General features: G+C 37.3%; 1 non-coding gene across 1 annotated transcript; it reads right to left on the bottom strand.

Annotated features, from left to right (window-relative positions):
• Positions 1-119,990: 119,990 nt before the first annotated feature.
• TRNAT-GGU (transfer RNA threonine (anticodon GGU)) lies at positions 119,991-120,064 on the bottom strand. Its single transcript has one exon. It is a non-coding gene; the product is annotated as a tRNA-Thr (tRNA).
• Between the last annotated feature and the right edge of the window lie 24,115 nt (positions 120,065-144,179).

Here is a 144,179-nt window from a genome sequence, read left to right as displayed (position 1 = left end):
AGTGAAATTCTAAACAGTTGATACCTGCACTTCATTAATGGTAATGAATATTATACATAAATTGTTAGAAATTTAATTGTTACTATATACTTTAGGTGGGGGGAAGAACGAACTGAAAAACAGAAAAAGGAATATATAAAACTATCCAAGGTTTCTAGAATAAATATATCGAAACAAGCTGCACTAGACATGAGTATGGCGAGATTGGCGTGATACAGCGCCATCTGTGATTTATTATATTTAAAGAAAGTGTATATATATATATATATATATATATATATATAAATATATATAAATAAACAATAACGTCGAGACACTGCAACTGCAACTTGTTGCAGTGTGACAGCTCAGAACATCTTTGTGGTGGAACTCGTGGAGGAAAGAAGAATACAGTAATTTTTTCTTTCTTTAAAAAAATAAATAATAATAATAACAAAACAAGAAAAAATACACACCATTCCGTCGACCACAAGGGAAAGAAGAGAGGATTCCATTTGATGATGTATTTACGACTTCCTTTCGATGGGGGAAAGAACAAACTGCAACAATGACACAGAACTGGGCTGACCATATTTACGCGAGAAAAATACGTGAAATTGGACATCGAAATACGGGAAAATACGAGACATCGCCAATTATCCCCAAAAATGATGCCAAAATTAAGCAAATTTGCCATGTCGTGGTGAAATCATAGACTCCTGTTCACTTCTGAAACATAGATGGCAGCACTGAAAATTTAAACGCGACACTAGATACGCACAACTCAGACTGAAAGTTAAATTTCTCTTATTCGAAATGGATTTGCCGCCATCCCCGCCTTTGTTTTAGACATGTGTTTGAGGTACTACTTCATTTCCTTATTTCCACGGTAGTCGCAATTAACCTCCCCTTTTGGAGTAATGTGGGTATAATTAAGCTCGGTAGTGTCAGTTTACTTATACTGACACTACTTAGACCAATATAGCGCCCGAGGTGGTGATTGGTGGCCCGATTTCATTGAAACTTGATGCATACATTATTTGAAATGTTGGGGGCGGGGAGATAACTGCAATAAAAAATAGCGGTGTTATTTTTGAAAATTCGCCACTCGTTAAACCGCAACTGAATTGTTCCCCCGCATAACCGAATACCTTCTTCAAATCGGATATCACGTGCTGGAACCGTTAATATCCGTTTAAGCGGAGCCGACTGTATACCGTCAACAACACATATACAAAGAAATAAATACACAACATAATACAGGGTGATTACAAATAAGCTGACACTATTCAGACGTATGTAGCGCCAATTCTTATGGAGTCATTTTGATGAAAATTATTGTGTAGCACAGGGATGCTCGACCTTTGGGATAGTGCGGGTCGCTTGAGTGATCTGTAAATGAGCCGCCAATCACACAGAGTCATCTATAAACGCAGTGCGTATCACTGAGTGATCTGGAAATGTTCCACATGCCACTCGCCTGACATTTGGTAAGTATTTGAACGAATATTCTTTTTTCTTTTTCAAAAAAGTGCTCCTCCGCGAGAACAATTTTTCACAAACCGCATTCAAATTTCCCAGTTCCTGCAGTTTTCATGAATTTTTTTAACTATTTATGAATTTATAGGACACCCTGTATATGCACATGTCGTAGCTTGACAGAGTGGAGTCCCTGAAGACAAGACGAGACCCGGACTCTGTCCCTTGAGGGATGTAGGCAGAGTCGAGTCCCAGCTCTAAAACAAACTATCATTTTTACGGCTCTGCTTTCTTGTTGAAACGCTTTATAGTATCTTCCGATGCTCGTCAAATATTCATCGTCTCTGATATTGGTCGAAGTAAGTTTTCTGAACGAAAACTTTAGGGGTAAATACTCTCGAGAAATAAAGATGCGTGGGAAAAATTCCGAACCCACGTAATTTCAGCGTTTTGGAATGACATATTGGCTGGTCCTACACGACGATAGAAAAGTCGAAATTACGGAATATCATCGATTCCCGAAGGACCCAGAAATGAAATTTTTGCTCGGTTGCTGTTACCGTCGTAGTCATCACCGACACCGCCACCAACGTTGCATATTTCATCAGTTAAACGAGAACGATATATTGATTGAAGGAATCGGGAAGAGAATTCGCACTCCCACAGTTGCCACACGAAAAATCTGAAATTGCGGTGAAAAAGTCGCATACACACAAGAGGAGCGAAGACAAAAAATTTCTATATTTAAACGTTAAAAGACATTTATTTAAACTTGTACGTCAGAAATGACATTTTTCTGGCATTTTTCATTCCACGTGGAGACCGACTCGAATTCTTGTTGTTTCTGATAATTCTCTCAGATTAAATATCTGAAAAGCAGGATCGTGTGAATTTTAAAGCAGAATCTCACAAAAAAAAAAAACAAATTCTACGACAAATGGCAGTTTTATTCTAGGGTTTTAAGCTATTGATCTCACAAATCATGGCTACTGAATGCTGAATATATTTCATTGAAACTAAACATGGACATACGGCCGTTCGGCACCAGTGAATAATCAAAAATGTCGAAATACTTCATATTACCAAAATCAAGGGTACACCAGGTAAAAAAATAATGGATTTGTCACCAAAAAACTGCAGATTTGTATCCAACCAACCAAAGTCAGGTTAAGTTTGTGGGGGAAAAACGTAAAAATGCGTGCAAAGTGGAACATCCAATGTCTCTCTCCAAATGGCACATCACATCCTCCACGCTAATCTCCACAAATTCAAGTACAGCATGTGTGTGGGTGCTTACCCAGAAGAATTCCTTCACCAATGAATTCTTGACTTGGATCGTCTGTATCAACGAAAACACATCGAAAAAATCCCGGAGATTACTGTTTTGGGCAGAAACTTGACAATGAAGTATACGACCTTCAGGTGCTAATGCGACCTTTACCTCATTAACCGTCCGTTGTCGTAGAGGTATGATTCCAATTTAAAAAATATTCTAAAGGCGATCAAAAATTAATCTATACCAGTTTTGAGAGTGAAAATACAGTGTGTCATAAAGAGAAAATCTAAATTTTGTACGGTCCCCCTGTATTACAACTTCCAATTAGTCCAACAACAAAAATTCTATGGTCTTACTGCAATATCCGAATATCTCAGCAAATATTACAGCTATTAAAAACATGGAACATTTTTTTTTGTTAGCCTCAGGAGAGAACAGGGGCGATCGCATCTGTGGGAGTTGACCGTTAAGAGAGGTTTTTACTGTATTAAAACATGAATTATCATAAAATCCAAGTGAAAACATTTATGAAAATATGTTTTCATCATGCTTAGTAACATTTTAGATTAAAACGGACATGAAATATGCAGTTTTGAAATGATTACTTTTATGTATGGGAGAGAAAAAGATCGAAATCTCGTTATAAGAAATATATATTGGAATGAAATATTCAGTATTGGTTTACTTTTTATGTTTCAGTGGAAAATTAAAAAATAATGAAAAATTTAATGAGTTATCGCTTCAGAAAGTTAGAGAGTGAATATTTTTTCCCTATAAATGATAACATTTTTCTCCTCCTTTTAAATGTTCTCTTCCATCGATATATATGTTCATAAATATCACCTTTTCTAGTTTAGATCGTTTACAAAATGTTTTCCCCACTTTATAATGCTTTTTTCGACGGAGAAAAATCATTAATTTTTTTTTTCTCCTGTTCGGGAAATTTCCCATATAAATTGGACCATCATGATTCATTGTTTTCAGTATCGAAAAATCATTTTGTTTTCGCGTTTAAAAGAACATATTTTATGGAATATTTGACACGAGATATATTGATATCGATCGCTTTTTTCGGATGATTAATATCGTGTGTGTGATGTTTTTACCCGACATCTCATCTAAAATGTTGAATTATTCTCGATTTATTAGAAAGAGAATAATAACTTTCATTTTTTTTTAACGTTTGGATATTCATCTTTCGGTTTTTGATAGGAAAAATTGGAAAAAAAAAGACCCAATGAGTTTCTGAGGAGGAATTCAGAGGAATACTTGTTTGTTCCAAGATATTTCGACACACTAGAAACTCGCGACGGCAATTCAAGAAATGTCCATGTTGGAAAGTCCAAATTCATTACGGTTGCAATTTGCTTTAGCTTATGTTAAGATAGATAGGGAGAATCGCTCACAACCCCGGACTGATGCAAAGCAACTTACTTCCATTACCTCAAAAGTGTTAGGCTTATGTTAAGAGGTTTTGATCATGATAGTGGTAAAAAAATCAGCAGACAGAATGCTTTTTAACATGTAAAATCACTTTTCCCCCCTTTCTTACAAAAAGTTGAAAATCTTGAAATTTGTTTCAAAAAATTATATTACCTTGAAACTTCAAGGAAACGGGTGTTTTTTGGATATTATGCCGAGATGTGTGAACTCAGAAAGAGAAGAATCTCACCTGGTCCCTGACGGGACTCAAACCAGGCTCTCTTGCAAACTGGGAAACAATGCTATCATCTACGCCACTGAAGATACGAGAAGTTCTGTTGATTTCTCAAGCGTAGGAGTGAGGTTCCAATTTCCCCGGTATACTTTGGCTGATCTTAAAGGCAGCGACAGCTTGGGATCAACGTCCACTTTCGAAGAATAATATAAAAAGATTTTCTCTTTAGATAATATGGTGAAAAGAATGTTTTAACGAGGTTCCTGGGAATTTAAAATTGTTTTATTACCAAAACTTACCGTAATCAAGAAACACGATTCAATCTTAATTAGCTATAACTCGGCCAATTTCGGTCTCGAAAACAATTTTCTTTTTTTTTCACAAAATCTCTGCGTAAAGTAAAAATTTTCTTATTAAATATGAATTTTAGAACCTAGCACCGTGAAAAGAAGAAATTAAATTTTTATAATTTTTACGAAATAGGTGTTTGGATTAATTAAGCCTCGTGAGATCCAGATTCTAATATATCTACAAAAATTGATCGCAGTAACCTGCTAAATTATTTTATAATGATTTCAATTGCTTTTTTTACTAGATAAATTCTTAAAATTGCGTATAGATGGCGTATGCACATGTATGCTCTAGTTTTTTTTATTTTCTCTTGTCTGACAGGTGTGCTTGTAGTGTATGGGATGGGCGTTCATTGGATGGTGTAGTGGTTGAATCTCTCCCTCCAACCCTTGGTGCGTCGGGGGATAGTGGGTTCAAAATCTCTAGTCACTCGGAATCGGTTCAACCGTAGATCTTGATCTACACTGCTCAAAACAATTAAGGGAGCAAGCAAAAAAAGTGAAGAAAACCGTGCGAGACAGCCACGTATTGGCATACAATGGATAGTACACGCGTGTCAATGCGCAATACAGAAAAAAGACGTAAAAAAAATTTGGAATTAAGCTTTAATTCCTTGAAAATATGGAAAAAACATGAAAAGATGATTTAGGGCAACAATTTGGTTACATGTAAACGATAAAAAAAAGGACTGTTTAGACATGATGCATGAGTTTTAATAGTGCGTGTGGTCTCCTCGAACAGCTAAGACTGCTGCACACCTGTTTGCCATGGATGCGATGAGGTTATCGATCAGACTTTTGGGAATACTGTTCCACTCCTCAAGAAGTGCAATCTGCAAGTCTCGGACAGTAACAGGCGGCCTTGGTCGCGCTGCAATGCGTCGTCCAAGATTCAGGTCAGGAGAGCACGCTGGCCATTCCATACGCTGTATTGTTTCAGCTTCAAGCATGTTCTCCACCAGACGAGCTCTATGCGGTCGGGCATTATCATCCTGGAAAACAAAGGAATCTCCGATGGCTCCAGGGTAAGGGATGACATGAGGTTGCAGTATCTCGTCTGCATACCTTCGGGCCGTCAAAGTGCCATTCCGAATGATATGCAGGTCCGTACGTCCGCCTATGCTGATTCCACCCCATACCATCCAACCAGCTCGTCTGTATTGTGACTTTTCACGAACGAATGCGGGGTTATTTCGAGTGCCCCTGTCCCTCCATACCAGAACACGTCGGGTGTCACACTCCAGACTGAATCGGGACTCGTCTGTAAACAGCACTTGGCTCCAATCATGTTGCTCCCAATCTCGATGTTCAGCAGCCCATCTTCTTCGGGCCGCACGGTGGCGTGGGGTCAACGGAATGCAGACCATTGGCCTACGTGCATAGAGCCCTCCCACATGAAGCCGATTACGTACTGTTTGGCTGGACACCCTTCGTCCTGTTGCCAAGAGCAACCGTCTTTGCAGCTGCGTAGCATTCTATGTTCTGTTCCGACGGGCTGTTAACCGTACATACCGGTCTTCAGTTGCTGTAGTGGCGCGTGGCCGACCTTGCCCTGGTCGACGTCTAACATTTCCTGTTTCTTGGAATCGATTCCACAGCCTTGCAACAACACTTCTGGCAACTCCAACAGCGTCCGCGACACTACGTTGTGTTTGCCCGGATTCCAGTATGCCTATAACACGCCATGAGTGGATTCCGGTAAATCACGTTGTTGAGGCATCCTCAAGTCACCTTGTCTCAAAAAAAATACTGCGCAATCGAATTTCACAGTTACGGCAGTAAAACAGACGTTTCTGCAACATCCCGATTTCTGCCCTTATCTCCTTTTTCTGGTTTTTGACGTCATGAACTTCGATTTGCATATGAAGTTTTCTTCTTCCGTTTCCTGCTAGGCTTTAAATTATGGATGATTCATTTTATGTTACTTATCGGTATACATCTTTGCGTAATTTTGTTAAAACCATGTGCTCCCCTAATTGTTTTGAGCAGTGTAATTAAACCCTTGAGCCCATGAAACGGGGCTGTGTGAGAGCATGGCTCAAGAGCATCGTAACCTAATGGTACAGAGATTTCAATAACCACATGTGATTTGATAGAAAAGCAGGGTTCTCAAGAGACTGTAGAAAACATTAGCTAATTCAGGCAAGAGATAACTCTAATTGAGTATCCTAAACTGCGATAATTGATGAAATAATACCATCTATTCCACGGAGAACCACAGTAGAAAAATTTTCTCATCTAATATTATTTTTAAAAGCTATCAACATTTGAGTCACCAATTTAGAAAAGAAGTGCGTTGGACATTTGATGAGTTTAAACCCGTAATAAAGTTCTCCCATCATCTACAAAAACTGATCATAGTAGCCTGCTAAATCATCTTCTGATGATTTCAATTGCTTTTTTTTTTCTAAGATGAAGTTCTTAAAATTGCGTACAGATGGCCTACGCACATATGCTCTAGGTTTTTATTATTTAACTTGTCTGACAGGTTTGCTCGTACTGTATGGGTTGGGCGTTCATTGGATGGTGTTGAAATGTCTCCCTCCAACCATGGTGTGTCGGGGATAGTGGGTTCAGAATCGGATGTTGTGTTTAAATCATCCTTTTTTTTCGATTGTATCGAATTTACAACGTCGAAGTTTGGTTTCCCTCCTTGTTTCTCCGCATTTCTCCGAATATTAGCGCAGCCAAAAGATTATAAACAAGTGTTTATAGATTACGATCGGGGATAAACATTTTCCCATTATATTTCATGTGCTGCTTATGATTCTGCGCTGTATATTTGAAAAATAAAATAAACCACTGTGAAATCGGATGATTATTTCAGAATGAGCTTGTATAAATCACTTATTCTGCTTCATTAATCAAAAGCGTCATCTATTATTAGAAGCCATGATCTGAAGATCTAAATTCCATAAACTCGATGGTAATAATATTACATAAAATGTTTATCCATTAAATAATATACGGACCTGGACAGCGTTAGTGCTTTGATGCAGAATATATGTTATTCGATTCTTCGTTTTCATTGGAGCGATCTTTCTCACTCTAGTCACTCGGGATTGGTTCTCAAACATAGATCTTGATTTAATTAAACCCTCGAGCCCATGAAACGGGTGGGGGCTGCGTCACAACATGACTGAAGATCACATTAACCTGATAGTTCCCGAGATTTCAATACTCACACTTGATTTGATAGAGGAGCAGGATCCGGTCCAATAATAGTCCTCAAGAGACTCTTCAGAAAGCATTGGCTAATCTATGCAGTCAGTAGACGAGATATACGTACGCATTGCGTGATTAGCTCTATACAGACAACTTTATTTGATCGTTCTGCTGCTACACACACTTTTATTCATTAACACCGAAAACCGTAATTAGTGATAATCCCCCTTCATCGTAACTCTGCCGACTCCAATAGCAGTAATGCGCTTTGCAATATAAACTTTATATAAAAATTATAACTTTCATTAACAATCCGCTAGAAAAACTAAACTACTTAACATTATTTTTAAAAACTATCAATATTTAGATCATTTATTCAAAAAAGAAGTGCACGGGATATTTAATGAGTTTTTACCATTAAAGTGTTCCCTGCATCTACAAATACTGATCCTGCTAAATCATCTTCCGATGATTCCAATTGATTTTTGGTTTTCAAAATGAAATTCTTAAAATTCTACGTAGATGACGTAAGCACATATTATGCTCTAGTTTTTTTATTTTTATAATTTCTCCATTGTCTGACAGGTTTGCGTGTACTGTATGGCAGTGGTGCGCAAACTTCTTGAAGCGCGGCCCCCTTTTGATCAAAAAAATTTATTGGTGACACCCTACATTAGCTGACCATATGTACCGCGACCCCAACATAGTCTGACCACCGGGACATTCCGATTGTTTACAGTAAACGTGGTGTCCCGAAATCACTTTTCAGAACGCTTGTTTCGATTTTAATTAGGGGATATTGACTTCCAAAGATATTCAGTTCAGTTTTTTTCAATATACAGTCAAACCTCGTTAATGAGTCACTCTTGGGAGAGCAAAAATATGACTTAGTAAGCGGAGTGACTCGTTAAACGGAGTATGCCCTAGTTGTACCAATTCCTGCCTGAGGACAATTGGGACTTCCCAAGAGTGACACGGTAAGCGGAGTGACGTGTTAACCGGATGACGCACTAACGAGGTTTGACTGTACTTTTATTATATTTACTTTGTTATTGGACGTACTTAGTGTCTGTTATGCAAGATGGAAGTGTATCCAGGTGTACGGTCCTTGATTTTCTTAAACAGGGCGATTAATCATCCGATTTCAAAATGATTCTTCACTTGAAATCGACCATTAACAAAAATTGTTGATAAAACGTAGACACATTTCCCCTCGTAAAAATTCACATATTACTTATCATTCTATTCTGTGTTTTTAATTTTTAAGAAATATACAATTTTGAAATCAGGTGATTCCCTGCATGCAAGTCACCGTGTAAAAGTACTAACTCGATGTCATCCGCCGCATGGCAGAAGCACGAATGTACAAATTTTCATGTTTTTCTTATCAGCTGGTTGGATACCTTGTTTTGCTACGTAAGTGTTGCGTGAAATGTGAATGCGTATCACTATTGAAACACACGTTACGAAACGTTTTAGAAAAATAACTTCCATAGAGTAACATGGGTAGAGTAATCATTCAAACGTCATTTCCTACGTTCGTTTTTTTTTTTTTGCAAGGACATTGCGCATTCGTGATTCTGGCATGATGGAGCCATTATATTGATTATTGTACAAGTAGAATATGAGAAATTTACATTGTCTGATACATGGTAATTTAGCTCAGCCGAATAAAAAGGCTTTCTTTATTTTTGACATATTTTTAAATAGAAATGAATTTGTTATTTGAAGTTTTTGTTTTGGAAAATCTCTCGCGACCACCCCTTCCCCTAGTTCATTGACGTGACCCCCTCGGATTGCCACGACCCACGGTTTACGCACCACTACTGCATGGGATGGGCGTTCATTGGATGGCGTACCGGTTGAATGTCTCCCTCCAACCATTGTTGTGTAAGAGATAGTGGGTTCAAAATCGGATTTTACGTTTAACTCATCCTCTTTCCTCGATTCCATTGAATTTACAACGTCCGAGTTTGGTTGCCTTGCATTTTTCTCCACATTTCTCCGAATATTCGCGCAGCCAAAGGTTTATAAACAAGTGTTTAGATGAGGATCGATGACAACGATATATGTGGGTTCCTATATTGTACGCTTTGAGGAGGAAACAACATAAAAGCAAATTAAAACTTGGAAAACGAGAAGTGCAGAAGTTGTTTTAAAGTGGAGAACCCCCCCCCCCAACATTGTGTTCCAAAAACACAACGTTACTGATGCTGATGATCAAAATAGCATAATTTATCATCTGTAACCTGAAGTACACAAATGGTCCTAGTACAGATATCGACCCAAATTAATCAACTACTTTGTTAATCAATTAATTATTATTTTTATTTTTAAAAGGTATTTTGACATACAATGGGCACAAATCAATCAAAAAATAATAATAATAGTCAAATTTGATTTAGGTTTGAAGAGGTTAATCGCCAAATGTGATGAATTTAGTATGATTTATTATGTTTATACAGACGACGCGTCATCCACTTCGCGTCGTCGATTATGCATAATCGTCGAAGTGGGAAATTTAGGCTCAAAATGATCGGTGATTATTCATAGTTACAGGTGATTATACACAAAAACCGGATCCAGCACATTTACCATAACATATCTATGTTGTATAATATTCAAATAAATTCTAGAACTTTTTTATATTCAGTTACTATCACCTGTTCTTGACATCACGAAACATTTCTCGAAAACAAAACTCGGGGAACATGAATATCCAAACATGAGATTATAGACCATCACGATTGAGACACGCGAGCGCACTTGTTGTCAAGGTTTAGGAATGTTTCTGTCACTTGCAGTGTCTTCGAGTGACTTTCATGGTGAAAGAAATAATGGGAGAAAAAAACCATGTTCTCACATGACCCTAGTGATGTTTAAAAGTTCTAGTTTTCGTCTCTTGCTGGTGCATCAACTTCAGACGTTGCATACCCTTGAGGATGCCACTCTTATTATCATTTATTTACAGAGAACTAGAAAGACCTTTTAGTCTAAAAGCGTCTTTTTTTCCCTTCTTCTCTTATTTTCAAACTGAAGTCTCTTCTGTAGAAAACAAAGTGTTGCTCAACGTCTAAATTTCCCTCTAGAGATTTCCTGGACTTTTACTCTTGCATTTTTCTTACTCCTATCATTTTTAGATGGGAGAAAATTCGTACGTCAGCGTATACGGATCTCAAATCAGGTATCAGCAACGTTTCATATCGTTCTAAGGATGTATATACATATATACGCCCTTTAATCGAACGAATACAGTTAAACCTCCCAACAACGACCACTAACGGGGCCGAGCAAATGTGGCCGTTATGGAGGTTACCGTTGTTAAGAGGTTCGGTATTTCTCGAAACATGGAGTAAATTCTTTTGTTGCCTGAACAATTATAACAACCCATGCTATAATTGATAGCCAATATAGTAGTAGCACTACACTACTACTCAATTTCAGTAATAAATAAATCTGTTTTATTAAAGTTGCTTATTATAGCCCAAAAAGTGACAAAGTTGAGAAAATTTGCCAACTATTGTTAAAATTGCTGATAAATCGTCAATGGCGGGAAATACAGGTCTATTACAACACCAAATTTTCTCCAAAAAACAACAAATGCTTGAAATGAATTTTTCACGTGAATATAATCAATTATGATAATTAGTGTGATAATTATAGTCATATAACTAATAAGCTCAACCCTTGACTTCAGTAAATAATAGAAATTCGAAAAAGATGTGTTGAAGATCGGAAAAAAAACGGAAAGTAGGAACAGCAAAAATATTACGGGAACATCCCTTAAAATACCGTTATATGGTCACCTTCCAATTTCAAGATTTTCCAGTTAAGCCGGGATTACACTACAAATGTTTAAACTAAAGATTTTTTACAGAACTTGAAGAAACAACCAATAAGCCTGTTAGTAACATTCGCTCGAATGTAACCGATACGCTTATTGGTTACATTTTTTTAAGTTTTACAAAACAACTCTGCTAAATCTTTTATAGTGTAATCCGGCCTACCTATAATGTTTTTAACTTCATGAACATGAGTGTAAAGCCGGGATTACATTATAAAAGTTTGATAAAAGTTCTTTTACAACACGTGAAGGAAAACCAATGAGGCTACCGGTTACGTTTGCTCGAATGCAACCGATACGCTTATTGGTTGAATTTTTCAAGTTATATTAAACAACATTTCTAAATCTTACATATTATTTCATGCGTCTTAATGGACGCCTTTTTAGAAATTCTAATGAAATCACTGTAATGAAATTAAGATAAAAAATAATGAATTTAATAAAATCTCATCCAAGAGTTCGTATGAAAAATTGTTTCACTTTCACAACCGCGATTGAATTTTCTAATGAAATTCCACGAAAGCATCGAAATGAGTTCGAGTCATTTTGAGGTTTCAATTTCCATATAATTTCAATTTTATTACTTCACCAAAGCGTAATGAGAAAAGAATTTAATAAACGAGACGGAAATAATGTTTTTTTCTAGTTCGTGATATAATGACATTAAATGGATTTTTTTCGGTATTTTCTTTTCAATTTCACACGCGAAGGTGATATTTGAGTAAATTCCGCGGTTTTTTCCCCCCTCACTTTTCTCTATGAATAGTTTTTTTTTCTATTATTTTCTCCTTTTTTTCTCTACTATTTCCCTTAGATTTTGTTTGATATTAATTAATTTATTCGAAATGACAAGATCGTATTTATTTGTATAAGGAAAAAAAAACAAGAGAATTCCTTTACGAACGAAAGTTTCTGAATCATTAACGCCCTTCAACGAACAATGTTCCCAATAATTAGCATCGGTTTAATCAATCGGAAGAAAAAAATTGATTCAGGGAAGTTCCAAATATATGCCAAATGCAAGTTGTCAATTATAGCCAAAAAATTGTGAAAGACAAGTTAAAAAATTGTCAGAAATAAGTGAAGTGGTCAATTTCAGTCAAAAGAGAAATTGTAATTTCAGTCAAAAGAGAAATTGTAATTTCAGTCAAAAGAGAAATTGTAAAAGCAGTAAATTTGTCAATTTCAGTCAAAACAGAAATTGTAAAGGCAGTAAATTTGTCAATTTCAGTCAAAAGAGAAATTGTAAAGGCAGTAAATTTGTCAATTGCGGCCAAAAACTTGTCGAAAGCAAGTGAGGTTGCCAAATACAGCCAAGCCAGAAAATAGTGAATGACTAGTAATAAAATTGTGAAAAGAGTGCTTTCAAGTGGCAAAATACAGTAAAAAAAACAATGTTAAAAGCAAGTAAATTTGTCAATTGCGGCCAAAAAATTGTCAAAAGGAAGTGAAGTTGCTAATTATCCCTAAAATTGCTGAAAATTCGCCACTGGTGGCCAATAGAGTTACTGCAAGTCGCAATGGGTAAAAATGCAATTCATATAATCGTTAAAAAAACGAATATGCTTGACACATATGTGAGGTGAATATATTTATACGCCTATAATTAATTATGTTAATAATTAATTCTATAGCTTTTCATCTGAGAAGTTGGAAGACATATAGAGTAAAGTTTTACACAGATTTATAGGGAATAAGAATATATATATAAAGTATGAACCATGGAAAAGTCCAGAGCAGTTCTATTACTCGGTTAATTTTTATACAATTACCACAATTTTCCTCGGAACTGGCGGTGGGCAATATAACCTGTGCAGAACCGAATAAAAGAAAGTATTCTTCTTGAAGAAAAGGTGTAAAATTTTGCAAACCACCATAAAAATTCCAATAAAAAGGAAACATTCGTAATTATGGCGAAATATTTCACCGTTATTTCAAATAATTCTAAAACAAAGCGACTTCTTTCAGTTTGAATTCAAAGTTGTTTATTAATATTATACGACTATAATTATTATTAATTGTTTTACGCTATATTGTGATAGGTTTGCAACTGAAATAGAAGCTAATGTTGTCATTTGACAGAAATTTCTGAGAGAAATTCAATGGTGCTATAGGTATTCTGGTGTTAATAGTTCTTCTGGTCTGGGCACCAGGCTCAAGGCCCGCTTTCGTAAGGCCATTGTTTTGCGCTATATCTCGAGAGGTTCCTCCCAACGAAAATAGAAGCCAATGGGGGTTGCCTGATAGATCTTTGTAAGACGAATCCAATGGCATCACTCTGGGTTTTAATACGTGTTCCGGACTATGCACCCGACTCGTGGCCCGAATTCGAAACGAAATTTTTTTACGTATACCCAAAACATCACAACTTATATATCTGTATGCTCACTTTCGAAGATAATACCAGAATTCTCATTATAAAGGCCTCTAACAGTGCTGTCTTAAAGCATGGAGCCCCCCAGGAGCCTCAAAAGCAGCGAGGGGAGGGGGGAGTCATAAAAATTAGATCTTGTAAAAATTTTCGAAAGTAAGCATGTAAATTGGTGTGGACAATCATTTCTAGCTAGGTAGAGGTCTTAGAAAAATTTCTTTGCCCGGGGGGCCCATGATGCTTTTCATACGGTTCTGGCTTCTAACAGGCGTAAGACCTCCCCCCCCCCTCTCCTGGATGGACAAAGGCGTTGAGATGGTTCAGAGTATATAGGCTTCGAAGAAATAGACAGCTTTTCCCTTCACTATTATTTCTTCACATATAAATTTTTTTCTTAGCTCTATGTGGGTCCCCTTAACCAACCTCTCGTGGCTCCCCTCCCATTTTATTTTCTCCCGTGGCCCCCTTAAAATATTCCTGTACCACGTCTGAGCGCATATGGCCCCGGTTGAGAACAACTGCTTTAAAGTTCCACGTCAATCAATTCGCTGTGTACTGACATTTAGGGGATTTTTTTTTAATTTTATTTCTAGGGCTTTAGTTAGAACTAAAACGACCTCCAACTAAAAAAAAAATCAAAATGATAATTATTTCATTTTTTTTCATAATGTGGTCCTGCAAGGGTCAAACCAAAGAAAAGTCACATTTTATTAGGCCCCAATAAAATCCTCATTTTAAGTTGAGGTGCCTTTGGAGAAACGAAAAAGCCGAACGAAGTAGAAGACACCGAAATATATATAAAAGAATAGATAGTGAATATCTCTCTTAGGGCTAAATTGGTGTATTTCCTGAAATGCAGGTGAGCGAAGTGGAAAATGCCATGGTTACTTTAGGTTGAAAGGCAATAAAAAATGAAGTTTTTTGTCTTTTTTCTCCTATTCGGTCGACAAAATCTAGATCGGATATTTTACCTGGAGACCAGAGAGGCATGTTCAACATTTTTATATGCCCTGACTTTAGGCTTCTTCTTGCTGAAATTTCTTCACCAACGATGGCAATAGACTGGAATTGATTGGAAAAAAAAAATCACACGAGTTCGAAATCTCAGAATCCATTCCGCCATCAATCATTTCCTGGAAGTGATCTCTGAGATCTCGTTTTCATGTATTTTTTCGTTCTTCTTTAAGTATTATATCAAGCTTGAAGAGCATGTATTAGAAAAAAATTCGAATAAAATTTCCAAAAAAACAAATGTAAATTTTTCATTAGGACATTTCTTTCTTCCATCTCTGTCTGCAATTTGGCTCCTCTCTGCAAACACATTCACGCGGAAAAGAAAATCTCGATAAGTCGAATGTGCAGCGGCCGGCGAAAAACTTTGAAATTGGAATTTCCAATAACTCGGAGTTGGAAAAAAGAAAGGTTTATTAAAATAAACAGCGCTATAACAACATACGAATATCGTATTAGTAAAACTACTAGCGGTGAAGAAATTCGAAGAAAGACAAGTTATTCTAATTCAATCATATCTAATTATTGAATCGGAAAATTTAGAAATAAACTAGACGTACATATTGCATTATGGGAATGGACATTTGTACATGATACTCGTTTAAATGAAAAGAATTATTAATAAAGTGTACACAAGGTTATATTCCGTCAAAAAATGCGCGATGAGCCCTTCCTTCTTCTTTCTTGAGAAAATCATTCATTTTGTACAAGTAGACAAATGATTCTGCTGAATTATATTGCTAAATTCTCAACTGAATTTGAAACATTCTCAACTGCATTTGAAACATTCTCAACTGCATTTGAAACATTCTCAACTGCATTTGAAACATTCTCAACTGCATTTGAAACATTCTCAACTGCATTTGAAACATTCTCAACTGCATTTGAAACATTCTCAACTGCATTTGAAACATTCTCAACTGCATTTGAAACATTCTCAACTGCATTTGAAACATTCTCAACTGCATTTGAAACATTCTCAACTGCATTTGAAACATTCTCAACTGCATTTGAAACATTCTCAACTGCATTTGAAACATTCTCAACTGCATTTGAAACATTCTCAACTGCATTTGAAACATTCTCAATTGCATTGCTAAATTCTCAACTGCATTTGAAACATTCTCAACTGCATTTGAAACATTCTCAATTGCATTGCTAAATTCTCAATTGCATTGCTAAATTCTCAACTGAATTTGAAACATTCTCCACCGCATTTGAAACATTCTCAATTGCATTGCTAAATTCTCCACCGCATTTGAAACATTCTCCACCGCATTTGAAACATTCTCCACCGCATTTGAAACATTCTCCACTGCATTTGAAACATTCTCCACTGCATTTGAAACATTCTCCACTGCATTTGAAACATTCTCCACTGCATTTGAAACATTCTCCACTGCATTTGAAACATTCTCCACTGCATTTGAAACATTCTCCACTGCATTTGAAACATTCTCCACTGCATTTGAAACATTCTCCACTGCATTTGAAACATTCTCCACTGCATTTGAAACATTCTCCACTGCATTTGAAACATTCTCCACTGCATTTGAAACATTCTCCACTGCATTTGAAACATTCTCAATTGCATTGCTAAATTCTCAACTCCATTGCTAAATTACATTGCTAAATGCTAAATTACATTGCTAAATGCTAAATTACATTGCTAAATGCTAAATTACATTGCTAAATGCTAAATTACATTGCTAAATGCTAAATTACATTGCTAAATGCTAAATTACATTGCTAAATGCTAAATTACATTGCTAAATGCTAAACTCCATTGCTAAATGCTAAACTCCATTGCTAAATGCTAAACTCCATTGCTAAATTCTCAACTGAATTTGAAACATTCTCAACTGCATTTGAAACATTCTCAACTGCATTTGAAACATTCTCAACTGCATTTGGAACATTCTCAACTGCATTTGAAACATTCTCAATTGCATTGCTAAATTCTCAACTGAATTTGAAACATTCTCCACCGCATGTGATTATCCACTGCATTTGAAACATTCTCCACTGCATTTGAAACATTCTCCACTGCATTTGAAACATTCTCAACTGCATTTGAAACATTCTCAATTGCATTGCTAAATTCTCAACTCCATTGCTAAATTCTCAACTCCATTGCTAAATTCTGTTGCTAAATGCCAAATTAGATTGCTAAATACCGAAATGCTGAAATATATTACTAAATGCTGTTTTTGAATATTCTCCCATTTTTAAAAACTTCGACTTGAGAGAAAATTTTAACACTTATTCGGAAAAAAGTTCTGGGGCTGAGTGAAAACTTCGAGTTAAACAGGTATTCGAGTTGCAAGAGCATGATCGACCTACCGCGAATTGACTGCAGTTCTTATCGTTGATACTACAGACGACGCTGGTTAATAACGAGCCCCCATCGTCCCGTCAAAACGGACGTTATATCGAAAGGAAAACATGTAGTCGTTATATAAAAGAATTTGAAACTTACCTTATACCGGGGTCACTTTAATGGAATGATCACTATAAAATGAGATCGTTATAACGAGTGGTGTCGACTGCACTATTAAACCATACATGCACCTCGTCCATATTCTTCTGCGGAACCTCTGTTGAATTGGTATATCTGGGAATGTTCATGTACGTGTTGTGAACCTAACGTGGAGTTTGCTTCCGAGTAACGTTTGTTATAGTGTTGCCATATGCCATCTGTTTTTGAACTATGAGTAAAGTGTAATGATTGAAGATGTGCACCGCGTAGTAGGTCTGTTGCCCTCTGTTCTGTGGCAAGACTTTTTGACTGCACCGCGGATCACTTAATTGACGTGGGAGTGTGCAGCGGGCCACTTCAGTAATATGTTACAGCGCCCCACGTCACCTATAAATGTGACCCAGGTCACTTAAGTGATGTGTGAATGTGTAGCGGGCCACTTACGTCATCTGTTACAGCGTCCCAGGTCACATAAGTCACCTTTGAACGTACCACGGGTCACTTAAGTGACCTGGTAACGTGCCGATTAGTTCATTTTTACAAAATCAGGTTTGAGGTCGCGGGCCACATCAGATGAATCCGAGGGCCACAATTTGTTTGGTGACCATTGATTAGGCGTGCATGACCCAGAGAGTTTGTAAGCTCGTGAGCGTGCAAAAGAGTGATTTAAAGCGTGATCAATCATGTATGAATGACCAAACGAGCGATGTGAGCGGTCAGTAAGTGATGCAGAGCGTGTGAAAGTATGTTAGTGACTGAAACAGGGTGAAAGCATGTGAATGAATGACTGAAAGAGTGACTTTAACATGGGTGTACTTGCAAGAGGGAAGGGGGGTAAGCACAGGGTGGCAAATTCGAGGAAAGAGTAGTCAAGGAAATTGAACTTGAATGAGAGTACGGCGGTAAAATTCGTGTAAAAACCAAATTCGTTACTATATTGATGTGTTGTGATGCGGAATAAAATTTATCAGGGGTTCCTAAATATTTTTCAGCCGCGACCAAAACTAAACAAGGTCAACTTTGCGACCAGTGGGAGTAGTTATTTTTCAAAAAATACTGAAACCAGTGGCCCAAAGAGACCATTAATAATAATAGACTGTAAGCGTATTCGAGTGACTCATCTGGGAATGTAGGAAACCCCCCCCCCCCCGCGAATCAAGTGTGATTCGTGGGCCATAGCTCGAGAATCCCTGGGCGTAAGTGGTTTCGAACGACTCACCTCGGAAGCCTTTACGACCCAAGTTTAAGTCGTGACTGGTATGTTAAGATCCCCTGAGGTAGTTAATTCAGAGTAATGAAGAGGGTTGTGAATGGTTCAATATGAAAATAATGTGATATTTAGATTATTTTAACCCTTTAAGCGACATTGACGAGTTGTTTCGTCTTCATAAAAGCCTCTTATTTTATTTCAAGCCCAGATATTTTGTAATGTTGATTTCTCAATCGAAACCGATCGAACCAATCGATCACCTGTTGGAAATCGGAAGAAAACCTACTTCATTAAAAAAAACATGGCATTTTGAAGGGACGTTTAGTGAGTTCTAATTGCCGCTTAAAGCGTTAATGAGTAATATAATTATTACACGAAAACAGCGTTTAGATACGTACAAAAGTTTTAGCCGGGATGGTGTAAATTGAACCCAAACAGATTTTCTGTACGAGTTACAAAGTTTATTATCAGATGACGCTGTACAATCTTGAAAGTATCGCATGAAAACGTTTGCACGAGTTTCTGCGAATTTCACTCTGAGACTAGACCACGTCGGTGGTGCGAAAATGTGTTGTTGAATATTTCAAAAATATCCTCTTCCAGTTATTTCGGTATTCCAAATTGCAGCGTCATCTGCTGCAAAAAAATTATAATAATTTTTCGATTCTGCTTGAATGGAAATCAACAGTTTTTCTCCAATCACAATGCAGCAAACGGTGCATTTCTATCATTTCGTTCTCGCTTTATTCTTTTTTTAAATAGGCTTTTCAATCGTGAGACACCCTGTACATCTGTAGCTTTTCATCTGAGAAATTGGAATACATTTAAAGAAAAGTTTTACACAGATTTATAGTGGATAAGAATATGCGTAAAGTATGAATAATGGAAAAGGCCGGAGCATTTCTATTACTCGGTTAATTTTTATACAATTATCACAATTTTCCCCGGAATTGGCGGTTGGCAATATAACCTGTGCAGAATCGAATAAAAGAAAGTATTCTTCTTGAAGTAAAGGTGTAAAATTTTACAAACCACCATAAAAATTCCAATAAAAAGGAAACATTCGTAATTATGGCGAAATATTTCACCGTTATTTCAAATAATTCCAAAACAAAGCGACTTCTTTCAGTTCTAATTCAAAGTTGAGAAAGTATAATTAGTTTTATTTCAAAGATTTCAATTAGTGTGTGGCAACTTTTTTCTTTAAATTTTCATGAGATAAGAGATAAAAAAAAGAAAAATTACGGGATATATTAAGTTTAAAAAAAACAATAAAAAAGTTCGCTGATTTTATCACAGTATCGGGAAACTAATTATTCATTCCGATGAATAATTTTGAGAGTTTTGACATTATACTAGTTTTCTCTCTAATCTTAGGGTTCCATAAGTTATGAAAATTAATCTTTTCCTGAATTTAATTTTGTTTTAATCTCACTGTTCGTGTGTTTTTTTGAAAGAAAACATCCGTAAATAACCGAATTAAGGGGAAACAAAAACTAGAGAATACGGCGGAAAAGTTTCGTGATTCCATAAATATATACATTTTTTTATATTTGTTAAAATATTTGAGCCTCGAGTTCAATATTTTACATTCTGCTGGATGTTTTAAAGCTTAGTTTTTCTTTATTCAGAGCTTTGGGCTGTCATTTTTCTGATGGTGTGCGGCGTACAAGTTGATCCCCCATACACGGGAGATAGTACGAAAGAATAATAAATGGGTGTAATCCCCGTGATATATACCGTTATACCAAACCTAATACCTTCAACGAAACCAAAAAAAATACAAATACTTTATAAATACAATTATACATTCTGTTTTGGAAGAAAAACGGGGAAACTTGATGCTGATTCCGAAATGGTGATGTTGGGTTTGTTTGCACATGTTTCTCCGTGTGAAGAAAGCCAACATTACAAGATTGATAATGTTGTTATCAATGTTTTTATTTTCTCTTGACACTTACTTATAATTTAATTGAATTTTTATTTTTTTATTTATTCAATATTATTTGGCCGAGGCCTATACAAGAGGAAATTATGTATGGTGAAAATGACGGTTGATGGTACATGAAAATTCAGAAATCGTAGTACAATCTACTTATACAATATTTGATGGTAGGTTGTTCCAGTCGATAATAGTTCTTGGGAAGAAACTAAATTTGTGACAATCTGAAGAGACAAAGATGGGCTGTGATTTTTGAGAATGGTTGAGTCTAACAGAGAAATGTGAGGGTTTGATTAGAATATTGGAAGTGTCGATATTAAAAAAACTCTGGAGGATTTGGAAAGAAAAGTTAAACGAGAAAAATGTCTAAAGGCCCGTTTACACGAGGCAAGTGCTTTAGTTGGTAACTTAATTTTTAGTTGCCAAGTACGATACAATGTATGCAGACGATAAGGGAGGAGAGCGGTTGGATATTGAGTTAGCGCTTGAGTTCCGATATGGAGACAGATGAAGTCCAACAGTTAAAAATGAAGCGAGTGTCCGCTAACAGGGAGTGAAATACATTGAAGCCGGTCCCTGTTCCACGGGACCAGGGATCCGAAAAGTGTCCGTTAACGGGACGTGTCCTCTAACGGGGAGTGTCCGTTAAGGGGGGGGGGGGGTTCCACTGTACTTTGAGCATTTAGAGGTATGTAAAATATGAAAATTAATAATATGTAGCATAGGGTGATTCTAAATTCATGGAGCAAACTTTAAGGGATGGACTAAGACACCTAAACAAGTATCTTTGGTCATGTAATGTGCGGTCGAATCGCAATATGCAGAGGCGGTAGATGGTGTTTTTAGGTACAGTGCTCAATAGCACTTCACCAAAACCAAAATATCATATTTTTCTCACGAATTTGTTGCAATTTGTGATATCAACCATTCGAGGGTGCAAATGAACTTTCGCATTGGATTGGAGTTTGTTTTTCTATTGGTGCAAGGGGCATCAAGGTTATGCTGCGCCAAACAATGATTAAGCGGTATAATGAATTGTGGTAGAATTACGTTGCTCTCCGTGGGAAGGCCAACCACATTGAAATACCTGGCACCCTCGAATGGTTGATTGCACTTATTGCAGCAAATCCGTCATAAAAATATGATGCAGTAAAACCTAAGTTGGACACCTACGGTTCCATCAAAATCTGTACAAGTTAGAAAAGTGTCCAAGACATACAGGTACAAAGAAGTATTTTACGCTATCATTCAGCTTCAACTGTAAGGGCCTGTAAGCGCTAATGCGGCTTTTATCTCATCAATCATCTGTCGTGGAGAATCCAATTCTAAAAAAAAAAAAAAATGCTCAAAAGGCCTTCGAATAATACCCTGTGCACAGTTTTAAGAGCGAAAATACAATGTATCACAAAATAAAAACTGTACGGTTCCCTTTTCCTTCAACTCCGAATTAAATAGTTGTTCCCCTGTCTCTCTTGAGGCCAACAGAAAAACATTCCATCTTTCTAAGTGCAATATTCACTAAGATATTTTTCTGAATTCAGAAATCGGAGAAAAGTTATGAAAAGAACAGCAAAAAAACTAACTGGCAACGCTCCTTTATGCTGCCTTTTCCCCAACTTATCTCCAATTTTTGAATTCGAACATTTCTGTGAATACAGCATTTAGAAACTTGAATTTCTGTTTTGAGACCGGGTAACTATTTTTTAACTGGAAGTTAGACGAGAGGGAAACCGTATAAAAATTTATATATTTTTTTTTATTTTGTTACACGCTGTATTTTCACACTCGAAACTGATACAGGGTCATTTTTGAACTTCTGAGAACGTTTTCAAATGGAAGAGGGACGGTTGATGCGATAACGGCCGCATTAGCCTTCATAGGACACCCTGTAGAATCAAAACGATTTATATTTTTTTCTCATTCAAGTTTCTTTTCGAAAGCACAATAACACTACCAGATCGATATTTGTTTATTATTACCACCACAACCAACGGTTCAACCACTTAACGATCTCACACATACGGAGGTTGTTACACGTAAAAAAAGACTCGACAGCTTTTCGATAATATCTAAACTCGAACTATTTTCATTTCCACAAAAAAAAGCGGAGTTGGTGCAGATAAGGACTTTTCACTGATGCCACTGCGCAAATTGCAAATCGTAAACTTTTATAGCGTTTGAATGAAAGATGCACGTGCAGTGGGAATTTTTTAGTGTTATGACTTCGATTTTTATCTCTTACCTTCCGAAACTATTACTACAGTTTTTTTCCAGATCTTTATCTCGGTTTCCTATTTATGTAGCACTGTACAGTCATACAGTTGAAACATTGTTCAATGGAGAGTTTACGCGAGAAGTAACCTTTGGGATTTTTTGCGCGATATTTTTCGGTAAGTCTGAAGTTATGAGAGAAATTTCATATATTTATATGACAACTTCAGGTATACTCGTTCGATAGTTTGTATTATTCTGCTTGTTTTTTGGTTTTATATAGGGCGAAAGTGGGGGCTAAATAGGGCAAAGCCCAATTTCGATATTTGTTTTGTTTTTATTTAAATATCTCTTCCACATCTGAAAGACCACAATCACAAGCTGCTGACATTAGTTACAAGATGTGGACCATTGTATACTATTAGAGAAGAAATTAGAGGCGAAAAAACACAGTTTTTCTTCTCCCCGTAAAGTAAGTTTAAGGTTTATTTTTGTTTGAATGATTTTCAGTTATTAAATTTCCTTACATTGGTGAAGATACTGCTATTTTTTTTCTGTTCTTTAAACATTGCAACTTTTCAAAAATTTCTTGTGATAAGCGTTTGATGTTTAAATTTTAAAAGAATAAAATATCAGCTGTCGGATGGGACGCGCAATAGTCAATGAACATGTTAGAGAAGGTGTTTCTGGTTAATTTCAATGTATCATTTTTCACATTTTCAACACGTTCGACTGTATAATGGGAAAACATAAGCCCAACTGGAATGTGTTTTATTGAAATAACGGTTACATATAAGATAATGTGTATGAAATTTGATCCTTCTTCTCGTACCACCGTCATTTTCTGGACAAGAGAGCTAATCAGACCGGTACCTACAATTTATTGCCGATTCCGAACGCGAAAGCCTATATTATACTCCCCGAAATGTCGGTGCGCTAACCCCTCGGTATTGGACTTCCTACGGCAGCATTTTTTATTTTTCTGGGGCCACGTCGCCGTTTCTGTTGTATCCCTGTGTCAGGAAAGTTTCTGACTAGAAGAATCGGGTATCGAACTCGCGACATTTCTAAACAACCTTAGGTACTTCAGGCGAGCATCTTATCGACCTGGGCTACCGCCCAATGTGGATGAAACTCAAAATAGTTTTGCCAGTGTAATCAAACTATAGGGAAAACAATTTTTTAAATACGAAGGACCCCTAACTTTGAAAACAAATAATTCGGAAACGGTGATAGATAGAAGCATGAAACTAGTGGCATGTTTATTTAAAAAAAAGCCGTAAGAATCCGATACGGAAACATCTATATTTTAGTTGTAAATTGCGCCGATAGTAGACGTTGTAGGCGGCATTACCATAAGTTCACTGTGCACAGTGGGTAATGCAAGCTATTCTCATCAAAAGCGATTCAAAATGTGCGCCTTTCACACAACACACATGTCGCAAACGAAGAATGAAAAATTGTCAGTGACTCTCTGTAGTGGAATCCATGAAGTATTGATGAAAAGAATGAGTCACATTTCTCGGTATTTCGTGTGAGAAATGGAAAATCACTTTTTCTGGATTGCTAATGGTGAAGGGCTCACTGATTGTAGGGATATAAAAGAAATTTGATAATATCAATTCAGAAATCGACAGAGGAAGGATTAATCGAGTTGACTGCTTCTGAAACTGAAGAGATACCTTATGAAGATTCAGAATTTTACTTTCAACTATACTTACTTCTACATCATTTCATAAAGCTACATCCGTTGGCAGCTGCCATCTATAAGTATATAAATCTATATATATATTTTGGAACCAGAAGATTTATAGATTAGGTTTAAAAACACTGGAAACATATATATTCAGCCATTTTATAGCTACTAGAGTTAAAAGTTAAGGCTTAGACCGGAAAGTGTTAATTAGTGTAAATTAGCGCGTTTGATATTTTTCGTTGGCATATATTTCATTATTATATGATTTTTCTCCCAGATCCTGATTGTATCTTGCTCAATGTCTTCCGATGGATTGTTTCCATAGAATGTATATAATTATTTCATTTATCGAATAAATAGAAGATGTTCTGCGACACGACCCAGCCTCCTAGGAGATGAAGAAAGGAAGTTGTCTTGCACAAAAGCTCTAGGCGTGAGCGGTCATCCATCAATAAATCTGTAGGTCAGGAGATACAGGGCAAGAACTTCCTCATTGGAAGTAGGAGGACTTTGAACATTAAAGGACCGGACACGTCTCGCTTCCCATCTCAAGAAGATACCGAAGCGTTCCCGAAAGATGGATACATCCGAAATTTTTTTAAATTAGTATATATTTATATAAATTTGTATAACATAATAACAATTTCAACTACAAGCGTATAAACCCGCAAAAAATATGATTAATCGTGGTCTAACAATCGAAGCCTAAATTGATATTGTAGCGTCCTTTTTGGACTCAATGACCTAAGTTTCGTTGGTGGTGGTCCATCCGGTTGCGTTGGGTGGCACAAGTCGTAGTCGTGTAGGCCATACAAAGAGAAATCGATGTCGAAGTTAGAGGACTAGGGGACCATATAAACATGTAGATTTTTTTGTACTTTGTGACGCACTGTAATTTCACTCTCCAAACTGGTACATTGTAATTTTTGAAAGCATTTTTATATTGGAATCATACCTCTACGACGTACGGTCGATGAGATAAATGCCGCATTAGCAATTACAGGACACACTATGTATATTTTAAATAGAAGAAATATTTTGCTTCTGTTATTTTGAAATATTTGAATAACTTAAAGTTCAATTTCGGAGAAACATGAGAATTCAATCCAAGAAGAAACAAGAACGTTGAGCATTTATTTCATCATGAGAAAGAACAAATGTATTTCATTCATTACTCTCTTATAGTGTGAAATATATTCGTGATGTATAGTGTTGCTGTTGTTTTTCTGGGACAGACAATTACTAAAGGAAAGATAAAAAACCGTTGATTTTTCTAATTGAAAAAATAGGACTTTCAGTGTTTTGTCCAAAGATGTTTCTGGTATTTTGTGTTTTTTCCCTCTCGCGAATCTCTTGACTAGTTGTTTGTAATTAGATTATTCTTAATTGACTATTACAAGAGAACAAAAAAAAAGATCTTTGCTGTTTGTGTACGAAAAGTCGCAAATGAATGGTTTTTTTTGGGATTTAATGCCAACGAAAAACTTGATTTCGTTATGAGTGGGCTTTTAATTGAATTACCGCTTCTCATTCAATTACTGTACGTGAAAATATCGTATACTGAACGAAAACGATGGAATTTTATCAAGATATTGTTTTTATTGTATGAATTGAAATGCTATTTGTTCCCCCTTGTGACTAAACAGTTTGGATTGGTTTTTTTTTTCGAATTTATTTTCAAATAAATCCATTAAGTGTATTTACTTTTTTTAATATACTCTCAAATATATATACGATATAATTACATTTTGTACAGAAAATTTTTCTGCTCTCAGTGAATCATTTTGCGCAGTGCTGTTTTGAAAACGTTGCTGTATTTTACAGAAAATGTTTTTCTTATGAAGAATTACCGTATATACTCGTGTAAAAGCCGAGTTTTTTTGTGGAAAAATTTGTTCTTCAAGTGGGGGGGGGGGGTCGGCTTATACTCGGGTCAGTTTTTGATGAGAAAATATCGACCCCGCACAATCAGTCATTTTTATAGCAGTGTTCGAGAAACCGGCATTATTGGTATGGGATATGTTCAAACCCCCGAAAATGTCAAAGACGAGGCAAAGAAATCGAAAACATCATTGACTTTGATACCAGGTGAGCTAACGAAGATTATAAAGCCTTATGTAAGCATCAACAAGCCTTTCAAAGACTATTTGAGTAATTTGTGAATCGAATGGATGAGTTCCGATGATAAAAAAACTACAAAAAGTGGAGCCTTGAAGAAACCTGACATTGACCTAGCGTTCCAATGGGTACATGAGGCGTGGAATTCTGTTTCCTCCGAAATTATCATCCGATCCTTCAAAAAGTGTTGCATCAGCAATGCGATGGACGTTACTGAAGATGATATCCTCTTTGAAAGTGACAATGGCGATGACAGCGTACCCATCATAGGGGCGATGTCGCACTTTCTATGATGATCTGATGGATTACGATGAGCTTGGAGACTCAGAACAAACGGTTTAAAAAGTTTGAATCGTTTTCTGTTGTAAATTTCCGTAAGCTATTCATTTTGCATGGAAATATAAGAATTTTTTTTCTCTGAAATGCACGGATTTTTTGGGGTCGGCTTATACACGGGTTTTCAATTTATTGCGGTTTCGGTGGTCCTGAAGTAGGGGGGTCGGCTTATATACGAGTCGGCTTATACACGAGTATATACGGTAAGTCGTCCCGTTGCAAAACTTGTTAAGTGACATCCAGGTTTGTTTTTACAGAAAGTGAGGATATCGTATCTAGAGGGTATTTTCCAAGCTGACAGCTTGTTTAAATGTTAATTTTATGCCGTTCAAACGCTAAACTTCACACAAGCAGATAGCTTGGTATAAATACACTCTACACAAGTTTCTTTTCACTTTCTGTATAATAATCGCGATGAGGCAGTTAACGAGTTTTGCAACTGAACTGCTCAGTTACGCTTCACAAGAGATAATGTGCTGAGAGTCTGTGGAATCTCTCTGCTCAAAATACATAATGTAATTTAAATAATTTATAAATCGTGTTATAATGAACATATTCATCTCACATATTCGCCAAGTTCATTTTTACCTGTGAATAAACTTTTAGCAGACTTGCTATAGCACTGTATTCCTCGCCCATCCTCGCTCATCTATTTATCACTTTCTGGCACACATTTGGCAAAAACGTTTTTGTGGCAAAATCGGCACTAAAAAAATACCAAGTTCCCAAATTATTGGAAACTTTCACTAATTCTGAAGTAAGGGGTCATTAAAGTATTACGTCAGCATCGAAGGGGGGGGGGGTAAGTGGTTTCGGATTTGCTGACTTTTGATGACAAGGGGGGACGGGGGTCAGTGACTGACAAGGGGGGGAAGGGGTTAAAAATGGCTGGCCAACGATATCGTTTAGACCAGTGTTTCTCAACCGCCGGGCCGTGGCCGGTTACTGGGTCGTGACATCATTCATACCGGGCCGCGACTGATCTGCCGTTTCATCTTCCTACATTCATGTTCCGTTAATCACGTGTTTGAACGGGCCTTCTCCACTTACAAAAATAAATGAAACCAGGCCGCGGGCTTCCAAAGGTTGAGAACCACTGGTTTAGACAACCCGGAAACCGCTGATGCAAGAAATCAATTCATAACAGATCGTAAGTTGATTTGCACAACACATCTAAGGACCGACCCGTTGCTACCGAAATTCAGGTCTTGACCCATGGGTTCAGAACCCCCGTGTAGATGATGCGATAAAAGACAAATTACTGAACTTTTTATCACGGCTTCTGCGTTTTTTTCTAAGAGGTTCTGACGTGCGTTATTTGTGTTTCGTGTGCTTCGATCACTGCAAAAAAAGAACAAGAAACATGATTTGTAATTTATTTTGACGAGCGTTGATTTATATCCCCCATGTTCCAACTTGTCAGCATATCCAAGAAAACTGTAGGACAATGTACACATAGCCTCGAATTTAAAATTTGACATTGATGGATGGATATTCGCTTCAAAATATCAACAACAAAAAAAGAGCCAGAAAAAGATGAAAAATCCTCTCGACGCTACGTCAGGAATTCAGAAATTCGGTTTTTGTGAGAAACAAAAAAAAGAATCACATACAACAAAATATCGAACAACTTGGACAGACATGGGAGGTGATTTACATGAATAGTTTTTTTTAAATTTAACTTATATTTGAAATGAGAAATTTGAAACTAGAGAGCGCTGAGATGCCGCTGGTTGAAAGGAATTGAATCTTTTTTGTAGTTTCCAGAGTCCATAAAAATTGAAAACAATTATTTTATCGCTTAAAAAGCTGAAAAAAAAAAAATCAAGATTTCCAGTCAAAGATATCGTTTTTACTATTTTTCTTGTTATTTCCCGTGTTTTTGGCGAATTTTAGAACGCACAGTGAAATTTATATCCTTTGTGTATAAAGCTTTCTGGTGAAAAAACGAGGGTAGAATATATATAGAGGATGTCCTGTAAGTGTTAATGGCGGCCATCACCGCCAGAGGTACGATTTAAATTTAGAAAAAATGCTCAAAAAGCGTTCAAAATTTACCCTGTTTTGAGAGTGAAAATACAGTGTTGAACAAAATGAAAAATCTAAAATTTTTAAGTAAAGCTCTAAATATAATGTGCGTCTTGTTCTCTGTGGGCCCACGCTGACTGCTTTGAGGCAGAAGTAACGCTACTGCGCTTGCTTTAAGGAAAAAAAGAATCGTCCCCTCTATGGTTAATGGTCAGTGCGCTTGCACGGTATGCATGAGTTCTTGGGTTCGATTCCCGGTGGAGAGAAATAACATTTTTTCGCTGTTCACCTCGACATAATATCCAGAAAGCCTATTGATTTCGTATAATGAGTGTAGCTTCTCTGAATATTCCTCTGATGGTTTAAATTCACTATTTTAGATTGAAATTCTCAAATTCACGTGTAGATGGAGCACTAATATTTGTTCAAGTTTTTTTTTATTTCATTATATTTCCTCATTATCTGATAGATTTGCTTGTACTGTGTTGGACCCTTTTTTTCTCTCGATTTTATTGGAACGGAACAACACCTGTGTTTGAACGTCATCTATCTTTTATAACTGGAATATGAAAAGAGGAGAAATAACTTTCGCTTGTCCACAGAGAGAGAAGCATATCTCCGACTAGCGCACAGATAAAGGGTTAATTACCTTTCCATATTCCTCAAATGCGGAGGCTTATACAAAAGCTTAAGTAGTTGAGATGGTCGAATGTCCATAGGGACGGAACCCACTGCGATGGTCGGCGAAATTAGGGTTTTTTCTGTGGTTCTGAACTTCGAGGAGCAAATGGGAGCCGTTTTCCCCGTTAGAAAATATCGCTCCAGAGAGCAACAATAATACAATTATTCAATCAGTACATTTTACCCATAGTTGAAAAATTGATGGAAAGGTGGCAGCACTGTAACAATAATTACACAGAAATAAACTTCACAGCACACACACACACACGGAACTCAAAAGAAAGTGTTCCGGACTCTACCACGAGCTTGGCTGGAAGAGATCTCGGCAACGCGATAATTCCAGCGGTAAAGTTCTGGCATTCATTCACCACATACACACACATTTCAGGAAGCAAGATATATCATCGATGGATATATACATAAGTAAGATATATCATCAAAATGGGGTTAAGGAAGCGAGATATCTTGTCATTGCCGCTTTAAGGGTAAGATAAGAACGCGTGTTCCACTATAAGGCGATACAGGGCGTGCATCTCAAACCGCTCGCATGGTTTCTAGATGATGAGCGTAGTTTGCTTTCTCAACCATCCTGTGATGATTAAAATTGAGAACTTCATCTAAAAAAGCAAAGTGACGTATAGATGGTGCGCTAACATATGTTCTTGTTTTTTTATTTATTTTAATTTCCCTATTTCTGTATATCTGATATGTTTGGCTTGTGCTGCTGTGAAATCCCTTTTCGTCGATTCTTTAGGAACAATCGTAACCAATCTAAGTTTGGAATGTCGTATATCTTTCACAAGTAAAATTGATGGAAAGAACAGAAATGAGTTTCGCTTGTACACAGAAAGCGAAGAATATCTCCAACTATTTTTGTCGCTAGAGGGTTAGTTACCTTTCATTACTAAATGGGGAGGGGGACGCTTATACGATCTGTTAAGAAGTGAAAGATATGGAAATATGTTAGTATGTGCTGCCATCTACTGCTGATAATTTAAAGAAATTAGATTAGTTCATAGAAAAGTGAAAAAATTGGAATGTCAGTGGTACCGATTTTGAACTCAAAACAAGGCTAATATATAACACCAATTCAAGTAATTTACTATTTTTGAATCAGAATAACAGTTATTCTGTGAATATACAGTGTTTATAAACTACGATTGATAAAGTTTAAAGTTATTAATTTATTATACGGAATAATATAAAAAATTTCAATTAATTGCTAAGCATTGTGGTAATAGAGTTACGTTTGACTGTGGTCAGACTTCCTTTGTGAAGATAGAGCAAACATTACCCTAATTTTCAACGAACTTTTTACTGTAAGAGAAAGTGTTGTATGTTTTAATAAAAAACACGTTTTAATTTTTATTATTATTAAAAACTTTCATGGAAATATATTTAAAAAAATTAACAACTGAGTATTTTTGTCACAAATTCACAAATATATCGCGATATTATAGTGGTTTTTTTTTGTCAATTAAATTTTGGAAAACAGAAACAGTGGTAATTTCTAGAATTCCAAACATTTCATAGTGATGATACAATAAAAATAAATGCACTTCAATTCAAAATTTATGTTTAAAAAAAACATTTTTCTTCTCTCATTTTCAAGCAGGGAATTTCAGACCTTGGGGGCCAAATTCTAACGTCCCAAGAAGGCCCGCGGGCGACCAATTCCCACGGCGGTATTCGGTATTCGTAATTGTAAGATAGGATCCATTCACCAAAACACAAGATGTGGTGTGGTTGGCCGCGTTCTTCATGGGAAGTTAGAAATTGGCCCCCCTAATGTCTGAAAGGTTGAAATACCCCCTTCTTTATGATAGTTATATTAGTGTTAAAAATTCATAAAAAATGTCGTATTAGGTGTCATAACAGATTGGCCAAACACGGCTCAAATAAAAAACAGGGGGGGCCCCTGAACAACTGTAGATTTTTATTTGTTCTGAAATCATTTATTTTACCAAAACAGAAATCCCTGTTTGATCAAATATTTATTTTGCTATGTTTGAAATATAATAATAATTCTCATATTTCATTCCTCAATTCTAAAAAATTATTTCTTTTAATATATCTCGAAAGTATTTCTTTCAATCATTCTGAAATTATATCTTTCGAAAATTCTGGAACAATTTCTCTTATAATGGCGATCCAGGTAATGTATTCGATGCGCAGCGTCAATGTTAGTTGTGAGTACGCGGGCTTCATATGTAGAAACATTATTATTTTTATTAAGTCGTATTTCTGTTCTCGAAAAAACAATCGACAGATCCCTTCGAGGAGATACGACGGCCATATTTGGCTCACGGGCCATGTGTTGAGAAGACACCTTTTTAAATTATTTAAATTATACTCAAAACTTGAAAATATCTGCGAAAAAAGTAATATAGAAGTTGAACATTGTCATGAGAAATAAAAAAAGCGACGAATATATTTTTTCTTTCTGCAAATTATAGTTAATTTATGAAATTTTTATGTTTTCTACGAGACAAACAATTATTAAAAGAAAGATAAAAAAAACAGCTTATTTCTAGTCGAAAAACTAGTAGTTTTTTGTACAAAAATGTTTCTGAAATTTTATGTTTTTTTTTTCTTCCATAAATCTCTTGATTGGTTGTTTGTAATTAGATTATTTCTAATTGAAATATTGCGAGACAAAAAACAATCTTTGCAGTTTATGTACGAAATTTCGCGAATTCTTTTATCAAGATATATCCAACATGGGCTAAATTCAGTTACAACACATATATTATCTATGAATTTTCCATTATAAAAACGCGAGAGTTTTATTTGAAAAAGCATATATTATATTTGATTTAGCTATAAATATTTTTGTTTCTCAAATTTTATTATCTATAGAAAAAAAATTAGGAAAATTTTTCAAAAATGAATATAAGGGGCCGTTCAAGTATTACGTCAGCAAACTTTCAGCCATTTTTGACCACCCCCCGTCAGCAGAAAGTCAGTAAAACTCTGACGCCCCCTCCATCTTTTCAGCAAAATTTCGTCATCTCTGCCCCCCCTCCTGTCACATATTGGTGGGATTAGAGACTGTACGTGGGGGGGGGGAGGGGGAGACGTGAAGGGGTCTCTGGCCCCTCTGAAACGATCCTATCAGAAAAGCATTTGTTTAAATGCAAAAATTTAAAAAAGAAATTGAAATTTCGAAAGAAAATACCTCTATGTGCTGTTATAATCAATTTCTGTTAATGTCAATGCTATTCGAAGGCTAAGAACTCAACATTTCCTTTTAAGAAATTCATTCTGACCCACCCTGTAAGCGATATAATGATAAATCCTTGGCCAGGGGGGTTATATGAGGTGGGCCTGTCCCCTCAAACCTGATTTCGTAAAAATGAACTAAGCGGCACATTTACAGAGCTTATACGAAAGCTTAGGTGGTTGAGATGGTCGTTGTGTAGGTCGAATGTCCATAGGGACGGAACCCACTGCGATGGTCGGCGAAATTAGGGTTTTTTCTGTGGTTCTGAACTTCGAGGAGCAAATGGGAGCCGTTTTCCCCGTTAGAAAATATCGCTCCAGAGAGCAACAATAATACAATTATTCAATCAGTACATTTTACCCATAGTTGAAAAATTGATGGAAAGGTGGCAGCACTGTAACAATAATTACACAGAAATAAACTTCACAGCACACACACACACACGGAACTCAAAAGAAAGTGTTCCGGACTCTACCACGAGCTTGGCTGGAAGAGATCTCGGCAACGCGATAATTCCAGCGGTAAAGTTCTGGCATTCATTCACCACATACACACACATTTCAGGAAGCAAGATATATCATCGATGGATATATACATAAGTAAGATATATCATCAAAATGGGGTTAAGGAAGCGAGATATCTTGTCATTGCCGCTTTAAGGGTAAGATAAGAACGCGTGTTCCACTATAAGGCGATACAGGGCGTGCATCTCAAACCGCTCGCATGGTTTCTAGATGATGAGCGTAGTTTGCTTTCTCAACCATCCTGTGATGATTAAAATTGAGAACTTCATCTAAAAAAGCAAAGTGACGTATAGATGGTGCGCTAACATATGTTCTTGTTTTTTTATTTATTTTAATTTCCCTATTTCTGTATATCTGATATGTTTGGCTTGTGCTGCTGTGAAATCCCTTTTCGTCGATTCTTTAGGAACAATCGTAACCAATCTAAGTTTGGAATGTCGTATATCTTTCACAAGTAAAATTGATGGAAAGAACAGAAATGAGTTTCGCTTGTACACAGAAAGCGAAGAATATCTCCAACTATTTTTGTCGCTAGAGGGTTAGTTACCTTTCATTACTAAATGGGGAGGGGGACGCTTATACGATCTGTTAAGAAGTGAAAGATATGGAAATATGTTAGTATGTGCTGCCATCTACTGCTGATAATTTAAAGAAATTAGATTAGTTCATAGAAAAGTGAAAAAATTGGAATGTCAGTGGTACCGATTTTGAACTCAAAACAAGGCTAATATATAACACCAATTCAAGTAATTTACTATTTTTGAATCAGAATAACAGTTATTCTGTGAATATACAGTGTTTATAAACTACGATTGATAAAGTTTAAAGTTATTAATTTATTATACGGAATAATATAAAAAATTTCAATTAATTGCTAAGCATTGTGGTAATAGAGTTACGTTTGACTGTGGTCAGACTTCCTTTGTGAAGATAGAGCAAACATTACCCTAATTTTCAACGAACTTTTTACTGTAAGAGAAAGTGTTGTATGTTTTAATAAAAAACACGTTTTAATTTTTATTATTATTAAAAACTTTCATGGAAATATATTTAAAAAAATTAACAACTGAGTATTTTTGTCACAAATTCACAAATATATCGCGATATTATAGTGGTTTTTTTTTGTCAATTAAATTTTGGAAAACAGAAACAGTGGTAATTTCTAGAATTCCAAACATTTCATAGTGATGATACAATAAAAATAAATGCACTTCAATTCAAAATTTATGTTTAAAAAAAACATTTTTCTTCTCTCATTTTCAAGCAGGGAATTTCAGACCTTGGGGGCCAAATTCTAACGTCCCAAGAAGGCCCGCGGGCGACCAATTCCCACGGCGGTATTCGGTATTCGTAATTGTAAGATAGGATCCATTCACCAAAACACAAGATGTGGTGTGGTTGGCCGCGTTCTTCATGGGAAGTTAGAAATTGGCCCCCCTAATGTCTGAAAGGTTGAAATACCCCCTTCTTTATGATAGTTATATTAGTGTTAAAAATTCATAAAAAATGTCGTATTAGGTGTCATAACAGATTGGCCAAACACGGCTCAAATAAAAAACAGGGGGGGCCCCTGAACAACTGTAGATTTTTATTTGTTCTGAAATCATTTATTTTACCAAAACAGAAATCCCTGTTTGATCAAATATTTATTTTGCTATGTTTGAAATATAATAATAATTCTCATATTTCATTCCTCAATTCTAAAAAATTATTTCTTTTAATATATCTCGAAAGTATTTCTTTCAATCATTCTGAAATTATATCTTTCGAAAATTCTGGAACAATTTCTCTTATAATGGCGATCCAGGTAATGTATTCGATGCGCAGCGTCAATGTTAGTTGTGAGTACGCGGGCTTCATATGTAGAAACATTATTATTTTTATTAAGTCGTATTTCTGTTCTCGAAAAAACAATCGACAGATCCCTTCGAGGAGATACGACGGCCATATTTGGCTCACGGGCCATGTGTTGAGAAGACACCTTTTTAAATTATTTAAATTATACTCAAAACTTGAAAATATCTGCGAAAAAAGTAATATAGAAGTTGAACATTGTCATGAGAAATAAAAAAAGCGACGAATATATTTTTTCTTTCTGCAAATTATAGTTAATTTATGAAATTTTTATGTTTTCTACGAGACAAACAATTATTAAAAGAAAGATAAAAAAAACAGCTTATTTCTAGTCGAAAAACTAGTAGTTTTTTGTACAAAAATGTTTCTGAAATTTTATGTTTTTTTTTTCTTCCATAAATCTCTTGATTGGTTGTTTGTAATTAGATTATTTCTAATTGAAATATTGCGAGACAAAAAACAATCTTTGCAGTTTATGTACGAAATTTCGCGAATTCTTTTATCAAGATATATCCAACATGGGCTAAATTCAGTTACAACACATATATTATCTATGAATTTTCCATTATAAAAACGCGAGAGTTTTATTTGAAAAAGCATATATTATATTTGATTTAGCTATAAATATTTTTGTTTCTCAAATTTTATTATCTATAGAAAAAAAATTAGGAAAATTTTTCAAAAATGAATATAAGGGGCCGTTCAAGTATTACGTCAGCAAACTTTCAGCCATTTTTGACCACCCCCCGTCAGCAGAAAGTCAGTAAAACTCTGACGCCCCCTCCATCTTTTCAGCAAAATTTCGTCATCTCTGCCCCCCCTCCTGTCACATATTGGTGGGATTAGAGACTGTACGTGGGGGGGGGGAGGGGGAGACGTGAAGGGGTCTCTGGCCCCTCTGAAACGATCCTATCAGAAAAGCATTTGTTTAAATGCAAAAATTTAAAAAAGAAATTGAAATTTCGAAAGAAAATACCTCTATGTGCTGTTATAATCAATTTCTGTTAATGTCAATGCTATTCGAAGGCTAAGAACTCAACATTTCCTTTTAAGAAATTCATTCTGACCCACCCTGTAAGCGATATAATGATAAATCCTTGGCCAGGGGGGTTATATGAGGTGGGCCTGTCCCCTCAAACCTGATTTCGTAAAAATGAACTAAGCGGCACATTTACAGAGCTTATACGAAAGCTTAGGTGGTTGAGATGGTCGTTGTGTAGGTCGAATGTCCATAGGGACGGAACCCACTGCGATGGCCGGCGAAATTAGGGTTTTTTCTGTGGTTCTGAACTTCGAGGAGCAAATGGGAGCCGTTTTCCCCGTTAGAAAATATCGCTCCAGAGAGCAACAGTAATACAATTATTCAATCAGTACATTTTACCCATAGTTGAAAAATTGATGGAAAGGTGGCAGCACTGTAACAATCATTACACAGAAATAAACTTCACAGCACACACACACACACGGAACTCAAAAGAAAGTGTTCCGGACTCTACCACGAGCTTGGCTGGAAGAGATCTCGGCAACGCGATAATTCCAGCGGTAAAGTTCTGGCATTCATTCACCACATACACACACATTTGAGGAAGCAAGATATATCATCGATGGATATATATAAGTAAGATATATCATCAAAATGGGGTTAAGGAAGCGAGATATCTTGTCATTGCCGCTTTAAGGGTAAGATAAGAACGCGTGTTCCACTATAAGGCGATACAGGGCGTGCATCTCAAACCGCTCGCATGGTTTCTAGATGATGAGCGTAGTTTGCTTTCTCAACCATCCTGTGATGATTAAAATTGCTTTTTTAGATGAAGTTCTCAAAGTGACGTATAGATGGTGCACTAACATATGTTCTTGTTTTTTTATTTATTTTAATTTCCTTATTTCTGTATATTTGATATGTTTGGCTTGTGCTGCTGTGAAATCCCTTTTCGTCGATTCTTTAGGAACAATCGTAACCAATCTAAGTTTGGAATGTCGTATATCTTTCACAAGTAAAATTGATGGAAAGAACAGAAATGAGTTTCGCTTGTACACAGAAAGCGAAGAATATCTCCAACTATTTTTGTCGCTAGAGGGTTAGTTACCTTTCATTACTAAATGGGGAGGGGGACGCTTATACGATCTGTTAAGAAGTGAAATATATGGAAATATGTTAGTATGTGCTGCCATCTACTTCTGATAATTTAAAGAAATTAGATTAGTTCATAGAAAAGTGAAAAAATTGGAATGTCAGTGGTATCTATTTTGAACTCAAAACAAGGCTAATACATAACACCAATTCAAGTAATTTACTATTTTTGAATCAGAATAACAGTTATTCTGTGAATATACAGTGTTTATAAACTACCATTGATAAAGTTTAAAGTTATTAATTTATTATATGGAAATATATAAATAAATTTAAACTTGTTACAAAGAATTGTGAAAATAGGGTTACGTTTGACTGTGGTCAGACTTCTCTTTCTGAAGATAGAGCTAACATTACCCTAATTTTCAACGAACTTCCTACTGTAAGAGAAAGTGTTGTATGGTTTAATAAAAAACAACACGTTTTAATTTTTATTATTATTAAAAACTTTCATGGAAATATATTTAAAAAAATTAACAACTGAGTATTTTTGTCACAAATTCATAAATATATCACGATATTACAGTGGTTTTTTTTTGTCAATTAAATTTTGGAAAACAGAAACAAGTGGTAATTTCTAGAATTCCAAACACTAATACAAAGATGTCATAGTGATGATACAATAAAAATAAATGCACTTCAATTCTAAATTTATGTTTAAAAAAAACATTTTTCTTCTCTCATTTTCAAGCAGGGAATTTCAGACCTTGGGGGCCAAATTCTAACGTCCCAAGAAGGCCCGCGGGCGACCAATTCCCACGGCGGTATTCGTAATTGTAAGATAGGATCCATTCACCAAAACACAAGATGTGGTGTGGTTGGCCGCGTTCTTCATGGGAAGTTAGAAATTGGCCCCCCTAATGTCTGAAAGGTTGAAATACCCCCTTCTTTATGATAGTTATATTAGTGTTAAAAATTCATAAAAAATGTCGTATTAGGTGTCATAACAGATTGGCCAAACACGGCTCAAATAAAAAACAGGGGGGGCCCCTGAACAACTGTAGATTTTTATTTGTTCTGAAATCATTTATTTTACCAAAACAGAAATCCCTGTTTGATCAAATATTTATTTTGCTATGTTTGAAATATAATAATAATTCTCATATTTCATTCCTCAATTCTAAAAAATTATTTCTTTTAATATATCTCGAAAGTATTTCTTTCAATCATTCTGAAATTATATCTTTCGAAAATTCTGGAACAATTTCTCTTATAATGGCGATCCAGGTAATGTATTCGATGCGCAGCGTCAATGTTAGTTGTGAGTACGCGGGCTTCATATGTAGAAACATTATTATTTTTATTAAGTCGTATTTCTGTTCTCGAAAAAACAATCGACAGATCCCTTCGAGGAGATACGACGGCCATATTTGGCTCACGGGCCATGTGTTGAGAAGACACCTTTTTAAATTATTTAAATTATACTCAAAACTTGAAAATATCTGCGAAAAAAGTAATATAGAAGTTGAACATTGTCATGAGAAATAAAAAAAGCGACGAATATATTTTTTCTTTCTGCAAATTATAGTTAATTTATGAAATTTTTATGTTTTCTACGAGACAAACAATTATTAAAAGAAAGATAAAAAAAACAGCTTATTTCTAGTCGAAAAACTAGTAGTTTTTTGTACAAAAATGTTTCTGAAATTTTATGTTTTTTTTTTCTTCCATAAATCTCTTGATTGGTTGTTTGTAATTAGATTATTTCTAATTGAAATATTGCGAGACAAAAAACAATCTTTGCAGTTTATGTACGAAATTTCGCGAATTCTTTTATCAAGATATATCCAACATGGGCTAAATTCAGTTACAACACATATATTATCTATGAATTTTCCATTATAAAAACGCGAGAGTTTTATTTGAAAAAGCATATATTATATTTGATTTAGCTATAAATATTTTTGTTTCTCAAATTTTATTATCTATAGAAAAAAAATTAGGAAAATTTTTCAAAAATGAATATAAGGGGCCGTTCAAGTATTACGTCAGCAAACTTTCAGCCATTTTTGACCACCCCCCGTCAGCAGAAAGTCAGTAAAACTCTGACGCCCCCTCCATCTTTTCAGCAAAATTTCGTCATCTCTGCCCCCCCTCCTGTCACATATTGGTGGGATTAGAGACTGTACGTGGGGGGGGGGGGGGAGGGGGAGACGTGAAGGGGTCTCTGGCCCCTCTGAAACGATCCTATCAGAAAAGCATTTGTTTAAATGCAAAAATTTAAAAAAGAAATTGAAATTTCGAAAGAAAATACCTCTATGTGCTGTTATAATCAATTTCTGTTAATGTCAATGCTATTCGAAGGCTAAGAACTCAACATTTCCTTTTAAGAAATTCATTCTGACCCACCCTGTAAGCGATATAATGATAAATCCTTGGCCAGGGGGGTTATATGAGGTGGGCCTGTCCCCTCAAACCTGATTTCGTAAAAATGAACTAAGCGGCACATTTACAGAGCTTATACGAAAGCTTAGGTGGTTGAGATGGTCGTTGTGTAGGTCGAATGTCCATAGGGACGGAACCCACTGCGATGGCCGGCGAAATTAGGGTTTTTTCTGTGGTTCTGAACTTCGAGGAGCAAATGGGAGCCGTTTTCCCCGTTAGAAAATATCGCTCCAGAGAGCAACAGTAATACAATTATTCAATCAGTACATTTTACCCATAGTTGAAAAATTGATGGAAAGGTGGCAGCACTGTAACAATCATTACACAGAAATAAACTTCACAGCACACACACACACACGGAACTCAAAAGAAAGTGTTCCGGACTCTACCACGAGCTTGGCTGGAAGAGATCTCGGCAACGCGATAATTCCAGCGGTAAAGTTCTGGCATTCATTCACCACATACACACACATTTGAGGAAGCAAGATATATCATCGATGGATATATATAAGTAAGATATATCATCAAAATGGGGTTAAGGAAGCGAGATATCTTGTCATTGCCGCTTTAAGGGTAAGATAAGAACGCGTGTTCCACTATAAGGCGATACAGGGCGTGCATCTCAAACCGCTCGCATGGTTTCTAGATGATGAGCGTAGTTTGCTTTCTCAACCATCCTGTGATGATTAAAATTGCTTTTTTAGATGAAGTTCTCAAAGTGACGTATAGATGGTGCACTAACATATGTTCTTGTTTTTTTATTTATTTTAATTTCCTTATTTCTGTATATTTGATATGTTTGGCTTGTGCTGCTGTGAAATCCCTTTTCGTCGATTCTTTAGGAACAATCGTAACCAATCTAAGTTTGGAATGTCGTATATCTTTCACAAGTAAAATTGATGGAAAGAACAGAAATGAGTTTCGCTTGTACACAGAAAGCGAAGAATATCTCCAACTATTTTTGTCGCTAGAGGGTTAGTTACCTTTCATTACTAAATGGGGAGGGGGACGCTTATACGATCTGTTAAGAAGTGAAATATATGGAAATATGTTAGTATGTGCTGCCATCTACTTCTGATAATTTAAAGAAATTAGATTAGTTCATAGAAAAGTGAAAAAATTGGAATGTCAGTGGTATCTATTTTGAACTCAAAACAAGGCTAATACATAACACCAATTCAAGTAATTTACTATTTTTGAATCAGAATAACAGTTATTCTGTGAATATACAGTGTTTATAAACTACCATTGATAAAGTTTAAAGTTATTAATTTATTATATGGAAATATATAAATAAATTTAAACTTGTTACAAAGAATTGTGAAAATAGGGTTACGTTTGACTGTGGTCAGACTTCTCTTTCTGAAGATAGAGCTAACATTACCCTAATTTTCAACGAACTTCCTACTGTAAGAGAAAGTGTTGTATGGTTTAATAAAAAACAACAAGTTTTAATTTTTATTATTATTAAAAACTTTCATGGAAATATATTTAAAAAAATTAACAACTGAGTATTTTTGTCACAAATTCATAAATATATCACGATATTACAGTGGTTTTTTTTGTCAATTAAATTTTGGAAAACAGAAACAAGTGGTAATTTCTAGAATTCCAAACACTAATACAAAGATGTCATAGTGATGATACAATAAAAATAAATGCACTTCAATTCTAAATTTATGTTTAAAAAAAACATTTTTCTTCTCTCATTTTCAAGCAGGGAATTTCAGACCTTGGGGGCCAAATTCTAACGTCCCAAGAAGGCCCGCGGGCGACCAATTCCCACGGCGGTATTCGTAATTGTAAGATAGGATCCATTCACCAAAACACAAGATGTGGTGTGGTTGGCCGCGTTCTTCATGGGAAGTTAGAAATTGGCCCCCCTAATGTCTGAAAGGTTGAAATACCCCCTTCTTTATGATAGTTATATTAGTTAATTCAGTTACAACACATATATTATCTATGAATTTTCCATTATAAAAACGCGAGAGTTTTATTTGAAAACGCATATATTATATTTGATTCAGCTATAAATATTTTTGTTTCTCATGTTTTACTATCTATAGAAAAAAATGTAGGAAAATTTTTCAAAAATGAATATAAGGGGCCGTTCAAGTATTACGTCAGCAAACTTTCAGCCATTTTTGACCACCCCCCGTCAGCAGAAAGTCAGTAAAACTCTGACGCCCCCTCCATTTCAGCAAAATTTCGTCATCTCTGCCCCTTCCTGTCACATATTTGTGGGATCAGAGACTGTACGTGGGGAGGGGAAGGGAGAGACGTAAAGGGGTCTCTGGCCCCTCTGAAACGATCCTATCAGAAAATCATTTGTTTAAATGCAAAAATTTAAAAAAGAAATTGAAATTTCGAAAGAAAATACCTTTATGTGCTGTTATAATCAATTTCTGTTAATTTCAATGCTATTCGAAGGCTAAGAACTCAAAATTTCCTTTTAAGAAATTCATTCTGACCCACCCTGTGAGCAATATAATGATAAATCCTTGGCCAGGGGGGTTATATGAGGTGGGCCTGTCCCCTCTAACCTGATTTCGTAAAAATGAACTAAGCGGCACATTTACAGATCTCTTAGGTGGCTCGTGACACATTTTCAGATCACTCAAGTAGGCCTGGGGCACATTCCCAGATCACTTAAGTGACCCGCGACACAGTTCCAGAACACTTAAGCGATCCGTGGCACATTTATTAATCAGGGGTCTGAAATATACATATTTTTATTATGCAAAGGGAAATACTATTTGGTCTTAAAAGAGGGGTGACTGCATCCGAGTGGCGTCAGTTAAGAGGGGTTCTACCGTATTTCTTTCCCTCTCATGACGAATTTGGTGCTCAACATCGATATTATTTTGGAAATAATTTTCAAAATAAAATTTTGAGTAATTTAAGAAATTTAAAATAAGAGAAGCAGAGAAGAAAGAATAATTTTTTTCCAATATAAATTCTGAGTTTATGTACATATCGTATGTACTCGTGTATAAGCCGAGTTTGGGGCCGTTCAAGTATTATGTCATCATCGATGGGGGGGGGGGGGGGTTGGATAATGCTTACGTCATCAACCACCCTTTATGAAAATATGAGTTGGATTCAGAGGGGCAGAGTTGATGATGAAATTTTGCTGACAAGGTGGGGGAAGGGAAGCCAAAAATGGCTAAAAATTTGCTTACGTAATACTTGAACGGCCCCTTTTTTGTGGAAAAATTCGTTCCTGAAGTGGGGGGGGGGGGTCGGCTTATACTCGGGTCAGTTTTTGATGAGAAAATATCGACCCCCTTTGCCGCTGTGGTGGTCGAGTGATTATAGTGACGGACTCGCGATGCGAGGATCCGGGTTCGAATCCCACAGTGGCGGTCGGCTGAAGTTGGTTTTCCGTGGTTCCCAACTTCAAGGCGCAAATGCGAGCCGATCTCCCCGTTAAAAAGTCTCGCCACAGAGAGCAACAGTCCTATAACGATAAATCATTCAATCATAACACTTCACTCATAACTAGAAGAACTGCACTACAGATGCCGCACCCCTAATGATGATCTGATGGAGTACGATGAGCTTGGAGAGTCAGAAGAAACGGATTAAAAAGTTTGAATCATTTTCTCTAATGTAAATTTCCGCAAGCTATTCATTTTCTATGAAAATATAAGAGTTTCTTTTCTCCAAAATATGCACGGATTTTTTGGGGTCGGCTTATACACGAGTATATACGGTAGATATCTATTACATTATCCTTATGAAATGATAAAATCTATTTGATTTCTTTCTCTTTTCCTCATATAAAGTGGGAAGAAACACTACAATTGTGATGTGTCGGTGAATCTGTAACAGAAATACCAAGTTGTTAATTTTTTTTTAAATATTTTCTTTAATTTTTTTTATAGATAATAAAAATTGAAAGAAAAAATCGAGTCGTATGTCTTTTCGAATGGAATTGTTAATTTTTCATAATGGAAAATTCATTGAGAATTTAGATGTTGTTACTGAATTTCACCCACATTGGCTATAACTTGGTAAAACAATTCACGTCATTTTGTACATAAACGGCAAAAAATCTATTTGGGAATAATCGAATTACAGTGAAACCTCTCTTTTGCGGAAACCGGTGGGGCGGAAAAAAAAACTCTTCCGTAAAAGAGAGGTGAGCGTTAATCACGGGTTTGAAATGAATTATTTTATTATATAAACAGGAATAATTATTGTGCCGTGAAAGAAGGGTTACCGAATCTCGAGTGGACGTTAAGAGGAGTTTTACTGTACAAATAACTAATTAATAGATTAACGGGGAAAAACACGATATACTGTATACCACAAACATTTTCGTACAAAACATTGGAATTCCTTGTTTTTCAATTATAAATCAATGGAATGATAATTTCTATAATTTTAATTAACACTATACGTGAACATATCGTAGAGATAATATAACAAAAAATATATGCGTTTCAAATCAGAATTGGAAATATTTTTTGTGTTATTTTAAAATATTTAAATTACTCAAAATTTGATTTTGAAAATTAATTAGAAAAATGTGGAAGTCGTGCACTTTGTTGATCACGAGAAGAAAAACAATATAATCATGGCTAATTTATATAATTACGGCCAATATATGGATTCCTTTTTCTCGGAGACAAACAATTACTACAAATAAAAGAAATGTAAAAAAGATGTTTATTTCTAATTGATAAAATTAGGAGTTTCAATCTTTTGTCCAAAAATGTTTCTGGTATTTTTGGTTTCTCTCCCACCCCTCGCTAAACTCTTGTGGATATTTGTTTGCAATTAGGTTATTCCTAATCGAATATTCCAATGGAAAAAAAAATTGTTGCCGTGTTTATGTGCGGATTGTCGCGAATTCTTTTGAACAACCCGATTTCGTTATGAGTACACTTTATATTGAATTATCGTATCGCGTTCAAAGTACATGATAGTATCGTACAATTGGATGAAAAAAAAATGGAATCAATCGTGTGAATTCAAATACTGTTTGTTTGTTCCCTTGTGACTACACGGTTTACATTGTCTTCGATTTTTTTCCCTTCAAAAATCCAAAAACCGTATCTATATTTTTTCTGATCCACACAAACATACAACCTAATTTAATTTTTTTGAAGAGAAATAACTTTTTCCTGTACTTATAGTGAATAATTTTGTGTAGAGCAGTTTCCAATACGTGGCTTTATTTACAGAAAAATGTTGTTTTGTGATGATTGCACTTAAGAAGAGATAATTTCAGAGAGTCTGTGGGGAATCTTTCTCTGCGCGAAATTAAATAGCGTCTGCGCCACGTTTGACGAATAATTATAAAGTCAGTATAATGGTATGTATATCGGTGTATTTTTTGGAATTTTCCGAATTCGTGGCGCGACGAACTGTATAACATGTAAACAACAGAAAAAAAATGTTACAGAAATACTTTGTGTACGCATTAGAGTTCTGGAGCGTTTTTGCCTACAACAACCAGAATATTGAAATGAGTTCATGTTTTTTTCTGTCGAATTGTATGTAAAGGGTGACCTTAAATTCATGGGACAAACGTTAGGAGATGTAAGGCACCTAAACAAGCATTTTTGATCATAGAATGTGCTGTCGATTCGCAATAGCAAAGCGATAGAGGGTGTTTTTACAGAGTGCTCGATAGCACTCACAATATAACATGTAAATTACAACGGTAAAAATGTTACAGAAATAGTCTGTATACACATTAGTTTTTTGAAGCATTTTTTTGCTACAACAACCATAATATTTAAATGAATTCATATTTTCACCAAAAGAAACATCATATTTTTTTCCGATGGATTCACTACGATACGTACTAGCAACCATTCGAGGAGGCACATGCACTTTCGGATTGGAATGGAGTTAGTTTTTTTATTGGTGCAAGGACCATCAAGGTCGTACTGCGCCAAACAGTGATTAAGCGGTATAATGACTTGTGGTAGAATTTGCGATACCCAGGTCGCACCATGAGGAAAACCTACCACATTACAATACACTGCATCATCGAATTGTCGATTGCACTCGTTGCAGCAACTTAGGAGTCTTATGTCATCTCTTGATGTTTGTCCCATTAATTTAGATTCACCCTGTATATCATACGATACAGTTGCATTCATTAAATGCATTTCACAATATGGAAGTTCACCAGAATCTCGAATGGCGTGATTTCTGTCTTCGGTTGTTCCATGTTGGCCAAATTCAAACGACAAAATGTCAACTATTATCATGTGAACATGATAATTATTGATCATGACAAACATTTTAATGCAGAACACCTTCGCATACGTTACATAATTTGCAATTGTTTTCTTCTTTTTTTGTTTTTAAAGTGCCATGAAATTTAATCGCCATTTCGAAGTCGGAGTTCTCAGCCAAGGGAGATGTAATTCAGTGCATTTAATGTATCGATAATTCATGTTGACGGTATACAGAATTAGGAGGGTGAGAACGGGAGTTTCACCACCATTAATTTTACCGAACCAAATAATATACTGCATAAAGAACTAATAAAACAATAGACAAGAATGTCATTTACAGGAAAAAATTATTTTTTTATTCGTTCTTTGACTTAAGAAATGAACATGATTTCTGATTTATTCTCTGATCTTCAAATCCCATGTGTCAGCCTGACAACACGTCGCACAAAGCCGCTTCATCGTACATGTACGTGTGTGTGTGTGTATATGTACATACTTAGACCGAGGTATTACTAGTTGACATTGATGGATTGATACTATCCGTTCGAAATACGTAGGAAACGAGCTTTAAAGTTCACTATTTGATCCCAAAGGAAATAAAACTTTCAACGCTACATCTCCGAGATTCACTCGTGAAAATGCATCGCATCAATAAACGTCAGAAAACTTGACGAGATTGAGTAATGTACCGGGTGATCAAAAAGTCAGCTAACATTCACAAACGAAAAAAAAAGAAAAGAAAATTTCACGAAATAATGATATATAAGAGATTCTATTTTTTAAATGAAATGCAAAATCAAAGAATACTTCACTGAGTATGTGCAACGTAGCCGTAACGGCTATACAAATACAAAATACTACAAATACAAAATCCTTCTCAACATTAAACTCAACTTTCATATAAGCAGGGGTTTTTCAACCATTCAAACATTGTGGGCCAAATCAAACTTTCCTCGAATCTTTCGAGCCACCAAGTCATAACGCGGTATTCTAGGTTATTAAACAGGGCTTCCCGAATTGTTGAACACTTTTACATACTCTGAATTTATTTTGAAAATGAATGAGCTTAAATGAATATCTTTCATTAATTTTGAATTTTTATTTATTTTCAAAAAAAATTTATTCAATTAATTAATTAACTTATTAACCAATTAATTAATAAACCCCTGATATAAGCACTTAATTTTTAGAGACCGAAAGGTATAATATCTTTTCAGATGATAACTCAGAGACTATAGGAAAACGCCCGCAAATGTTTATTCCCAAAAATTTCTAGTCTAATGGGCAACTTAAGTGCCATCACTTCGTATGCGGTGGTAAAGGGGCTATCGTGGCAGCCTTTAATGTCGAACACAATGAATATGGTCTTCCTAATCTTTTATTCCGGACATTTTTACTACTACCCTGTACACGCATCTCGTAAACATTCGTCTGGGAAATTTCTAATGAATTGGTGCATGTGCGTATACTTTCTACTGGTACAACACGTGTGCGGAAAATTCATCGCCAACAATTCACCGATAGAAAATTTACCGAAAATAATTCACCTTCACGCAATTTACCCAAAGAAAAACATACCACCCTGGGAAAATTCACCGACTCACAATTCATCGACGCAGCGAATGAGTGGATGAACATGTGAGTGATTCAGTGATCAAGTGAGAGCGCAGGCGAGCAAACGAGCGTGTGAATATACGAGTAAGTGAGTGAACAAACGAAGTGAGGAGCGCAAGCATTGGATAATTGGAAACAAGTTTTGTGGTCCGATGAGCATCACGTTTTGAGTTGCATCATATAGGTGGGTGAGTGAGAATTTAGAGCAAATGGCCCAAAAGCATGCAAGCCAAGTGTTGCTACAACCCTTCAAGCAAGTGGAGGCCTATGTGATAGATTCGGGAATGTTTCTCCGGCATGCTTTGAATCCTTTGGTTCATGAACGTCTGAATGAGACATCATATCTAAATCTCGTTGCTCAACGCTTATGTTGATGGTTTATACCAATGGCGAAGACTACTTTCAAGAGAATAGTGTGTGTGTGTGTGTGTTCGTGCGCACGCACACGCACAGAGAGAGAGAGAGAGAGAGAGAGAGTATGAGTAGTCACACTCATGTTCTACGAAAAAAAATGTAATTTCACGCTCGGAAATTTCTCGTCCTAAAAGTAAAAGTTTGGGAAAATATCGTTATTTTGTTTTAGAAACATTGAGGCAATCAATCAACGCGAAATTCAATTTAGGTCTAACATTAATCGTGGTCTACGTATTTAACATAAAAAAGATATTTTCGAGTATTAAACTTTTTTTTTTAAATTTTTCTTTTACTTTCATTTCGGTTCAGTGCATTTACTATAGACGCACCATAGGTTCTGCTATTTATAAGTTCTTGCCCAGATGCAGTAGAACACTCCTCCTTTAACGGACACTTTTCTGGTCCCAGGTCTGGTGGAATAGGGCTTTAATGTATTCCACTCCCCGTTAGCGGACAGTAAAATCGGCCAATTTTTTCCCAATGTCGAATTTATTCTTTTTTGGTCACGAACCACCAATTGGTCATTAATAAATAAGATTGTGTTCTATCCCAAGCTCATGTTGGTGAATATGATAAATCGTCACAATTGATTACTTAATTAACTGAACATAATTATGATCCTGGATGTGGGTGAATTCGAATGGTGATGTGTTGGTTTTGTTTGTCGATTTGTGTATGAAAGAATGACAACATTACAAGACTGTTGTTATGAACGTTTTTAACATTTTCACATTTATTTTAATTTCATTTTTATCGAAAAATACGTGTAGTGCATGTATCATATGCAGGTAAAAATCATTAATTGGTTTATTGAGGAGAAGAAAGGCTAAAGACGCTGTCCATATTTACCAGACTTTCCAACCTTATTTGGAAATTATGCATAATCGCCGGTAAAAGTGATAAATGTAGTGAAATTTAACCAAACTTTCTTCATCGAGATGATTGGTGATTATGCATAACCACCGGTGTATCACTTTCAGAGAGAGTATCATGTACAAGTTTTAACGTTAAAATGCATAGGAATCAATTACGACCGATACGGAACGGCGTACAAACGAGGTTCTGTCGTATGTCGTACCCCCTCCCCCTTCGCGGACACTCTCTTGTTAGAGAACGAAATTTTTGGTCAAATGGGTGTCTTTTACTGATAGGTTCTACTGCACCACTTTGCAGGTAAAATTGTAGGAAATTGCGTCAGTTGTGAGACAGAATAGAGCCGTGCATGGTTAGTGAAGGGTATTTGCTAGTACACTTTTTCAGCCCTATCACTGATTCTGACGTGATATTACATCGTGGGTAGTACGGGAGAAATATTTGTTATTTCCCTGCCGTATTTTCAACTTTGATGCTAGAATACGAGCCGGTCTCCCGAATGGAATTTTTGGAGATCCGGCTCCGAAAAAAGTCCCGAATGGGAGACCACTCTCCGCAGAGACAAGCCAGACCTTCAACATGATAGAGAGGAACGCGCACGTCCGATGTCGCTCTCCGCTGTTCATAGACGAAGTACGAAAGCCTGGATAACCAAGCGAAGTTCGGAAAGAAACTTCACGTTCCTCTGTGGGCACTCGCCCGTACAGTGGGAAGTTGGTGGTTCGATTCGTACGCGGAAAATTCACCGCCATGAAATTAATTCACAGCTAAGAAAATCCATCGACCAACAATCACCGAATGGAAAATTCACCGAATGGCAAAGTCACCGACAAACAATTCACCGAATGGCAAAGTTACCGACAAACAATTCACTGACCTCAGTTCAACATCAGTGAATGAACGAGAAAATATATGATCCCGTGAGCAACACGAACGAGTGAATGAATTAACGATCGATTGAAGCGTGTATTTCCATTGAGAAATTCCATTGACAAGGCCCAAATAATTTTACAGTCCTCCGATGAGGGCTTTGAACGGGGGATCCCCTCCGGAAGCGCATTTACAGTTTTGCCGCCCTCCACCCATTCCTGTAAATTAGCCTCCCTGGACTGTAGCCCGTTTTGTTCTTCCCCAAACCGCAAATATGCCTCTGTTATCTTACTCTTTCGGTCGTTCATATGATTTCATATCCCCCCTGGGTCATCGTTTTCGTCCCTCGCTCACTTCATCGTTCTTTTGGTCACTCACGTGCTTGCGCACTCTCTAGGTTAGTCATTCAAGTGGCCTGGACTTCTTTTAAATGACAATCTCGTTAAAAATAAAACAAAGAATATACCAGAAACACGAATATACCAGTAACCAAAAAATTTTCTTCTCTGAAAGCTCTCCGGGCGCCAGGATATTTCAGGATTCCGTTGGGTTCGATCATGCGGGCGGAACCTCAGAGAAACTGTCGCGGAACTCCGATTGAAAACCCTTGTCTTAGGAGCAATATAAGAGAAAATCTTGTAGGAGAAAAAAGTGAATATCTTTAACCACTTAACGATCAAAGACCTTTGAAATAAATTCAAAAGAGCCCTCTCTGTTTTTTTCCCTCTCTCCTCATCATCGCGAGGCTTTGTTGTAACATTGTGAAGATATTCTTTTTACTTCCTTTTATACTTCTATGCAATATTTTGTGATTTTTCTTTTCCACATATGATGCATCTTTCCACTATATAAGTATAAAGAGCGAAAGGAAACAACAGGTAGGTAAAGAGTGAAAAGAAAAACGAGAAAATAAGAGAGTGTAGGTCTACTTCACATACCTACTCTCTTATATCCATCCCCCTCTTTTATGTGTACTCTATTATTCCGTTTTCCTTCCACTTGCTTTCCTTTTCTTCCTTTTTTTTGTCTAATATAACTTTGTGTTTGTTATGCTCACCGGCTTTGGCCTAAAGCAGAAAAATAAAATACTTCTACTTTTTTTTTTCCTTCACCTTCTTTCCCTTTTTCTAACGTGCGGTTAGGTTAGTGCAAGGTTACCATATTTATCGCCCATTCGTCAAATAGAGGTTATCCGAATTTCTTGCCAATTGTTTGTAAGCGAAGGAGATAAAACATCTGCACTACAGAAGACAAAAAAAAAAGTTCTCCACGTTCCAACAGAAATCGCCGAGGAGACAATTTGCATAACAGCGTCGAAAGGAACTTTCAGTCACAAGAAATATAGTGGCATCAGTTGGCTTTTTGCCGTGACACGTCTCGTACTTTGATGACTTGAAATACCAAAGTGGCTTGATGAACGGGGCGATGAAAGCTTTACCAGGAACGTACTTTCCACCATTCATGAATAGTTAAGGGGCACGAGTAGACGAGGAAATTTAATTATTCAATGTTTATGTAATGGTGCTGTCAGATTTTCATGCACGCATCACATTTGTTTCTCACCGCGAACTATTCAATCGATTACGCCGTAATTGAAGACATCTCGAGAGGACCATGCATAAATTATTAGTAAGAGTAAATACATTTCCAACTAATTTCATCAGCTTTTGATGTCGATTTGTCGTCTGTTACGACACTGTCCATGACGTTAATCAGCGAGTTCTTCTCCCTTGTTCATCTCGATGAGAGTTTGTTTCTTTGGGTAGTGATATAGCAACGAGTTTTGGAATTATTTCTCATAAACATTATATAGGCTGTCCTGTAAGTACTAATGTGGCCTATACCTCATCAACCATCCTTCGTGGAGGTATAGTTCCAATATAAGAAATGCTCGAAAGCCGTTCAAAAATTACACTGTACCTGTTTTGTGCAGTGAAAATATTTCAGACACAAAGTACCAAATTGAAACTAGTTTCTTGTTCAAAGAACAAAAAAAACAAGGAGCTGATTGAGTTTTGATTGGCTATTCCTGCTGATATTAAATTTTATTTTCTTTTTGTCCTCTTTCGTCATTGGATTAAAGATGATGTTGAAACGAAAGTCTTTTCTGTTTCACTTGCAATTCGAAAACGGATATAACCTATGTTTTCGTTTTTACAGAAATATATATATAAGGAAAGTCTTTATTTATAATCGAATATAAGAACATCAAATTCAATTGTTGTTCGTTATGATGGGAAATAATAGAAATAGCAAATAGAAATGTCCGTAGAAGTTTCTTGCGGCGGTTTTTTAAACCTTACGGAATTCGAAAGACGTTCGAGATAAACGTGATTAAACGAAATTACAAATACAAATACAACGCCAAAACAGGCAAAATGCCCAAAATACTATACAATGCCCATAATGGCAGCATGTACAGCTGTAGCAAAATTAAAAAAAAAAAAAGAATCTAAATTTTTATTCGGTCTTCACTCCCCCCTCCCTGTCCTACAACTTCCAGTAAGAAAGTTGTTGCTCCCGTCTCTTCTGAGTAACAACAGAAATCCTATGTTTTTAAAAGCAATATTCACTGAGATCTTCGAATTCAAAAATCGGAGAAAAGTTGGGAAAGGACAGCAGAAATGAGGGGAAAGGTGCGTTGTCCGTTTTAGTTTCTGATGTTCTTTCCCAACTCTTGTGTAATTTTTGAATTAAAATATCTCAGTGATAATTGCACATAGGAACATGGAAGTTGTTATTTTTGCCTCAGCATTTTTCGAATTGGAACCATACCTCTACGACGAACGGTTGATGAGATGAAGGCCACATTAGCACTTACAGGACACAGTGTATATTAATAATACAGTATATTTATTAATTTACACCAGTGATTCCAAACGTGGGCGTTAACGCCCCCTGGGGGGCGATAGAATGTTCCAGCGGGGCGGTAGAAACTACAGGTATAACATAGGATCGTATGGGTTGGACTTCGTTGGGGACGATGGGAGAAAAAATCTTCTGAAGAAGGGGGTATGTTTCGTGATAATTATGGCTACGTTAGATATGCCAACCCATTATATCGCTATCACGATGCGATAATCGTTTTTTCCCCCCTTCAAAATATTTGATAGAAAAAATCATTTGCTTATGTTATAGTTTTTTGTGGTTTCTTCTCCCAAATTTCGTTTTTTTTCCCTCTCGCCACATGGAGCTAATACAATACAGTTTCTATATATAGCTTTCTGTCAAAACGATCTATCACCATCTACGGGTGATTTACTACCTAGTGAGTTGCTCCGGAAGTGTAACTGTGCGTGCGCCTAACAGTCTGAATGCGCATTCAGTGCTGTGTTTGGTTTTTCAGTGCTGCCATCTATATTTCAGAAGTGAAGTGAGTGATGTGTTATGATTGAATTACATATTTGCACTTTTTGTAGGTCTGTTGCTCTCTGTGACGAGACTTTTTAAAGGGGAACTATATATAACTATATATTACTTATTAGTGATGGAAAGAAATGGATCTGACGCCTACCGGACCGTCTTGCATCAGCACATCGAACTTTGGACAGGGCTCTCCGGATTTTTTTTTGCGAATTGGCCGACCAAAGCTCGAATCAGTTCTAAAAAAAGTCTGTTAAATAAGTGCTCATTACATCATTGCTTATTCGTAATTTTTTTTTTAAATAGGAGTTGGGTACATCGAGCTCCAATAGTAGAATTCGTCAAAAAAGTGCGTTAATTACATCGGGGTCGGTTTGTGTAGAATTCATTAAATAAAGTTCTGAAGAATGTAAGAGCCGCGGGACCAAGAAATACGGTACTTTCACGAGCTATAAAACGCAGTTTTACAATCAATTTCTAAACTTTTTTTCCACTCTTTCGATTCGAAGTATTATTTCAAATGAAGTTTATGGTATTTTAAATGAATGAACAAAAGAAGCAAAAATTGCTTTGAGCAGCATTTGCTTCATCAGTTAATTTCACCTCTAAAACAAAAATCCACAAAGAAGAAGAAAACGAGGGGCCGCAGCTGCCCTGAAAGAAACAACATTGCGACAAAATTTGATTTTTTTATAGAAACTCGAACGCACATTGAAGAAGAAACTAAAGAGAGCAACTTCTCCGGCGGAAAACTCAAAACCTGATTATAGAGCCAACGAGGAAAACAAAAAAGGAATTTTGTTTTTTCATTTCAAGAACAAGAAGAAGACACAAAGTACCAAATTGAAACTAGTTTCTTGTTCAAAGAACAAAAAAACAAGGAGCTGATTGAGTTTTGATTGGCTATTCCTGCTGATATTAAATTTTATTTTTTTTTTGTCCTCTTTCGTCATTGGATTAAAGATGATGTTGAAACGAAAGTCTTTTCTGTTTCACTTGCAATTCGAAAACGGATATAACCTATGTTTTCGTTTTTACAGAAATATATATATAAGGAAAGTCTTTATTTATAATCGAATATAAGAACATCAAATTCAATTGTTGTTCGTTATGATGGGAAATAATAGAAATAGCAAATAGAAATGTCCGTAGAAGTTCCTTGCGGCGGTTTTTTAAACCTTACGGAATTCGAAAGACGTTCGAGATAAACGTGATTAAACGAAATTACAAATACAAATACAACGCCAAAACAGGCAAAATGCCCAAAATACTATACAATGCCCATAATGGCGTTAAGTTTGTTTCTGTGTAATGCTTGTTATGTGTAGTGCTGCCATCTGCCAACAGTTTTTCTAACTATGAGTGAAGTGTAATGATTGAATGATTTATCGTTGTAGGCCTGTTGCTCTCTGTGGCGAGACTTTTTAATGGGGAGATCGGCTCGCATTTGCGCCTCAAAGTTGGGAACCATAGGAAACCAACTTCAGTCGACCACCACTGTGGTGACGGTGGGGATGGAACCCGGATCCTCGCGATGCGAGTCCGTCATTATGGCCACTCGTAGACTTTCCGTCGTAGAGGTATGATTCCAATTTACAAGATGCTCGATAGGCATTTAAAAATTATCCTTTATCAGTTTTGATAGTGCAAATACAGTGTGTCACAAAATAAACAAATCTATATTTTTATACGATCCCCCTTGTACTCTAACTTCCAATTACATAGGAAGTTGTTGCCATGTATCTCCCGATTTTTGAATCCGAATATCTCGGTGAATGTTTCAGTTAAAGACATAGGATTGCTTTGAAAAGATAGGACAACCACTTTCTAATTGGGAGTTAGAGGACAGGGGGGACCGTGTAAAAATTTAGATCTTTTTTTTTTTTTTACACACTGTGCTCTCACTCTCAAAACTGATGCAAGGTAATTTTTGAATTCCTTTACAGGATTTTTTTTTAAATTGAAATCACACCTCTACGACGGTCGGCTGATAAAATAAAGGCCACATTAGCACTTACAGGACATCCTATATACTCTGTGTACCGCGTTTACGTGAAAACTACAATCAGTCAAATCTTCATAAAAATTCGAGTTTTTCGCTTGTATTTCGAAAGATGTGCTTGCTGTTGTATGTACGTAATACATTGTATGAATGAGTGTTTGGTAGATCAAGGTATAGCTCGCCATAACAAGGGGCCGTTCAAGTATTACGTCATCATCGATGGGGGGGGGGTTGGATAATGCTTACGTCATCAACCACCCTTTATGAAAATATGAGTTAGGATTCAGAGAGGCAGGGCTGATGACGAAATTTTGCTGACAAGTGGGGGGGGCAACAATGGCTAAAAATTTGCTGACGTAATACTTGAACGGCCCCTAATACAATAAAACTCCTCGTAACGGACCCCCCCTTAGATGTGGTCACCCCTCTTTTACGCACGCATTTTTTTTGTCCCGTCGCTGTCCGCAAAAGAGAGGTTCTACTGTACTATGCCTCAGTGAAATGCCGTATTAGTTACAGAAAAATTTGGAAGGAAATGATGAAAAAACTGTGGTGGCAATAACTGTAGAAATAGGCGAAATAGTTTTTTAGGATACAAGACAAATGTGGGCCGAATGGGGCCAAATTGTGGAGACAAATGTGGGCAATGTGGAAACAATTGCAGAGATTGTAGAGACTATTTTCAAGAATGTATGGAGAGGGTGGGGAGGACGTTTGTAGAATATGTTTGAAGACATTCAGAAAATTAATTGAAGGAAATATCTTGTGAGACAAATGTAGAAAGGGTTTAGAAACAATTGAGGAAAATGAGAAGATACAATGATTGTGAAATGCGTGTATGGACATTAGAAAGTGTGTAGAGAAAACTGTACATTGTGCAGAGACAATTTGGAAATGTGTGGAGACAATTTGGAAATGTGTGGAGACAATTTGGAAATGTGTGGAGACAATTTGGAAATGTGTGGAGACAATTTGGAAATGTGTGGAGACAATTTGGAAATGTGTGGAGACAATTTGGAAATGTGTGGAGACAATTTGGAAATGTGTGGAGACAATTTGGAAATGTGTGGAGACGATTGTGGAGAGTGTGTTGAGACAATTGGGAAAGATGTTTTCAAACATAATATTTCGAATGTGATTTTTTTTTAAAAATTGAAGGAGAATTTTAAAGAATAATCGGGAGCTGGTTTTAGAAAATGATCGGATAACATTGCACAAAATTGCACGGAAACAGTTGCGGAAAATTTCGAGAAGCAATCATGTTAGTAACCAAGTAATTGATATATAAAATTATTATTCTTTATGCGTAATCTCTTGTATGACACATTTTGTACATTATTCATATTAGGGCGTGGTATCCCAGGCCGATAAGATACTCGCCTAAAGTACCAAAGTATGTGCAGAGGTGTCGCGAGTTCGATACCCGGTTCGTCCTTGTCAGAAAACTTTCCTGACACCGGGGTGCAACAGAAACGGTGACATGACCAAAGAAAAAATTGCTACCGCAGGGAGTCCCCCATCGAGGGGTTAGCGCGCCAACCTCTCGATGAGTACAAAAACAAGCCTGCCGTTTGGAATCGGCAATAAATTGTAGGTCCCGGTCTAATTATCCCTCATGTGCAGAAAATGACCGTGATGCGACAAAAATGATCAAATAATTATGCATATTATACATAAATTTTCAGATTCATCACAAAAGTTTGCAATTGATAATTTCCTGCTAATGCCTTAATCAGTATATAGGCTAATGTCTGCTTACACAACGCCTGGTTTCTAAAATTTATATGAACATATTTAACGTGAAAGAAAATGGTCACAGCAATACTTGAGCGTAGAATGTGTGAATGAAAAAATAGGTTCTTTCTTTCTCTCTTAACTTCAGTTTGAAAAAAGTAATTTAAAATTATGTTTGTCATACTGGAAACACATGGCGTATGCAAAGCACGTTGATCGCGGCTTCAGCCTGAACACTTCTCGGCTACTGTCGAGCTGCTTCCTCTCATGAGTTATTTCATCCACGTTTCTACCCATTCTTTGGTGAAATTGCGTGGAATTCCGTTTATGGCTAAGTCTCACACTTGGCAAAGAAACGGAACACGTGTGTAATGATTCCAGGAATTTTATTCTGCATGTTCTCTTGAAGGAATTCGTGTAAATACGACGCCATCCGTGCAAAAATATGTCCTGCTTGTGGTGTGGCCTTTTCGACCGTTCCGCATCGGATGGTAAAGACAAGTTTTACATGCCTAGTCCTATAAAAGTGTGTACGTGGTTGGGAACAGTTCCAAATGGAACGGAAGTGATAATGTTGAAAGTCCAGACATTTTTTTGAAATTGTATGCGCATTTGCATACGGGGGAAAAAAAATCTCCGCTATTTAACTTTTTTGTGTCTTTTATATGAATGCCCAGAAACTTTGAACATGTTCGGAATAGGAAATTGTTTTTCCACCAAGGAAACAAACACACATTCTCCGGATATAATGCCGAGGTGAACTCGGAAAGAATAGTCATCTGGTCTCCACAGGGATTCCAACCCAGGTCTTCTTGCAGACCGGGCAAGAATGCTACCATCTACACCCCTGGAGACACTGTTCTGACTTCTTTAATTGTGGGAACCATTTGCTGGAACTTGAGGGTGACATCTGACGTCACAGTGCGCGAAATAAGGAAATTTATTACATAGGTCTGTGGCCCCCTAACGTATTTATATTGCCGAGTCGCGCTTGTTTCGTGCTCGTGATACCATCTATGTTCCATTTTCTGAAGTAAAGATGTAAATGCATGCATTTCAATGCCATGTCAGTATCGTGCTGTATGTCTGCCTGCTCGCTGCGTAGAGAGTGTGCATGTATACTGTATTCGGATCGACAGTTTTTGAGATAAACAACTCAGAGTACGAGAATTTCAATTATAATCACCCTGTACATGGCAAAAATACATGTTGGAAGAAAATCGATTATACTCATAAATATGACATGAATGTCAGAGCACTCGTCCGGCAATCGAGGGACCCGGGTTCGACTCCCGGTAGAGGCAGAGATGAGTTTTTTCCTTCCTTAAAAAATTAACATCTCAAATAATAAATATCTTCACAACATCCAGTCTTCTGTATATCTTGTATACTCATAAACTTTTGTTTTACAACTTTAGAAGGTAATCTTTTAGTCTCACATTTCAGTACAAAATACATACTCCCATGTAAGTACAACAATTTTCTATCAAGGAAGATTTGATTCCTTGTCGGAGTCATTTTTTGAGAACTGCTGAGATTTGACGTTTTCAAAAAGTTATAAAATTGAACCAAATTTTAAGGGGGATTGGAAATAAAATCCATGGTAAAAATTGTTCAGCTTTGAAAGGACGAGATTTTATCTTTTTATACAGGGTGATTATAAAAAAACTATCCCGACATATGGGCCCCTAACTATCATACCATTCACAGAAACTAAATGAAATTTTGGCATAAGGTAGTTTGATGTATGCGCCAAGAATGATATGGAAAACAACAGTGTCACTCTAACAGTTACGGTTACAGTGAGAAAATTTCGAAAATATCAAATGGCAACACCAAGTTTTTTGTATTGGAATGTGATCTCCATTGTGAAAAACCCTAAATAGCGTTCGAACGGCAACTGTAGCATGAAAATCACCGGCGGTAGATAGGCTAAAAGTGAGGACAACCAATAAGGACAGAGAAGCAGCATAAAATAAAGCATTTTAAATGCCTTTTGACCACATGACCTTGTGGAGGACTAATCAGGCTGGGATCTCAGCCGAAGAAACGGTGTGACGAATGAAACGAACATTAATGCTCTGGTGCACGGCAAAGTCCTTTTTCCTTGCCTAGCTCCGGGGATTTTCGTGCTACAGGCGCCATTCCAACGCTATTTAGTGTTTTTCAGTATGGAGATCACATTCCAATACTAAAAACTTGGTGTTGCCATTTGATATTTTCGAAATTTTCTCACTGTAACCGTAACTGTTAGAGTGACACTGTTGTTTTCCATATCATTCTTGAGCGCATACCTCAAAATACCTTATGCCAAAATTTCATTCAGTTTCTGTGAATGGTATGATAGTTAGGGGCCCATATGTCGGGATAGTTTTTTTATAATCACCCCGTATATAGATAACATTAAAATCAATCTAAATTGCATATTTTACCCTTAATTATTTTACCTAATTCATAAAAAATCGACTATAATTATTAAAATTGCAGTGTTGATATGTTATTTCAATTTAAAATATGCTAACAGCACGAATTTACATCTGTTTTTGTAAAAAAAAAAAATCAATGAGTTCTATGAGAGTGAATCCCATGGGAGGTTAAAAAATAAGGTGGATTTTATCACAATATTTATATTTCACAACAGAAAATCCACTGGAATTCCGTTCAAAATCAACGGTGAGGAACGCTGTGACCGAATGGCATCGCTTGGCAGTTGCTTACGGAAGATTAATGGACGAGCTGTGAGGAGAGCATACGTAGAACATCTGCGACGAGTCATTCATTTGTCTCAATGTAGGCAGCAAGATCCGCTATCACAATGTCGACGGTGGTAAAGTTCATTTTAATTACAAAGGCGTGCAAGAGGTATGAGCGTTGATCCATAATACAGTCGACGTCGCGTAATAAAATCATGGATGTTGTTATCATTCGGGTATTGCTATCGCTTTTCCAAAGAACGAAGCGAAACGAATATCAAAACATGGGGAAAAAATTCGTTGAGACAGAGCAACGGGCCGTATTATGGTGAAGAGGAGGAGATTATTTCTATCATTTATATATTCTAGATTTAATCGTATTTTAATGTTTTCAACAATTTTCTCAAAATGAACGGTGGGCCAAGACAAAAAGCTCCAAGAACCAAATGTGGCCCGTGTGCCATGCGATGAAGACCACTGATGTAGATGTCATGTATATTTATTCCCCATTATGCTCTTGTAGAAAGGAAAATCAAATGTTTTTGAATCTTTAATTTATCGGCGGAGATAGACTACAAAGTCGGGGGGGGGGGGAGCATGACATGGGTGGAGATACCGGGTGGGGCATTGCTGCCCCAGCGTCAAAGGTGGAGTCGACCTTGCAAGTCCATCTCCACCCTGTGGTGCTCGGCGATAATGATGTTGGTTCAAGTATACGCTGGATCAGTCGGCTCCGCCTTTGGCATCCTCCATGGGCGCCCCTCCCCCGTATCTCCGCCCATGCTTTAGTCTTGTCAGTTACTAGCTGATTGCATTGGAGATACATCATCAAAATGTGACAGCAGCATTTCTTGTATCTGGCACAGATGAACACAATAAAATATTTTATAATATTTTAAAGACCACTTTCAAGAAGTCAAAAGTGGATGAAATAGAATAAATAGGAGAAGCTGAAGTTTATTTTTTGTTCTAGAGAAGTGCAGAATTGAAATTTTTAAAATGTAAAAAATTCTGTTTCAAAGCAAAAAGAAGAAGAGTTAAAAATTAGCGTAATATGATAATCCCAAATTAGGCAAATTTCAAGTTTTGTACTGTTTCATGCACACGCTTTTTTCTGAACATTGTTCAGTGGTGGTCAGAAAAAGGTCTCTTCGCCTTCTCCTAAAGTCATTCTTTCGCTTTTCCGAGGCTTTGTTCGTTCTGGACTGGAGTATGCCGAAAGGTTTTGGAGAACATAACCTACAGAGGGACGTAGACTTGGTTGACAGGGCGCAGAGAAGAGACACGGGTGATCTTGATGGAACTGGGCTTGAGTTATGCAAACACCAAACATGACCCTTGCTCTGTCCCTTGTGGGGTATAAGCAGGCTACCCTTGTGCGACTGGGCTATGCTGAATGAATGAATGAACGCCAGGGTCTCTGCCACCGGACATACCCCGTTGCCGAGATCTCTTCCAGCCCAGCTTCGTGGCAGAGTTTGGAACAATGTGAGTGCACCTAACAGTCTGAGTGTGTAGCTAGTGTTGTGTCTGATATTTTAGTGCTGCCATCTATACTTCAAATTGAGATTGAAGTGTAATGATTGAATATTTGTAACGTTGTAGGCTTATTGCTCTCTGTGGCGAGACTTTTTAACGGGGAGATCGGCTCGCATTCGCGCCTTGAAGTTGGAAACCACAGATAACCAACTTCAGCTGACCACCACTGTGGCGCCGGTGGGGTTCGAACCCGGATCCTCGTGATGCGAGTCCGTCACTATGACCACTCGACCACCACAGCGGCGACTGGGCCATGCTGGAAAAAAAAAGAAAAGAAAAAGCCCCACCAGCCACCAAGATGACGGGTCAAACGCCGGCCGGCATTGCGCTACTGGACCTCCGACTCACAAAAGGACTGCAATCACTAACATCAAACATGACCCTCGCTCTGAAGCAGATTACCTAGCGACTGGGCCATGCTGGAAAAACTCTCTTGATGTTCGGGCCCGGCAGGGATTCCCGGCCTGTAAGTCACTTTGTATATTAGGCTTGAGTTATGCAAACACCAAACATGGCTCCCGCTCTGTCCCTTGTGGAGGCTTGAGTTATGAAGAGAGGCTTCATTTTTTGAATATGTTTACATTGGATGAACGCAGGTGTCGGTGGGGATGTGATCGAAGTGTTCAAAATTTTCAAAGGGGTGGATAGGATGGACCATGATTTATTTATACGCCGTTAATCGACTGTTTCGACGAGGCGACACCAGTATAGTTTAGTAAGGGAGAATTCTAGGTTATGGTGTCGCAGGGAATTTTTCTCTAATAGGGTTGTTAATAGTTGGAATAGCTTACTTCCTACCCGGGGGAGGTCCATTTTAACGCAATTTAAACGTTCAAAAAGAAATACGATAAGCATGTTGGGGTAAATTGAGAAGCTATCCATACTTAGTATAAGACAACCATAAATACGTTTTATGGACATTGTATTATATTTTATCACCTATATATAGCTTTATAATTGCATTTATAATTGGGTTGCTTATTTTCGGGGGAAATACATGTCACCCATATTTGTTATTTACATCTTTTTTCTCGGCCACATCGTTGGGAATTTGCCTGTTGAGGCCTTGTATTTGCATTTGTATTCCTACGATGTTCCACTTTTGTGATATATAGCTTTATTCACAGTGTTCGGTATGGTTCATGAGGTGATTGCATAGATTTTAATTGCTAAATGTAGTTCACTAAAATTGCAGTGGTGAGAAGAACGTGGCAAAAACAAGCGCACTATTTAGTTATTAAATTGGGCCGCACTTGCTAAATCACTGTGAGGATCGCAGACAGAGCTGAAACAACATTCAGTTGTGAGGTTGTGCATTTCAAATCTCCTGCACTCCGAAAATATCAGCTAAAATGTGATATTACTAAATCTAACTCTAAATCACGTCTTCCAAGGTTTACTATCGTGAAGACACATTGAACATTGAAGGACCAAACACACCACGCTTCATATCTCAAAAAGATATCGAAACAGTCCCGAAGGATTGGTGTATCTGGAAATTTCAATTGTCAAGGTAATAACAGTTTTTCCCCTATGTGTTCTGTACCAAACGAGAAATTTGCTTTTGAGAAATTCCCGGTATATTTGTGAAAAGCGCTAACATCTATTGTCCAAATTTGGAGGCAAATAACTCTCGGCGGATTACATTCGTCTACTTAATTTTGTGTGAATTTTGAATGATGTAGGCTGGATTGATCTCAATGGAGAAATTAAGTGCTGCCATCTATCCGTCAAACTTAAAACTAGATCACGATTGCTTGTAATTTTACGATGTGTGCAACATCAAAGACAAAATTTGAAATTCATTGAAATTGATACAATAAATTTTATTTGTTTTATCGCGATATAAGATATATAAAGTCTGTAAATATCGGAAGTTAATTAATTTTTGTTAAACTTGAATTTATATTGAAATATTTTTTTAAAGTGAGAACAAAAAGTAAACGAATCACAAGACCTTATTATCCAAACTAATTGACCTGGGTTTGCCTGACTATTTCATCATCTTTTTAAACAGTTACCTTTCCAATCGAAGATTCCAAGTCAAAAATGGCAACTGTCTCTCAACTGTTAGACCAATAAGAGCGTCTGTTCCGCAGGGTTCTTGTTTGGGACCATTGCTCTTTGCGCTATACATCAATGACTTCCCAGCTCCTCAGCGCGGAATGCTTGGTCTATTTGCTGACGATGCCATCCTGTTGACCAATCACAAAAAAGGGAAAAAATGTATTGAAAATTTACAAGAATCAACTGAAGACGTTGAGGACTGGTGCCAAGACAACGATATAAAGTTGAATCATCAAAAATGTCAATATATTCTCTTCACAAGACGGTACAAGTTTCCAAGAACTCCCATATACATCGGCAATACGGTGTTGACAAGAAAACTCCAAGTCAAGTATCTAGGTTGTATACTAGATAAGTCGCTCTCATTTTCTCCTCAGGTGATGTACGTAAGAAATAAGGCCTCACAAGCAGTTGGGATGCTATCCAGAATCACATTCCCACAGGCCAGGCTAACGTTGAGGAATAAAGTAATTCTTTTTAAAACTATTATTCGTCCTATTCTGACATATGCTGCCCCAGTGTGGGCTCATGCCAGTCTTGCAAATATGAAACGTTTACAGACACAGTAGAACATCATTCTTCGTCAGTTTACCAGAGCCCCCTGGTATGTGAGAGGAAAAAACATCCGTAAAGATCTTGACTTACCACTAATCTTGGACTATATCAAGGAGCTTGCCAATGCTCATTTTGACAGGCTACGATCTTCTGAACACCCGCATCTTAGAGAAATTGTCTATTATGACCATAGAATACCCACAGTACACTCTAGGCCAATGGACTTGCTGAGCGTGGATTGGGTGACGAATTGATGTAATTTGCAGAACATTTTCATGATTTTGATTTTTTTTTTTTTTCAAAACAATTTATCAATCTAATATCAGTTTTGTTTGATATTGCGGATGCTGTGATCGCAATTCAGAGGCATTTATATGTTTTTTTTTTTTTTTTTTTTCGCAATTAATAATTTTTCTCATTTATTCATAATTTGAGCTTGCATAAAATGGTGCATTGGGTTCGTATCGTGTTGAAACTGATGTTATTACAATACAGAGATGGTATGTGTCATGTCTTCATTATAACTTTTTCTTTGACGTTCTTAATTATGGTTATATGACTGATGACGGTTCAACAGTAACTCAAACATCTCTGGTCAGTGTCTCTCGATTATGTAAATATTTATAATGTTGGGGTTTTTGGGTAGCATATCATCAGCTACTTCCCTTAAGACATTGCCCCCTTGTTCTTCGATTGTGTTGTGTTTTATCTCGATGAGCATTCATTTCGCGAAGATTTGTAAACAATACTCTCCTGGCTCATTCATTCTCTACACACACACTACATACCTTACACACATGCACAAACTTGTCTTTTTCCTTCTCATACCACCCCTGGTGATCCCCCTGTAAGTCGCCAGACAGCCTGCAAAGGCTGGGCAGCGACGGAAACGTTCAATTCTGGTCTGGTCTGGAGAACAAAAAGTAATGCATATCTTTACATTAGAACCAATCTGGCTTATTGTAAGCCATTCAAATAGCCGTATTCATCATAGTACTATTATAAAAAGTCATTAACAATTTGGTTACTTTGACTTTCTATTATAATATTTTTGAACTTTTATCTTGCTATCGAATTTATTGACCAACTCTATTGCATAGAGAGATATTGTTGTTAGAGAGATAATGTACATGGCTGATCTCGCATTGTATCAATTTGTATAATCTCGCTCTAACACACTTGTTTATGTATTATTTCTTTTGTGCATGTTATAGATTTATTATAACTCTATTGCATAGAGTGGCGTTTTGATGAAGTATGCATGACTGATCTTTGTGTTCTGAACTATTATGATGGTAGCATTTATCGGACCGTATGTTTGTGGGGTTTTTTTTCTATCAACTACAAGCACTTCACATCTACACACGCACAAACTTGTCTATAACCCTCTTCATAGCTATCAAGGGCGGTCTGTAAGTCGTCAGGCAGTCCCTTCGGGCTGGGCAGCGACGAGAAAAATTAAATTCTGTCTGTCTGCTAATTTGGTTACTCCTAATTTTATGAATAAAATAGACGTGGAAGCATTTTCAAAACTATGGATTCGTCGGACTTTCTTGAATGGTGTTTCGTTTCGACCAGTTTAGCAAAATTCAAACCAAAATTGATCCTTTGCCTGATATAATCACAAATGGAGGACAACGATAACAGTGATCTCTCATTTAACGCATTTCACGATCTTACGACACGATATAATAAACAAATAAACAAATTTTACGATCACACCCCGATGCAAAGAACTCTCACTTAAGAATTAAATCTAAGAACATTTCAAAATTTTAAAAATTCTTTGATTTGGCGATTTTTAAGTTTAAGTGCGTATACAATCAGCTCCAATATAACAAACTCCTATATGACGAATTCTACTGTCGGACCTCAATATAACGGATTTAAAATTCACTAATTTGCGTAATATGCATGATTACCAGTAAATGTGGTAAACCCCACCGTCGCCGCAGTGGTGATCGGCTGAAGTTGGTGTCCTGCGGTTCCTAACTTCGAGGCGCAAATGCGAGCCGATTTCCCCCGCTAGAAAGTTTTGCCGCAGAGAGCAACATGCCTACAACGTTTTAATTATTCATTCATTGCACTTCACGCTTTATGAGTTAAAAAAAATGTTTGCAGATGGCAGCACTACACATAACAAGCATCACACAGGAGCAAACTTCACCGAAGGTTCACTATACATACACCCACATTCCACCATGTACCAATTCGTTAAAGGTTCCGCAATATGGACGAGGTGCATGTCTGATTTAGTAGTAGTAGTAAAAGTGGTAAATTTCAAGTATTTATCAAATTAACCAGGTATGTCTGGGTAGTAATATAATTACAGGTAAAAGTGACCATTTTTTATCATTTATCAAATTTACCAACGACACTTGGGTATTATGCATAATCGCCGTAAAAGTGATAATGGTTTCTGTATTATTCAAATTTACAACGACGTTTGTTGGTATTATGCATATCCACAGGTAAAAGTAACAGATTTATCAAACTTACCAAGACAATGGTAATAACCGGTTATTATGTATAATAACCAATTCATCACATTTACCGTTTCATCAGTGTTATTCGAAACTGTTCAGTGTTATTTGAAATTGAGTTCATTGGAAACCGCTTATTCATTCGAAACGATCTTTAATAAAGACGAACATTTTGCATCAGTAGTTCTTGAAAGGAACTGAAAGAATAAATTCCATTCAATTTATCCGAAATGCTGCAACAACAACACCTTCCAACGGGAGGTGAAAACACATTTAACTATCAATTTAATTCAATTACGTCATGAAAACGAGGAAAATAATTTCCGTCTCTTTCGTTACTGTCTTGCCTTTGATAACACGTTGGTGAAGTAATCAAATGGGAATTATACATAAGAAATGAAAGAGCAAAGATATTTTATTTCAATCCATTTCGGTACTTTTATTATATTCCGTAAGAAAATGTGATGACTATGAAAGAAAAAAATAGAAAGAAAAATTTTTTTTGAACTTTTTTTAGAGTTTTTTCTTTTTCTCCGTCTTATATTCAAAATTTACATCCCAATCCAATTATATTGTTTTCTTTGAAATTTCCTAAGATGTGTCAATTAGATCAAGAAAACTGTCTATCCATTCCGAAATGAGGAACTAGGATATTTTCGGTAGAAATTACAATGTAAATTAGTAGTTTCTACAAAAATGAAACATTATTCCCTTTGTTGATTTAGTTCGGTATTTTTAATTCGAAAAAGGAGAAACACATAACAATAAAATTCTCGTATCTGCTTCAAAGAGGTTAGTGTACGCAAATTTTCCAAAAGAGTAAACTTTCGAATTTTTAAATTTTCAAATATTATGAAACTTTCAGCGTCTAACTCTGTTAATATACCTGTAATAGAAATATTTTTTAAAACATTTTATTATAAACTGCTAGCAGGCACTAAATTTTCTCCACTAAAATGCTGTTTTCTCAAGTTTTTGTTATATAATGAAAATTTTTTTTCAAACACCACTTATTTAAATGCCTTGAAACTTTATGCGTCTCTTAACACTATGGTGTTACATACTTTAACATGAGAATATTTTGTTAAAATTATTTTTAAAAAGTTTTATGGCACAAAAGATGGGTATATTTTGGAGGTTTTTTTTGAAAAGTTGCATGTTGTTAAAATTAAAATTCGAGGAAAAAGAACCAACAATTAAAATCCTAAATGCTCTTATTAAATTGTATAAAAATATCCATAGTATTTGAGAAAAAAAATTGAGTGCCTAAGGGATTTTCTTTTCAAAACGGTACCTTATTCAGTAGCGCTTTCAAAGTCGCATTTTACAGTAGATCCTCTCGATAACGCACATCCATGGGGACCGAAAATTTTATCCGCTAACGATGAGTGTCCGTTAGTGTATAGTAAAATTACCTTCTCGTCGACCTAATTAAAAGGAAAACGGTTTCTGTTTGAGTAAAGGTGCCCACTAACAGGAGTGTCCGTTATGGGCGGTTTCGTTGTATCACATTTCTTGAGTTACGAGAGAGTAGTAAATGTATTGGCTAAGCGAAATATTCTGGCATCAACAGATGGCGTAAAAATTCCAAATTTTTCCGACTTTATCAGATCTAATTTTAATCAGAAGGTAATTCTCTCAAAATGGAATATTTCCAAAATGTAAATTTAGATAACTCCCTCGAACGTGGATCAAGAAACGTAATGTTTGAATATTCTTATAGCACTCCCATATGCTTGCTACCCGTTGGGCTATTTTCCCACTTTTGCAAAGCAGTCCATTCCGGAGAAGAAAAAAATTTTTTTTAATGCAATTGCAACATTAAAAACTGTGGAAATCTCCCATTTTGAAGATGAGTTCCTAAAATATTGATGCAGTGCACTTCAAAAGTATTTTGAAGAGTCTGAGAGTTTTATATTTGACAGTGTTATTATGGGAACGCTGTGAGTGTTCGAAGAGTTATTGCGTTTAAAAAAACAATGAACCTCTCCGCTAATTACACAAAGTACTATTTAAAATCAAACGATGTTAGAGCTAAAATAATTAGTAAATTAGCTAATCCGTTAAAGACCTCAATAATTGGGGTATTTATAGTATATCCTGTCAGTGCGGTCTGCCGTATATCAGCCACACTAACGTTCTTCGAAATTCAATAATCACCATTTTGATTTTTAACTCTCCCAATATCATTCAAAAATGCTCTTTACCCCTCGACTTGAAACGCTCAATATTCAGATGGCGTCCTCTTCTTCTGTTAACGATTTTTCCAGCTCCCCACTTTTCTCCAAGATATGGTCTCAACACTTAAACTTACATCTTCCTGCCACTCCATCACCGACACACGCCATCTCACAATCGTTATCATCATCATCAGCATCATTATCTTTCCCTCTGTCATCATCATATCACGCGTGTTTTACTGAAGTATATAAGAGGTGGATAATAATGTTTTTCTCGGCATACGATGCATCTAATCAACAGATTTTCTGGATGCCGAGGTGAACTTGGGAGGAAAAAAAAAGTCCCGTGTTGTCTCTACCGGGAACCGAACTCAGGTCCTCTAGCAAACCGGACAAGCCCACTGACCCTCGTATCATAGAGACGAGGTCTATTTCATTTCCTTAAAACAAACAAAACAATAAAAATCAAACCTAAAGAACGTGTTAAGTAGCTTATTTAGAGTAATTCTTTTAGTGTGTACTGATTAATATTACGACTTTTAGAACTTAATAGGGGATGGCCGTGAAAGAGGGGTAAGAAGTGAATGTCCACCCAGGTTTGCCTTCATCTAAATCAAAACAAAATTACCCTTAGAAAATAGAAACCAAGATTTCAACAAACATGACGCAAGAAACCGTAACAGTCAACAATACATTTAAATCAGAATTTTAATGAGAAATCTATAACACTAAATCTAGGGACCCCATTGATCATATTTGTAAGATATATTACTCCAAGTGAACATACACAGACATAAAAATTGATTTGATTCCTTAATAAAAAGATTATTCTCAATGCCAGGTTATCATACTGTCAGTCTTAGTAAATTAAACATGTAAAAAATGTTTAGAACACAATCAAATTAAGTTGGGGCATCGAACGTCGGCGAAGACGTTTAACTACAATATCCGGGTTCTCGAGAATAACAGTCACTCTAATCCCGCCGTACGGACAGCAAATATTAAATTGTTGTTTGTCCCGTGTCGGACCCAAGAACTACAGGTCTGCGGATGTTTCTAGTACCCGCCGGGCGTTTCGCGGTGGTGATAGGGAAATGCAATAACTTACATCTGTCCCGTTGGCCAAAGGGGCCCGTCATAGGTGCCCTTTTTTGAGAAACTCAATGGAGACCGTTGAAAGCATTAAAGCATTAAGCATTATGTTCAGCGGCCGGATAGGGTGTAACCACCCCCGGGCCCTGGTTGTGCACCAACCAGAAGGTCAACTTTGGAGAGCTCTTGTGTCCCCGAGTCGACATCTTAGCTGGCGTGGCCCGACCCTGGGTACGGGCTACCCAGATGCGGGCACGATGAACTTGAAGATAGAAATTGAGACTGGCGTGGCTCAGCCTTGGTTGCGGCACGGGAAACTCGAAGATAGAAGTTGAAATTGGCATGGTCCGGCCCTGGTTGTGGGCCCCCTGATGAAGGCACGGCGAACTCGAAGACGACGACGCTGTTGAGGGCCCTCTGATACGATGAACTTGAAGTTGTACTCGGAAACGGGCGTCTATTGGTTTCACTGGCCCGTTCAGTAATTCACTTAGATCCGTTGAAGACCATGGAAGCCATCCCGATGAAATGAATTTGAAGTGCATTCGGAACGGTTTGTATTAGTTAGGCTCTTCGAATGGGAACACAGTTATAGGGAAATGACGACCTTCTCAGTAGTATTAGGACATCCTGAATTAAAAATTACATAAAATATTAGGAAATTCGGCTGAAAGCCGGTTCCCCCTGGGAGCCTCGATTTCACGTGACTACATCGTGTCAGCAGAAAAATTACAAGAGACTTTGACAAAGAAGGACGCTTCGAAAGTTCAGAAATTTAGGGAAAAAGAGAGAGTGCTGATTGGAGTAGAATTGTAAATCTATTTCGCAGCTGTTCAAGCATTTTGATATCTCCCATTAGGAGGGGGACGCCTGGATAAGTTGCTGCATTTGCGATATGTATGAAAAATCAAATATGACACTCTTGGCACGAGCTGAGATTTCACCGTAAATTTTAAGATATTAACCGGACTGCCGAGATAAGGTGTTCAGTTACCGATGGAAGGCAGAAAATTCAAACAACAATACCCATTTTTATGCATTGGAAAATGATTTTCGGCGTAGTGGAAAACGTTTTGAACGACACCTGCAGTACCACTAAGTCCGATGCTAGACTTAGACAAAGTAAGGAGATCGCTAACTCTTCGGTAGAAGACATCTTGCGGCAGAAACGCGTTAAGCCTTGTTTGCTTCCACGTGTTTCTTTGTCTGCGTCTAACGCCGGCCTTCATCACATGCTACAGGTGGCGTTCCAACGCCATGCATAGTTTTTCGCTGTGCCGATCACTTTGTAATGCATTAAAATGAGTATGTAATGCATTGAATGGATGCGCGATTTAAATTTCTCGAAATATTTTTTGCGGTAGATGCAACATGAGAGCCAGAGTTTTGTTTTACGTTTCATTGTGTGTTGAGCTCATTACTTTCAAACACCTATACCTCGAATTTTTGCTTTTTCGTTTATTTTTGCGGCCGCTAAAGGGTCGTATTGTCAGCAAAATAATTTTAACTGTAAGTTGAGAGGAGGCAATTTCCTTAAGGTCGGTGACCACATCCAGACCGTCTGCGGTCATCGTTAATCGATTACTGCTTGCAGGCACTTTACCTTTTCCGAAACTGCCAGTAAGTTGAGAGGAGGCAATTTCCTTAAGGTCGGTGACCACATCCAGACCGTCTGCGGTCATCGTTAATCGATTACTGCTTGCAGGCTTTTACCTTTTCCGAAACTGCCTGTAAGTTGAGAGGAGGCAATTTCTTTATGGTCGGTGACCACATCCAGACCGTCTGCGGTCATCGTTAATCGATTACTGCTTGCAGACACTTTAACTTACAGGCAGTTTCGGAAAAGGTGAGAGGAGGCAATTTCTTTAAGGTCGGTGACCACATCCAGACTATCTGCGGTCATCGTTAATCGATTACTGCTTGCAGGCACTCAGGCACTTTACCTTTTACGAAACTGCCTGTAAGTTGAGAGGAGGCAATTTCTTTAAGGTCGGTGACCACATCCAGACTATCTGCGGTCATCGTTAATCGATTACTGCTTGCAGGCACTTTACCTTTTCCGAAACTGCCTGAAAGTTGAGAGGAGGCAATTTCCTTAAGGTCGGTGACCACATCCAGACTATCTGCGGTCATCGTTAATCGATTACTGCTTGCAGGCACTTTACCTTTTACGAAACTGCCTGTAAGTTGAGAGGAGGCAATTTCTTTAAGGTCGGTGACCACATCCAGACTATCTGCGGTCATCGTTAATCGATTACTGCTTGCAGGCACTTTACCTTTTCCGAAACTGCCTGAAAGTTGAGAGGAGGCAATTTCCTTAAGGTCGGTGACCACATCCAGACTATCTGCGGTCATCGTTAATCGATTACTGCTTGCAGGCACTCAGGCACTTTACCTTTTACGAAACTGCCTGTAAGTTGAGAGGAGGCAATTTCTTTAAGGTCGGTGACCACATCCAGACCATCTACGGTCATCGTTGATCGATTACTGCTTGCAGGCACTTTACCTTTTCCGAAACTGCCAGTAAGTTGAGAGGAGGCAATTTCCTTAAGGTCGGTGACCGCATCCAGACCGTCTGCGGTCATCGTTAATCGATTACTGCTTGCAGGCATTTTACCTTTTCCGAAACTGCCTGTAAGTTGAGTGGAGGCAATTTCTTTAAGGTCGGTGACCACATCCTGACCATCTGCGGTCATCGTTAATCGATTACTGCTTGCAGGCACTTTACCTTTTCCGAAACTGCCTGTAAGTTGAGAGGAGGCAATTTCTTTAAGGTCGGTGACCACATCCAGACTATCTGCGGTCATCGTTAATCGATTACTGCTTGCAGGCACTCAGGCACTTTACCTTTTACGAAACTGCCTGTAAGTTGAGAGGAGGCAATTTCTTTAAGGTCGGTGACCACATCCAGACCATCTGCGGTCATCGTTGATCGATTACTGCTTGCAGGCACTTTACCTTTTACGAAACTGCCTGTAAGTTGAGAGGAGGCAATTTCTTTAAGGTCGGTGACCACATCCAGACCATCTGCGGTCATCGTTGATCGATTACTGCTTGCAGGCACTTTACCTTTTCCGAAACTGCCTGTAAGTTGAGAGGAGGCAATTTCTTTAAGGTCGGTGACCACATCCAGAACGTCTGCGGTCATCGTTAATCGATTACTGCTTGCAGGCACTTTAACTTTTCCGAAACTGCCTGTAAGTTGAGAGGAGGCAATTTCCTTAAGGTCGGTGACCACATCCAGACCGTCTGCGGTCATCGTTAATCCATTACTGCTTGCAGGCTTTTACCTTTTCCGAAACTGCCTGTAAGTTGAGAGGAGGCAATTTCTTTATGGTCGGTGACCACATCCAGACCGTCTGCGGTCATCGTTAATCGATTACTGCTTGCAGACACTTTACCTTTTCCGAAACTGCCTGTAAGTTGAGAGGAGGCAATTTCTTTAAGGTTGGTGACCACATCCAGACTATCTGCGGTCATCGTTAATCGATTACTGCTTGCAGGCACTTTACCTTTTCCGAAACTGCCTGAAAGTTGAGAGGAGGCAATTTCCTTAAGGTCGGTGACCACATCCAGACTATCTGCGGTCATCGTTAATCGATTACTGCTTGCAGGCACTCAGGCACTTTACCTTTTACGAAACTGCCTGTAAGTTGAGAGGAGGCAATTTCTTTAAGGTCGGTGACCACATCCAGACCATCTGCGGTCATCGTTGATCGATTACTGCTTGCAGGCACTTTACCTTTTCCGAAACTGCCTGTAAGTTGAGAGGAGGCAATTTCTTTAAGGTCGGTGACCACATCCAGACCGTCTGCGGTCATCGTTAATCGATTACTGCTTGCAAGCACTTTACCTTTTCCGAAACTGCCAGTAAGTTGAGAGGAGGCAATTTCCTTAAGGTCGGTGACCGCATCCAGACCGTCTGCGGTCATCGTTAATCGATTACTGCTTGCAGGCATTTTACCTTTTCCGAAACTGCCTGTAAGTTGAGAGGAGGCAATTTCTTTAAGGTCGGTGACCACATCCAGACCGTCTGCGGTCATCGTTAATCGATTATTGCTTGCAGGCACTTTACCTTTTCTGAAACCGCCTGTAAGTTGAGAGGAGGCAATTTCCTTAAGGTCGGTGACCACATCCAGACCATCTGCGGTCATCGTTAATCGATTACTGCTTGCAGGCACTTTACCTTTTCCGAAACTGCCAGTAAGTTGAGAGGAGGCAATTTCCTTAAGGTCGGTGACCGCATCCAGACCGTCTGCGGTCATCGTTAATCGATTTATGCATGCAGGCATTTTACCTTTTCCGAAACTGCCTGTAAGTTGAGAGGAGGCAATTTCTTTAAGGTCGGTGACCACATCCAGACCGTCTGCGGTCATCGTTAATCGATTATTGCTTGCAGGCACTTTACCTTTTCTGAAACCGCCTGTAAGTTGAGAGGAGGCAATTTCCTTAAGGTCGGTGACCACATCCAGACCATCTGCGGTCATCGTTAATCGATTACTGCTTGCAGGCACTTTACCTTTTCCGAAACTGCCAGTAAGTTGAGAGGAGGCAATTTCTTTAAGGTCGGTGACCTCATCCAGACCGGTGCGGTCATCGTTAATCGATTTATGCATGCAGGCATCTTTTCGGTCCGATGGACCTACCGATAAAGCAAAGCCCTTTGCTTTTGGAGAATAAGTGTGTCAAATCGAATCATCCAAATAGCGAACATTAAGAAAATTGGTGCTCTTTTATAGGGTTGAAAAGCTTTAATCTGTCATTGTTACAACAACAGTTAACCATGGCAAGAATACGACGAAAATAAAATCAGTTTCAAACAACAGTACAGAATATTAAATTCTTGCAACAATGAATGTGAAATTCCTGTGAGCATCTTCAAAATTTCTCTTCAATGTTTTCAACGAAAATTATAAGACATCTCACCAAATTTAAGTCTTATCATTTGGACATTCCCGAGAGACCTCGCGTACTCAAAACCTCCTTATATTGCCAATGACGAGCTCAAATACAGTAGTACTATATATTGTTTTCATACTCGAACATGCTTTCTTCTCCCTCTAACCTGTGGATCAATCAACATATTTGAGGATCAATCAAAAAAAAACATCTTTCAGAAGGTTAAGTGATTTATACTGGTTTAGTTGTAATGGAATTTATAAACTAGTGGAATTAGTGGAATTTATAAAACCGTGGAAAAAGGATAATCATAGTTGTTTCCTGAAGAGACACCGATACACTCAGAATCTTTCGCAAGAAGCAACGCGCGCACTTAAGCCCTCGGAGGTACATGGGCATCTCCGATTATACGCATCATTATTTTAAAATAATAATGATAAATGGATATGAAGACTGTTGTTCACACACCACCGTGAATTACTTAGCCATTGTTCGAAAACTTTACTTTTTTCAATGGTGCAAATAAGTTATATGAACCATTTGTTTCTCTTATCAATTCTGTTCGGATACGAAAACCGTTTTTATGAAGAAACAACGTCTCACTTTAATCATAACAAACTTCAGTGCGGCTGAACAATTCTCTCCAAAAAAAACATCAAATTTTCTCTTTGAAGAACTCATTTGTTCTCACATTTTCCTTTTCTTGAGTAGCATATTAATGAAACACATATTTCTGGACATGTCTAAAAATAATCCCTTAGTATATCTCTCGAAACCTTTTACCGCCCTAAGGATAGACACATATGTTCTTCCGAAGTATTTGGAAGAATTTATAATTAGCGTTCGTTTAACAAAGACGTGTATTTTAAAGGGAACAACATATTTCAGCAGAAAAATGGCATCTGCTTGTGGATTCGTTTTCTGAAACTTGAGCAAAACTTGAATATTAATCCGTGACAAACATCCTTTAAGATGGAAGAATATTTTCCTTTTGAAGTAGGAGATACATTCGAAAAGACATCGGATTTGAAATTCTTTGAAATATTCTATGCTTTTGTGGAGTTCGCATTCTTGTCTAATAAAGAAATCTTTTTTTCTTCACTGAGAGTCTTTTTTCTCCAGAATATCCAGGAATGTCAGAGGGTTATGTTGTGTTTCGTTGAGATGAAATATATACGAGTAGGAGTATTCTTAGGAGGAAACACGGTTTATTTATCCGAATAAATCTCTCTCTCTCTCTCTCTCTGGACTCGGGGTTTCTGATAATAACAACCGATTAATTACTATATCTGGAAGAAACCAAATTGCAAATATTATGAATATACGCCTAGTTTTCTGCAAAAAACGGGACATTCCTCTTTTGGTCGTGCATTCTACTGACTCACATTTGATCACTCATCATACTGATCTGATAATAAATTTCTAATCTAAGAGCATGCCTTTGTTTTTAACTCCACCATTGCGAGGAGCGAGAATAGTGCTGTTAATGGGTATTACGATAGGTAGATCCACTCATACAATTGACATGGATAACGATATAACTTTTAGTGTATATGCATATCATATCACAGATTTATTAACGTTTTCGCTTACAAGTTTTTGGCAACAACGAATGACCTCTGTTTGACGAATCGGCAATAAATCTGGTAAATATGAAACTAATCCCACACTACAAAATCCCACACTACAAAATAATCCACACTACAAAAATCCCACACTACCCATACTACGAAAATAAAAAAATAGAAAAAGAAAGCAGTATAATAAGACAACAGAAGTGTACATCAGATTTCTCTTTTCACCCTACCCAACGTGTTTTATTTCGCTCTCACATGTATATAGTAGAAAGATACATTATATCTGGGGGGGGGGTCAGTAACAGGAGTATAGAGAAAACGGAGAGGAAAAAAAAATCAACTTTGATTCATAGGGTTACAATAAAGCTTCCCTATGATGAAGAGAGGTAGAGATAGAGAGAGGAAAAATACCACAGTGAACTGGATTGAATTTATTCCACTAGCGTTTGGACGAAATATTTCGTCCACGATCGTAAAGAACTTAAAAATTATTTCGGGCGACAAACCATCAATATGGTTAACCGAAAGAAACTAACCAATAACCGGAGGGGGACTTCCTATGGACTCCCATTGAGAACGCAGTATATGCGCTACAGCGGTATGATAGCTATGAACCTATGAAGGATATGCGATTTGAGCACGGAAACATCTGTCAACAGGGTTAGGCGAGTTCGTTCTCGCTCCTACTTGCTGCACGTATCGCAGTCCGATAAATATAACTTATACGAAAAAGAAAGGAAATCCCGATGTAACTTGAGGGCTCCAAAATGCGTAAAAAAATTGGATTGAAAAAAAATTGATAACATAAACCGATTTCCCTGATAACTACAAATTTTTCCTATGCTATGATACACGCCCGGCCCGTACATTGCAATAGTTTGATAAGAACAACCGGATTATAACATTATCCGCGATTCCAATAAGCAGCGTCTACTGTATTTCCTGATCCATGAATTTCATGTCATCGCTTAATACTTGGGGAAAAAAATTCTAAAAATGAGTGTGGTACATTGTAAAGTTTTTCAAGATATCGATAGTTTGGCTTTTCCATCAACAATGAAGCGGATTAGATGTATGTACTTATTACTTCGTAAAAAAAAAATTGAGATGGAATCATTTCGAATACAGTCGAATCCCGTTATAACGAACGCCAAGAGACCGGAGGAATCACTTCGTTAAAACGAAATGTCGTTATAAAAATAATTCCAGGTTACCTAACATTGTTCCTATGTAAACTTATTTGCGGGATTAGAAAAGCATTCGTTAAAACGAGATTTTCGCTATAACGGTATTCGCCAAAATGGGATTCGACTGTATATCTAATATGGAAGCCTATGTGAAAACTCAAATTTTTCACGAAGCAATAAGCACTTACATCTATGTAATATACGTTTAAGATTAATTTGAAATTATTTATTTAGTAGACTAATTATTTACTAAGACTAAATAAATGACTGGATACACTCGATAATTAGTTTTCATTCAGTTTGCTATAGGGAAAGCAATATCTTATACAAATAAAAATATCTTAGGGGCCATTTAAGTATTATGTCATCATCGATGGGAGGGGGGGGGGTTCCGATTTGCTGACTTTTGATGAAAAGGGGGAGAGGAGTTTGGATAATGCTTACGTCATCAACCACTCTTTATGAAAATATACTTAATGGCATCTTACTCGGTGCGCCAAAAACGAGAAAAACCTTTCGATAGTTTGTGGGCACTTGAAGTAACATTCCCCCCCCCCCCACTATTGATAAGTGCCCTACAGAGTCACTTTAGTGATCTCTAAATTTTTCGCCATCCAAGTGATCTTGAAATAAGCACTTAAGCGGCAACGCATCACTCAAGTGATCCGTAATTATATTTCGCGGATCACTTAAATAATCTAAGAATGTGCCGCGGGTAACGTGAGTGATGTAGAACCGCACTGGGGGGCCCACTTAATTGCTCGTCACATGTAACTCAAGGGATCTCTAAATGTGTCACGGATCGCTTGAGTGTTCCGGAACTGTGTCCCGGGTCATTTAAGTGATCTGAAAATGTGCTACGCGGGCCGCTTAAATGTTCTGGAATTAAACCTCAAAACACTTAAGCTATCTGTAGATGTGCTGCTTAGTTCATTTTTACAAAATTAGGTTTGAGGAGGGCAGGCCGCATCAGATAACCCCCAGGGCCATATTTTGTCCACGGGCCAATGCCTTTATACGATTTATCATTGTATGGCTTACAGGGTGGGTCGCAATGAATTTATTAAAGATAAATTTTGAGCTCATAGCCTTCAAATAACATTGAAATTAACAGAAATTGATTATAATAACACATAAAAGTATTTTGTTCCGAAATTTCAATTAAAAAAATAATAATTTTTCGCATTGACAAAATAAATTTTTGATCGTGGGGGAGGGGGGGCCCCCCCCGTGTACGTCTCTGATCCCACCAATATGCGTTAGGGTACAGAGGGGCACAGCCGATGATGGAATTTTGCTGACAGGGGGGGGGGTCAGAGTTTTGCTGAATTTTGCTGACAAAAGGGGGGGGCAAAAATGGCTAAACATTTGCTTACGTAAGACTTGAATGGTCCCTAATACAAATATCTTATCAAATACAAATATCTTATCAAATACAAATATCTTATCAAATACAAATATCTTATCAAATACAAATATCTTATCAAATATCTTATCAAATACAAATATGTTATCAAATACAAATATGTTATCAAATACAAATATGTTATCAAATACAAATATGTTATCAAATATCTTATCAAATACAAATATCTTATCAAATACAAATATCTTATCAAATACAAATGAAATACAAATATTTTATACATGTAAAAATGCAAATAAAACACAAATATAGAAACAGCTCATACAAATAATTAGTATAAAGTGTAATACAATACTATAATAATTTTGCATTAAAAATCTTCGTCTCAAGCAACTAGACATGTTCATCCATTTTCAAGTAATTTCACGGCTATCATAAACATGAAAGAAAACCTTTTGAAAAATGAAAACAGTAAGAGATATATCATTACTACATTAAAAAACACAATCATTTTTACATGGAGTGCAGCATTAAAATCTAGAGACAGTAATGGCATGTTTCCTTGGCTCAAAATCTCATTATCAAAATAGAAGATATATTTTTGCTATTCTAATGTTTTCTTCATTCTCTCTTTTCACAGCGATTTATAATATTTCTATGTTTCTTTTAAAATATTAATATCTACCAACCACAAAAGGGAAAGGCATTGCCCTCCATGTCATTACTTTTCTTTAGTTTAATGCTTGCTTACCTTTTTTCCTTTTTAACATCACCGACAAAGGAAGCTGTTTTACTCGAAATCAGATTCCGATGTTACAAATGGGGATTTTCACAGCCATTAAGAAGAAATGGTTACGGTGCTTTTTTCCCTTTCAACCGGAGAACATTCATGTGACAAATGATCATTATTCGGGAAAAAAACAACGGTACGGATTTTGGAAATAAAACTATTTTACATAAAATATTTCTGTAATGAGATGATAAATGTTTCTCTTATTGAATTCGCAAAGTTCCGGCATTCATATTTGAAAAATTTTCGAAGAATAGTTTTCTTCTTTCAAACACAATCGATGAACGATATGCCCACACACACGGGGTATTCCGAATTTATCTTCACATTGCTGCTCTCTGAACTTTAATAACTCATAAAGTGTACACAAGATATTATACGTCGGCGGTTCAACATGCCCACCACTCTGGTGGCACGAATTTCATCGGTGAAGCAAACCTGACGGAGGAATGCAGGATCATTTTCAATTCTCTTTGGGGCATTGCAATTGCGAAGCGTGCTTTCTGCCGTTCATATGCCGGCTGTAGGGCTTGCAACAATTCAACCGCGTGGATTTACCCGTGCTTCTGATGAAAAAACCTGTTGTATGCTGTCAATGTGCTCTTCACTGGTACGGTGCCGCCGGCGTCTTCATGATGTAGCGCAGTGCCGGTGGTCATGAAGTACTTGTGCTAGGATGATATTGATGAATATGAACGATGTGGTTCTCTGCCGCACCGTGCCCGGGAATTGCGTTGCATTAGTGTATCAGATGAGCACCCGTGTCGCATAGTGGTAAGATCTTCGGCTATGAAGCTTACCGTCAAGGTACACGGGTTCGAATCCGGCGAAAGAAAATCAAAAACAGGTTCTTTACCAACCGAACCTGGGGTGATCAACGATAGATTGCGCCTTAATTTCCCCTTCAACGCCACTGTTTGGAGATTGCCGTATGGCCTTGTATGATCGGAGTTTGTGTGCCGTAAAGTAGTGTATTAGACGAGGTCTCAATAAACCAGGAAACACTGTGCTTTTCCTACTAGGCTCTACATTGTTATGCTAAAGACTGAAATTCCAAACTTTAATCTAAATTTGAAAATCAAATCAAACTTTAATTGGAGGGTATCACGAGAAACACGTTTTAACAAGACTAAGGACCACGGGCGGAGATACGGGGGGGGGGGCATTGCCCCCCGAGGGTTAAAAGTGGAGTGGGCAGATCTAATGTATATGTGTTGTAAAAAAATTGCTTGTTCTAAAATATTGAATTTTTTTTAGTATGATAAATATTTTGTTCGTATACGTGGGGTTTTCGACCCGATTAAGCGGGAATCTTTTGCAATTCGGAAATTCTTTGACCCCACGTAGCGAATATCTGTAACGAGTGCCCACAGGAATAAGTGTTGCTTTGACATTAAACCAAGAATCCTTCTAAACGATTTATATTATCTGTTTACATGAAAAAGGTGAAGTAATACCGTATACGTGCGATTCATTCCGCAAAAGTAATCAGGGTTTTGCTGAGAGAAAATACACTATTTTGCTTTATTTCATCGCGTGAATTATACTACCATCCATCCCATTGAGATTAGTATCAAGTGTGAGTAGTTCTCCTCCCAAATTCTATAGATAAATGCCGTTTTTCTGTGTATCAATAAAGAAATGTTATCCAAGTGTTCTCGGCACAAGTGATACCATGAATCAAGTCGAATAAAATTTTATATTGACTCCGGAATGCAGTAAGTCTCGGGAACCAGGATAAAATGATCTGTTATGATTACTTTTTACTAGATAGATGACGATGGGTGCTTGAGATCTTCCACCGGCTTTAATAGCACAATTCGGCTGATATGACTGAACGATCGTATATAGGCCTTACTGCGGAATGGACTTAGCTCAGGTAGTTGCATGGAATCACGTGATACGTGCTGGTGGTCGGGTGATAGTATCTTACAACATTAGAAGCAAGTTCTTTACCTAACGAACCTGGGGCGATCACCGATGTGTGGATGGAGCCTTCATTTCTCACCCAATTCCTCTGGTTGGAAATTGCCGTATGGCGATACATGTAGGATTTTTATTTTTAGTTCTTTTTGTTGTCGGTAGATAGCGGTGCGGCACGCAAGTCAATAAATAGTATTGTAAAGATTAGCTTTGGCAACACACACACACACAGTGAGTTTGCCGAGAGAAGTCGGTGGGAAAGGCCGCGTTTTTTGTTATATCAGTGTGTGATCGTCTTGTATGTTTTGTGCGCGTAATAAATGTTTCGAAAATGGAGGCTGTGTGTTTTTCTCTCAGAAGAGCCCACATATATGACCGGAGTTAATGTGCAGTAAAGTAGAAGTAGTATCTTACAACAGGCAATCGGTTGTTTTTTTCATGCGCGGAATGTTTACGAGTGAAGAAGAGCACAACGTAGCGTTATTCATTTCTTAGTGGAGGAAGGACTTTAAGATCGCGAAATGCATCGGTGTGAACGGAGGTAGTGTACGGAGAACACGCACTATCATTGACTCGTATGCAGGACTGGCAAACACGTTTCCGCGATGGACGGGTATCTATGAATGATGATACGCGACCTGGTAAAAGTCACGCTGTGGTGAAAGCAGCCGACCTGATAATCAACCCAAACAGACGATACACAATAAGGGACACCAACAAGAAAGGGGAGGGGATGGAGGAGTTTCTTTCGGTTTCGTTCATGCCATCATTACAGAGAAACTCTAATACAGGAAAATGAGTGCTCAGTGGAAACGATTACGCCAGTTCTGCACGCGTGTCAATGACGTCACATGTTGATTCGTCGAAGCATTTCGCGTACTCAAACTCCTGCTACTAAAAATCGAATAACGCCACGTTGCTCTTCTTTTACTCGCAAACATTACGCAGACGAAAAAGAACCCCGATCGGCAGCACATATCACGTCCTTACCTCACTCATACAAAAAAAAAACCGAATTATCACAGTTGCTCCACCCTCTATATATCGTTTGGTGAGAAGAAAAAAAGTAGAGAGAGCTCACAATTTTTGTTTTTACATAGTTTACACATTTATCGTGGAATATTCCCTAGAAAGCGTCATTCATGTCGAATTCCTCTATGAATTAATAATTTGTATGACATGAACGTCGCTCTTCACTTGTTAATACAAGATATACGGAAGACGACGTTGTGAAGATATTTATTATTTGAGATGTTGATTTTTTTAAGGAAGGAAAAACTCATCTCTGCCTCTAGCGGGAGTCGAACCCGGGTCCCTCGATTGCCCTGACCACTAAGCTACTGAGGAGATATATACGCTCTAGCGAAGGAAAAGCTCTATGTGCCGAACGGAACCGTGCAATGGACGGTGGACCGATCAGCCAATAACCCATGGACGACGAGCCACCAGATGGCTATATATATGACATGAATTGGCTGATCGGTCCACCGTCCATTGCACGGTTCCGTTCGGCACACACATATACGCTATAGCGAAGGAAAATCTCTATCTCCTCTGTAGCTTAGTGGTCAGAGCACTCGTCCGGCAATCGAGGGACCCGGGTTCGACTCCCGGTAGAGGCACAGATGAGTTTTTCCTTTCTTAAAGAAATTAACATCTCAAATAACAATTATTTTCAAAAAGTTTTAAAATATATTTTTTGTACTGTAATTCTTTTTTCAGGATGAAACACATGATCTGCAGGGCGTTCCATAATTATAAAAAAATGAATCAAAATTGATATATGTGAATGCAGTTTGCGAAAAAGTTATTCTCACAGTAAGGAGATTTTTTTTCCTTTTCGTACAGAAAACATTTAGTTTTAAGTTTTGTCGATAGAGGACTCTGTACGAAACAAATCACATAATTCCACGGAAAACTATGTTCATTTGCATGTAGAACAGAACAGACCGAGGAGACCACGCGATTTTAACTCTGCCCAGGAGGGCGCGGTGAAAACTCTGAAAGACAAGGAAGGAGATTGGGGCCGCTCTTTCGTAGGGTACAACGTAAATTCGTTAATCATTGTGAAAATCACTGACGTACCCAAGTCGAAGAAAAGATACGCAAATTAATGAACAGAATGCCTCCAAATCGTTTATTACAGCAGTATGTGTTCCACTGACCACCACCACAGGGGATAACACAATGCAGGCGAGTCACAAATTCAGCAACGGCAGAGTACAGCAGGTCCACATACATACACGGTTTACAACAGTGAACTGATTGTGGATTATAGGAGCAAGTTCTTATAACCGTCTCGTTTGCATGTTTCAACGAAGTCATTCGTACCACCTATCGGCTGTTTTTTTAGTTAATTTTTTCCCCTTTCTTATAAATATTCCCATGGCCTCTAGCGATGCTAACCCTGCGAACCCTTTTATTTTTCCGCTCTTTATGAATTTTTAAAGTTTCTACGGACCTTTTGCCCACCCTGTATTTATGTTGTCGAGTGGCGATTATTTCGTCTTCGTACTGCCATCTGTCTTCTATTTTCTGAAGTAAAGATCGAAAGGCTAGAATTTCCATGTTTTTTCAGTATCGCGTTTAGGTCTGTCTGCTTTCTGCGGAGAGACATTTTTCAAATGAGGCATCGGTTTGCATTCGCTCCTCGAATTCTGGAAAACCAACTTCAGCCGTCCACCACTGTTCCGTCAACGGGGTTTGAACCTAGATCCTCGGGTCGAGAGTGCAGCACGATGCCCACACGACCGCGCAGCGACAACACCGTTAACTGCAGCAAGTAGCATAGTAGGATGAATGCAAGAGATGTTCGTGATCGGCGGTGTTGAGGGGGATCATTCATTTTTGTAGTGCCGGTTGTTTGCTCTTCGTTGGAGGTCGTTCTCACGAACTTCTTCACTTCGCTTGCGAAATCAGGAGATGTCTCCGCGATATATCACCGGCTTGCATGAATGTAACTGCGTCAAGGATATTAGGTTCTATTAAGCGCAGTATTGTTTCCTCCTGTAGCATTTAGATTGTTATTAGATTATATTTATAAATAGTACTGAAGGCCGTCCGGCCTACTACAAAATATCCCATACCATTTGCAAGTAGCCTGTATCCAGGGCTCTCCGAAGGAAAAAACGGCTCACAATAATGGATGTAATGATGCCACACCAGTTACATGTAGTTCAATGGAGGGGCTCCTCTACTTTTAAACATTTAAATTCTCCTTAGCCCCGGATTCTACAGTTGGACATGAACTATTCCATGCAATTAAAAAAAGAACCTCATCTGTCCACAAGATATTGAACAGCTATTATATGGATCTTCGTCGATTATCGACAAAACCCTAATTGGGATTCCTCCAGATTAGTTGTATGATTTGGTAAGAGCTGTACCAAAGCATGCGGAAGCAAGTCATAAGCATGCGGAATAAGCAAGTCATAAAGCAAAGTATAAGCAAGTCATAAAGCCTGCGGAATATACCGATGTCCTTTCTCTTAAACATTTAAAAAATTCAAGACAATTGAAGGAATTGCTAATGTTTCACGAAGGACCCCTAACTTTGAAAATAAATAACTCGGAAACGGTGATAGATAGAAGCATGAAACCAGTGGTATGTTTATTAAAAGAACCGTAAGAATCTTATAAAGAAACCTCAAAATTTGGAATACCACCGATTAAATCACAGCCCTACTGCCACAAGGAGAAGTTTTCAAACGCGATTTCAAGTCGCAAAATACCCAGATGGGAAAACAATTCGTGAGCTATTCAAAAAATTTCAACAGACAAGCAACCTGAAAATGCAACGGTACTTGCTGCAGTTATTGAGTGTCATCCAAATAAATCTGACCGCAGACTTGCAGCTGAATCCGGAATCACGCTATCCAGCACGTACGGTATCCTGCGGAAGACATTACACATGTTTTACGAACAAGATTCAATGCCGGCACGCCATACCAGTTCGAGCTGAACGATAACGAGAGAATTTCACTAACGAAACGCTCAACATGATTGATGGTTCTGGTTTCGATGTCGCCCGAATATGGTTTACAGACGAGGTGCATTTTCATCTGAATGGTGTCGTTAACAGACACAGTTGGCGATTCTGGGGTACTGAAAATTCACATTTGTCTCATGCAAGACCACTCCATTGCCCAAAACTCACCGTTTGGGCTGCAATCTCCAGCAAGGCATCATTGGGCCCTTTTTCTTGCAAGAAACGGTGACGACTGACCGGTATATTGCGCTTTTGAAACAATTTGTCGCCACTCAACAAGCGTTGGACGATCGACCAGGTACTGCGTGGTTCATGCAAGATGGGGCTCGCCCACACCGTACACAAGCCGTTTTTGACTTTCTGGACTAATAGTTCGATGATAGAGTTATTGCGTTGAACTATTCGACAGTTGAGGGAAAAGGCATGGACTGGCCTACGTATTCACCCGACCTCACCCCCTGCGACTACTTTCTGTAGGGCACACTGAAGGACATTGTTTAGCGCAACAATCCTTTAACACTCGACGAGCTGGAGGAGGCTATTTGCGAGATGTGTGTTGTGTGAAAGGTGCACATTTTCAATCGCTTTTGTTGTCAATACAACGAGGTCTGCTTGCGTTACCCACTATGTACAGCCTACTTATGTTAATGTCACCTGCGGCGCCATCTATCGGCGCAATTTGTAACTAAATTTTTGAGGTTTCTGTATCAGATTCTTAGTTTATTTAATAAACACACCCCACTGGCTTCGCGCTTCTATCTATCACCGTTTCCGAGTTATTTATTTTCAAAGTTAGGGGTCCTTCGTGAAACACGCTGTATGTTTGAATGCCGTTTTCTCACAAGTGGGATTTCATTTTAGTACAAAAGATTAAATTTAGATTTTCTTCTATAGAGAGCGCTGTAACTCAGTCTGGAAGAATTATTGGAACCTGTGAACCTCTCTTCAATCTATCCTGTATCTACAACGTTCATAAATCTTCGTCTGGTGATTTGTGTAGCAGAGGTAACACAACTTTACCGATGGTGCTTCATCAAAAAATGCAATGAAAACCCTATGTATGGGGCAGTAACGGGAAAAATCATAAATGAGCTTCTAATGATACATGCTGTATTTTATAGGACTCTGATTTGCATAATACCAGTAATTTGCTGTGTCGCGGTAATTTGTTGCGTAATTGGCTCAATAGAAAAAAAAATTGAATCTTTTTTCCTCCCCCCTTCGTGAGAGTAACTCAACCGCACAACACATTCAAACATACCAATTCCCTCAATTTTTATGGATTTTAAACACCTTGTTGTGTGGGCTGTGAAATGAAATTCATTCAATTTTCCTTTAGGGCGTTCAATTTCCTTAGAGGCAAAGTAAGTGGATTTTACAATGTGTTTGCATTTTTTTTTCGCGTTTGTATTTGAATGAATCTTTGTAGTTTTGTGTGTTGTAGTGAAGTCGAATCTCGTTATAACGAGCTTCAAGAGACTGTAGAAATCACTCGGTTAAAACGAAATTCCATTATAAAGGAATATCCATGTTTTTCCATTGTTCCTATGCGAACTTGTTTGGGGGGGATTAGAAAAGTGTTCGTTGGAACGAGATTTTCACTTTAACGGTATTTGTAAAAACGAGATTTGTGACTGTAATGTTAAAAACACGAAAGTTCTATCACGTATGTCAGTGAATCATTCTTTCCAAACTTCGAAACGGTACCGTTGCTAACCTCGCCTTCAAGCTTTGTTAAAACTAATGTACGCTTTTGATTTTCTTTTCCCCCAAGTTAATTTATATTTTTCATGCTCTCCATTGTCTCTCTTCTCTTTTGCGTAACGCCATCGTTTCTACCCCCGCCATTGATTCCAAGACGACTTGAAAGAGTTCTCTTTTGCGATAAGTGACAACCAACAACATTGAAGTTGAACAGAAAAAATGACTTATGTATACTGTGACATTCATTGTTTCAAAGAAGAGCTCAACTCGGTAACAGGTCAACGAAATGACATTTAGGAAAAAACAAAGGCAAGAAGTGGGGGAACATTGAATGGACATTATCCAACTTGCATTAACTCGGCACTCTTAATAGATTAGAAATTCTTTTTCATGATCACTCGAATAAAATTAGATGATAAGAGTGTAGTGTAAAAAAAAAAATCATTGAAAAATTATTCTAGAGCAGTGGTTCTTAAACGGGGGCGCGAGCACCCCCCATGGGAGCGGTGAAGCATTTTTTTGGGGTGCGAGATGGAAAAAAAACCATAATATGTTGACTGATTATTCAGGAAAATTCCTTTTTAAGTACAAAAAGGAAATTTTTTCTAATGGCCCAATATGTCTCCGTGCTGTGCCTGGATGGGACTTTGACCTTTGAACACCGGATGGGACTGGGTGTTCCGCAAAGTACACGTAAACTCTGCTATCCAAGAATCCTCACTTCTAGTGGATAAGAAATTTCCAAAATATTCGAATATCACATGAATTTTGCCTAAAATTTGACATAAAAACGACTTTTTCATAGAAAATATAATATATAGACCAGAATTTGTCACTGTTTTGACCATTTCGACTTTTATACGGGGCCTTGTCCTCAAACAACCGACTAGAAAATTAATGCTTTGCCTGTTCTTAGGCCAAAAAAAAAAAAAAAAAAAAAAATGAAGAAGAAATATTCCACCTTAAAAAGGGAAATATTCGCAGAGATACTTGAATTAAAAAATCGGAGGAAAGTTGGGGATAAACAGTATAAAAACTAGCGGACAACACTTCTTTCCCTCAATTGTGCTGGTCTTTCAATCTTCCTGTTTTTTTTAAAGGCTATCTCGTTAAAATTCGAAATAAAGAACGGTTAGTAACAAGAAAGTTTTCTTCTTTGACAGTTCTTCAAGTTCCAGGATTTTCAAGGGTTCCGTGGCGTTTGCTTATGTGGAACCCCGGAGTTCTACGGAACACCAGTTAGAAACCCATACGCTAGGGGTTGTGGAACGGGAAAAAAAATGTTAAGAACCAATATTCTAGAGATATTATAACAATTACTTTTTCAAAACAAAATCCGCTTATTCTATTTGGCATTATTCTTCACCATTGATATAAACCTGCTCAGTTAAACCTTTAAGCGTCACTGACGAGATATCTCGCCTCCTTAAAACCAGTCGTTTTAGCATTATCTAGTCCAGGTACGTTGTAAAGTTGATTTTTCTCCAATGAAATAATATTCTCTATACTTCTTGCTTTGCGCCTGCTGGAAATAATAAAAAATCATATGACATTTTAAGGTGTGGGTAGGGTTTAACGATATTCTCTGTACGGGTTATAGAGTTCATATGTAACCAGAATGTTTCAACTCGATGCGCGTCATTATCTGTAGAGCAGGGTATAGCATCTGACTTGACTAACCCGCTACTCGATCGTTTTTTCACAAACCAAAAATTTACACTGATGTCCGCAATGCCATATTGTACACGATATCTTTTTCTCGTCTCATTACCAACTCTCTTCCTAAGCAGTGCGTTCTGCTTTCGAAATATTTCATCAGTTTGAGTATATTTACGACAGCAGTTGAGTGAAACTGCAAATATCTTCAATTTCAAGGAATTCTGAACAGAAACTGCCCGAAATTTCACCCCAAAGTGTATGCGTAAAAAAAGAAGATCGTTAGAGATCGTTTGTTTGTGATGGCCACAAAGCTCCCCGTGAACGTTAATGTGCAAAGCTGAATTCCATATAGATTGTTATGAGAAACAGTTCGCACGTTTTATTTGCTAGCTATCGTTATAGACTCCATAAGCTTGGAGAATCTCATTTCTGTTTAATATTAATTTTATCAATAAAAATCAGTTACGTATATGAACATTTTTTTTTATTTTTCGGAAATTGTTTTCTAACGAAATTACACTCATGTCCATAAATTAAGGATAATGCAGAATCACACGTAAATCGAAATCTAAAGTAAAAATTTCACCTGTAGAATTATCACACACATCTGCAAGAATGATATGCAAATTTCAGGAAGCCACCAGATGATGCCGATAGTACGTCTGACGAGAGTGTAAGAGGGGGGGTATATAAGGAATGGTGGCAAAGAAGTGAAATTGTTCACAAGGGTTCTGTAAGGCGCTCAGTGCCATAAGCGAATAGTTATGACAGAGGACGCACGTGGATGATTTTTTACGTGGTAGAATTATCGGCCGCCTGGAATGCAGATGGACGTATCCGAGGAAATTGCCCAAAGTGTCATCTCTAGGCTTTGGCAACGATTCCAAGATAACGTAAATGCCAGTAGACGTTACAGTACAGGTCGCCCCCGAGTTACAACGCCGAATGAAGACCGGTATTTGGCAGTAACTGCCAAAAGAAGCAGACGGAGCACAGCATCCGACCTGTCTCGTCAGCTATCTGCAGCCACGGGCAACACAGTTTCAAGGCAAACCGTGTACAGACGTTTGGGAGATATTGGTCTATATGCTCGCAGGCCTGTCAGATGTGTTGCGCTCACGGCAACTCACTGTCGGCAGCGATTAGCTTGGAGTAGAGAACATGCAATGTGGACATCGTCACAGTGGGCTTGTGTGATGTTTTCCGACGAGTCCAGGTTTAGCTTGCAGTCTGATTCACGTCGGACTTTCATATGGAGAACGCCAGGTACCCGTTACCACCAAGACAACATCATTGAACGACACCGTGACGGTGGTGCAGCATTGCTCGTTTGGGGTGGAATTATACTGGGTTCCAGAACAGATCTGCATGTTCAAACCGGATCCGTGAAAGCCCAAATTTATCGGGACATCATTCTGGAACAGCATGTACGTTTGTTTAGGGGTGCCATGGGCGCAGAATTTGTGTTTACGGATGACAACGCCCGTCCTCACCGAGCAGACATCGTAAACGAATGCCTTGAATCTGAGGATATAACCCGTATGGAATGGCCAGCATTCTCACGTGACTTGAATCCGATAGAGCATGTGTAGGACATGCTTGGCCGACGAGTTGCAGCCCGTCAACCACCTCCTACATGTGTACAGGAACTTCGGAGAGCATTGCTTGCTGAGTGGAGTGATCTTCCCCAAGATCAGAACGATAATTTGATACTCAGCATGCCTAGGCGTTGTACGGACTGTATTTCATCGCATGGGAGACATACAATGTATTAACCATCGTACCAACCATGTAATAGTAAGTTTTTGTAAAGGAGATATTTTTTACAATTGCTCCAGAGAGCAAAAATCGTAGTTTTCATGAATGGTATCATGCATACACCATCGTTTTTGTTCTTTATCTTTTGTTTAACAAATGGGCTTTATGAATAAGTAACGTTTGTTTTGTTTCTGAACCTTTATTTGCCGGAGCTTGCATTATCCTCAATTTATGGACATGAGTGTACTTGCTTAAATGCAAAAAAAAAACAAAAAAAAAACCGCGTTTTGGTAAAACAATTTATTAAAGATGAGTATCAACCCGTTGAGCCATTTTCAGGGTTCATGAAAACGATTATAATCGTACCAATCTCATAAATATTTCATGAAACAAAAAAAATAATGATTTCAGTCTGATCCCTTTCTTTCATTTAATCGAGTGTCTTTTCACCAAAAACCACAGATAAGGATATTCAACATTTTATGTCTTCAATTTGAGCTTTTCCTTGCTTGAAACCTTTTTCTCTTCCCTTCGTCATCAAGAACCATAGACTTTAGTTGGCTTTGAAGACATTTCCTGTTGAGACTGAAATCTTAGAGGCCACCTGCCATCAATCATTTCCCGAAATCGATCCCGATGGTCTTTTTCTAAAGTTTTTGTCTCTCTTTCCCACAATAAAAACGCAAGTTCGGACAGAATGAACGAGGATCCAGATTCAGAAAGAACATATAAGGTGAAGAAAATCTTTCTTAAAAATAAGGATAAACAATTACCTTGAAAATAATGTTAAATATTACTACAGTCTGTCCCGCTTAACCGGATATCAATGATTTTAGCACATAATATCCGATTAACGTGAGGAATCCTACTACGCGGGAAACAATTAGATTTGAAACAATAGGTTTTATGTATATATAAAAAATGTACTGCATTTATATAATTATTATACAGAGCGTCCATAAGTAAAAGACCCTATTTTAAGGTAGCCTGCAGGTGAAACCAGTCATCAGAAAAAAGTGAAATTTTGTACAGAACTTCAAGATTCATGAACATGATGGGAATTTGTTTCGGGGGGAAAAAATTAGTTGAACATGTCGATACCAGAGGGCGTTTCACTTTGAATACCTGTGGTAAACATGTAAATTTATGTGATGTCACGCAGCAGCTGTTATAAAACCTATAGACATTCGCGGATATCCTGTTTGTCAATGTGTTTGCTGTTCACAATGACGATAACTTTACGAGATAGCGCTTTCTTGGTGAAATTGCTTTACTAAAACAGCAATTCCCTGGTAACTGCTCTACGGAAATATCGGACTTGGAAGAAGATTTGAAAAGGTCCATTGAATGTTAAAAATTTCCGGAGAAATATAACAGAATTTGAAACCACAGGATCGTTGGCTGTTCGTCCTGGAAGAGGAAGAAAACCCGCCTCTACACACGCGGTACAGAAGGTTTCGCTTCAGGTGGAAGAGGACAGAGCTTCTAATTCTCGTGGTAGCACTAGTGTCAGGCGTGTAACACAGGGGTTAGGTAGGCCACCGTCCAACTGTCCGTAAGGTCATGCGGAATATCTTTCGATATTATCCGTACAAACTTTCACTTGCGCAGCGGTTGCGGAGTCGAGCGTCATAATCATGTAAAAACATGATTATGACGCTCGACTCCGGTTGTCACTGCAGTTTCCAGTTCAATTTGAGGTCGATTCAGAATGGCCTTGGAATATTCTCTGGACAGACGAAGCGCATTTTCACTTGGATGATGACGCAGTCAATACTCACAACTGCCGAATTTGGGAACCAGAAAATGCGCAAGCTATCTTAGAAGTTCTGTTGCATTCACCAAAAGTGGCGGTATGGTGTGCATTTACTGCATCATCTATTCTCGGTCCCTACTTCTACGAGGAGTTGCGTTCTATAGGTACAGTGACATGTTCGATCACCGAGAAGAGATATGCATTGCTGTTACAGGACGAAATTGTTTAGGCTCTGCAAGCACGTCACTGCCTTGCAGACACAATCTTTACGCCAGACGGAGCACCTCCACACATTGCAGTGTGTGTTAAAAATATTCTTTAGAGAGTTCTAGTAATAAGATTCCAAGAATGGTATCTAGGTATCAATATTACTTTTGATGAAGCCATACGTTTGTGCGGACTTTTAGTTAATTTAATTTATTATGTAAAAAAAAGTATCATGTCTTTCTTTTTTATTACATTTATTTTTAATTGTCTTTTATCTTTTTTGTCAGCGCCCTCTAGGGGCAAAGACTACGATGCTCGGACCAGGCACGGATAAGTCAATGACAGTAAGAAGCGGTTACCCTTGCCAGACACGGGCATGTCAGGCAAGTGATTAATATTCTATCCGATTTCTCGAGAAATTAATCTGCAAAACAACGACGTCGAATTATTCAAGAACATCAAGCCTTGATATGTCAAAAAAATGAATAAATAAAAGAATAAAATAAATATAAATTTCAAAAACTAGATTCTCTTGAGGGGGGGAGGCATATTCGAGAAGCTCGCAGACATTATGTGCAGCCATAAAGGATATACAAATGATGTAAGTGACGCGAGTAAAGGGGGGATGACCTCAGTTCTTCCCTCCTTATTTGCATTGCAATGATCACCATTGATCATTTTTGTCGCACCACGGTCATTTCCTGCACACAGGGGCTGATTAGACTTGAGGCGGTATTCACCGACATGGTTTAAACTCTGTAGTCACAATTTTTTCATAATACTCCCCGAGTCTTCTTATTTTTAATACTCACCGAGTGGTTGGTGCGCTAACACCTCGGTGTTGAACTCCCTGTGGTAGTAATCTTTTCCTGCGGTCACGTCGTCGTTAATGTTGTACTCCCGCGTCGGGAAAGTTTCTGACAAGTACCGAACTCGCGACACACACCTCTCTACACATTCTTTGGTACTTCAAGCGAGTATCTCATCGTCTTGCATTGTAATAGATAAAAAATATATATATTTACTGGAAATTATTACGAATATTCTTGAATAACCTTTCAGTGTTTTATTTTTTCCATCCTTTCACCGTCTCTGAATAAAATTTAGAGAAATTTTGACACATCGAGACTGTTTTTTTTGTCGTGACGATGATCCGAGCAACATAACAATTTTATTCATGCAAGCAAGTTAAGACTAAGACAAGGATGACGTCACTCTCCACTACCATGCGAAGGTTTTTTAACAACTGGCTGTTGCGAAGATATATTTTGGAAAGAGAGCAATTCAACAGCCCCTGCGAGGAATCGAACCCACGTCCTTTCACTTTCCGGGTGAACGCCATAGACCACTAGCTTACAGAGGCACCGAATGTCTCAATCTTTCCTTGGAGCTCGTGTACACCAAAACGTATTAAAGACGTATTATTAATACGCTTTGGTGTACACTGAAAGGGACCGTACATGGACGGCCGGACCAGACTTAGGCCAAGCTCACAACCGACGTCAAGGATGACGTCAGGCGAGTGACGTCATCCTTGTATAAGTCGTCATCTGATGGCAGCGTCAGCAGTTGTGAGCTTGGCTTGAGTCTGGTCCGGCCGTCCATGTACGGTCCCTTTCAGTGTACACGAACTCCAAGGAAAGATTGAGAGATTCTGTTCCTCTGTAGTCTAATGGTCAAGGGCGTTCACCCGGAAAGTGAAAGGACGTGGGTTCGATTCCCCGTAGGGGCAGTTGAATTTTCTCTTTCCAAAATATATCTTCGCAACAGCCAGTTGTTAAAAAAACCTTCGTAAGTTAAGACTATGTCATGTACAAAAACTATTAGCAACATCCCTTCGCATTCGAAGAGCATGCAGATATCATTCACGCATGCGCACAGTAAACACATTTGCATATGTGACAATTTTTATAATCGCCATCTCTCTTCACCTTGCCTTATAGGTTTTTTTTTCAAGTTCGTGGTACTGCAGTGAAGTATTTTATTTACTTTTATTTCTAAGATAATTGCCTTAATTTCTAGGAAAAAAGATTTCCTCCACCTATTATGTTTTTTCTGTATCCGGTTTGTGGACGATTCTGTCCAGACTTGGGTTTCCGTAGCGAGAAGGAGGAACAAAAAACATGCAATAGAAGACACTGGGATCAATTTCGGGAAATTATTTATGACAGAGCGTTGCTAAGATGTCAGTCTCACGGGAAATGCCTTCAAAGCCAACTTAAGTCGTCTATGGCCCTTGATGACACAGGAAAGAGACAGGTTCCAAGAAAACTTAAATTGAAAATCGTATAAAAAGTGTGGAATATTCCTTCCGGGTTTCAGGAAAAGACACTCGATTAAACGAATATTTATTAGCTATTCTCTTTTGCCAATCTGTCAGAGACTATGACCTGACCGTAACTATAGTAAAAATAGCATTCGCCGCTCTTCAAGCTATTCAAATAACAACAAATAATAATTCAAATAACAAGCTATTCAAATTCTGCAAGTAGAATCTGAAACGGATGCGGATTCAATATAGAGGGGCTCACTTGTTCTCCTAAACCATAATATTTAAGTAATACACCCTGTATAATTTATAATGTTTTTGTATATACAATTTCATAGTATGATGGTGGTTTAGTAACCTTGAATATTTGTATGAGCTCATTATGGCATTTGTTGTGAATATGTGACGTACATAGTAATGTTTATGTGTATCAACAATTTTTATAAAAAGGGAAATTTATATTATGTAAATAGCGTATATTATATAAGTATATTATGTAAATATGTGTGGGTAATTCAAATGTGATCGCTGCCACCCAGCACTGTGAACGGGGGCTGTGTTTGATTGTTCCCGCCACACTTTTATAGTATGATAGTAATTTTGTAACCTTGAATATATATTTGAATGAGCTCATGGTGATATTTGTACCCAATACTACCTTCATACAGTAATGTTTTTGTGCATTCCCAATGGTATAAAAAAAGGGAAATTTTTGTAAAGTAAATAATATATGCATGTAATTCAAATGTGAATGCCCAGCACTGTCAACGGAGGCTCTGTTTGATTATTCCCGTTGCAGTGCAGGCTCTGTGTGTATTCTGTATGTGTGTGTATATCGCATATTCTGTAATAGGACAGGCAAACAAAACTGCTCAGCACTGTGGACGTAGGCTTTGTTTCTTCGTTTCCCGTCACAGTCGAGGAGCTGTATATATGTAATTTGTATATATTGTGTATTTTGACCATTCTCAAAGCTCTTCCACTTCAACATGCCAGCTTCTCCTTCTTCTTCTTTCTTGCCCACAAGTCTTTTCCACATTTCTTTCGGAATCCCAAACTGTGGTCTCCGGCCCTTATGTGCCACTGGGCGCGCGTGCAATTTTTCTCCCTAGTCATTGGATTCAGTTACCCATTTTTGTCAAATGGCTTGTATGTTGTATTGGTTGATGGCTGTCTTCATGGGGAGAACGACGCGAGTAACTCGAAACTTGCGAGCACGGGGCAAGGGGAGCCACCACTATAAATCTTTGCTAACTTTTCCGACACAACTCTGCCTCTTTTGAGGTAACGGAAGTAAGGTGCTTTGCATCAGTCCGGGGTTGTGAGCGGTTCTATCTATCTATCTATTCAAATAACATTCGCATCTGCTAACCCGTGTCTTAGGCTTATTAATACACTATTATATCCAATTTCGTCGAGAAATTAATCTGCACTTTTTTTGAAGCGATGATTTTACAACTTTTTTGCAAGATTTTGCTATTTTTTCTGCCCCGTCCCATCTTTATGAATTGAGCTTCCCGAAAAACAACCACGTCGCGGATTATTCGAGAAGCTCCCCAGAAATTATGCCATACGGAAATGCAAATAAGGCAAATGATGCAAAAAAACGAGGGAGCGGCTTTAGAGTTTTTCCATTTGCATATTAATTATAATAGAGAAAAAATGAATATCTACTGAAAAAGTATTGCAAATTTTTTGAATAAGTTTTGAAGATACACCTGTATATTATTCCCCATCTCTGAAAAAAAATTGAAAATTTCTAACGGTTCCCTCCCCCTTTTTCTTAATCACCATTCTTCCCCTTGCTTTTTTAGTTTTTTTCCTCCGCTGTAATAATTTTCTTAAAGTTCGTGGAACTGTAGCGAGCCGCTGTGGACGTCGAGGACCCAGGTTCGAACATCACCGTTGCCACAGTAGGTAATCGGCTGCTGAAGTCGGTTTCCTAACTTCGAGGCGCGAATGCGAGCCGATATCCGTAGAAAAATCTCGCCGCAAAGAGGAACAGCCCTACAACGACACAATTATTCAATAATTACGCTTTACTCATAGTTAGAAAAATTGACGGCAGATGGCAGCACTATAAATAACAAGTATTACACAGAAACAGGTTTCACATTATAGGATCACAACACATCACATACACAGCTTCTTCGACTACCTGCTAAAATTTATTCTTTGAGACAAAACGGCGTTCCATGATCTGATTCGAAGGAGGAACTGTAGTGAAGTATTTCATTCACTTTTATTTCTAAGATAATCGTTTCTCCTCATTTTCTAGAAAAAATTTCTCCACCTAATATGTTCCTTTTGAATCCAGTTTGTGGCTGATTCTGTCCAAAATCGACTTTTCATAGTAAGAAAGAGGGATACAAAAAAATATATATATACAAAAAAAAAATAGACCCGATGGGGACCAATTTCGTGAAATGACCAATGGCCGATGGTTTTCACGATTTCACTCTACGGGGAATGTCTTCAAAGCCAACTCAAGTCTATGGCTCTTGATGATTACGGAAAGAGAAAAGTTTCAAGAGCAAGAAAATCTTGAATTAAGGCATATAAAAAGTGTTGAATATTCTTTCTCGGGGTTCGTGGAACGACACTCGATTAAATGAAAGCAAGAAATTAGAAAGAAATTGTAATTTTTTGTTCCATAAAATATTTATGAGCTTCGAACAATCATTGTTATGTAAATTAACCCTGAAAATGGCTCAACACGAGTTGATATTCATCTTTCATTTTTTTACCAAACCATTATTTTCGCTGACTATTAAAACGAGTACGTAGGTAGTTCGGTAAGTTAGATCAATCTCTATGAGATCACGATCACTTTAAAATTATTGCAACTGTAAATAGCACTCTTCAAATCCTGTCACAACTAGTTTAAGCACAGAGCTCTCTGGTTTATTTCTTGGCGTTGTTCCAAGTGACAGTTGTGGCCGTTATTTTGGAAATGTATGGTGATAAGAGCTGTACAGTGAAAATACATTTTTTACCTAAAATAATTTCAAGCTGTCCTGATAGAAACTGAATTAGAATAAGTTCATGAGGACGACAGGGCCGTCTTAAGAGCATCATGGGCCCCCGGGCCAAGTGATTTTTCTGAGGCTCTACCTGGCAAATTTTCGAAAAATTCAACTACTTCTCGTTTTTCTGATTCCCCTCTTCTCTTGAGGCTCCCGGGCCCATGCGTTAAGGCGGCCCTGCATGGGGACTCTGCACCATCATTGAAAACTATTTATTTTTGGATCAACGAATTCAAACAGGGCACACATCCACGAAGAAGAACACGTCCCGGGTGCTCGTTTTAGGCCATTACCCTGCAAATCATTGTAAAATTCCATGGTATTGTCATGGAAGATCTCAGATTGAAGCTGCTTGAGATAGCTGATGTTATGAGCATTTCAACTGAATAGGCTCACTATGTTCCCCATGAGAAATTTGGAAAAAGAAATGCTTTGTACAAAATGAATGCTGTGATTACTGGTGATTGATCAAATGGAGAATACAAAAAGCATTTCAAAAGAAAATTTTTCGATATTGGCTCGTGATCCTGAATAAATTTTTTAGCTGTGGGGGGAGAGGCATAAATTTACCATTTTACAGTCAAAACAACAGCTGAAGCAGTGGTAAAGCGTGTTGAAACGACACCAAACAAGGCAATTGCTCTGTTATCTGCTGGGAAAGTTTTGACAACATTTTTCGAGATTCCCTAGACATAATCTATATAGACTACTTCCAGACGAACAGTAATTGGAGAACATTATTCGATACTTCTGTGAAATTCGAGAGAATAGCCAGAGATGAAAACGGTCAAGATCGACGCACAAAATGACCCTATCTCACCAAGCCAAAGCCCCGTCTTTCAGATGCACCATTTCAGTGGCCAACTTTCACCCATTGCAATGGAATTTCTTAAATTAGACTTTGTACAAATCCCTCATCCACTGAATGAATTATATAGATTTGGCACCCACATACCATTTTTTTGTTCCATGAAAGTGTCTCGCTGGAATTTTTTTTTAACTAAATGGAAAATCCATTGCAACTGTAAATACCTTTTTTGAAGAGTTAGAGAAAATGTGATTTTCTGACGGTATAAAGAAATTTGAACATCATTGAGAAACGTGTGTAGAGCTGGAAAGATATAGTATGTTGTAAAATAAAACAATAATATTTCCAAAAAAATATAATAAAAACCGTTTTTTTAACTCACCTCATCAGACGATCATCGTAATTCCATTGGAAAGCAATTTCAGGGGAAAACTCTACATACTGACCTTTATCGATAAAACTAATATTAAGCAGAAATGAAATTTTCAAACTTAATTCCACCTTGAATATTACTGGGTTTTTTTCCCTTTCAAAGAGAGTATTTCCCTGAATATCTCCTGTTGTAAGAAGCCATAATTTTAGTTCTTGAAGACCCCGTGCGATCGCCGTGGGAGTAAGAATTTTGGAGGCTCGTGGAAGAAGTTTCTTAATCGACGGAATTCATATACTACGCGGTTTGTGTCTTTCGCCTAGAAGAAATCGATGTGAGAAAATCTATAAGGCGAAGAGCACTGAATACGGGAAGGAGCTGAAGCCTGGAAAATTGCGGGGAAAATTTGCAATTTTCTCCCACAAAGAACAACTTTGGGAAGGTTTTTCCAGCGACTTCTACTCGCGCTTTCTGTAGAAAATATTGAAAAAGATTTCGGAGGATTTTCTTGCCGCTCCGGAAACCCGAAGAGGAAAATATATGAGAAAAAGCATAGGATAGACAGTGTCAGTTCATTTACACTTTGCATAATGAGCAGATTCTCCCCCTTTGGTCGTTTACTCTTCGATGTTGGCAACATCAGTGCCAGGCAGCAAAGGAAAATGGAGTTTCCAGACACCTCTTTTTTACGATTTTCGAGAAGAATTTTTACGAGATTTCTCGAGACTTGCTGAGATAGTTATTTCTGAAGAACTTCCCGAGTTCGATGCCGAAGAAGTCTCGAAAGTAGAAAATTCTGTAGGAAGAAAAGTTACGCATATTTTAAAGCATATTATTTCTTTCAAATTTTGGTCTGAATTCTGGCCGAAAGCTATTGGTTATCACAAGTCCGGAAGTTAAGGCTCTAAAAATGGTTAAAATAGGCAGGAAAAAGACACTGAAAATGCTTGAAACAGACACTGAAAATGCTTGAAACAGACACTGAAAATGCTTGAAACAGACACTGAAAATGCTTGAAACAGACACTGAAAATACTCGAAACAGACACTGAAAATGCTTGAAACAGACATTAAAAGTTATTTATAATTAATTGAAAAGAGGAAGAGTAATTAATAGCTAAGATATTAAGGGGCCGAAACACATCGATCGTCACCAAATTTTGCATATATACCAAATGGGACCCGACGTGAACGATAGGCTACTTTAAAATTTCGTCAGAGCAGGGCAAATGCCCCAAATGGGCAAAAAACTGTCGGGCAACAATGATTTCTGGGCCTCAACAATCACTTTCCGAACGTTTACTTTGGTTACCGTGGTTCCCTAGCAATGCGTTTCAGACGTGTTTTATGCCTTTACAATGGTTTGTCACTTTTCTAATCCTGTTACTATATGTATAATAGTTTATGCCTTTGTAATGGTTTGCCACTTTTTCAATACTATCAGTAAGGATAGAACTCCTTAATACACGAATATATGAAGGCGTCTTAAGTAAGGAGGGTTTTTGAATAGACGTCATAATCATCATCAGCATCGCTTTGAGGTTCAGGAAAAGGGTGATCCTCATAGGAATCAGTGTTAAAATTGCCGATTTTACTGTAGAAATGCGGACATTTCGTAGGATTTTCCGCCACATCAACAATTTTAAAAATTGTATTGAATTCTCGATTTTTGAAATATGTACTGAGTTCGGTTTGAGATATACGAAGCCCAGAAAATTAAATATGAAGTAATTAGCAGGACGTACTTTTGAGTTGGATATTCATGTAATAACATTGATTTCAAGTTTTATTTTTACATCTTCTCAACCATGAAAATTAATATCTCGGTATTGTCTTCTGATATTCAACTGCATAAATTCACATGTGGGTTAGGATATTTTAAAATTAATTATGGGCTCGTAAAAAGTACATCGAAAAAATTCCACAGCTTTAACTAAGCATTTTTGGAAGCTGGAACAGGCAGATGGATAACTTGAAGTTCCGGGTGGGGGGGGGGGATTCGAAATACCTAGCGCCCCCTTAGAAAAGGGAAAAAAAAACTATTCATTTCTATGTTTCTTTGATCTAGATTTATTTCATGAGTCGCGCAGGACGTCGCCATATTGGTTATCTTTAGACACGGTTTGCATGTCCCTCAAAGAAAGAGGGAGATATCACGTGATCCAAGAAGCCTCATTAAAGAAAACCGGGTAGGGTAGCGCCGGGTATTATAGCTAGGCGTATTTGGCCAAAATCCTTATTATTTAGATTACAGGGTATAATCTATATCGATCATCCAGATTTATCTCCCACATTTTTGTAATTATACAAATCCGCATTCCTCTACCATTTTGGCAATTGTGCAAGTTCGAAACATGTTCCCTTATTTATTTTTGTAATTATGCAAGTTGCAAAATGTTTTTCTTTCATTTTTGTCGTTATACAAGTTCGTAGCATGTTTTCTTTCCCATTTTTGTACCCGGGCAAAGCCGGGTATTATAGCTAGTAGACAAATAATGCAGTCGATTCGGCTTATAACTTTTATTTTCATAAAAACCATCAGAAGAAAAACGTTGTAAGCGGGAAAATGTTTTAAACAGGAAATTACGATGAGTATTAGTGGACGTTGGGACCCCCGAAAATAAGTCCTGCGGGAAAACGTGCAGTGGGAACACTGTAAGCGGGATCAATGCTTGTCCTCATTCCGAAAAATATCAGCGTTAAAGATTAGGAATATTATACAGTACTGAAAATGAAAAATTAATGTATCGAACTAAACGAACATATAGACTTATAAAAAAATGTATGCCCGCTCAACATTTTTACATGCCCTTGGCATGACTAGCAATTTGTCAAGTCATATTACCTACATTCAAAACATAATGAATACTTAAAATACAGGGTGGGCAAAAACTCCGTAGAAACTGCAAAAATGAATAAAAATCGGAAAAAACCGAAATAAAAAACGGTTTGCAGGGTTAGCATTAGGCCACGGGAATTTTTTCCAAGAGAGGAAAAAAAAACCTCAAAACAGCCGATAGGTACGAGCGACTTGGGTGGAAATATGCAAATGAGACGGTTATGAGAACTTGCGCTCCTAATCCGCAACCACTTCACCGTTGTGCTACTAGTTCTTAGGGTAATTTGGATTTTTTTAACCGTGCTTCGAGGTAAAGTTATCTGCAGATTGCCTTTGGTTTATTTCAGCAGAACTAATTGCATTTAAACGATTTTGAAGAGGGTCATTGCTGCAGTCTGCATAACTCCGACTTCCAGGATAATGCTTGTTTACAATCCGCGAGCGAAAATATGGACTAGGATGAACATTAAAGAAAAATAAACATAATTATTCAATGCCTAATCATGTTTTCAAGTGCACTCATAAACAAACTACCAAGGGTTGCAAAAATACGAATTATTTTGGCCTAACATTTTGATGAGCCAAAGTAGGACGTATTTTCGAAGTTACCAGGGCTTAAATTCTCAATTTCTTTTCGGAAAAAATGAAAAATTAAACGAAATTATAATCACACCACAGTTAAAACCATCAAATTGTGTTTCTAATTAGATGCCTACCTTACTTGATAAAGCTGGATTATACAACCTCCATAATTGAAAGTTTTTGAGAGATGAAAAAACGACGTGCAATCACAGCATACAAACTACCACTGTTGCTTCCTGGTCGTCCATTCATGAACAACCCGATGCACTCAGTAGCCTTTCTTAATACCGCTACTTGGCAAGAAACTGCAAAAATACTAGTTCGGGAAACTTTTTCCTACAGTAATTAAGCTTCGGTATCTCTACAGTAATGAGTGAGTTTCATTATTTTATTTCGACATTAATGAGAAAGTATTTTTACAGTAATGAGTGTGTTTCGTTACTTTATTGTTTTGAGTTAGAAGAGGGTTGTTGGATAAAGTAGAACGCCTTTATACGGTACTCGAGAAAAGAAATAAAGAATTAGATTCCCGAAAAAACGTGTAAATTTATGTAAAAATATCCACAGAATTTAAGGGAAGAATATTTACGTGCCTAAAGAAGAGAAATTTTTTCGAATGTTCCTTGAAGACGGGATTTTATTCCTTCATAGAAAAGGCAAAATTCGTGCTCTCTCTCTCCCTTGAGCTTGAAAACCTACATTGATTTGTAAATTTTCTTGAAGAAGTAACTTTTAACTGATAGTATTTCTACAGTAATGAGCGAGTTGCATTATTTTATTTCAACAGAGTAATGAGAAAGTATTTCTACACAGTAATAACAATAGTAACAGTATTTTTTTAGAATTGCGGTCTTTTAGTTAGACCACATAAAAAACCCCTCTAGTTTGAACCTCGCCGAATTTCATAATAAATTCGTAACCAAAAGAACTATGGATGACAATTCAACCACACCCCTTATGACCGAAAAGATAAGCTTATGGCTTCATATCCATAAAATGAATAATGTGCTGCACCTCTTAAGGGGGGTCTCGTACCTTTTAAAATGGTGAAAAACTATGCCCTAATAGAAATATCATTAAAAATGCTATTTAAGTATTGATTTATTTCAACTTTTATTACACATGTTCTTGATTGTATGTGCTATCTTATGCTGGTATAAAGTTTTACATACCCGGAATATTTAATATTTTGTAAATTTTCGAAAAATGCATTAAAAACAGTTTGCGCGCATGATAAAATACAGTCGAATTACGTTTTAACGAATACCGTTGTAGCGAAAATCTCGTTTCAACGAACACTTTTCTAATCCTCCAAATAAGTTTACATAGAAACAATGTGAAAAACCTGGAATTCCTGTATAACGAAATTTCGTTGTAACGAAATGATTTCTCTGGTCTCTTGGAGTTCGTTATAACGGGGTTCGACTGTACCATGACATCAATGTAGTTCGATAAAAATGGATTCGAAATAAATTAAATTGTTCGGTTCGTGAAATGAAGCAAAAGGTTGAGATTTCGTTGACTCAATCTTATTTAATAATAAAATTTTAAATTTAGACATTTTTAAAATTTAAATTTAGAAATTTTTTAAATTTAAATTTGGAATTTTTTAAAATTTATACTTAAAAATTTTTTTAATTTAAATTAAAAAATTTTTTAAATTTAAATTTAGAAAATTTTTAAAATTTAAATTTAGAAAATTTTTAAATTTAAATTTGGAATTTTTTTTAAATTTATACTTGAAAAATTTTTTAATTTCAATTTAAAATTTTTTTTAATTTGAAATTTAAATTAAAAAAATTTTTAAATTTAAAATTTGAATTTAAAAATTTAATTTTAAATAAGATTCAGTCAACGAAATGTCAACCTTTTGCTTCAATTCATGAACTGAACAATTTAATTTATTTAGAATCAATTTTTATCGAACTACATTGATGTCATGGTATTTTATCATGCGCGCAAACTCTGTTTCTAATGCATTTTTCGAAAATTTACAAAATTTTAAATATAGCGGGTATATAAAACTTTATACCAGCATAAGATAGCACATATAATCAAGAACATGTGTAAAAAAAAGTGAAATAAATCAATACTTAAATAGCATTTTCAATGATATTTCTATTAGAGCATAGTTTTTCACCAAAGGTATGAGACCCCCATAACAGGACAACAAACTACCGTACTTTAACGTGTATCAAAAACCTCTGTTTGCCAGAACAAAGGATCCGTATTAACAAGTTACACAATTTCTTGCAATTCACAATGAGAGTGACGGTGATGATGATAATGAACTAGTTGCTGTAGCTGTGATTATGATGTATCAGGTGAAAGTGACGAGGACTTTAATGGTTTCTATAGCGAATGAAAAACATATATTTTTTTCAAATAAAAAATATCTTTGATGAAACTTTTTTACCAAATTTTAAGCCCTAAAAACCAGGGAAGTTCCTTATACACGTTAAAATACGGTAAATCGAATCTGAGAACCATCATTTACATAATGTGAAAATTTTTTACTCTACTAAGCATTAATTAATTAGGAAAAATTCGTGGATAACTTTTTTTCCCCTGAAAAATCTCGTCGTTAATTTAAAATAGCAACGAGATTCTGTAATTTCCAATAGATGATAAAAATTCAGGTAATTTCGTATGTGTTAGCTGTACATATATATATATGTACGCCAGGCTCATTAAAACAGCTAGAATGAAACTCGAGATTCCTGTTAATTGGTAGAGATTAATTATGCCCTCGGAGATTTTAATTACGAAAATGAACAGTGCTGAGTGTGTGGGGAAAGATCTGAAATTGAAAGTATACATATTTCAAGCCCATAACAGTATCACGTGGTAGGAAAAAAAAAGTTATTTTCAAACATCAGATATAATTTCGAAAGAGCAATCTTTCACGATCATTTGGTGAACTGAAATAGACTAATAAGAAATAAATTTCGAGTGTGAACTGTGTAAAGAGAGATAGATAATAAAATATGTCTGAAACGAGATGCTCCCGTGAAAAACATGCTTCCAATTTAAAGCAATTTTATACGTACTTCTAGCTGAGCCAATTAGTGAAATAACAGAGGGATAAGCTACTCCTTATTCCTACAAATACTATATGGAGGTAATCACTGTAAAATTTAAAAATATGATGTTATCGTCCAGAAACATGCATTTGGGGTCCCTAGAAAATTTTTCTTGTATTCTCGACTGATTTTGTCCCGGCTTCGAGGAAGCCAGTGATGTTATTATAGATATTGTCGATTTTACATCCTTCTTGGGGTGAAACAAATTTACACACAGGCAATCTAAACTAACAAGATAACTGAACGTCGCCACGAACTAAAACAACTGGAATATAAAGACTTGATAAACATGAATTACAATTCAGTGTGAGAAACTATTTTCATGGATCTTAAAGGAGGGAAATGTTATTTGAGCCGTATTAATTAGATGAAACGATCCGAAACATTCATAATTAATTAATTCTAACTTTCAATTTGTTTTCCGGTAACAGTAATCAATTTAACCAAACGAAATATTTGTGTAAATAATTTTTCCATCCATCCGTTTAATAGTGATGACATTCATGACAGTTGATTCAAGTTGCGAGAGATATCTCATGTACCATAATATCTAAGAAAGGGAAATAAAAACTTGTCTCTCCCAAAGAACAAAACACAGTTAACAAGTCTGTGATTAGGTCACCGCCGCGAGCGTAGAATTAATTTGTATGGTCGTAATAAAACACAACTATTACTACTACTTAACCATATATGCACCTCGTACACATTTTCTATAGCTTCTCATTACCGCCTAGAAAATTTAACAAATGCAAAAATTCGAAATTTCGTTCCAGAGAACCTTGTTAGAACTCGGACAGGCACCCGAAGCTAGGGTGGTCAGAGGTCCTGGTTTATCACTGTCTTGAAAAAGGAAATTAATGAACGGATCCCCTGGAACCAAAATTTCTTTCATAGAGACAATGTTAAGGTAAAACATCAACTTTTCTCCGCCTAATGGAATATTACGATTCACACTAGAAAGAACACCATGCATGCAAATGTAACTTGCGGAAGAAGAAGAAGAAACTGTATATATGCACATCTGCGTAACAGTAGATAAAAGGCGCGGACGCCAGCCTTGTGAAGTTATTCCAGCGTGCAAAACAGTTCTAACAGTAATACTGAAGCAACTAGTAATACTGAAAAAGCAGACGATGTGTAAAAAGAAAAGTACAAGGTAACAAAGAAAATTGTCATTATCAAATGCAATGTGTTGCTTTTGATGAAGAAAGTCTCATTTCATTGACATTAAATTACATTTTTGGTGATGTCATTTCACGTAAAACCTTTTGATATCTACTAAACCTGTTATTAATTTTTTTCAAATCAATACACCCAAAAAAAGCATTAAAATTGATCCTAAAAACATCAAATAACCAATATCTTAACTTCCGCTGCCATCTTGACTTATGTAATCCCAGTTAGACCCATAGTTTGGTTCCCGGTATTTTTCCATTCACTACATCATAAGCAGCAAACATGCCAAGTTTCATGCTGTTTGCCAGATGTGCAGAATTCCACCATTTATCTGTACTATGCTGCCCCACTACAGGTAACCTGTGGTTCCCAACTTCAAGGCGCGAATGCGAGCCGATCTCCCCGTTAAAAAGTCTCGCCACAGAGAGCAGCAGGCCTACAACGTTACAAATATTCAATCATTACACTTCACTCACAATTTGAAGTATAGATGGCAGCACTGAAATATCATACACAACACTAGCTACACACTCAGACTGTTAGGTGCACTCACTTTGTTCCAGACTCTGCCACGAAGCTGGGCTGGAAGAGATCTCGGCAACGGGATAAGTCCGGTGGCAGAGACCCTGGCGTTCATTGATTCATGCCCCACTATAGGGATTTCTATCTGGAAGCTCGTTTCCGGAGTATTCAAGTAACACCCTCCACCCTCCGGGGCAACGTGACCACGCGAATCCCAAAGCGCCAGCCATCCTGAGAACAAAACCGGGAGGGTAGTCCATTGAACAAAAACCGACACACGCAGGTTCCACTAGAAGGGGTAAAAAACAAAACATGATTCATTCAAAATTATATAAAACATTGTACGAGACAAAATTTTGACAAGGATGGTGAGGCTCGGGGGGCTAAACAGCTTCCTGACTGATGGACTACAAACACAACACCCCGATCCATCGCGATCGAGCGGAGTAAAACCTTAGTCATGTGACTTCTTGTTCTACTAAACCACACACGCATCTCGTCCATATTCCTCTGCAGAACTTGGAACTAACGAATTGGTACATATTGGAAATTAAGAAAAAAGTCGTGTTGCCTTCATATAAGCAAATTAATTCGATTCATTGAGCAACATCACGATGAAATCATTCCTCCACACCAGAGGCAGGAGCTGAGCGCGATGAAGGTTGACTCCGAAGAGAGCTCAGATGAGGAATGGGCTTGACTGATGTAAGTCATGGACATTGATGTTCGAGTGCCCTTTGATTTCCTTTGCCATGACAAGGTCAAAGATATTCAATTATTCTAAAAGTCCCGATATACTTTATGTCGCATAGTTTATTTTATAAGCCCATGTTATTTTGAATTTGTGCTGTATCATGTTTTTGCATGTTTTGGATAAAATACGCATCTGTAACATTTATGTCTTGTGATATTCGTAATATGAAGTTTGATTATATACAGTATTAGCAAATTAACATGGTTGCACATGTTATTAGAAATGCGATCTGGATGGTATTGCAGTTGTATTATATGTATCATGTTTTGTATAATGTATATGTTTAGCGGTGTATTAACAAGCCCTTTCCTGTATTGAATCTGTGTTGCATCACGTATTCTTAAGTTTTAGAAAGTACGCATTTATATTTTATAATATCCATGACATGATGCCTGATTTTATATTTACAAATGGTATTTAAGTTGTGCGCGTCACTACAGACGTGTTCTGGACGGAATTGTATTTGTATTTTTTGTATGTATTATTATCCAACTGATATTCCCAGATTCCCTCTGACACGATGTCTATATGTTTATATGCTTGTATATATACTCATAATAAATTGTATAACTGTTTTTCGTGGGCCCCACTCGTGGCCTGCAGGCGATGGGCGTTTGTGCACCTGCCCATGTCCCCCCTCCCATATCTTTGTATTTAATGTCATTTTTTGTACGTTGAATGGGGGAATTGTGGAAGGAGTCCTGCTGTTGGTTGACTTGGGGCTGTCCGGCCTGCTGCGGTTGGTTTGCAGGTCTTGGATGTCGGATTTTCCACCATGGCCCACGTCTCCTGAGACGAACCAGCTTATATCCCCTAGGGGGACAGAGCGGGGGGGGGCATGGTTGGTCTGGAGGTACATGTTGGAATGTGCTTGTACGAGATGTGAACATACCGTGAAGTTTGTTTCTGTGTGGTGATGTTCAAAGTGCTGACATCTGCCATCAATTTTTCTAACTTCGATTGACTGACCACTGATTGGCCATTTGACGACTGATTCTCGAGTCAGAAATGCTGGGACAGTCCAACAGATTCTTTTTAACGAAAAGGCAAAATGGATGAATCTATTGGACAACAATATACATTCAGATGTAAAAACTTCAGAGCCCCGTTTATCACTTGACACATGTCTATAAAACATTATTGAAATAGTGTACGATTTCTTTCTCCTTGAGCTTCGAATCTAAGAGAAACTAAGTTGAAAGTTTCGTGGCGATCGGATCCGCTTGCTTCAACATGAGTAAAGTCCAGCGCATAGCGAGTGGCGCGAAGGAACTCGACTTCACGATGATCGGCCGGGATTTATCCGAAGACGACGTGACGAAAGTCCTGAACGTTTTGGGCCACCAGATAAGGAGCCACCTGCTGAACAACATCGACGTCCACGTCGAAAGCGTCGGGACGTTCGCCATGTACCAGACAAAGACGATGATAAACAGCGTTCCCGTGAAGTACCTGTTCACGCAGAAGCCCGTCTTCCAGATCTCCGCGGACTTGGCGGGACGTTACAGGCTCAGGAGGTATTACAAGCACACGGAGGGCGTCCGACCGCACTTGAGGGTCAACCTATTGAGAATCGGCTTCGACAGCGGACTGTGCCGTTCCCACGTCGACTTCTGCTTCCGGGAGATACGGAACTACATCGAGCACAAATGCGCGCGGAAGGCGTATTTCGACCTGCCGTTCCCGTCTGTGGGCGTGCTGAAGTTCCGTGGCGAAAAGACTAGGATGGTATTCGATCAGAATTTCATCGACGAAATACAGGAGATCGACATTCATACGGAAGTCAGGAACTGCATCGTGTGATCGATGGATTTCGGTTGCGGACTACCACGAGGGAAACAATTATTAGTGTGAAAGTAATTCCTAGACTTTTTCCTCGATCGGGACATTCCGTATATTATGACATAAGATATCACTGTCACATCTGCGTTAAACATCCATGCGGGGAATAAAAAAAATCAGAAAATCTTATTTTTAGAAAATATTTTTGAAGACAAATTTTTGTATGTCATGCATTGAAGCATACATGACGAACACGTGGCCCGCGGGCCAAATGTGGCCCTCGGAGTCATCTGATGTGGTCCGCGACAAATAACCAAACCACTGAAGTCGCCCACGACAGATTTTCAAATCACTTTAGTGGCCTGTGGCACATTTCTAGATTGCTTCAGTGACTCACGGTGCAGTTCCAGGTCGTTTAAGCTGCCAACGGCAAATATCCAGATTATTTAAGCAGCCAAAGACACATATTTCGACACTTGAGCGAGCACAATTCCAACTCACTTGAGCAACCGGCGGCAAACATCCAGTTTATTTAAGTGGCACTAGTACATTTGCAGATTACTTAAATGGCTGATCGCCGCATTTCCAATTCACTTGAGTGGCTCGCAGCACACTTACAGATAATTTAAGCGGTCCACGAAACATTTTTATAGATAACCTAAGTAGCTCTTGTCACATTTTCCAGGTCACTTAAATTTTCAGCGACACATTTGCAGATCACTCAAGTGGACCACGACATACTGTCAGATCACTTGAGTGAATCCCAGCACATTTCCAGAAGACTCATTGCCCCGCGACACCCTCTCAGATCCCTCGAGTGGCTCATAGCACACTGCCAGATGATCAAGTGGGCCGACACGTTTCCGAACAATGAAGTAGCCCCGCACTCCACAAAAGGTTGAGCACCCTTGCAGTACAGGATGGTCATGAAATAACTTTGTCGATATACGAGCCCCCAGTGGCCGCAAAAACCGCCGAGTGTAAATGAAATTCGAGATATAGGTGTGTTTCACAGTATGCGCTTGCGAATTAAAAGGAGGAATGAAAAAACCTAAACGCTCTCACGGTTACGGTCACAGTAATACAATTTCAAAAAATTCAAGTGGCAACACTCACTTTTTTGCATTTTCAAGTGATCGACGCAGCGCGAAACCACGAATGGCGTTGGAATGGTGCCTGTAGCACCATAAATGTCATCATAAGACAAAAAGGATATTTTAGCAAAGAGTTTGTGCAATTAGGGGTCATTCAAGTATTACGTCAGCATCGGGGGGGGGGGTTTCAGATTTGCTCACTTTTGATGACAAGGGGGGTTTGGAGGTTGCTTACGTCTTCAACCACCCTTTTTTGAAGATATGAAATATTCTAAGCTACTGACGAAATTTCGCTGACAAGGGAGGGGGGTTCAGTGTTTTGCTGACAAGATGGGGGAGGGGTCAAAAATGGCTAAAAATCTGCTTACGTAATACTTGAATGGCCCCTTACCCCTGGGGAAAGGTTGGGGGTGGCTTTTTGTGTGAGTAGCGTGATTTGCATAATGAAAAAGACAGATACACTATGACAAAGAAGCATGACACGTTTCTTTGTCAGGGTCAAGCGCCAGTGTCTTATCATGCAAAAGGTACCGTTCGAACGCAATTCCTCGTTTTCCACTGCGCCGATCACTTTGCAATGCATAAAAATGCGTTTGTTTTAATTTTTTTTTTTTAATATTTTTGCTGTGACCGTAACCGCGAGAGATCCCTAGGTTTATATTTTTGCTCTTCATTCTCTAACGCATACTTTGAAACTAATATGCAATTTAAACTAATGCAATTCGAGAAGTGTATGTTGCAACCGACGTGTATGTTTTAGGCGTGGTCTTGAAATTAGCTTACGTAGCAATAGCGTATATACATAAAATCATTATTGAGATTTTCGCGGACAAAATAAGCTTGTGCAGCTCGCAATTGAAATGTAGTGCAGCAGTGTTTCTCAACCTATGGTCCGCAGGCAAACTTGATAATTCGATTCTAACTTTATGAAATATTATTGAATTGTTGTAATCGATATATTACTAATATTCATATGGGTTCAAATAATAATTGCACCATCATACTTAGGTTTACCATACCTAATCAAAAAAAAAAAAAAAAATGCCGGAAATTGCGATTGTTAATACGAGATAATCACTGATTGTAGCCAAAAGATGTAATTTATGACAAATTCTATAATTATTGCAAAAATGGGTGAAGGGTGGGGAAATAAACGGCTGCTAGAAGTTGCAGTAAACAAAAATATATTTGATGAAAAAAAAAACCATCCAAATGAATAGATGACCATATTTCATTGAGAAAAAAAACGGGTAACTGGGATCGCTTACATACGGTAAAATACGAAACGTCGACCAATGTCGTCAAAAACATTGCCATAAGTCGGCAAAATCCCTAATTGTAGCTGAAAAACTGACGAAGAAAACGTGGAACCTGACAAATACTTACGATTAATATTTGTATTTATAGCCATATAATTATCATAATAATAATTATAAAAACGTTGATTATTCACGATTTTAATAAGCATTATAAATTTAAACAAGCATCTTTGAAGAAACTGGACAAATGCATGAAAACAATTCGGAACAACACTGAAAATTCTGGAATGTCCCATAATACAGGACACAAGTTGTCCGGCGAATTGTTTCAGACATTTTACTGGTCCTTTGGTTTAGAAAGTTTGAGAAATTCTGTAATGTAGCAGGAACCGTATGTTAAATCCACGGAGGGTGTATGTTATACCCGGGGTACACTATAACCCGTCTACTCGACTGCAATTCATTAACTCCAATTTAAAAGAAGTCACTGAAAGACAATAGAGATTTTTTTTGTAAACGTTATTTACTTTATTCTATCGAAAATTTCGAATGAATTGTTTTGGGATTTTGCAGCGAGGCTTAGATTCAAGGAATATCTTTATCTTTTGTTTTGGTTTTCGTGAATTCTTTTATTTTTCTTATGTATCCGTATTATATAATGACGCGCATCGTCCATCAAACCCAAATTTCCGTCCAATTTAGGCCCCGCCTTTGTCTTGTTTTAGAAATTTCCCTTTCACTGAAACTATTTAGAGTTTCCTCTTTTTTTATATATGTATAACCCGCTCAATTTCTTTTTCATCTCCTCTCATCTTTAAAGACGAATATTCTAGAAATAAATTCAACTGGAAATATAAATTTGCATGTAAATCTAATAGTTGACTTAACCTGGAAAAATTCAGCCGAAGGAATAAGAAAACATCCGGGTGTGTAAAGGGGGGAGAAATCCGACGTCACATCAACGTGACGAAAGTCCATTTCAATTGATATGCGTTTATATTCATAAAACTGAATTGAATACAGTGAAACCTCGATATAGCGATACTATGGGACCAATCAGAGACATGTTTTTATGTCACTCCTGATGCCAGCTAAAGTTATGACACGCCTCTAAGTGAAAATTGAAATATTCGAACGGAGGAAAGTTGGGAAAAAAACTTGTTTTATATATATATATATATATATATAAATCAGCACCTCCTAGAGATAGAAGGCCCACGCATGCGGTTGCCAAGTTCATATGTAACGTCATCAAGACTACCTAGCAAGTGTGCCACATTTTGAACCACAGCATCCTATTTCGTCTCTTCTTATTTTGGCGTAAAATCTTCCTGATTGGCTAGCAAATACCGCATGGTGATTGGATATGGGGCATAGAAATCGCCAATTCTGAGCCCGATCTTTTCTTTCCCGCACACGATGATACTGCCAGGAGCACCGTTGTAGAATTATCGAATTTTAAAGTTATAGGGGTGGCGGGGGCGGTAAAAATAATGTTCGCCCCGGGCGGCAAAAATCCTAGCCACACCACGGCTTTCGAGATTGTAACTCTGCAACAAAATAAACTTCATCAACACGATAGGGTTGTTGAATGAAATCGATCACAGTTACAAATTGCCCCGTTGAAGTCTAGCACGTAGTTTAAAAACTTTTACGACCCCTCATTTATGTTACGGGTTTGTGTATGAAACAATACTCAAGACCATATTTAGAGAACAAACAGTAGAGAGAGATGACTTTTATTTTGGAAATTGAGAGTTAAGGGGGTAGACGGCGTGATGACGTTTTTTTTGTTGGGGGGGAATTATGAAACGTAATAAGGGGCGGCAAAATTAGTGATGCGTAATACGGATAGAGGCTTAAGTCCATCTCTGCTAAGAACGGAGTAAGGTGCTTAACGGGAGTAAAGTGCTTTGCATCAGTCTGGGGTTGTGAGCGTTGTATCCATCTATTAAGAGGGGTAACGTAACCACAGTCATGAATACGACCCTTGAATGAAATTTCATCTGAAAAAATGACCAAGTATTGCGCGAATCATGCTGGCCGGAATGAATTCGGTGGTGTTTGGTGATAACATGATTAACTCCAAAATCACATTTTTGAGTTATAAGCATTTTTCATTGTCGTTTGAAAATCAAAAATTAAAGCATACACACAAATACAAATGAAAATATCATACATCAGCATGTTGTTTAGCCGTACGCACATATTTGTGCATTTATCTCACTTCTAATTACTTATATATGACTTCCTTTCAGATCAAAAAAGCCATTTTTTGGAGATATATTGTTCTGAACAAACACCACAGAATTTTGCATTGGCGAAAATCTTTCTTGTAAAAAAGTAAAGTGAAAATTTCTTAACACATTTTTCCGCTATAAAAATCAACTCCAATCACAAGGAAATGAAAAATATTTATTGCATTCTGTGGAATTGGTATGAAAATGAGATTCGATCAATAACCAATAGTAAAAATCCATAACCACCAATTATTTTGAATATGGAAATTTCCATAAGATAATTAGTTTAATTTAAAGTTTCTGATTTTGAATTGTTATTCCCGCCACATACACACACCTTCGTCAAACTACCATTTTTACAATCTTCGTTGAAGCTTTTCCACGCCCGTAACAGTTTCGATGAAATTTTAAAATAACTCAAGAAATATTGCCCTATTTTATTGATCAACAACATGCAATCTGATCAAAACGACAGCATAAAAAATGATCGCGGCGCAGTAAACACTATGCACTGTATGCGCCTTCCCTCAAAAAATTTGACTTGGCAATGAAGGAGAAAAAATTACCACATTTTGGCAAAAAAGTATTGATTTTTTTGAGAAAACAATTTTTCCGATAGACGTCGTTTCGCTAACGTTTTACAAATCTGGTGATAAATTCTCCGATGTGGCGGGGGGAATGCAACACGTATATATAATAAAAGGTTAACAATACTCTACACCAGTGATTCCCAACGTTGGCTTTAACGCCCCGGTGGGGGGGGGGCGATAGAATGTTCCGGGTGGGGCGGTAGAAGCTACGAGTATGACATAGGATTCAATGGGTTAGATTGCGTTGGGGACGATGGGAGGAAAAAAAATTTCTTCAGAAGGAGGCGATGGGACAAAAAAGGTTGGGAAACTATGCTCTACCTAGAACTCCTTAATTCATATATGAAGGCGTCTTAGCTCTACCTACACGAAGAGGGGAAAAAAGCGCCAATCGTGGAAGAAAATGGCTGATCTTGGCTTCCAACAAGATTGAATATTTCAGTTCAATTTCAAAAAGCCCGTAAACCTCTACTGAGGAAGAATTTTACTTCCTTTTGTTGAAGCTTTTCACGCGTAACAATTTGAAATAGCGTTTGAAATAACTCAAGAAATATTGCCCTGTTTTTTGTTGATCAACATGTAATCTGATCAAAACGACAGCAGAAAAAAAAATGATCGCTCAGTAAACACTATGCACTGTATGCACCTTCCCTCAAAAAATTTGACTTGACGATGGAGAACAAATTACTACATTTTGGCAAAAAAGTTGGCAAAAAATTGTTTGGCGCGTAACTGACCTTCACAAAAATGACACGATCATTGAATATTCGTCTGATCCCAAAACGTAGAACACTTTTCCATGTTAGTTTTCACAAGGAATCAAGTGTAATTATTGGGCTGTCAATATAGTTATCACCCTGTATATATATATGTGCCGGTATATATACGATTCATACTATCATTAAAAGATAGGAACCGATTTGAGACCCTGAACAGATGATACGCATAAAATAAAACAAAAAATCGCTTTCCTCAGTCGACGATCACCCACCATTATGCAAGGTAGAAAATCAATGATTGCGACGACTGACACGTAATTCGTGGGATGTGAACCGATTTACGTTATGTTAAAGTATACCACCCCCCCTCTTCCATTGAATCAGAATGTTTCTTTGAAAACCTGAAATGCTTGCCAAATTTGAAACGGAATTTATTCCGGGCAGGAACGGAAAATGGGAAAGATGTCTGTCGTCGCAGTGGGCATGATCAATCACATGATCGAAAACGACAACCTTGCTTGTCGTGATCAGAGCCACCCTCATGACCCCCAACAAGAATGGGATTGACAGAGCGCTAGCCATCGTGCATCGAAAAATTGGCATTATTTCTTGTTTTTCCTACTGTTAATTAACTTTTGAGGTGCTCATAAAATGTCTGGCCTGGGGGCCCGATAAAAGTCTCAGCCTAGGGGCTCTGATCCAGTATGTGGAGGGGCCATGCCCGCTTTCAAGTGTATGCGATAGGTGCGGGTGCACCGGACCTCGCACTTTGTGGGGGGGGGGGCATGCACGGTAAAAATTATCACAAATTCTGAAAAATTATTTCTTTCGTTATATAATTCTAAATTCCCTTCTGTTCTGGAATTATCACGTCCATCAATTCATTTACTCATCAAGTGTAAAATTCCATTAGTTTCGGAAAGTGTTTTTGTCATTAATTTAAAACTATCTTCAGTGCTGATTTTTGATCAATTTTTGTGTTCATTTACATTTAATTTTGTGTCAAAAATTTCCATTTGTACCCACATTAAAAACACACTCTGACAAAACTAAAATTTTACATAATTTCCGGCTAAACTGTGCACTTCAGTTTCCTGAGTTTATGATTAAATCTTTTTTTTTTTTCAGCTCAAAATCTGTATTACAGCATCATCAGAGATCTCGTGAAGAGACTGTGATAATACGCATTATACAGGGTGTCCTGTAAGTCCTAATGCGGCTTTTACCTCATCAACCGTTTGAACGGTTAGTTTCAGTTAAGGAAATGCTCAAAATGTGTTCAGAAGCCACTCTGATTCAATTTTGGGAGTAAAAATACCGTGTTTCATAAAATAAAGAAATCTACATTTTACGGGTTCCCCCCCCCCCCCACGCATCTAAAACCTTAAAACGAAAGCTGTTGCCCTGTCTCTCCTGAGGTAAAAAAAAAAAAAAATACATGTTCCTAATCTAAGTGCAATATTCTATGAGATATTTGGATTTAAAAATCGCTGAAAATTCGGGAAAGAACAGCAATAATCAGGGAAAGAGGCGTTGTCCGTTGTTAATGATGTTCTTTCTTAATTTTTTTCTGATTTTTGATTTCAAATATCTCAGGGAATATTGCACTTGGAAACATGTACTTTTTTTGTTGGACCCAAGGGAGACAGGGCAACAACTTTGCAATTGAGTTTTTAACCACAGGGAGACCGTATAAAACTATATATATATTATATTATTTATATATATAATACTATATATACTATATACTAAATATTAATACTACTAATAATACAAATATAATAATACTACTATTAATACTAATACTATATATACTATACATATAAATAATATATATACATATTATTTTATAAGATATGATACACTGCATTGCCATTCTGGAAACTAGTGCAGAATTATTTCTGAGCACATTTTGAGTAATTTCCAAACTGGAACCACACCTCTACCACGAATGGCTGATGAGATAAAACCACATTAAGATTTGCAGGACACCCTGTATAAATTACAGTTTATGTAACTCAAAAACTATCTTTATTACACGATATATATCTTGCATTTTTCTCCGGATATGCCTTTTTCTTTTTTTAGGATTCACTCGAGAATGGCCATCAGACACTCGCATCTGTCTCCGCTGATAAAGACACATATGGCCCCCTGAGATTAGGACGAACTTCAAGTCGGAGCGACATCAATTCCACTAGACGCGTGTCGCATCGCATGAAGATTAATGTCGTCTCGACCGAGCGGACTTCGTCTGGGACAAACTGTGCACAGTCTTTCTCTTCCTTTTTATCGTGAAATTAACCGTCTTAAGAGCTACATCGGATGTTAATGATTAAAAGAAGAAAAACATACTAATGCAATTCAGTTTAACCGAGATTTGCGTGGCATGTCCACATTTGACATTTCCCCACATTTCTTACGAACAAGAAGGAATTTCGAATTTTCTTGTTCCCCCTTCCTTTTTGTTTTTCATCTGCATCTTCTTCAATTACTTTTTGTCGACTCTAGCAGAGTGTTTTCCAACGTTCTTACTGCTGCGGACCCGTGAAAATATTTGAAAAAATCCTCGGACCAGTGGAAATGGGAGAAACAGTATGGGGACCGGGGAAAAAATAAATACATAAACAGGAGAAATAATTTGCGAGATATACATAGTCTGTATGTATGGTAATAAATGGTCTACAAAAAATAATTTTGAAAGGTTTTTTTTAATTTTGGTAACTGATTTTTCTGTTAGGACCATTCAAGTATTACGTAAGCAGATTTTCAGTTATTTTTGACGACACCCCCCCCCCCTTGTCATAAAAAGTCAGCAAATCCGAAACCCCCTCCCTGACATAATACTTAATTGCTTACTTCCATTGCTGATTCCAAAAATGCAATCCATTTCTCTCCACCACGTGATATTCTTTTACAAAACGATTTTATATTTTAGAGGAAATAACTGAAATCCAAATATTGTGATATTTTTATTTTATCACCTCATAAATAATATACAGGCACGTATAGAAGGTGAATATAATTTAAGTTCCCGTAGTAGTTTCTCCTCAAAAACTGCTTGCCTGGATACAGCTACATTTTAAGGATAATGAAACCATGGCAGAGAGATTTATGAAATAAAAAAAATAGTTACATTTTCGACCACCAGGTAAAATAGTGGGACTTTTTTCATTGCATTTTACTTTTTCCTCATGGACCATTGTTTCCCAAAGTGAGTAATATCACCCCCGGGAGGCGATGGAATGGTCCAGGGGCGGTGGAAGCTACATGTATAACATAGGATTCTAGGGGTTCGATTGAGCTGGGGGCGATGAGAGGAAAGAAATTGTGAAGAAGGGGGCGATGGAACAAAAAGTTTAGGAAACTGATATAGCGTATATATATATACCAAGTTTCAATGTAATACGTCCTCCAGAGCGGGTGCTATATAGGTCAGAGTAGTGTCAGTATGCTGACGGATGCAACATTGGTCTACATTGGCTATATTTAGAATATGTTTAGATGCTGCATTCATACATATTTTCATTTCCAACGTTTTTCCATCAATTTAACGCAAAATTCAAGTTTTTATGTAGTAGTTTGGAAAATTTCTAAGAATTCAGATATAATCGGCCATGCGCGTTTGGGCCCCCCCCCCCCTGACAGCAAAATTTCGTCAGCACTGTCTCCTAACGCATATTAGTGGGATCAGAACAATTTTTTTTATATTTCATAGAACCCATATATGGTCTTATGAAAACATCCAAAGAATTGGCGAATTAGCTGTATTCGGATAAGCATTTTTTCCCCTTCAGAAAAACGACTCAGAGGACGGGAAACATTTATCATAATCACCCTGTACATACTTTACATTTATATCCTACCTCTGTCATTCGATTGGTCGTGAAATCAATAAAATATCGTGGCCAATGATTTACTGTATTTATATAACATACAGGTTTTTTTATTTACCTAATAATTATTAATCGAAACTATTAACCCTTTTTTTTTTACCCAATTTACGCGTGTATAACCAAACGAATCTCAACTTGAACTAAAGGCTACGTTAAAAGTTCGTCAGAGCGAGGCGAATTCCCGAAAGGGGCAAAATATACTGTGTTGGGAAGCGATAGTTCTTAGTTCTCAATAATGAATTTGTTATGGAATGTTTACTTTGGTAACACACCTGGGTTCCCACTTCCCAAACAATGCCTTTACAATTGGTTGTCACTTCGTTAAAACGGTCCTAGCATATGGGCCTTTAAGACCTCGAGCGTTCATTTCTTTGGAATTTTCAAGACGCTCAAAATTTTTTTATATACGGACACTCTATTCTTTAATTTCCAATTGGAAAGTATCGCCTCAGAAAAACAAAACAAAAAATTCAATCAAGGAAACATTTTATTTCCCGGATATTATGCTGAGGTGAACTCGGAAAAGAAAGTTATCTTGTCTCCGCTGGGACTCGAACCCAGGCCCTCTTGCATACCGGGCAAGCATGCTACCATCTACACCACTGGAGACACGACCCCTGCCTTTTCGTGGAAAAAAAAATCCAATGTTTATAATCACAATATTCGCTAAAGATATTCGGATTCAGAAAACAGAGAGAAGTTGGGAAAGAGCAGCATAAATGAGGGAAAGGAGAGTTGTCAGTTAGTTTTTTCTGTTCTTTCATAACTTTTCTCCGATATTTTGAATTCAAAAGAACTTTTTCTGTTGGCCTCACAACAACTTTTTAATTGGGTTTTTGAGGACAGGGTGTCCGTATGAAAGGTAATTTTTATATTCAAATAACTGCACATTCCCTTGCAACACAAATGACGTATCTGAGTTTTACACGTCATTTGGGTACTATTTCTAATTGGAAGTTTGACTCTAGGATCAACGGTTAGCTGGTAAAATGCTGTAAAGGGAATTATGGAATCGTATACAAATATGATGAAGAAGCAGTCTTTCCACCCCTCATTCGGAAGACTCCACGAAGTCGATACAAATGCGCACTTCGACTTGATTCATGATCTTGTTTGTACCGAATACTGCTAACAAACAGTTTTCCCACTTCCCGTTTTCAACCGCAAAAGCATTGTCCCTTCACTCGGATCGACCATCTCGAATAAATCTCAATGTGGAGAATCGTATAACATACGGCCATTGGGGTACTTGAAATAACACTTTCGCTCACGAAACATTAATTGCTTTATGGGAACAAATCGTGCACTTGGGAGTTTTCTTTCGCCTTTCACCGTAAAGGAACATTAATCTCTTGGAAAAAGAATTCCCCCTAAGGAATTGAAGAAAAACAAGAAGCGGAAAAACAAACATGGCGGACTCATCAGAAAATGTTTAGATGCTGCATTCATATGTTTTCATTTCCAACGGTTTTTCATCAATTTAACGCAAAATTTAAGTTTTTATGTAGCAACCTGGAAAATATCTCTAAGAATTCAGATATAATCGGCCCGGCACGTTTACTGCGGGGCCTAATTTGTTATCGAAGTTTTCATGGAGGATTTTATAGTAACATAAGAAAATGCAGTGACCATAACGCCAACCGCCGGTTGGAACAAGACAATGGTGACGCTAGTATAGCGTTAAGCCGCAGTGAATAAGATAAATCCTCTTCAACCAATAGATTCTTATGGTCACTTGTCGACATCATTATTTTTGGCTATTACAGAATCGTATTTCACTGTTGCCGATGCCAGTTGATGCGAAGTACCGAGCACTGAGCTCTCGTCTTCTCCGTCTTGGTTTCTCTACTTAGGTAGAGATATTGATCAGTCAATGGCAAAACGGTTGCTTAAAAACAGCCATCCGGTGATTTCTTTTTTTTAATATTATATAAAACCCTTATACATATAATATCCTCACTACTACAATACAATATTAGTATATTGATTTACATTCTCAACAATTTGCAGAAGTTAAAACATCTTTTTTACTACTTCTCTGAAATCATAGATATTTTCAAAAATAAATATTGAACACTGCAAACATTCTCAACATCTACAACATCAAATATACTTTCACTAAAGTGATTTACTTTGCCACAAATTGCAAAATTTACCTATTTTTACAACATCTTTTACAGTATATTTCTATTTAGAGAAAGGTGATATGTGTATATACATGAAAACCCCAGCAATGCCACCAGAACCATCCAATGTGACTTTTGAGCATTTGACAAACATATTAAAATAAATAAATAAAATAGAGTGAAAGGTTAGAAATGATTATTAAACTTTACAGAACATTAATACACTCTTCACAATACCATCGGAATAATTTTTTGTTACTTTTGCGCATTTGGCAATTACATTAGATTAAAAAAATCTATGTTGATAGGTTATATAACAAATGGTTATATAATTCACAAAGCGTTCATATCCTTTCAAATATTACAATAATCAATTTAGTTACTGAATGTATTTACATAAAATATTCTCACTCTACCAATGTCAAAAATGAAATTGATTGGTAGTGATTAACATTTCCATCATTTTACAAAAAAATTGATGTAATTTACTCATAGTAATATTTACCTATACTATACTGTTGGTACATTATCAATATAAAATTCACGGTAGTTTCAACATCATAACTTCAGTATGATTAACTATTATTACTTGTTCTAACAATTAAAATTTCTTTCTAAAATTTGTAACCAGGATATTCCTTGGTCTTAGTTGTGTCAATTTCTGTTCAGCTGGGTAGTTGGATGGATGCTGAGCTGATAACATCCACTTCTAAAGCATCTTGCTTCTCAAAGTACTGTTTGGTCAGTTTCTTTATGTATTTGTAGATGGATGGAATTTGAAGATCAGCGTGCAGAGGTCGGTTAGTCTGAAGTATTTTGGAGCACCTGTGAATCTCCTGAGAATATAATTTTCATGATGTTTCTGGAGGTTGTACGTATTGCTTTTCTGAGCGAAAGCCCAAACCGGTGCACCATATGTAAGAACAGGACTGGGAATTTGTTCATACATTATAATCTTGTTGTTTAGTGATACAAATACAAATACAAATACAAATACAACACCACAACAGGCAAAATGCCCAACGAGGTGGCTGATAAAAAGATGCCCATAAAAATATGGTTGTCATATGTTTCAAAAATACAGCAACCCAATTAAAAATGCAATTAACACAAATTACAAACAATATATACACATGATAAAATATTATACAATGCCCATAAAGAATACTTATGGTTGTCTTATTCTAAGAATGGATAGCTTCCCGATTTACCCCAACATGTTTATCGTATTTCTTTTTAAACGTGTCAATTGTGTTACAATTTACTACCTCCGGGGGTAAGCTATTCCATTTATTAACAACCCTATTGGAGAAAAATTCCCTGCGACACCATAACCTTGCATTGTCCCTCACCAATCGATACTGGTGTCCCCTTGTAAAAGCAGTCGATTGGCGGTGTACTAAAAGTTCATGGTCCATCCTATCCATCCCATTGAAAATTTTGAACACTTCGATCATATCTCCTCGACACCTGCGTTCATCCAATGTAAACATATTCAAAAAATGAAGTCTTTCTTCATAACTCAAGCCCTGTGTGCCAATAAGGACACGCGTAGCTCTTCTCTGCACCCCTTCAACCAAGTCTATGTCCCTCTGTAGGTATGGTCTCCAAAACCTTACAGCATACTCCAGTCCAGGACGAACTAAGCCTCGAAAAAGCGGAAGAATGACTTTAGGAGAACGCGAAGAGACCTTTTTGAAAATGAGACCAAGCATTCTATTCGATTTTTTGACAACCGCTGAACAATGTTCAGAAAACTTAAGTCGCTCGTCAATGAGAATTCCCAAATCGGTGACTCTAGTTGCATCCGGGATAGTGACACCATTCAACTCGTAAGAGAACCGTGGGTTGTTCGAACCAAAATGAGCGACCATGCACTTATCTACGCTAAACGTCATGCTCCATTCATTTGCCCATGCTGCAATCTTGTTTAAGTTGGTCTGGAGCAACTCCCTATCGCTTTCATTCCCGATTACCCTCATTAGCTTCACATCATCTGCGAATTTGCTAGTAATTCCATCGATACCCTGATCGAGTTTATCGATAAAAAGTGAAAAAAGTATGGGGCCAAGGACACTTCCCTGAGGAACTCCACTTGTGACGTCTGTCCAACCAGAGAATTCCCCGTTCACCATAACTCGTTGCGACCTATCTCTTAACCACGATTCTATCCAATTCAGCAAGTTGCCCCCTATTCCAATCTCGTGTAAACGCTTCAAGAGTTTGCCATGTTGGACCCGATCGAATGCCTTCTGGAAATCAAGGTAAACCACATCGACATTTTTGCTCTTACCCAAAGCCTTAGTCACGTAATCATAGAAGCAAAGGAGGTTAGTTACACATGACTTCCCCTTCCTGAACCCATGCTGATTATCCGACAATACATTATTCTCGTCTATCCACTTCACAAACTGCCTTTTGATGATAATTTCCAAAATTTTCGCGAGGGAGCTCGTCAAACTCACTGGACGATAATTAGACACCACTTCTCTACTACCCTTCTTAAATATAGGAACAACGTTAGCCAGTTTCCAATCTCTCGGGACGATACCCTCAGCAACACTACTCCTGTATATCTGTGCGACTGGCCCCAACAATTCATTAGCACCTTCTCTGAGAACCCTGGGATAGATATCATCTGGTCCTGGTGCTTTGCTTGCACATACATTTCTTAGAAGATTTAGGACCTCCACGTCTTCCACTTGAATATCGTTGAGCGTTTTATTACCCCATGCAACACCCGTATATCGAATATCATTATCTCCATTAAAAACCGACGCGAAAAAGTCATTGAAAGCACTACACATGCCTACATTGCTCTCTACTTTTGAGCCTCCTATCGAGAGGGGGCCAACTGTCCCCTTACATCCATTATTGACGTATCGAAAAAATGATTTTGGGTCAGAGCCAATGTTATCTGCCAACCTAGATTCAACTTGCTTTTTACTATCCCTTATCGCTTTCTTCAACAGTCTTCTTTTATCAGTAAACAATGATAGGTCACCTCGTCCACGTTTATACTCTCTGAATGCTCTTTTCTTTTCAAGATAAAGGTTCCGCACGCTATCCGTGAACCATAGAGGGTGTGATGTACAAACACGCTTTTTTCGAACAAAGGGTATGACGTCGTGCAAAACAGAGGACAGCTTCGTACTAAATTCTTCCCATTGACTTACCACCCCTACTGATTCCAACCGGTCTTTGAAAACTTCCGCTAACCTTCTTCGCAAAACATCAAAGTTAGTTTTCCGAAAACAAGGAACCAGTCTTTTGTTATCAACCTTACCCGAGGAAAAGTTACAGAGAAATCTGACGATACGATGATCACTGGAAGAAAACTCTTCCCCCACCGAAACATGTTCAACTAGATCCTCAGAACTAGTAAGAACTAAATCCAAAATAGCAGTACCCCTAGTGGCTTCTGATACATGCTGATACAAAAAATTTTCGAGCACCAACTTAAGAAAGTCTCTTTCATACTGATTTCCAGATGAAAGTTTCTCCCAATCAATACCCGGGTAATTGAAATCCCCTAGTATGAGAACCCTCTTTCGCTTACACATGTAGGAAATTTCATCATGCATTTTGGCGATATAATTTTGATCCCTATTCGGTGGATTGTAACAAACCCCAACAATAAGCTTATGACGTCTTTTGTTCTCAAGTTCAACCCATATGGTTTCAATATCACTTCTCTGCACGTTACACTCTCTAGCCTTCAAACATGATTTCACGTATATCAACACTCCACCCCCTTTCCTATCAGATCTATTTCTCAAAAAAGTATCGTATCCGGAGATGTGTAAGAAAGATTCATCCCCATCGTTTGCCCAAGATTCTGTAATGGCTATAAGATCCAAGTCCTCCACAACTATCATAGTTTCTAAAAAACATGTGACTTTGATACATGTGACTTTGGGTAGCAAAAACGGAGGACACTTTCCAGTGCAATTTGGGTTTGTTTTATCACTTGCTCGACATGATAGTTAAAATTCAGGCGAGGGTCAATGTCACTCCGAAGCACTCCGCCACTATGCTTGGGTCAATCGATTGATGTTCAATAAATAAGTGAGAATTCTGTAGAACCTCCTTATGTGTCAGCCACATAAAAACACACTTTGAAACATTTAATTTGGCCCTATTTACTAAATTCCAGTATTCCACTTCTTCCATCAGCTCCTGGAGGTTGCTAAAAGCCTTAGAAGCTATCCTATCTGTGCATATCATGAGGACTAGAGATGTGAGAATATTCTCGGAGAACGAAAATATTCTCCTGGATGTAAATATTGGAGAATTATCGGGAATATTCCTTTTTCTCTTTTAAATAATTAAAATTCTTTTACTAATTTTGTTTATATTGTGAAATATCAATCAGTTTTTATTACCTGAAACATTTACAACAAAACAATTTTTGGTATAATTACTCCCCAATGACAACTTTTAGTTCGAGAATATTTCTCCAGGTCATGATGAGAGGTTTCAAAAGTTTGGTTATAAAGATTTCAGAAACAATTAGATTAAAACCTTAAAAAATATTTTAAAATTAGATAAATTTTCAGAAATAAAAAAGTTCACAACAAAAGCAATTAAATCTTTATCGAGTCATTGAGGACATCGTCATATATGAAGATAAAATTCCTTTAGAACCTGGGGATAATGATCCATAAAAATATTGTGTAATATAGGTCCTAAGTTTGATCCTTGATTAATTCCCGCCTTACTGCATTTTTTTGGAAGTACATGCTTCTCCTCTTCTGATTTGAAATGTTCTGAAACATAAGCATGATCGTTTAAGGTTAATTATTATTTTAAGTTAGAGTATTTTATGCATATAATGAATATTTATAATTGTAAATATATATAAACTATTACATGCATAAAGTTTTATCACATAAAATATATTTAGAAATTATAGGAAATAGTTGTTAATTTACTTTTGTAAAAGTTTTAAAACCGTTGACTCTGAAGTGGGTACTAATTTTAGAGTGTCTGATTCATAATTATTTTATTTTTGTTTTACATCTGACCCATAGATGGCGCTAATTTTCGCAATCAAATTAAAATCTAAAAAAATTAACTACAAACGCTATGCCTTCATGCGATATCTTGAAATTTGAAAAATGAACGCGAAAAGAAAGGATTTCATTTCACGCAATGAATTTAATGTTCAAGTAACAATGAAAAACATAGAAACTGAGACTGGAATTGACGAAATTCTCATTCACTGAGGAAAATTTTGATGAAATAAAAGGAAATTGGCGAAGGAACGAAATCTTGATCACAGAACAACGGAAGAGAAAATTCAATTTCGACAATGTCGACCAAAACTGTACTGCAAAGGGGTATAATGCTAAGGGCCGTGTTCACCGACATGGTTTAAACTGTAGTCACAATTTTTGGATAAGAAATCAACATAGATTGGTTAAAAACTCGAATTTATCCAATCCGTGTCGATCTCTTATCAAAAAATTGTGATTATAGTTCAAACGATGTCGGTGAATACGGCCCTAAATAAACCAAAAATGCATTACTGAACGGCACCATAATTAGGAAAAAGAAATCGCCAAAGATTTTGAGACCTTTGGCAATTCAAAAAGACGTGTGATTTCATTTTGATGTTCGACTAATTTCATAAGCTTTTTCAATATTGGACCTTCATCAGAGTTTTCAATTCTCGAACTATAGTAACGGTGTGGAACGGCAATTGAATTTCTATGTTCCCGCATAATCGAGTAGCCCGCTTCATCGGATATTATGTGGTAGAACCTTTGATATTTCTCTCCGTTTAAGCTAGGCTGACAGTAGCTGGTTTTTTTTTTTTTTGTTTCCCATTTCGATTACGAATCCGCTTCTACGCTACAAACGAATCCGTTAAACGGCTTACGTATGCAATCACGGACAATTCTGTGTTGTCCCGCGTCCATTTATCTCCCGATATTCGCTGCCGGAACCGAAAGTGACGGGGCGGTGACGACATTGCCAGCAATTAATTTCCAAACTTATGGTCGTGACGTTTCGTGAAAGCTATTTTCTACGCTCTGATATCAAGATTGATGAATTTGAGTTCTTTTCACGGAACCAGAGCTTCAATCTTTGAACTGAATTTCTATTCAGCGAAATTCGTCCGTTTTGCGCAAATTGCGAATTCTTGTTCCTTTGAACTACAGATATAAAATGTTTCAATCCATTAAGTTCCATGGTATCCGAATATCTCACTTCTCTTGATCTAGAGAATATCAAGCGACATGATTGGTAAGCGTCACGATATCCATACTTACATTTAGATATCACGAGCAAAGCCAATCTCGTCACAGTTGATAACCGTAGGGCAATTCACTACCAGGCAGGAATGTTTCAGTTCAGCGTTTCTCAACTTGGTCCGCGGACCAGAGGTGGTTCGAATGGCGCACAATGGTAAGATACTCGTCTTTCACTGTGAAGGTTACCATCAAGATCCGCGGACTCGAATCCGGCCAAAGACTATCAGAATTAAGTTTTTTTTACCTACCGAGCCTGGGGCGATCACCGATAGATGGCGCCTTCATTTCCCACCAAACTCCACTGCTAGGAAATTGCCGTATGGCGATATATGATCGGAGTTGGTGTGCGGCGGCAAAGTATAGGTGGTCCGAGGAGATGAGATGTATGGTCTGCAAGCAGATTTGAAACTATTGAAGCAAAGTGAAAATTATTCAATTGTATGCAATTATTATTGATGCACACCGTAGGTTCGAATAAAAACATCGGCCCTATAACTCACAAGAACCAGACACACCATCGCTAACCAATTTCGAAGGCCATAGTCCCCCATACTACAGCAGGTCCTCCGATAAAAACTTTAACTATTCCCCCTCCCAATCGTGAATTTATAGTGGGGGAAAAACAGAATATGGGCCCCAGGGCTTCAATACTGCCATCCCACCGTTATGGGGCCATGCTGAAGGCCCACAATATAGTAATTGTAAATTAGTGGTCCTTCGATTTATTTCAGAAATTTAGTGGTTCTTGGGTTTAGAAATGTTGAGTAACGCTGTTCTGGCAGTTGGCGCTTAAAGATTAGTGTGTGTTATACGTGTTAGTGGGTGTGGTAATAGGCCTATATTATTCAAATTCAAATAGAGTAGGAAAAAAAGTGCAAAAAAATTGCTGTTATGCCAAACGTCAGCCGTCCCAGGCTGTCCCAAATTGTTTGAACAGCGGATATCTCTGCAACTGTTGACTTTAGAAACATGCGAGGGTGTGGTTCACAAATGACGAAGCGTAAATTCATTCCAAAGTTGTGAAAATTCGGTTTCTGTCAAAAATAATTGCCACAAAATGTAATTGCTATTAATTGTGAATAAAGAGGAAAAATAAAATGCGATTGCGTTTATTCTTGTATGCTACTGAAAAAGCCCGAAATAGGTCAATTCGTGAAGTGTCCGGACAGATCCCGAATCGGTCAATTTCATTGTAAATTAACCCAGCGGATGTACGAACTTAGCTCTTTGGCCAGCCATGGCCAAAGTCCGATAACACTTCAGAAAGGGCTCTCCGACCAATCCTCGAAGAAATTCAATGATAATAAGTTAGTATCAAATCAAAACAATTGAATAATTAAATTAGTGACTTGAAATGTTCAGGGGCGGGAGTGCCTCCCTGACCAAAACCGATTTTTTCAGAAATGATTTGAGCTTCGGCCGGCCAATTCGCGGATGGGCCCAAACCATTTCTGAAAATCAAATTTTGTCAGAGGCACTCCCACCCCCTGAACATTTCAAATCACTAATTTAATTATTCAATTGTTTTGATTTGATACTAACTTATTATCATTGAATTTCTTTATTTTTCAAATGACTGATAAATAAGAAAAGAAGTATCCCGGAAAGCACTGAGGGGTCACTCAAGTATTACGTCAGCATCGGGGGGGGGGGGGGCGATGACTCCAAATCAAATGTGTTATCGGACTGTGGCCAAGTTTTGGCTGGCCAAAGCGCTAAATTCGTACATCCGCTGGGTGATTTACAATGAAATTGATCGATTCGGGATCTGGCCGGCCACTTCACGAATTGACCTATTTCGGATTTGCTGACTTTTGATGACGGGGGGGGGGGTTGAAGGTTGTTTACGTCATCAACCACCCATTTTTGAAGATATGAAATATTCTAAGCTGCCTGACGAAATTTTGCTGACAAGGGGGGGGGGGTCAAAAATGGCTAAAAATCTGTTTTCGTAATACTTGAATGACTCCTGATCAAAAAAATAGAAATGTCCCGTGAAGTACGACGGGTCATATGGTCAAGGTTCAGCGGAGCTTTTCATGGAGTGAGCTCTGTATTACCCTTTAAGGCGATTTCTGTCCTGCGCCGATGTGAGATACCTCTCAGTAACACGAGAGAGGGGGGGGGGGAAGTTGTGTGTGTGTGACACTCACGCGTTTTGGCTGCGCTGAAAAACACACCTTGGATACTCATGCTGCCATCTATGTTATATCTTTTAAATCAGTTGCATCTTTTCTTTACATTGGAATGTATTTGAGAATAAAAAAAAATGATATGCATTTATAACCTTAACATTAAACTATAATATAGTTTTTAAATTCGAACTATTGAAAGAAGAGTGTGCATGTTCACAATTTTCAAAACCGATGCCAACTGGTGAACCTAAATGATGAGTTGACCATGGGAGAAGATACGGGGGGGGCGTATGGGGGGGGGACATTGCCCAATGTATATACAATCAATGTAACAATATACATACAATCGTTGCGACAATGCACGTAACATTTAGATTTACATTCATTCGCCAATGCACATTCAGCGTCTAAGGTGGAGCTGACTGATCTAATGTATAAATGTATATATGATTTGACATTATCATCATCATCGTGCCCCCCCCCCCCAGACTTCCAAGTCTATCACCGCCTATGCTCTAAACGTTGTTAAAATATCGATTAGGCTCACGGTGCAAATTATTTACGTTAATGTTGCGTTGATAGAGCATTATTACTTTTTGCACTGCATAGATATACAGATAATGTGAAAAACAATTCGAAAACAAGAATAGAAAAAGTTTTGGATGTAGAGCAATAATTTATAAATTATAAACACTTGACTACATATTTTCACGGACAGATGGCAGTGTATACCGAAATCTGCATCCCCAGAATACCCGACCACGATCCACCACTGGATTTTGGCCAAAACTGTTGGCCAATTCGTGAAGTGGCGGGCCACGACCGGGCTCTGTCGCTTACGCGATTTTAGCTCATCGCCCCAGAGGGCGCTGTGATGCCGAAGAAAATTCTGAAAGAAAAGGAATGAGATTGGGGGGACACTTTCGCGTAGGGTACAATGTACTTTCGGTAATCGTTAAACAGTTGTTAATCGTTGTGACAATGCATATACAATGAATGCGACAATGTACATGCAATGGTTGCGACAATGTATATACAATCTACAATCAATGCGACAATGTATATACAATCTACAATTAATGCGACAATGTATATACAATCTACAATCAATGCGACAATGTATATACAATCTACAATCAATGCGACAATGTATATACAATCTACAATCAATGCGACAATGTATATACAATCTACAATCAATGCGACAATGTATATACAATCTACAATCAATGCGACAATGTATATACAATCTACAATCAATGCGAAAATGTACATGCAATGGTTGCGACAATATACATACGATCAATGCGGCAATATACATACAATTTTTGCGACATCAATTTTATAATATACATACAATCAATTTCACAATATACATACAATCAATTTGACAATATATTTTTTAATTTTTTATATAATTTTTATTAATATATATATATTTTATTAATATATATATATATATATATATTTTTTTTTTTGCTTATACATAGGGTGACCATACGTCCCGTATTTTCCGGGACAGTCCCGCTTTTTTCTTGTTTTTTTGGCTGTCCCGACTTTTTAGCGAAAGTGTCCCGTTTTTTACACGAAGCTTACTTGAATTTCCATTCTTTATTGAAGTGAAAGGATGAAATTTTTCCCACTCATAAATTATGTTATGATAATTACAATTTTAATAAAAATATTAATCTCTCACATTTGTCTTGGTGAACGTTTTATTTCGTGGAATTCATTTAAATCCACAGCAATTTTCAGTAATGCTTTATTTCCCGCCATTTTGGATTTTTTACGAAATTTCTTCAATATTTCGCAAATTTGTTTACTTTGGCGTCATTTTTTGGCGATAATTGGCGATGCCCCGCATTTGGAATTTCAATTTCCCGTATTTCTTTCGAGGGAATATGGTCAGCCTACGTATACATATACTGATAGCCACATCTGCATCATTATTTACATATTTTTCATTGGAAAACATAACTTAATATAATAAAAATATATACTTATTTTATATTTTCTCCGGGATATTTAGTTTTTTCCCCTCGTAGTTTTACCCTGTTTGAAGGTACAAGCCCAATACAGTCAAACCTCGTTAATGAGTCACTCTTGGGAGAGCAAAAATATGACTTAGTAAGCGGAGTGACTCGTTGAACGGAGTAAGCCATAGCTGTGCCAATTCCTGCCCGAGGACAATTGGGACTTCCAAAAAGTGACCCGTTAAGCGGAGTGACGTATTAACCGGATGACGCACTAACGAGGTTTGACTGTATACATACCCTAGAAATTTTTACCTTCTCTAAAATAGCATATTACATAAAAACAGTAAAAAAGAAAGGCAATTTTAATTTGTATGATGTGTTTTAGACATTATACGCATACTGAAAATTAATTTAGTGAATATTTTACAGAACAAAACTGTGTTACTGATTCGTACATAAATTTTGGTTTTGAATAATCGAGCCACACATGCGAGATTCTCGTCAAAGCATATGTATAGGATATATTTCTCAAAAGACGAGGATATGAATATTTAATAACATTTCTGTTTCATGAGACGAGCTCGATAAGAAGTCTTATTATTATTCTGAATATTTAATGCAAATTGTTTTTTTTTCTTCTTCATTTCGATACATTTTTTAGAAGAAACATTTCTCTAAGGGGATTATCTCGGTGGTTGCAGAAACAAAAAATAAGCATATCTATTCATTATATGACTGCTAAAAGCTCCATTAGCAACAATACCGTTCGTAGAAAATGCTTGGGTTTCGTTTTCTGAAGACTATGGAGGAGTATGAGCTTCGTATAAAAGAATTTCAGGTAAATATTTTACCGGAAAAGAATGTCTAAAGAAGGAAAAACAGAAATTTCATAACGACTTTTCACTTCTTCCCCAAGTGGAAATATTCCACGCAAACTTGGAGAGATTCCGTTTCTTATTCCCCGTTGACAAAGAAATAAGAGAAACATTATCGCTCCTGGTATCATTTATAATTAACAATATTATAATTAACAATATCATTATACATGGTGAATAGCAAATCATATTATTTCATATAACATTGGAGAAATAATTACCGTATTTACTCGGATGTATAGGACTGCCATCCTGCGTGTAAAGATTGTCCCAGCAGTAAGATATAATTGCAGCGTGCCGCTGTGCGGTCGTGTGGGCATTGTGCGGACTTGCATCAGGAGGATCCCCATTCTAAACCCGTTGGTGGCACGTTGATGGTCGGCTGAAATTGGTTTTCTGCAGTTTTTACAATTTGGAGTAGCGAATGCAAGTCAGCCTGGTATTTGAAAAAGTATCTCTGAAAACTGCAGACAGAACGACAACAAAAAGAATATGGAAGAAAGATGGCTGCACCAGCACGAACACGAAACTATCTCTGACAACATGAATTACGTTAGAGGCCACACATAGACTCATAACACACATTCCGGCTTGTTCTGATGTGTTATAAATTCCGCAGGGTAATGTTTACGTGGTGCATGCCCGGTTAATTATAGTAGTAACTTAGTATAACTGCGGCGAGAGCTATCGACGGTTCAAAAAAAAAAGAAGAAAAACAATGGATCCTTTACTCGCGCAGATAGGACAACCTAGGTTTATTGAAGCAGTGAAAATTTAATAAATACCTCGTCCTAAACACGAGTAAGTACAGTGTATGGTTGAATTTCCTCGATGATAGAATATACACACATATATACACGTAATCCTATAAGAGCTTATGCGGCCTTTATATCATCAATCGTTCGTCGTAGAGGTAGGTTTCAATTTTAAAAAAATGCTCAAAATTTGTACAAAAATTACTTTATACCTGTTTTCAGAGTGATACGTTTTCACAAAATAAAAAAAAAATCTAAATTTCCATACATCCCCCCCCCCATCCAATTCCAATTAGGAAGTTGCTGCCCTGCATTTCCCCAAGCCAACAACAAAAATCTTATGTTTATAAGTCCAATATTCGATGAGTTATTCGAATTCAGAAATGTGAGAAAAGTTGAGAAAGAACAGCATGAGTGAAAGACGGAAAGATGATTGTCCGTTAATCCTTGATATTTTTTCCTCAACTTTTCTCCGATTTTTGAATTAAAATATCGCAGTGAATATTAAAGTTAAAAACATGTATTTTATTTATTTATTTTGTATTTAGACAGGAAAGGCTTTATTAAGACAGGGAACCAACTTTTTCTTATCGGAAATTAGCAGGCAGGGGACCATGTAAGAATTTAGCTTTTTTATTTTATTTGGTGACTGGTACAGGTTAATTTCTGAAAGCATTTTGAGCATTTTTTAAATTGTAATCATACCTCTACGACAGATTGGTGAGATAAAGGCCTCATTAGCACTTACAGGACACCCTGTATATATAAATGCGCACGCACAAAACGCATCAACGAAGCTCTCAGCGGTATCTAACATTATAAGATAAAATAACATGATTTACTTAGATGTTTTAAAGATAAGCATAACAATGCTTCCTGTGAAGAAAATGAATATAATATTTTAATATTTGATACTAAAGTAAGTAATAAAGATAATTGAATTTCCGTTTTATAATATAACAAACTCTACGTAACAATACTTGGTTTAAAAATTTTATTACAAACCTGATATCTTTAAATATCCACTCGATTCCGCCACAGATAATAAGAAATGAGATGCGTTCCACATGTGTTCAACATATAAACAGAAATCTTCTCAATTCGTATACCATTTTGAGCACAAATTTGCCTGGAAATGGTCAGGATTAGAGCATGAGCTCATAGTTAAACAAACGTGTTGCGCATAGGCTTCAAAGAAAGACGTAGGAAAGATAATTTCAGAAAACAAACCTCTTATATTTCAAAAATAATATTTTGTTTCTGATATAGTTCATCGCAGAATGATAAACAACATGGAAAAGCGTAAACATTTACCATCTCAAAGCTTAAATTACGGATACAGATCGCGTTCTGTTAAACAACTTATTATAAATTCCAAAGGCAAAAGGTAAAATCTCCAGAGAAAGAGAAGAAGCATTTTACGTACCTCCATTCAGTAGAAGAATGGAAAATTCTTTGGTTTCGTGTTTTCCGACGCTGAATATTTTGTGAAAATGCCACAGGAATGAACTTTATGCTCGTTCGGTTCACTAATAAACATGAAACCTGGAATATTTCCGTAAATCCAAGTGAATCCGTTGAGACGCACCATATTTTTGGGTAGATTTGTTCGAAAGATTATCAGTAGGCGTTCGAATTTATAACACACTCTGCCAATAAATATTTTCACCCGTGGATAAATCAGCAAAAAAATTGTAAACGCAAGTACAAATACAAGGCAAAATGCCCAACTAGGTGGCTGAGAAAAAGATGCCCAAAATAAATATGGATGTCATATATTTCAAAAATACAGCAACCCAATTAAAAATGCAATTAGAAATAATATATATACATGATGAAATATTATACAACGCCCATAAGAATGATTATGGTTGTCTTATTCTAAGCATGGATAACTTATTGATTTACCCCAACATGTTTCTCGTATTTCTTTTTAAACGTGTCAATTGTGTTGCAATTTACTGCCTCCGGGAGTAAGCTATTCCATTTATTAACAACCCCATTAGAGAAAAATTCTCTGCGACACCATAACCTCGTATTGTCCCTCCCCAATCGATACTGGTGTCCCCTTGTAAAAGCAGTCGATTGACGGCGTAGCGTATAAATAAATCATGGTCCATCCTATCCATCCCGTGGAATATTTTGAACACTTCGATCATATTCACCCCGACATCTGCGTTCTTCCAATCTAAACATATTCAAAAAGTGAAGTCGTTCTTCATAATTCAAGCCCTTGTGCCATCGCACAGCACCTCCTCAATCAAGTCTATGTACTGTACCTCTGCAGGTATGGTCTACAAAGCCTTTCAGCATACTCCAGTCCACGAACTAAGCCTCGGAAAAGTGAAAGAATGACTTGAGTAGAACGCGAAGAGACCTTTTTGAATATGAAACCGGACATTCTCTATTTGTCTTCAATTCAATTCACACCTGACTGTTTCTCCAATCGATTTTTCCTCATCGCAAAAGTTGTAACCATATGAAACAAAGTTGTGTGTGTTTGTCTGTCCCCCCCCCCCCCCCACATCGTGATAACTCTATGAGACAGCGACGAACTGCTAACAAGCAACTGAACGATGGTGGCGGTTCTCCTCAGCTTTTTCCCACCTGCTAGTCCTCCATGGCACCCCCCCCCCACACACACACAACATATGATATGTATCTTTCTCAGAACTAATTCTTCTATTATATACTGTATATAGATGTGAAAAAGAAAACAAGTAAAAACTACAAAAGAAGTACGCGGGTGAGGGCAAAAAAAGGCAAGGCACTGTACTAATTCTCTCATATCGAATGCATCTCTGTATTGTTCCTCCCCACAATTTTATTATTTTTTTCTTTCTTTCCCTTTCTTTTTTTTTAATGTGGAACATGGCTACCACATTTATCGCTTATACGGACACCCCGTCCTCAAAAAGCTCAATAAGAAAGTTGTTGCCGTGACTCTTCTCAGGCCGACAAACAATATTCCACGTTACTATGTGCAATGTTCGCTGAAATAGTTGAATTTGAGAATTACTGTGAGAGTGAGTGAGTGAGAGATGAGAGAGAGAGAGAGAGAGAATGAGGGAAAGAACTAGTTGATGAGCTTTTGTCCGTTACTTTTTATGCTGTTCTTTCCCGACTTTTCTCTCCAGCTTTTTTCAATTCAAATATCTCAGCGAATATTGCAATTGGAAACGTGATTTTTTTTTTGTTGCCTCAAGAAATAACAACAACTTTCAAATTGGGTTTTTCCTTTATTTCACACAATTTTACTCAACTGAGGTATACACCTTATTTGGAACCCTTTATAATTAGAAGTATGCGCCTAAGATCAACGATTCGCCACTCATTTGCGGCAAGGTGAGTTCGCTATGTTATCGTGTATAGTATGTTCTACTCCTACGTCCGTGCATTTCAGTAGAAATAAAAACATTATTAAGAAAAAAATATATTTATGTGTGTGTATGCACAGTTTTTTTTTACGCAACCGACGGTGAATAATATTGACATCAAGGCAACGCGAATGGCTCGTATACAGTCTGTATAACGGATATGGTGAAAGAATTGAAGGTGCAAATGGGGAGATGTAATAAGAAAGATTTTTAATGTATGAGGCAGAGTGACGTATGCACGACAAACAACAAGTATGAGAAGTCACTCACGTCAAATACTATTACTTCACCACACACTAACTCTGGCCATATCGCTGTATTGTAATTTACTGCCATTAATGAGATGCGTTGGAAATGAAGGCGCTGTATATCGATGGTCACCTCAAGTTCGCGTTAGGGAAAATATCTTATTTATATCCTCCCTCCGATTCGAACCGTGGCAGCAACCTTCACGGTGGTAAACGAGCGTCTTACTACCACGCCACTCGGGTGCTCACGTCAAATACTGTCACATACTCCCAGAAAATGAGCAGAGCAAACTTATGTTTCGTCATTCTCGATTAAAATCATTTCATAAGGTTGTTTTTGATATTAAAAAAAGTATATTGCACAGTATAAATTAATTTAAATTATATAATAAGTATTAATTTATACTTTCAAAGTATAATTTAACAAGGAGATCGGCTCGCACATTCGCTTGTCTGAGGTGCGTGCGAATGCGAGCCGATCTCTTTTCCCGTTAAAAAGTCTCACCATAAAGAACAGCAGACCTACATCGGTACAAATGTTCAGTCATTACACCACACTTATAGTTCCAAAAACAGATGACAGATGCCAGCACTTCAACAAGCACTACACAGGAACAAAACCTCACGTTACGTTCACAACACGCATACACACTCACACATTCCAACATGTGCAATCCGTTAGAAGATCGAGGCGCATATGCAGTTTAGTACTAGTATATTACTATTCATTAACGTACCACGGACAATGCATGCAGAAAAACGAACCTTGATATTCATTCATCGTTATCAACATAGCGGATTTGTAAGTCTGGCGGCGGGGGGGGGGGGGGTGAGGAGGAGCCCGAAGATTGCTGAGGGGCATGATGATGTCAATTCATATATATACGCAAATACAGGGTACAATGGTAAAGCTGACTGACAGATCAGTCAGCTTTACCATTGTCGCTGGGAGGGGGGGGGGGCTGGTCCATTACCAATCGAATTAATCTCTGGTTCTTTAAAAATTTATTTCTCAAATTTCAATAAAAAGTCTTGATATTAGTATTCCAAAGAGCTTATCCAAATTGACAAGTCATCTGAATAAACATTAAACTATTCATATAATTCAAATTAAAGTTCGAACCTAATGCTATTTATAAACTGAGTAAATGAACGTGTTAAAAACTTGAATAAATTAATAATTCACTATTTCATTGAGAAAACAGAAAGCGTTCGTAATCAGCCGGATAGAGGTATATTTTGCACGACCAGATAAATTTGATTCCCACTCACATAAATATATTTAACGCAGAATAAACACGCATTCGGTTCATATAATTTGAGATTAATTAATTTCCAGATTAATTTACGGTCGGAAAAATGAAACTGAAACTTTTTTCTGTTATTTTAATGTTAACAAAGAATCGCATCACTTAATGAGGCATATGTTGTCGATAAACATTTCGTGTATAGAAGAGAATCAAAAGCTTTTATGCATATTTAAACAGAACAGGAGTCACAAATCAATAAGAATAAGGAAACGAAATGCCCTCTTTTGCCCGGTGGATATTTAAAATAAAATGGGAATTCATTGAGAAGAAATAATGGATTCTATCTCAAGCATTTAAATGGGGTGAGAAAAACATACATTTTCTAGTTTGTCCATTGTAGAATAAAAATACTATTTGGAGCTCACAAATCCTCCCATTAAGGTCTTATCCACGATTTCATCAAAAACGTCTTTTCTATTCGAATGTTCCAAACTCGAAACTAGTGTATAGGAAAAATAATGAAAAATAATGTTTAATACTTGTTATTACTTAAAAACAGTTGAAAGTGAGCGAGATTTTCATGCATCAGATTGATTAAAAAAAAGTATAATTCCAACGTGTTCCGAACGTGAATAGATTAGTAGTTAAATAATGAATTGAAAAAGGCGAAATCATTCGTATTTTTTGCTGAATCGGGACCATTCTATGTGTGAGCATATAATTTCATTCCCGCTCATACATATGCATTTATCGCAGAATTATCCATGTTTCGTTTCATTTAACATGGGATTCATTAGTATCTTTCAGATTTATTTACGGTCGGATAAATAAAACCGAATCTTTTTTCTGGTTGTTTTAATGTTGGCATAGGATCGCATTACTTGATGAGGTGAATGTGTTATTGATATGCATAAATATATAGAAAATAATTACACGTTTTTATGCATATTATGAAGGAAGAAGAAGTAAAAATCAGTAAGAATAAGGGAAGGGAATGTTCTCTTTTGTCGGGTGGATATTTAAAACGAAATGATATTTTCGTTAAGGAGAAATAATGAAGCCTTTAGAGAGCATTTAAGTGGTCAGAAAGAAACACTATCTTGTTTGTCCATTCAAGAAAAAGGCTATTCGGAGCTAACAAAACATCCCATTACGGTATTTTTCTATGATTTCATACAATTTTATACAGAAACATCTTTAACACACAGTTAATAGAATTAATTTAACATACACGTAATATTTGGGAATCGAAGCTAATGTATTGGGAAAAAAAAGGAAAAAAGTAATTTTAATGAAAATTGTTTTTTCGGGTTTGAAGACCGTCGTCCGTTTGAGTTTGTTCTCAACGTTTCCCCAACACTAGTGGTGGGCATCATCAGAAGAATTGATAAACTGGACCAAAGTCAAGCTTTGGAATGCGGAATGCAAGAAGTTGATTCGCCGAATCCTGCCCTCAGGGTTATAGCAGCGGCTTACAAAATTCCTGGCGGGCTGATGAAAAACCATGAGACGAGAGTCACATGGGCCGTCATAGGTTGGGAGAATCCGCTTATGATTTTTAACAGGTTTTTGCAGGTATAAAATTCCTTCACAACCTCACATGGTTAGTCCTTTTAGTAAATTGTATGCGAAGCTTGTGAAGAAAAGCCAAAAGCTCTTGTTCTGATGTGACAATGCGACAGGTAACTGGAGCTAGTAAAGATGCGACCTGCTTCGAGGGAACCTGAAAAGAAAAGTGATTAATATTTATCAATAACTAAGTGCATAGGACTTTCAAAAGCTTGTCGAAATTGAACGAAGTTTTCACACGACTATCAGATAGATTTAAGCGAATGCAAAGTAGAATTTTAACGTGTTCAAAACTTTAATATATTATTAATCACGTAAATAATACATTGAAAAGGTGAAAGTATTTGAATTTTGCTGAACCGAGGAATATTCTATGTGAGCATATAATTTCATTCCCCCTCATATGAAGGCATTTATTGCAGAATTACATCTCTTTCGGTTCATTTAATTTGAGATTTCTTCAATTCTTTTCAGGATAATCTACGGCCGGAGAAATAAAACTGAAACTTTTTCTGGTTGTTTTAATGTTGACAAAGAATTACGCTACTTGATTAGGCATGTGTTATTGATATACATAAATGTATGAAATGTTCTCCAGGGAACCCCGGTAAGGCGAATATGATTCGCAAAACGGGCCGGGGTAAGTAACTCATACATAAAAGAGTAGAAGAGAATTAAAAGCTTTTATGCATATTTAATGAAAGAAACTGGAAGTTAATACCAACAAGAATATGGAGAGGGGGGGGGGGTGATGCCCTCTTTTGTCCGGTGGATATTTAAAATAAAATGGAAATACTTTTACAAGAAATAATGGAGCCTCAAGCATTTAAGTGGTGAGAAAGAAACCTGTTTTCTTTTTCGTCCATTTCCAGAAGAAAAGACCATGTGGAGCTAACAAAATATCCCATTAAGGTCTTATCTATGATTTCATCGCGTTTTATATGCAGAAGCATCTTTTGCATTCAAATATTCGGGAATCGAAACTAATGCATTGGAAAAAATGGGGAAAAGTTGTTTTTAGTATTTTTTTTTATGACGAAGCTTTTAGGGCTTTTAAAAACAGTCGGAACGTTTCATACGAGCATCACATTAATTCAAACAAATACAAAGAATTTTGAAATGGAAGCGATCTTATTGGAAAGAGTAACAAGACACTCCGGCATGATTATGAAAATTCGAAAACAAAGTTGGAACTTTTATGTGATATAATATTTTTGTTGATTAAGGCCGGGATTACACTATAAAAGTTCGATAAAAGCTCTTTTGTAAAACTTTAAAAACCCAACCAGTGAGCATATTGGTTACATTCGAGAAAATACAACTGGTGATCTTATTGGTTGCATTGGCCAAGTTTTATAAAAGAACTTTTCTAAAACCTTTACAGTGTAGTTCCGGCCTAACACAGCATAACATAACGAATATCGGCCCGAAATTGTTGATTTGTGTGGAGAATACACACGCGTATTTGTATAGAGAGTACCAGTGCGTATAGGAAACCCGCGCAGTAGCCTCGGATATTTTCGCTGGAAAATATCCTCTCCCTAACGAACACTCTCCGTTAACGGGCACCTCTCATTAACGGACACTTTTCTGATCCTCGGTCCCGTGTAATAGGGCTGTAATACATTTCCCTCCTTGTTAGCGGTCACACTCGGTAGCGGTTCAATAAAATCAGGCGAAACTATAATTCCTTCCCGAACTCTAATTTATTAATTTTCTGTCATAAACCGAGAATTTGTCATATTCAATAAAGATTATGTTTAATCCCAAGCTCGTGTTGGCAAATATGACAAATCGTCAATCAATTACTTAATTAAATGAATACAACTATGTTTGAAGATTGTAAATTCGAATGGTAATGTTGGTTTTGTTTGCGCGTGTTGATACTTTTGAAGAAAGCCAACATTACATAATGCTAATGTTATGAATGTTTTTAGCTTCTTAATTTAATTAATTTTTATTGCAATATATATATATGTGTGTAGTGCACGTATCATGTACGTACGGGAAAAATAGTTTATTGGTTAAAGAAGGGAGAAGAAAGGTTATATTAACTTTTCCGTATTTATCATACTTTCCAACTTTATTTAGGACTACATAATCACCGGTAAAAGTGGTCAATGTAGTGGAATTTAATCAAACTTTCTTTATCGAGACGATTGGTGATTATGCATAACCACCGGTGTATCACTCTGACAGTAAACATTTTAAACATTAAAAATTTATTGGAACCCATTGCGATCGAAGGCAAACGTCGTATAAATGCAAACGCCGTATAAGCGAGGTTTAATTCTATATCGTACCTCACCATTAGAGGACAAAATTTTTGGTCCCCTGGGTGTCCGTTATTGAGAGGTTCTACTGTATGTATGCTACTCTCTCGATTTAGTCAGTATATACCGTAGAAATTTTCCGTAGACTGTTTACTTTTCTTCACTTTATTTGGATTCTTTACATGGTTTCTTCAAAACAACATTTTAACATTATTTTAAGAGTGGAAGCTCTAATAAACACTGAGATTATTCTGGCTTTTCTCTCAAATGCTTTGTTGTCTCAAATATCACATGAAATATAATCAAATTTTCGTCGGACAGAAAAGATATCTTCACTGATCAGATCCTGCAGATGCCAAAAATATACAATCATTTCGAAGGGGCTTTGAAATCACGCCTTTTTGAATTTAATTGCAACTCCAGAGTAAATGCACGATGGCTTCGTTCCAAAGAATGTTGTTCTGAGATTAGCATTCAAGTTTCGTTCAAGTTTCAGAAAACAAATGTCATTTTGCTGGTGAATTCGAGTGTGTTCATAAATATACATCTTTGTAAAGCAAGTGCTAATTACAAATTCTTCGTTAAAACTTCGAAAAGGCTGTGTTTCTCTCCACAGGGAGAAAAATTTCGAGGAGATGGAGAGAAATGTAAATTCTTTGCCTCCTGTGCGTTTGTATCGCCTTATTTATTTTTAGAAATTTTTGGTTATATGCATCTTTGCATAGATGGGCTAATAATAGGAAGCAAACCCAAAAAAATTCGTTTAATGTGAGATTTAAAAAAAATCTGTAAAAAAATGAAATTTACATTCTTTTACAACGGGAGAAACCTCATAGATAAATTCAATATACAGGGTGTATCACGTAATTAGTTTAAAAATTCATAAAAATGGTAGAAATTGGTAAATTTGAATGTGCGGTTTGCGGAAATCCTTATTATTCTCTCGAAAATGAGATGGGAAGCGGGGTGTGTCCGGTCAATGTTAAATGCCTTTTCATTTAACTAATTTTTTTCTAAAGCACTTATTTGAGTGTTTTTGCATGCAATATAACTAATCTAGTTTTTAGACAGATCATGTAACTAAACTAGATTATGTATCATCGACGTAATTAGATTACAAGATATCTGATATCTAGATATCATTACAATCGAATCCCGTTTCAACAAATACCGTTAAAGCGAAAATCTCGTTTTAACGAACACTTTTATAATCTCTCAAATAAGTTTATATAGGAACAATGCTAAGTAACGTGGAATTCCTTTATAACGAAATTTCGTTATAACGAAGTGATTCTTTCGGTCTCTTGGCGTTCGTTATAACGGGATTCGACTGTATATAGCTGTCGCATGAAGCCATAGTGTTTGTGTAGGTTTGGTTAAATGCTTGCGTCTTCTAGGGGCATTCAATTTCTCAAAGAAGCAGATGCCCGTGTCTAACCAACACCACCTCTAAAAAGACCACCACTCTTCTATGGGTGGTATAAGTATGACACGGGCAAGTCATGGTAGTTGTTAAGGTATAGGAAAAAAAATTAGTGAAATTTTTTTGACTATCAAGGACGCTGCAAGAAACCAAATCAATGGAGATATGCATATCAGATTCCTATGAAACGCAGGGTGGGTGTACGATTATCAGCTCGTTTCTGAATTTTCGTGTTACTGGCGCTTACATAAGGTTTCAATGGTGATGTTGACATTGGTGGATAAAGCACACACAATTGGTGGAGTTGTTTTACCTCAGCCACGTATTGCCGGCTGAAGCTTTACGAACGCGATAAAGTTACTTTCACGAAAGGGAATTTTTTTGTTCAGAAAGTAAAATGAAAATACTTTGTTGCCAATATATGACGCTATGAACCATTCCGACAGGATTTAGCGAGA

Source organism: Pholcus phalangioides, unplaced genomic scaffold (genome assembly GCF_987345545.1).
Source record: "Pholcus phalangioides strain wild (caught in Gottingen) unplaced genomic scaffold, Ppha-v1.0 ptg000016l_1, whole genome shotgun sequence".
Classification (NCBI taxonomy): domain Eukaryota; kingdom Metazoa; phylum Arthropoda; class Arachnida; order Araneae; family Pholcidae; genus Pholcus; species Pholcus phalangioides.
Note: the sequence above shows the minus strand (reverse complement) of the source record. Positions and strands in the feature narration are given on the sequence as shown.